Consider the following 135,867-nt stretch of genomic DNA (forward strand, 5'->3'; position numbering starts at 1 on the left):
GCTAAGACATGCCCTTTGCTTAACTGGTGATGATGAAAAAATATAATAATATAATATAATATAATATAATATAATATAATATAATAAAATATAATAATAAATAAATCAGAATAAATATTCCAAGTAGCACTCCTGTGAAGTATCAAAGGTGATAGTAGTGCCCCTGAGGTTTGTTTCTTATTCAGCTTTTTAAAACTATGTAAAGATGCATGAGCTTAGCCCACTTTTTGCGCTATTCTGTGCAGAAATCAAAACTTCCTAATGAGTAGGCCGAAAGACTTAAATGTATCCTTCATCTTTATTTCACTTCCCTAAAAATAAGTGACTCACATCAATCCCAGTTAGTTTTCATGTAGTTGTGAGTGCCGGAAAACAGGCACCTGAAAAATCCAGTCTTTTCCCATGCACTGTGAGACAAGCAAGGAGGTGTCTGCTCTGCCTGGCTCAAGCTCTTCAGATGTAAAGCACACTTAGATTATGCACTCTTCTTACAGGCTGAGGCTATTACTGCATTATGCATAAAAGCAGCTATTCCTTGTGTCAAAGTGCAAGTATGGTAACTAATTTTACGGGATAATGAGGAACTGAATTACTACAGAGGGGTTTAAATTGCCAGTTAAATAGTCTTCTCTCATCACTTCGGTGGGGAAAGGGGGACATCTGGTGGGAGCTCTTTGTAAAAATTGAGAAAGGCAATTTCCTACTTGGAGTAGGATAAGTATATTCTAGTAATATATTCCAGAAGTAGTGTATTCGAGATTTTGCTTAATTTTTAACCAAAAGCGTTGATTAATTAAGGCGTATCAAAATCACACAGCAGAATGTTTTGCAGTTGTGCATACCATAAAGCCCTCACTTCCCTTTTATCAAGCTCTCAAAGAAATACAGCTAAGCCTGGAGGAATATCTTATCGTAAAGAAATTTTCATAAAAGGTCTGGGAAAGAAGGGATGAGAAGAAGATGGATAAAGAAAAAAGAACTTAGTGGTTTTGCAGGGGGTTAGAAAATAAAGACTAGAAATGTGAAAGCATGAGTATGTAAGAAAGCAAGATGTTGAGGCATTCAGTAATGTAGCAGTAGACATCTTCTAAGGTATTATAACCTGCTCAATCAAGCCTTGGAAGTGCAGTGAAGCAGGAGGCAAAGCAAACACTAAAACTTGAGCATGACACTTCAAAATAAATTGCAGCAGCTTAAAAGAAGACATAATGTGGAACATCCAGGGTACAGTGCCCAGTATGTTTTCGCCCATCATGTAAATAACAGGTAATTATAGCATTTATTGATAAAGGAGAGTTATGGGGTTTTGTTGCTTCCATCTTCTCTGATCTTTTCCTAGCAACAATCAACCTGGAATACGCAGCTTTGCTTTTTCTGCTGCCATTTGCTCCCTACAAGGAGGCAGCTCAGGGGGTCGCAGCAGTCACAGGGTAAGAGCTTTAATCTTGCTTTAGGAGCAGCAGTGCCAGGAAATCATACCCTGCACAAGCACTGCTGCACGGGGCTTTGAGGAGAAGACACCAGCATGATGTGAGACCTGGCCACTGCTGCTCTCTCTGTTAGGCCTTCTTGTGTTGTAGCTGAGCTATCTCACCGACTGCAAACTGGGTGAACTTAATTTCCATGAAATTCTGTGGCAAATAGGCTCATTTCTTTTCATCAAAGCTTGCACAACAGATTTCTTACAAGCTGAGAATAGAAGTGAGTGTACTTCTTCTCCCCCTACTGCACTGCACGCCATATTTCACTTCTTTGTCTAAATCATATAATACTCTGTGTCCCATGGCAGCACAGTACACTTTTTAGCCCATCACTCTAACAAACTTAGATTATTTTTTTGTATATGTATTCTCAGTTCTCACTAAAACATTGTCTCTGAGTGCATTCCAAATTTATCTGGTCTTTAAAGTGCAGTAAGGGACTATCAGTGTGGATAATTTATGCTTGCATTTGCATTCAAGTTATCATTAGCATAAGGTCTTAAATCAGATTATGATTAGCTTGCTTTTTGCAAAGCTAAAGCAGAACTTTCTAAGATAAACTGTATCTTGCTACTATCCAAAAAGTTATTTCCATATAAAGTATGTTTATTAAATGTGCTGAACTGTTTTGTAGTTCCTCTAAATTTATGAAAAGACTGAGAAACTGCTTGGCAAGAATACTTGAAATGACAATATATATCATAAATGCCTTTCATAATATATATAAGGAACAGCATGCAAAAAGAACAAGTAAAATAGTTCAGTGTGTTCACTTATGCTCTGAGTATAGCATAAGCCGAGCTGACCTCATTTTATATGAGGCCATTTTATACTCAGATATACAACTAAGCTTTATGTTATCTGTTGTATTTTCATTATTTTTGGCCAAATCTGAAATGAGAGCATTCAGGCCTCTGAGCTGCCTGATAGGAATTTAAAAATGGAACAAGGTTCAGAACTGACTCCTCTGTTGGATACATAACTTATTTTAAAAGATAGGCTTCTAAGCTTGCACGAAGAAGCTATGCTAATGTTGTGGTCCTATCTGGAATGCACATTTTAATTGTCTGAACTCCTACTGCAAGCGGAGTTTCATTTCTCTCTGTCAAAAATGAGTGATCTCGTAGTTCATTAATTTTGGCAATCACGTTCTGGGTAGTTTAATTTTCTAATAAACTACAACTGGCAAATTAAGCCATTAGGAAAGTTATTAAAGCCAAGCGCCCTTTTACTGTCAAACAACTAATAGTAAGATTTCTTGCACTAAATATTCAGTTCCCATTGGTTCCTGAAGGGGTTTGTATCAGTGATGCAAAGTCCCTTTTAAAGGCAGGGTCTTAATGCTGATGGTAGACAACTAAGCATCTCTGTGAAGCACCATTACCCAACGCAGTTATTGCACTGATGACTCTTCAGAGGGTCCTAGTTGTTTCATGAACTTTTCTATTTAGAGATGTGCCCAAACCAAACTTATGGATTTGAATGACCATTAATCAAGGAATAAGCTTTTCTGAATCTGAATTTTCTTCTGCAGTTGATAGGTGACAAAGGGAACGGTAGAACCTCTTCACCATTTGTGAGAAAATCTCAGTGAGATTGTTCCCATGTGGAGTACATTGGCTGTGTAACTGATTTTCAAAATAATTGAATAGTCCAATTGCCTGTAAACACAGAGTTTGGCATGCTTAGAAAGGTAGACAGATTTCAGCGTCAGCCTGGTATTTCTACACCATATTAGTCCATTGGGATATTCTACTTTTGTTGGAAACATTGAATATTTATTACTTGGAAGTGAAAAAAATCCTAGCCTTGATGGGAAAATCATCTGATATATTGTGGTAGGTCCTGCCTTCCTGAGAGCCACGATAGCTTAACGTCTAGGGTGAGAGCTTGGACTATCAAAAGGCCAGCAAGGAGGGCCAGTTAATGCTTGGACATTGAGAGGCAAGGTGTGCAAATAGTATTATCCCTGAGGACTGCTGTGAGTTTCCTTGCAGAGTCCAAATCCAGAAAGGTTTGAATGACCATGTGTATGTGTGTGAACACATATATTTTTCAAAATACCTTCAGGTAACTTCTGTGGAAGCGTAGTTATCTGTAAACCCGTTCCATGTCTGAGTTGAGCAATTTTAATTGTCCCAGACTGATCCAGGCAATAAAGAGGTGACTGAGATGTAGTGGCATTTGCGAAAAAATAGATTGTAGCCACCTTCAGCAGAAAAAAATAAGTGGTTTTTACAATAAAAACCTTATGCATGTACATAATACTGTTAGTGATTTGGGTTAAAATAATACTAGAGTTAATGCTTATCCATTCTCTTCTCAGGAGCAGTGCAATGAATACGATATATCTTTTTAATTGGGGTTTTCTATCAAATCTTGTATAAACAAATCCAAACTCCATTGAACTATATAAATAAAATCCATGCCAGATTAATTCTGGATTGTTTACAGTTGCTTACAAACATCACATACACTACTGGACTTTTTATAGTAGGCTGACTCCTCAGCGTAAGTCTGTTGAAAAACAGCTTGAAATGCAACATGTACTCAGCTGAAGGTGTGTAATACATGCTTGCATACTTTTCATCATGAACTCTGCATAGGAGTCTTCCATCTTCCTGGAAGATTAATGCTTATTCTTTGGCTCCAGAGAGGTAGAAGGTACTCTGTGAGAGAATTCAGAAAAAGAAGCATTCATTTGAACTAAAACATAGACAGGAAAATACATGACATTTATAGCACAACAATTTATTTCTAAGGGATTAGCTGATGAGATTTCAGGAATAAATACGATGTACATTAGGTTTAGAAAAGACTTTTCCCTAGATTACTGTAAGAACATTATGCCATTGATTTCTGACACTGGATTTGTAAACTTAAAATGTAGTGCTGAATCAGTAAGCACAGCTGGCGTGGAATTCAAAAATCATCTCATGCAGTCATTGTTTCAGCTGCAAATCTGACACCAGCAGACATGTGAGAAGCATGATTTTTGGTTTAACTCTGTGATGATTAGGCTGAACTTACTAATTTCAGTGCAATTCCATTGAAATAATGAAGCAACTCTAGAAGAATATTCTTTTCTGGTCTATTGGGACTTAGTTGCTTTTTTTTTTTTTCTTAACCAAAGATAATAGTGGAATAGCGGTACTGTTTGAATCTGTAAATGCTCATGCTAACTTGGCACCTCTGTTGCATTGTGCAGTCCTTATTTGGGTGACAGAAATATTTATAAGCAGGAAGAGAATTCAAAATGCCTTTGAAATAGCCCTAAGGTCATTGTTAGTCAGAAAATAGGATTGACATATAAAATTGTGAGAACACTGACACAACTCTTTATGAAAAACATCACTGAAACTAGTTTGAGATTAAAGTTGAATTAATTTCTTGCAAGCAAGCCTGCTTAACATACTTTAAGCCATCCTACTTGGCAGAAACTGTCCATGTTTTATTTTTGTGCAATTTTTTTCCATTTTAAAGAAAACAACAGTCATTTACACATCTTGTGTGGAAGTAGCAGTAACAATTAAATATTTCCAGTGATACCAACAGCTAGGGAAATGCAGGAGTGATGTGCCAATACTGAAAACTCTCTAAGCTGCTTCTGCTTAGAGAGTGGCTAGTGGAAAGATAAGGCTCAAAGTAGCACACAGTTAGTTCTCTTCCTGCATAGAAATGCTAACACTCTGCTCACTGGCTTGTTTGTTGGGCTCACCTTGGTGTTGGAAGGATATCTTGGAAAATGTGCTATTTAAAATCTTTGAAGTCATTCAATGAAACAAAAGCCTGATGTTTTCTGCTACTGCAGTATCTTCACTGCCATCAAGATAGAGTCGACCTTTGATGAACCAGAAACTGAGCTTTCATAATTCTTTGACATTTTTGTGCTTCTTCCATTATTTGTTCTTCCTATTCCTTTGGCCATTTGGAGAAACAGATATAAATATGTATTTCTACATTTTTTCATTTATATATTTTTGTAAATATATATATGGGTTTAAATTTATGTGTAAACATATCTATATATAAGTAACCTTGCAAAAGAAAAGTACCTAAAATTCACTTCTCTGGATCAACTGTGCTTAGTACTCATTAAGAACAAGAGAACCCCAAAGCACAGGAGACTGAGCTCTCTTAAGGCAACTCGGGCAAACTGGGCCATACGCTCCCTCAGGACCAGCTCCCAGAATGCAGCCACAGAAAATCCTGAAGTGCCTGGGCCTGCCATAGGATGCCACCAGTGCTCTGAATCATTCTGCCTTACCTCTATGTTGTTAGGAAATATTTATATTACAGTAGTGCACAGGAGCACAATTCAAGACAAAGTATTACTGGGCAAGGCTCTAAAGTGAACTTAGTAATAGCATACTGTCTAGGAAAGCACACATCAGTTTAGAAAGCCCTCAGCAAAGTCACTCCTCCAACATAAATTACTCATGCTCCTAACACCAAATACCTCATTAAGCTCTGAGATGTGCAATAAGACACAGTAATCACATTTTGCCCTGAAGTGTTTGGGAGTTAATAATTCTTGTAAAGAAAATCCACATCTTTCAATTCTCAGAGGAAATCACTGTAAACACAGCCACCAGAGAAGTACAGTTTCCATCTGGAGATGTTTCTTCAAAGGGACAGCAAGTATTGCATGCTGTATGCTGGAATGTAATTCTGCATCACTAACTCATAAAAAGATAATAATGAACAGTGATATAAGTGACAAGAACTACAGCAGCAATGAATAAATACTTGGCTGATAGAAGCTGATAAGCATGTGTGGGCTAACAGAAACGCTGCTCAGCAGCTCAGGTTTTGAGGGGCACACTGATTTCCATGTCCACAATGCTGGGTGCCATTTCTGACACTCAACTGCCTCCCACGGAATCAGAGCCAGGCGTGGGCTGGGGGCTACTCGCATCTCCCACTCATCTCACTGCAAACATGAAGAGCTTTCTCTCACATCCATGGCTCTGTATTGGTATAACCTTCTTGAAGGGCAAGGGAAATCCGTCCCTGTAGCTCAGTTCCTCCTTCTTTGAAATATTGTGAAGGTATATCTATTTAGTATTGTTTTAAACTTACGATGCCTTAGTGACAGAGGCCTTTTACACAAATATTTGGAAGCTGTTCTTATGCGAGCTTTTAAAACTTGTCTCCTCTGGAGTACTCTAGGGGTCTAGACAGATTTATTCCCTTCACATATGCTTTCTTTCACTCTCTCTTTCTCTGCTCCTCCTCCTGCTCATGTTCTGTAAAACATATTAACTTCTTTGTCCTCAAAGGTATTTACTTTCAACTTATTCAAAAGATGGTCCCAAAAGTCCATAGCTACATGAATTAAACATGATCTAGTCTTTGGAACTGCAAATGTTGCTATGTTACCTTGACTCTATAAGGGGTTACAAGAAAAATTTTTCCCTAATTTTCAGTGATTTTTCAGTGAGCATTATTCTGTCTGAAATGTCTCCATCCAGTGACTTGCATCTTTTATCAGCAATCATAAATATCCTGAATGGGTACAAGCCAATCAAGTAAATAAATACAGCTGATTATTGGCTGTTGAATGAGATCAAAGACAACCATAATCAACAACTTTAGAGCAAGAGCAACCAACTGACTCTTAAATTTTTGTTCAGATATATTTTTGAAAGAGTATGAAGTGTTTTAATTCCTACCTTATGCTGCCCCAGAGTTGTAATTACTGCACCATTTCTCTGGATTTAACCTTTTTGTGATATTTGAAGTCTCCATGTATCTAGTTCATAAATTCTCAGACATTTTTTCTCACTTTGGATAACTTTACCTCCTTTTGGAATGGCAGGCTTCAGTACCATGAAAGTAAAAAATAAACTATTGCAGAAGAGACTGAAGATTGATGAAGCACAGGAACTAATAAATTACACGGAGTGAGCGTATCCTGCACTTATTTCACATAATTCTTTAAAATTATTATGATATAATCATTTTTTTTTGTTCCATAAAGACGGGTTTTGGCAAGAACTTGCACAGTGAACACATCCTAGCATTAAGCCTGCCTCCACTTTTTTTTTTTGTTTTCCTGACAGGAACTGGCAATAAAAAGGCCCTATAACTGGGAGTTATATCCTATATACTGGGAGGACACCACCACTGCCCAGTCTGCACATTCCTTTATTGAGTTCATCATCATACAGGTAACCTGTATGCTGCCAAAGAAACCAACCCCTGCACAGTTGTGTTGTTTAATTTATTTCACTCAGGTGACTGTTCCAGAACACTCACCTCAGGAACTTGGTACCTTTCAAGCACAAAGCATCTGATTCTGACAAGTCCGGTAACCAAAGTAAATGAAGCTGTACTAGAAACAAATAGGGAGAGATCAAAAGTGGGCAGCATAATGTATTGTTTTCAGCTGTCTGTAGTAGCAAATTCAACTAAGACAATTCAATCTCATTAACAGGCACTGACTGGTGCTACAAGTGGTAAGCAAACAGCAGTAGAAACTAAGGCTGACTGGGCTTGTTATTTTTGGTTGCAATTTGTATAACTGCAGTTCCATAAACAGCCTCTCTGATTTCAGGAGAGCTATCCAAATTCTTCTGTCAGTCATGCATGCTGGGCATAGCATTGTTTCTGGTTAAAGAAGCTTCACACATTGTGTCACAAATCTCACCTTTGAAGAAACAACACATTTAAAGGCAGGCACAAAAGACCACAACTGCAGAGCTCCAAACAGGAGGTTTACATTGAATTAAGGTTGGAAATGGTTTGGGCCCTTCCAGAAGCACCATCTGTTTCTACAGCTGGTCATTGTTTGGATTATTTATGACCATAATTTTAGATTTATCTGGTTAACCTTTGGATAGCCTCCTAAAATAACTGTTGACTCTTTGAGTTTTCAAGGTAATATATTAAGATGCAAGGGTTTAATGTTATTATTTTGTGGAAAGGACCAGAAACCTTTTTATGTAATATATCAATACCTACAAAACCAGGAAATAGCTATACTATCACAGATACCATCACACGGCAAAGGGAACTGCAGCATCACATACTTGTTGTTCACACCATGACCTATGCTAGTTGAGATTTCTGCACAAGAAAAGCAGAAAAGCAAATGACAGCATTTTTGTTGTTGCTGCTTGTTGTTTTGGAGTTTGTTGTCGGTTTTGAGACTTCCCCTCCCTCACAGTGTTTATCAATACTGTATCTGTCTTCATGTTACATTTCAACAGAAAGAGAGAAGTAGACAGGATCAAGCTTCTCTAGAAATATTAGAAAATAAAGAGGAAATGGGTCTTGAGGACTCATGACTAGCATCACATTTTAAATGGATGAAAGGAAATGGAAATAAGCCTTTTCCGTATTAGCCTCTATGACCCCATCCTGCGCCAATAGAGGTGCAGAAAGTCTTTCCATTTTCCCTGAGGGGTCAGGTCCCACAATGCAAAAATATTGTGCTAAAATAAAAGTGGACAGAACACTGGCTGATTTTGCAAACATTAATTAAGGATGGTTCAAATTGAGGTCGAAAATAAGCTGGTAGAAGTTAGAATCTGTGGGAAAGGTTTTGTAAGACTGAGGTAGTTTCAGTTAGAGTATAATTACACTTTTCATGCTCACTAGGTTATGAGTACCAGTACATAGACTTCAGAATTAAGAGCATGAACTTTCATGAATTTGTTTGTATTTAAAGGGCAGAACTCCAGTCAAATGAGAACACTGGTAGAATTTATTCTTCATAAGTGGTGAGCTCACAGGCACATGTAGCTTTTGGCTTCTCTCCGTGTAACAGGCTAAAACAAACCCTGAGATTAAAAACACCTTACTGTTTTACTTTGGACTTTATAGCTCATGTCCAGTCTTGATTTAAAATCATTTTATAATACTCTGAATCTACACAGCACTCTACAAAATGCACATTAATGAGGATGTTGACAACCATTAAAAAACAAAAAAAACCCAATTTGAAAAATATATGCAAAATAAGGATAAACTGAGGAAAAGTTTTTAGTCTTCCTAAATGTACTGTATTTCCCTTCCCACCAGAGAAAACATTCTTAAATTATGAAAATCTAGAAAGGGCTTTCTTCCTGGTCATCTTCCTGCATTCTGCCTGTCAATATAAACTAAATCCAAGAGAGAACCTGCAGTACAATGCTACAATAAACAATAGCCTCATTTATTTTGGAAGGATCTATACATACGTGGTAGAACAAAAGATGATTAGATGAGGATATCAAAAAGACCCTTGAATTCAAGTCTGTCAGGTGGCACTCAAGAAAAATCTGATTGTTTCATTTGAGTGAAAAGGAGCCAAAATACTGCATAACTAACCTTTTTATTAGTTACCCAAAATTTAGTTTGGCATGACTTTTTCAACAGTCAGTGAAGGCAATCAACCACATTATCACATGACCGTGCTGAAGTCAAACACAGCAGAGGAAGTGAACCAGGCTGATTTACTCTATTACAGCTGGAAGCTCCTTGAAATACACTCAGTACTGTACCTGTAGTCATATAATCTTTCTTTTTATGGTTCTGAAGCTATAAAATTAATCTGTCATATTAGACCCAAATTAAAATTTCCATATTCATCTGAAACAGTAGCAAAAATGAAATTTATTTATATTGATGTATATAAACACCTGATGAGAGGGAATACATACGAGGGAGCCAGGCTCTTCCCAGTCGTGCTCACTGACAGAACAAGCTGCAATGGGTACAGATTAAAAAATGTGAAATCTGAACACAAGAAAAACATTTTTTTACCCCAAGAGTGGTCAAACAATGGCACAGGTTGCCCAGAGAAGTTGTGGAGTCTCTATCCTTGAAGACACTCAAAACCCAGTTAGACGTGGTCCTGGGCACCTGCTCCAGGTGCCGTGCCTAAGCAGGGAGCGTGGATTAGATGATCTCCAGAGGTGTCTTCCAACCTCAGATATTCTGTAATTCTATGTAAAGCAGAACTTACCCTATAGCTAGTCCATACAGTTCAGCTCCAGTGTAAGACTGATGGCATAATGTGAAGAAGTCAATTATATTGTAGTTCCTTGTATAAGATTCCACAATGGCTAAACTGCATTTTTTTGAGCCTTACTAATCACAAACAGATAAGGTAAGGGGAAAAGATGGGATTTTTTTATGTACCCTTTGTCCTCGTGGTTAGTTGGCTACAAATAATGCACTTAACCCGCCGTGGAATCTTGTGAGATGTATTTTTGTTCGAAGTGTCCTGATGATTTGATACAGAAACATTAAAATGTTTTACAAAATTTCTTAAGGAGCTGGTATGTGTTTTGAAGTTTGCTACAGGGTTAATACAAAACTACCAGTTATTTGTACATGCGTTAATCTATACTACCGCCTAGTGGCTAAGATCTAAATGTCCCTGTACAGCTTCACCACGTTTTACATATAGATATAGATATATAGTAGCTTGTACGTTATATTATTTTCATCCATTTTTAGAAACCTTGTTATGTATATTCTATGTCCATACATTAACAGTGTTGCCCAATATAATAAAGATCGGAGAAATTTCCATGTTCAAGGACACTAATATTCTGTTGACCTCTGCTAGTGACGGAATCCAGTTATGTCAGTAGGACCTCAATTTTAACATGGTTATGGTTAGAGATAGAATTACTTTAAAATAAGCTGTAGTGAAGGGCTTCAGCCATCATGTTTGAGTTGTCAGTGTTAGAAAGAAACATTATTGGGGTAGACTGTGTTATAAATGTCTAGTGAGGAGAATTTTCCATCTTCCACAAAGCTCTTGTGGCTCAAATATTCATGAGCTTGATGGTTTATCTTGTTCAGTGCAGCAGATCCAGATACGGTAAGCCCTCAGGCGTCTATTTTCCATTCATTGCTGTAGTTCCCGTACCTGGCTAAGTTCACAAAATCAAGCCCTTCAGCGTATTGATGTTGAACAAGTGTAAATCATTCGTGAGTTCCTGGTTTTCCCATTTCCTCTAAACCCCATGCCATGGATCCTAGCAGCAATATATGACTTAGTAAAAAACCAGGCTCTTGCAGAAGCTTAGAGGAAAACACTACTAGTAAAAACTACTTCTGCAGCTGAGAGTGACAACAGCCAGTTAGAGGAAAGGTTCCCTCCTCAGGAAGACTAGTTTCCAGCTACTCACATTACCTGACTTCTATTTCTTGGCAGTACAAGCACAGAAGCTGCTCTTACTACAGCTGTCAGCACTCTTACTGACAGCAGGAATTACAGTAGCAAGGAGCAATAGATGTGCACCTTGACAATGTCTAAAAGCTTTTTTAAAACCAACGTATCTATATGAAGAGCTAGATATAGATATTTTTTAATTAATTTATTTAGGTCTCTTCCCTAGAGGTTTCTGCAGCTCAGGTCTTGCTGGAAGGAGAAATTTTAGGTCACAAAGTTAGGTGTGGAACAGAAATTAAAATCTTAATTTTGTCCACCAGGTGGCACTTTTTTACAGGGCTTCTATGTTCAAAAAATCAGCTTGAGGCAAACCAAACCCTAGTGTGAAGTATTATTGAGCAACGATCTGTTTCTGGAAATGTGATCTACCCAGATCTCTTCTGGGAGGAGATTCTTAATTAAGGGAATGAGATTTCTGTTACTGACTTAAAAGTAAAGCAACTTGGCCTAAGGTAGAAGCATTAGGAGGAAAAAAAATCTATTTGCAGTGTGCAGGGCAAACTATTTTTCTTCTAATTTTTTAGAAGAACTGTACGAGTGATGGTGAATGATTTATATCTACTGCAACAGAGGAGGGAAATGGAAAAGGGGACAGTCACTGAGTAGCACAAACTTAGAATTTTGTATTATAAATAAGCCAAAGAGGCAGTACAATTCATTCTGCAAGAGGTTCTTGCACTGATGGAAGGCATCCTAGTATAAAACTCATAAGTCTTTATTTTGATTCCATTTTAGTCCAATACACACATGGTCTGATGTTTCCTTTCCACCATACCAGCTGGAATTCAGGCAGCATATGTTAATATAGTGTAAAGATATTTGTACAGTATAAATGAGGAAAAATACTATCTCTGGTGGGAGCAGCACAGTTTGAGTTTGGAAACTGCTTTTAACAGTCTCCTGTGCAAAAACTGTGGTTTAATGTTGTTTAAAAATGTTTTATCCTATTTGCACAGTTTGCATTACTATGTCTGAGTATCTTCAGGTAATGTAGGTACATAAGGTATAGGTGATGTGTAATATACTGATGGAAGCTGAAACTCTTTCCCCAGTGGAAGAGATCCACCTCTTGTGGCAGCAGCAGACAGTGCACCCCAGTACCCCCAACCAATACACTCCTGAAAAGATGACTTCAGGACTTATTTCTAGACCCTTTCAATCCTTCTCCTCTTTCCGTAGCAGCAATCTGACAGTAATAGCTTTCCCAGAAGCAACACAGTGAGATCACAGCGATCTGCTGAGGCTTTTGTACTAGGACAGGTCTCTCTTACTGTCCCAGCTGGTGAATATAGGGAATATTATAATGATGACATGGAACCAGAGCAGAAGCTTCATTTCCTGTCTAGTCAGTCCACATTTTGGCCTTGTATTTCTGCTCATTTACAACAGGGTTGTTTTAGAACCAGTTGTGCTTTGCTAGTCCATTTACTTTCCAGGCTCCTGACAGGATGCTGAAAGCACCTCTGTACACATTGCTTCTTGTTACAATAATGGAAGATTCTGTCTCCTTAGTGCAATACATGTACAATTATTGACCATTTCTTGAACCCTGGTTAGCGTTGTTCTACTGAAAAAGCCGGTTTTAATATACATAGCTTGTAAGTGAGCTGCTCACTTTCAGTGGATGAGTAATGACCGTGAGAGAAAACAGTATCTAAGATATCCCTTTCTCAGAAACAGTAAAAGGCTTCATCTTGTCGATGCACAAAACTGGCACATAAGTCCCATTTACTGTGACCGCCTTACTTCTGTTAAGGAGAACTGTTTCCAGGGCATTTGCTTAAATCAGCTTTTCTACAAAGTGCAGTTGTGTGCTTATCCACGCCATGTGGTAGGAATCTGCCTGACCCCATACTGTCACTGGGAGAAGACACTTAATTGGAAATGATAGATCAAATTAGCTTACAGTTGTAAAAATAAGCAGCTCAAGTAATGAACTGTAATTCCAGAAACATAACAGCATCCTGGAATCATTCTGTTGCTGTTTCTGATCTGAAACACTTTGCTAGTGTACTCATGATGAGTTTTAGCCCAGTTGTTAAAAACTGACACTCCAGTCTTGCTTACAGAGATAGGCTACTTCTCTTGAAATCTACTCTATCTGCTATGCCTCAGATCCTCAAGATGTAGTTGTATTCTTCTAATTATCCTGCTTTATTATACATCTCAGAGGAACAGCCGATATAAAACCTTCTGCAAATCTCTAACTAATTTCTAAAACCTTCTAACAATTTCTAACCTTCCCTTTGCTGTCATTTCAACTTCCCTTTGTAACTCCCATCCTGCTGGTTCCACCCTACATCTAACTTCTCCCTCAACCCGGAATTAATTTTGGAATACTTTACAAAAGGAATTAAACGGGAAGATTTCTTACCTTTACCAAATTCACTCCAAAAAGTACTACAGGAACGGTACTCTAAAACTGAGAATAAGACTATACTTTATCATTGTTGCCATGGTGATCAAAACTAGGACATTTCGGTTTTCAGCCTGTGCTTCTAATATGCTAAAAAACTTGGTCCCTGGACATGGGACTGATTAACTGCAGAACACCAAACAAATATCTAATCCATGAAAAAGAAAAGCAATTAAATGTTTGAGAGTGTTAGGATTGTATCCTCAGAGAGGAAAGAGAAAAAAAATGGCGTGCAGGAGAATGTGCTCCTACTGAGAAAGGAGGGATGGGTGACAAAAGTAAGGATGAGGTTAAGACACAGACATTCAGAAACATTTTAACTCAATGAGAAGCAGTCCCCTTAATGTTTTGGGACTCCTCCTAATGCCATCCAGTGCCAGACTTTCAACCCAGGATCTCAGAAGAACAACACCAGGAAGCAGTCATAGACCAATTTCTGTGATAGGAAATTTTCCTTGTGTTCCAGGCACATATATTCCCTTCCAGACCTCACTTCAAAGGAAAGAGATTGGTGAACACTTGGTTCCATCTTCAGTCCTGGAGCTGCAAATGACAATGTCTTTTTTCACATTCTCCATGCCAAGGCAAGGACTAAAAGCAGAGTTTAAGCTTACATACACTTTTTCACAAGACTAAAGGTGAGGCAGTATTGTGCATTTGTGAACTTGATATACCAGTAAGTCTCCTAATGCCTAGATTTTTAGCTGCTTCAATCAGAAAAGGGCTTCTTATAGTGATGTGCACTATTTGATTGCTATTTTAAAGGATTCAGCGCTGTTTCATAGAATCACACATATACCATAGACATTATTAAACAATTGCAAACTGAAAACTACAGTCAAAGTTCACTGCAGCTTTTTAGCATGCAACCTCATAATTTTATACTGTGGTTTGCAGAAATGACTCTGTAAAAAGTTCATCAAGTTACAAAATCTCTCAGCTGACATCAAGAGAAAAAAAAGCCAATCAGATAGGAAGGGCAGGGAAATACAATTGAAAAACTAAGGATCATATAACTTGATAAGGAACTCAAAATGAAGAAAAGGACCAGGAAAGGCATTGAATTGAGCAAGTAATTTGTATTTAAATGGGGTTTAGTTCAATATCACAGCACTTGCCTTTCCAAATGTAAAGATCAGAAGCTTTGAGTGTAATCATTTCTTAAAATTTCTGGCATTTTCTCTTTACAAAAATACTTCCAAAATAAAGGATATTTTGCTTTACACAATCAGTCTTTCCTGCTTTGGAGCAACACAAGTTCTCCATATTCTTTTGCTTGGTCATACCCCCACTTTTATGACAGTGATGAAACTGGCATTTTCTGTAGTCAGTGGATTCCGTTGAGGATCCATATGGAATACTTCAGGTAAAGTAGCATTTCTCAAATGATCAGTTGCAGCGTCACAGGCACTGTAGCATCACATTAGACTTGTGTAGTATCTGTAGCTTTTAGCATCAGTTCTCCTCTCTAACAATCACGCACCAAGTATTTCCTTCAAGCTTCAAAACAGAGTGCTGTTGCCTACTCTCTGATTGCTATTGTTGTAGCCACATCGAGCATTAGCAGCACATTTCTTCCTTGCAGATGGCTTTTGGGTCTCACTGGAACCACACTTAGAAGGAAAGGTAAATGTATCCAAAGAGGTCATTCTACAGTTTTAACAAAATTCTGGGTTAACAACAAGCATGGGTTCAACACCTTGCCTCCTTCTTCACTATGTGTCTGAATTTACTGAGCGGCTCCCTCTCAAAAATCACTGCCCTGAGTCTGTCTAAACTGAATGGCTATTTTAGCATCTGTTAGATGAGCAAAGCTGGTCCAAGGGGCTGGTTGCCATGCCATTGGACTGCAATAAGCTGTTCTACTATGAATACTCTAGGATAGCTGTCCAGAGTGGAAACACCATTAAATAAAATAGTTTAACTCAGTACTATCATATTCTGATATTTTTCAGAGTTAAAGAGACCTATGTAGTTTTAGTAATTAAAAAGGGAGGAATGGAGAAACAAACAAGAACATGAAACTTAGATTTTAGAAAACCTTTTCAGTAATTTCCTTTTCCATTGTTTTTCCCTTGGAATTAGTCATTTTTCTTTCCTATTTTTAACAAACAAAACAGAAATGGAGCACTGGAACGGACTTAGAGTTCTTCAGCAGCAATGAATATACTCCATTCTGTTTGGATTTCTTCCCTAAATATGAAGTGCAAAAACAATCTGAAAAGCCAAAAAATCCTAGGGATTTTAAAAGCTAAAGTGTTTCAGTTATTTTTTTATTAACTACACCAGCTCTCCATAATTAAACTATATGTCATCAAGGCACAGTAAGTCTTTTCACTGTGTCTAGTTAGGTAGAATCTCCACTGAAGCTGAATCATGTTCCCTGAGTGGCTTTTTAAAGACTTAATAGCTGCTTCTGTAATGGAAGTTCATAATAATCTTTTATATGAGCTCTCCAACACTGATGTGGAAGAAAAAACAGAGCTAAAAAAAAAATAGCAGTCATTTCAAAGCAGAACTCATTCAGTATTCTCAGTATCTTAATAGATAATATAAGCCAATTTGCTCAGGAGATGAGGAACAGAAGGCTTTGACAGTCATGAAAAACTCAATTATTTGGGATTTGTTAGGAGGGGTGTTCCTTCATGTTTCTGAGTTTCTCCTTTCCCACTTACTATGTTTGGCTTTAGTTGCCCCAAGGAGGAGTAGTAGCAGCAATAGTAGCTTCTTTGCATTTCCTTAATTAAATTCTGAAAGGCACCAGATGCTTCCATTTGCAGTCTCCCTTTCTCTTACTAAAGCACAGAGGAGTTAATCATATAGCAGGCTTTAGTACACTCTGAACCCAGTCTAGTGCAGTGCTAATTAAGTCATGTGATTTAGTTAAAGTGTAGCTTGTCATCACAGTAAGTCTCTGCTGCATTGCTGTGTATTGCTTTTTTCAGTCCAGTAGAGAATTCTGAGCCTTTGGCACTTTCTGTAGTTTAAATTATTAAAGACTTGATCTGTAATCATTTCTTCTTGTCCAAGAACTGAAGTGTGATAATTTGGTCCTTAGGAAGCGCCTAGTTCGGTCCTACTGAAATGTAGATAGCTAGGGCTTGAAGGATCAGCAGGAAGATTTCAAAGGATGATGGTTCACACTACTTTTAACCAGGCTCAAAGGTTATTTGGGTGCCCAAAGGTACAAACAGGTGTTTCCTGGGATTTTCACTACACTTCTCAGGCCACTTCTAAAAATTTCAGTGTGGCATTATCTGCATCTGCATCCATCCTACATCCTTAGGTGTCTAAATGTTCTTTGACTATGTTCTTGACTCTTGCATCCTTTCCCAGGGTACTGTGGTGCTAAACAGGGCAAATGTTAGGCAGCTGTTTTGGCATATACCCCAGAAACAGCCAACAAATTTGCAGTCTTTACCTTTTATAATGGAAATTTTATCCAAATAGTCAGTGGTGCCACTGGGCAGATCACTTCCCAGGTACATCCTCAGGGTGACTTCACCTTTTTCCTGCCCACATCCATTTCCTCTGGGAAGGAAATGTGAGTGCACAAGCCAGAAGAGACCCCTGGAGCATTATGACCTGGGACACCACTTGAGGGACCGGGGCTCTCACTAAACAAGAGGCCCGAGTCAGGAAAACATATCCGGTTCGACTTTCCTGTCTCACAGGATGACTGCCAGGTATTCACAGAGATCTACTCGTTGATGAGCTGCAGACCCAGAACTTCATTTAAAGAAGACTTAGCAAATAATTTTTAACAACAAACACATTTGAGGATAACTTGCTTTGCTCAGGGACAATTAGCAAAGAAGAGAGGCAAAATTCATCAGATAAATTATCCATCATGAATTATTCGGATAATTTTTAAGAAAACTTTAAATTAGTGCAAGATAAAGATCCTAATTTATTACTCCCTTCCCTGAAGCACAAGATTATGTGAGAGCTTCAAAGAAGTAGGCTTTGTTAAAAAGAAAAAGTAGTATTTAGTATTGCGTAGACCTTTCTGAGTCTTTATTAACTCACTTGGATGAACTTTATGAGATTTGTAGCTATGTTAAATTAATTACAGAAACTGAAACTGGGGCCACATGAACTGAAGTCTTCACCAAGCATAGCTCTGACACCTCAGGCCTAGCTTGAGTCTTACACACATGCACACAGACTTTTCTCACAGGCTGCTATTGTCAGAAAATAAAATACTATCTCTACTGCAGGCTAAAAACAAAACCTGAAGTGTGTGTGGGTTTTGTCAGTCTGTCTCCTGGTGTCTGTTCATCTGCCCGCTCTGGGGTGCCAGGAAGCCTTCTCAATGGACTATTTTGAGAAAAGCCATTCCTCTTTATTTTTATCCTGCGCACCTTGTGCTCTTATAAATTCACTGCTATTTCTTTGAGAGTATCAGGTTACTGCAATCCTTTTTGCTTGCCTGGATGCTCAGGATTTTAATCAGGAATCAACGTAATCTTTCCCAGTTTTAACAAAAAGATATTTTCTGCTGCCACATACCTAGCATCCCCTTTGTTCCTTCTGTATCGAAGTTTTATGCACTCACAATCACTTAAAACCGTACTTCATTAGTCCATGCGAGATTTAACACACAGGCACACACAACCACCCCAAACAGGACCCTACTATTCTGGCCTGTTCTTACTTGCACTTGGGCAAATGACAGCACATTAGGTGCCACATTAAGGAAAGCCTGGGTTTAATTTTAGCCTAACAAATTTTGCACCACCAGCCCCTACTTGTTAAAGTGCCTATAGCCTGAATACGCTTGTCCTCAAAAAGAAAAAAAAACACCAACCAAGCAATCAAACACCAACCGTTTTTTCCATATAAACACAAACTGATTCTTGGTAGAGGAAAGGAAGCATGATTAAATGTTGGGGCTGAGGTCATAGATCCTCATGTAAAGTGTTTACCACCAGTGCTCTATTAAGGAGTTTCCCTCTCCCTTCCCTTTCTCATGCCTCAAGCCATTTGTTTCTGTTCCTATGACTCAAAGCACCATCCTGCTTTAGCAGAAACAAAACTATTCATGGGACTAGGCTAGGAATGATCACAAGCCCTTTATAATACTTGGCAAATGTATTTCCCTCCAGGCCCACATCAGGGACCCTTATGCAGTCTGCAAGAGCAGCTGCGGGAGGGCGATGGGCCACCAGCACAGATGAGGAAGGGAGAAGCAGAGAGGGACTTGTGAAACTGGTACAGCACATCGCTGGGTTTGCACAAAGCATTATATTAGTGGCCCATCAGACTTACTTCAGCTTACAGATGAACTGAGAGAACCATTTTACTGCTATTGAACACAGTAGAGAGGGCTGCAAAAAGGCTGCATTATTGTGGAGAACTGCTGGAAGCACAAGAACTTTGTGAGTGGCAGCAAGCAGCAAATTGGACCCATACTTAAAGTGTCCTGCAGTAATAAGCAAATAAATACATACATTGCTGTGAACTTGGACTGTCTACACGTTTTCAAAGCATTTCTTTTGCCTGCTTTGAGCTCGTACTGCAATAGAGTATGCACTTATAAAAGGCTCACGGCAAGATAAAGAAATCAAAACTCTCAAGCAGTAGCCAAGAAGAAAGGTCATAAATTAAGAAAGATCAGAGCAACTGAAGTAAGCAAAATTAAGGTTCTGTTTTGCAACAGAACCTTACTAATCCTAATAGGGTTAGAAGTAAATATTGATCATGCAAGGAGGCTATGCAGAAAACTCAGGCCTTCATCAAGGATGAAAAATTGATCTAACCTAAAAATAGAATGAAATAGAAAGGGGGAAATTTAGACTTCAAAGCTGGAGGCGGGGGGGGGGAACTTTGGTCTGATTTTATTTCATCCTGCAAAATGAAATCCCAGAGAAATGGCAAAATTCACTTGAGACATCATAAAAAAATACACATATATATAAAAAATCAGATAAAAATTAGACTGGCAAATGCATTAAAACAGGTAACTGCAGAAAACTACCCCCCAGTGGCTGGGGAGTGCTCCAGGTGACCTTTTGTAATAGAACTTCTCCCTTACTGTTTTGTTTCTCTCCTTCTGAGCCCGTATATATAAGCCCATGTACATTTTGCTTTGGCCCTTAAATGAGATTGCGTGATATATATCAACTATTGGGGAATAGGGATTGCTAATGGGAGCTGATCTTTAGTGTCCTTTTGTCATTATACATGGAAGAAAAAGGAACCAAATTAATTGCTTCATTTCATTTTTATTCAGTGTACTCTGATACATTTTCATGTTTTGAATTCCAATTTCTCTTAGTTCACTTTGTATCCAGTGTTGGAAAAGCCATTTCTTGTATTTCTTAATATCCTCGAAGGATCTAAGAAAATTACAGAATTTAACAGCTTTACTTCAAAAATCCTTGCAAGAGCTCCAATGACCACCATAAGCTGCGTAGTCACACTGGACAAATTGTCTGAGAGTTTAGAGAATTTACTTATATTAACATCTGGAATATAAAGTAGGTAAAATCTATCAGAGAGTTTGAAATGTTACATTCATCAGTAAATCCATTATACTATATAAAACCACATTGACCTCTTCCAGTTATGACAAAAGTTTCCATTACCAGAGACTTAAAGAACCTCTGTTTTTTCCAAGCCTTTTAATATTTAAATGGACTCTGGAGTTTGGAAAGATTCAGGATTAAACTGTGCACTCAGCAATCTGAGTGAATCTCATACTGAAGTCAGTTCCATCTGCTAGATGCGTATGAAAAGTTGTCTTTTTTTCTCTGGTGTCTTTAACCACATACGTAGAGGAAGCAGGTTAGCTGAGTTGCCACTGATAGGAAATGGCAGGTAGGAAGCAGGTGAGAACTTGATACATCCACTGTATCTTGTTGCCGTCCTCTCTGAGTCCCCCCAAGGGTAAGTTCTGTGTTAAGAATAACCCCAAAGGCCCAACTTGGTCTGGAGCTGATGTAGGCACACAATTGTGTACCCACCGAATGGGCTAGAACATAAGGCCAAATTTTAGGCTGCTGGAAGGTGTTCGTGACAGCTTTCTGACAGCTGAAGGAGAGGACGCACAGTACCTGCTCTGGCATCAGACATGTATGCACAGTGCTTCGCTATCAAAAACTTTTGAACCAGCAATGTGTCTTTGTTGCTTCAAAGGTCTTTATGGCCTTTTCAGCCTGGAATTAAATGGCCTGAAACTGGTTTTATCGTACCATCAAACCACAGCCTGCAGTCTGGCAGGCGTCATCTTTGCCTTCATACCCTCAGGCATGGGGAAGAACTGAGGGAAAGGGCAGCTGACATCCCTGGAGCGGGGCGCACTGCCCCAGCCATGGCAGCAGTATAGCAGTACTAGTGAATGCCAAGGGCATGGGAAAAATGTGCAGGATGAAAGAGATGCATTCCTCAGGGCAACAAGGCCAATATAAGCACTCTGAATGACTTAGCCACATCTGATCCCTGTGGTAGCATGCCTTCCCTCTTCTGCCTTTGATCCCACCACTGAAATACTGCCCTCACTGTCCAACTATCCAACTCAGCGCCTGGGATCAGAAAGTCTTTGAGCCTCAGATTACTGGAAGCCAAAAGAGTACTCTCAAGAAGCACTGCTGCAGCATGTTACTCTTTACCCTACTATTGGCTATGGCTAGCGAGCAGACACCCATGTGGAGGGAGCTGTAGTCTCACTTGCTCCAGCTGTTTCTATGTTCTGCAGTCCAGTTTTCAGCAAGGCCAGTACACTCAGTCTGTCCCACCTCTGAGCAAAGCTGTAGTATTTGCTCTTCCTCCTATTGCAACCACTGTTTGTTCAGAAACCCCCTGAATTACGGATCTTTATCATAAGGCTCCAGCTCTCCTTAGTGACTCCCAAATGACAGTCATGCAAGTGGACCTCTCTAACTTTTGGGAGAATTCGTGTCTGTATATATATTACAAATAGACTGCAAGTTGCCTCATGCAAAATAGTTACTTTCCAGAAACTGCCCTTTAACTTGCATCTCTGCAATTTCTTTGGCACATGGCTTTTTTGCCTATCATAAAGACAGCACACATTATAGTACTCCTGGCACAGCGGTCACTGGTCACTCTGAGAGGCAGCAGGGACCAGAAGCTGTGCTGTACAGAACAGCAGCCTCAGCATCAACTAAAAACCAAAATCTAATACAAGTTTTTGTGATCCATAAACCAGCAGACGTTTAAGTGTACTGAAGTGTACCAAAAAGCTCACTGAAAGGTACACCTAATCAATGCTTTATTTAAGGTCTTCTTTCAGAGAGAGTTTACTATGTGTGACACTCCATTGCTTCACAAATGACTGAAGGAGCAGAGAACCTCAGGGACGTTTTACAGACCTGCTGCTGAGCAGCCACATCATGCACAGGAATATATTACAACAGCCCTCAGTGCTGATGTCCATTGGATTTTTCCTGATGTCCAGTATTTCCCCATTCCAGCAGTATTGCAATGGTTTATGGGCACTGTTTCAACAGCTTGATACTCCTCCAAGCCTGTCCCTGATCCTGAGAAACACTGTTAACAAATGGGTCATGGACCAGAACTCTGAACAAGCAATTAGGTCATCAGGACAAACTGCTTTGGGCCACCCTGCACCTCGGGGAGCAGCTGGGTCCAGCTGCTCCATCAGAAGAGGAGCCGCAGGGCAGCTATCCCTGTGCTGGCCTCAACTCCTGCATCCAAACCAAAAGGCCTGACAATTGGTATGGCTTGTGTATTGTTCCACATTTTTAAAGTGACTGTATCACAATACATGAGCTTTTCTATGTGATGGGTTTGTTTCCTACAGCTATTGCTGACTGTTGCCCAACAATAACAACAGGAAAAGCAAAAAAACAGGTAGAATTCCCTCCAAACAACAGTGGGATCCACACTCAACCACCAGAAAGCCATATAAAATTCATCTGAATGTCTGATTTCCACAGAATCCTACTGCCATGCAACCTGTTGGCACCTCTGGTCATTGCCTTTGGAAAAATAACAGTTGAGCAGACCTGCCACAATTAATACATGAAGTGGCTTCTGGGTGAGGAGAAAAATGCACAAAGGTGCCATCAGTGGTCCCGCCACAGCTTGCGAATGCCACGCACACTTTTGAGAGCTGCTTCTTGCTGTGTTGTACTGGGGTGGTTCTATTGACAGCACATTCAGGGCTGGCAGAAGTGAGGTGAGGTAATGCTGGATGGGGCTTGGAGCAACCTGGTCTAGTGGAAGGTGTCCTGCCCCATGGCAGGGGGCTGGAACCAGATGAGCTTTAAGGCCCCTTCCAACCCAAACCACTCTGTGATTCTATGATTCCCTCTCTTCAGAGGCACAGCGCTGCTCCCCCACTGGGCCCGGGAGCCAGGCACACCCCAGTATGGTGGCACATCTCCACTAACATTTCAGTCCTCCATACTGTCACCCTGAGCTCTGTGGGACACTAAAGTCTTATCTTCTAGATTTGCTGTTGAATTTCCTTCTTCCTCGTGTCCATCAGCTGGTTTTAAGAGGAGCAGCTTCAGAAAAGCAGTTTCCTCTTTCTTCGGAGGAACACCAAACGCCACACCTTGTGCTGCCAGTCCAGCATTCCTCCCCAGACACACACCAACGAGACGCGGTGCTAAAATTAACGCTTTAAACACCTGGCATTTCCCGGTTCTAACCAACCCTTGGGAAACCGGGCTGTCGTTGTTGTATTTAACCAGCCGCAGACAACTGTCCTCGGTAGCTCCCGCTTGAGGCGGCACCGAGCAGCAGCAACAGGAGGAGGAGAAGGAAGAGGCTCCTCCCCTCCTAGGTCCCACATTCCTGTCGCTGCCAGGGGCCGCCTCCTCGCTCCCTGCGGCACCGCCCCGTACCCCGTGACGGTCCCGCCCCGGCGGTAATAGCGGGGAGCTGTGGCCCCGCTGGGCGCGGAAGAGCCATGGGTTCGGCGGCGGAGCTGCTGCCGCCGACACCGCCACCGCCGACACCGCCACCGCCGCTCGGGGAGTGCGAGCGGGAAGCGCTAGCAGCGCCCGCCCGGCACCGGAGGCGCCAGGAGGAGCAGGTGAGGGGTCCCGGAGGGTGGGCAGCGGCTGCAAGCAGCATCGGGGACGGGGCTGCCCCCGCCGTTAGGCGATGGGGAACCGTGAACGCCTTTTGACTCACCCGTAGCATCGCCGTTGAGCGGGGCTTATGCAACCCGGCTGCGTGGGGCTGCCCCCGCGGGATGCTAGAGTATATCTCTCCCCCCGCCGTGTACCCGTCTGACCCTTGTTCTTCCCGCCGAGACGCATAATCCGCGTGGGAGAGGATGGAAGCAGATCCTACACTCATAGAGGAGCAGGCTGGAAGGGACCTCGGGGATCGTCTTTTCCAACCTTTATAGAGAAAGTATGACCTGGGCTAGATGTCCCAGTGCCATGTCCAGCCGAATCTCAGAAGTGTCCAGTGATGGGGAATCCACTGCTTTCCTGGAGAGATTATTCCAATGGTTGATTGTTTTCATTGTGAAAAAATTTCCTCTGGGGTCCAGCTGGAATCTCCAGAGCTGTAACTTGTGCCCATTACCCCTTATCTTTTCCATGTGACTCCTTGTAAAAGGGAGTCTCCGTCTTCTTTGTAGCCTCTTTTTAAATACTGGAACATGATGATAAAGTCTCCCCTGAGCCTTCTTTTCTCCAGATGTACAAGGGTGGTCCCTGCACAGCAATCACGTGGGAATATCTCGCTGGCAATCATTAGGGTGCTGTTGTCACCCTCTGATAGTTCAGCTCTCAGTCTTTCTTTTAAAGACTTAAATATATCAAGCTTTCAATTGTTTTCTTGCTTCTGAAACTGAATATTGTCATTGGAGAAACATATCCACGCATTCTTTGATTTGTCTGCATTCTTCAGGGTATGCATTCTTGTGGCATGGTGGATGGAAGTGGCCTTTTGCTTAGGAAATGAAAAAAGCTGTGTACATTTCCCTATTCTTAATTGTAAATGGCTTGCCACGCACTCTTTGTTTCTCAGACAGCATTGTCCTGGTGCTTAGGCAAAGGCAGAGTTCTTAATGCACCTTTATTGATGTTTCATATACAGAAAAACAGAGCACAACCTTTTTCATATTCAATACTTACGTGCAAGGATCCACTCCAAATGCCATGAGCGGTTAAGAGAAATGCAGTAGCGCTGATAATTGCACAGGGGCAGACAGAGCTCCTAGAGAACATCCCAAAGTAATTTCCAGACAGTTTTGTTCAATTTCTGAATGATTTCTGTTGAAAATTCTTATAAGATGGTCATGACTGCACTCAAACATAAGTCAACCCTTCCACAAATAGAATAGCTTTGTATTTGAAAGCATCTGGTAGTACCTGCCAGATTTTACAGCCAGAAGTGGGCCACTGCTGGAAGACACTGGTACTTGAGAATTCACTTGTTAACGACTTAAGTAAGTCAGTGCATCTTCATTGTCCCTTTCTGTAGAAAAATAGGGCAGAGCAGGGCACGTACCTGAATGCCAGGTAAGGCGGGATGCGCTGAGAGGTGCAGCAGTTCCCCTCTCTCTGTCCACAAGCCCTCCTGCAGGATATCGCAGGAGGGGAATCAGAAACACACTCTGGCTGCTGTCTTCCCTGAAAAGGGGGGTTTAAAAGTCGCATCAGGTCATGTCAGGTGTTACTGTTGCCAAACTGGTTGTAACTCCACACTGAGGAGGGAGCTCCCTGCAGGTTACCACTGCTTCTCTGTTAGTGACAGGTGTGTAATTGTGGTTCCAGAGGATGGTGCATGCTGAAGAACTGCTTTCCAATGTTGCCTAAACACATCTTTAAAAGAGGTTGGTAAAACTACTGCTTGGGTGGCTGCAGGGCTGCTTGGCTAAGAAGCATTCTTCCCACTGTTCTCAGGCACAGGTAGTGATTGTGGCTCTTTCTGACAAGTTGGGGTGTAATGTTTTTGCAAGGCAAAGAATTTATATAGGCCATTAGGAAGAAAGAGAAGATCCTTCCTGTTCACTGGAAACATTTCACGGTCATAGCATGGTTTTTTTTGCATACTGAGGTGCCAGCAGCTGGGTAAATAAAAAATGATGTTTGGAAATAAGGAGTATCAGTTGCCTTTATTTACTATGCATAGAGAATGTGAATATTTTATCAAATAACAGTAAAAATAATCATAATTTGATAAAGTATTTTAGTTTTCTGTGTAGGGAGGACTAGAGCTAGGTGAAGAGTTAGCGATACACACATGTGCTGCAGACTTTGACAGAAGGTCCCAGATTGTCCTTTCAAGAGCAGCACAGACACGTAGCTTGACTTGAAGGGGCTCCTGGTTCATCAAGCCTCAGTTCTCCCTGTCCTTTCTGCTCTCATGGAGGGGCTGTTGCTGAACTCTGCCGTTCCAGCAGGCAGGAATCCTGTTTCCAGTCTGGGTCCTTACCTGGAGTCCCTCATGGAGGCCTAGCATTGTCTTAGTGTTTGCTGAGGGTGTTTACACTGTTAACACAACCACTGGTCCTCAGCCTGTGTTGTCCTGCTTCATGTTCTCTCATGAAGTATAAATGTTTGTGCCGGCTTAGTGCTATGTGCTATGCAAAAGAAATAAATTGGTCAAAATCTGCTTTGACCATGGTGTAAGTTCTTAATTCTCTCATCTGATGTAAAGTAAAGCCTGAATGACAGCAAATCCTTTGGCCTTTTTTGAGAGGGCTTTTTGGTGAGGATCTGGAGCCTGTAACCTGGATGTGATTTGGTTTTTTTCTCAGTTTCCTCCAAAATAAACCAAGTTTAAGATCACGCCTAGTAACATACTGCTTAAAGAAAACCTTCCTGACAAGTAGGACCTAAATAATAATATATACACCCTTCAGTGTTTATTGTTTTTAAAGATAGTACTCTATAGGGAAGAAATCTATTTATTTAGTGTCAAACCCTCTGGCTTTTGTCTTGTATTGAAGCTCATTATTACATCAGCAAGGACAATGCTTAATGAGGTTACTGACAGGTACACTTTGAAAAGAATAGAAGGATAGGTTACTAAATGTTATATGTAACCTTTGGAATTGTTATTGCTGTGGACTGTAGAATTACATAATTCAGTGATTAGATTTAAGAGCTGAACTGGTTGATCATGTGATTGATATCTTTTGTAGGTTTGCATGCAAAGATAATAATTATGTTTACTTTAGTCTTTGAAGCATCACAGAACCTGGGTGGTTTCTTTCACCTACATTGCACTGCTGTTGTTCACAAGTGGTATGTGAATACAACAAAAGACTCAGCTGCTTCTGAAGCCACAGGAGGAGGTTGCTGCTTCACCCTAAGAGCTCACAATTTATTCCTACCTGTTGGTAGTTACTGGTCAGATGCACAAGTTGTCCTGTATTTTCAACATTGCGAGAGTTAAGGACCACAAATCTCCTTCCCTAGCCCACTTTCTAAAATAGGTTAGCCTTTGTCATACCGCTACAGGTCTGAATCTCATCAACACCTGTAAATTAAACTGTGAAATAAGAAAAGAAGGGTGACATGCAGGCGAGTGTGTAATAATAAAAGGTGAGGCCAAAGTCCTGCATTACATCAGGACATAAGGTGGCGTTAGCAAGAGACACAACTTTGAAGCCAGGCTTTGTTACATCGAACAGGGTTCCTGAAAGCCATGGCACTGTGGCTGTCTTCTATACTGAAAATTTGTCTTTCTGGGCAGTACTGGGTTTTAGTCTTTTGCAATCCAAATGGAAGCAATGGCATAATTCCCAGTTGCTTCAGTGAGGCCAGGATCTCCACCTCATGCTAGTTTAGGATACATAGAGTCTGAAGTGCTGTCTGACAGCTAAACTAAAACCAACACTTCTCCTAGAAAATGCCTGAATCACAGAATGGTTTGTGTTGGAAGGGACTTTAAATCTAGTGACAAAAATTCAGAGTTAATAAGCAATGCATGTATTCACAAGCAGATAAATCAGCTTAGGCAATCACATTTTAACCTGACTTTGTAACCCTTTGGGATGTTTTATTATTATTTTGAACAGTGTTTTATCTCTAAGTGGAGTATTTTATCTAATAATAGATGGCTTCACATTTAGAGGAGCAATTATAAAAAGTCCTTGGTGTTTCCCTTTGGGAATTATGTTGAAGAGGTATGAGTGATTTAACTAAGTTCAGGTGTTGAGATTTTTTTAAAAAGTTTCCAATATCACTAGTATTTCTCCAGCGTGAAAAGAATGAGCAGAAGCAAAACTAGAGGATGATATCAACAGCTTTGTGGTATCCTTCATGTGTTTCACTGTTCATTGGACTGTAGGACAGATGTGTGCTCTGTTACCTGGAAGGGGATCATTTTGGTCCTAACTTAGTGGAGGCCAAGAATGTTTTAAAGTAAACTTGTATGTATGGAAACTGTGGTGCCCAAGGCTAGAAACCTATTTCTAATTTATTCCATGCTGAGATAATCTGAAAATTGTAGGTTTCTCCTGCTTGCAGTTGCTGGGATTTGTTTCCAAACCAAAAATAGCAATACCTGAGCGGAAAGGCTTAATCTCAAATTTGTTCTGGCTCTACAAGTAATTTAATTCTGCAGTCATTCATGGCTACAAAGTAATATGTGATAATAACTTTCTAAAAAGCATTAATGGAGTTTCTGAACCTTAGAAGGATTTGAAGAAAACAGCTGATGCTTTTCAGCAAGCCAGTGCATTGATACCACACTGGATGTACAGTGGATTGCAAGCCTTTTGCTGGGTTGAGCTGACCAACTTTAGTGGGGACACTTTGATGAACAAAATCCTATGGAAATGAAGTATTGCAGGTGTAAGGAAAAGACGGATTAGAAATTGGTTTTGATCTGGTCTCTATGTAAAATGGCAACATGGGTGGGAACAAGTTGCAGGGACATTAGTAGGAGCAAAAGGGACAGTCTAAACACCAGGGAGAGAAGCAGATCTTAACATGAGGCAGGGAGATTTCCTCTCCTGTGCTGGGTTCTTGTCTGTGACACTTTCTCATCTCAAGCTGTATTAGTGGGGAAGTTTACTCCTGAAATTACAGGACTCAACCATAGTCTATTGAGAGAAGCCTCTGTTGCTCTTGAAGCCTTCTCTGCCTTGTATGTGCGCAACTTCAGTATCTGGAAAAGTCTTTTCACCTCTTCAATGCAAAAACACTACTGGTATTTCAAAGTTTGATCCAGCAATTGTTGATCTAAGCTTGAGTTGCTGTAAAAGCGGGCTAAGGGAATCCAGTGCAGTTGCTTTTTGTATGATGTTGTTGCTTGTTTCTATAGAAACATCTTGTTTCTGTTTTACTGATGCGTCTAGATTCTTGCTGTGGAATGAAGGTTAACCCAATCATCATTTTGCAATATTTTTATTTAAACTTCCTCTAAATATGACACTGCTGTTTGCAGCAGTTGTAAAGTACTTTAGGTATTAAGAATTTGTCTAGTTTTCTTACATTTGCTTTTTTTCCCCCAGAGGAACAAGTAAACTTAGTAGTTTTTCTTTGTCTTGTTTTTCATTTGGAAGTGAGGCTTTTTCTCCCTCATTTTCTAATCTATTCATCTTTTCAGATTTAAAGATCAGATTAAATCAGATTAAAAATAGCCTAGAGAAATGAACCTGTTTGTTGCTTTTTTTTCCTGCAGACAGTTGAAATTAATCTTGTCTTAATAGTCAGTCTCTTGGCTGACTATCAAGATCTTTTCACTGTTTACATTCACAAGGTCAAACACTAATTGTTAGTTTCGTGCTAGCAAAGGATTATGAGGGGATAATGATCTCTTCCTGCTATAGTCGGAAAGGAGGAAAATCAGAAACATTTCCAATAAAATCATTTGCTGTTCTTGGGCAAATTTCACTTTCTTTTAGGTAAACATATGGAACATTTTTAAGCCTGAGAAGGCAGAGTGAAGTCCTGGTTGCGTGCCAGATGTTACTAGTAACGAAACTGTCTAGTTTGCATAGGTGGAGAAGCAGGAGGCAGAAAGCCTGCACCCAGCCAACTCATGCATCGCAGGGTTTTGTGCTGGTACTCTGCTGTGGGGCAAGGCTGTGGTTCCCAGAAAGAGGAGGCCACAACCTAGGAACTTGCTGTGAATCTCCAAAGCCTGTCCGTGGCAGTAGGCAGAGTGGTCAGCAGGTTGAGTACTAGCAGGATGGGGCAATTCATTCCTCTGGGATTTACAGTGCTGGCTGCCTAGCTATCAGATATCTGTAGCTGTATGTTGGTACGTGTTCCTGTCTGCACCCAGCAGAAGTTGGTCTCTTACTTTGGAGAGGAGGGAACTTGTGGTTTCTTCCATCCTGCACTCCGTCATCTGCTCACTTTCTTCTCGTATTTTTCTGTAAGACAGATTGAGCTTGAAGTATTTTCAGTTTTGGTTTGTATCTTCTAAAAAGAGATGACTTTGTGAGGCTCTCTCTTCTGAACATTAAATGCTCCAGCTTTAATACAGGAGTATTCTTCAGCAAGTAAGCATGTTCCTGAAGTCACATCTCAGAGGCTTTTTTGACATTTAAGTGGCTACGTGCTTCAGCTGTCAGACACACCACCTGTTCCCTGGAGTAAAAATAACCATGACCAGAGTAAAATAGATAGTGCGGAGTTAAATACTGCAGAGAAACCTTTTATTTGGGGGAAAAAATGGAAGGGTGTGGGTGGGCGTGTAAATGTGAGATCCACCCTCATTATGCCTTGTATTTTTAACATCTCATTTGGAAGTTGTTAAAGTTGCAAAAGTTTGCTACGAAGCTCAGAAGGGGTTTGTTTTCTATCTAATGTAGAAATAATTTTTTTCAATATGCCATTTCTTTCTTTCCTTGTAAATGTGATCGATCGATTGCCATGTTACAAACAATTTGGAGCCACTGCCGCTTTTCTGTGTTGGAGATGATCTTTATGGATTCCTTTTTCCTGCTCTCCTCTCTCTCTGCCTTCCTTGCCCAGCAGCATTTTTTCAGCTTCAAAATCACAAGCTTTTACATGGAGAGCAGTTATTTTCCCAGTCCATTGGCCTTTTCTCCTCCATTACCTGAGTTCATGTTTGTGTAACACTCTTTTGGATAGCTGATGCAAGAAAAAGAGAAACTGGTAGACTTATACTCAGCCCAGTGCTCTTGTCAAGTTGAGCGTGGGGCGGGAATTTGTCAAATTGTCTGAGCAACAGAAGGCGGCTGGGTTTCTTCAGTTCATTACTCATTCAGAATTGGAAGAGGAAAGTTATCTGGTTTGTGTTGAAGGATCGTGTGCCTTCAGAGTAGTTGAATAGATTTTTAATTTCTTTTAACAAAACAGTGTGAATCTTCAGGTGGAACAGGTTCTTGATGTTCATCTACTCTCTCCTCCCATGGAATTTAGGCTGTTGAACTTCATCCAGTTAATTTCATTCAAGTCAGTTACCTAGATTTGATTTTATTTTTTTTTTTCCACGCCTGCAAAACAATCCCAAAGTGAAAAACAAAAAAAAGAAAAAACCAACTCAACATCCTTGGGGTGAGTGTGGAAAACTGTGGACCAAAGTGCTGCTTCGGCAGATGAAATGCCTGGAAGGCAGGACTGTAATTACAACCATTCTCACAGTTAGTGCAGTGCTGAGGTTATGGGACTGAGAATTGTTGTAGTTGCTTTAGAGTCATTTGTGGTCCTCCCAGACAATTCATCCAGCCCACTGCTGCCTTTCCTGGTGGCCCCATAGCACCTCATTACATAGCCTTGTGTCAAAGTTTGTGATGAAGCAGGGTTGTCTTTCTTCCAGGAGGCCGGCAGGAGTCACTGGCTACAGCTGCTGGAGCAGCTTGTGTTCCTCCTTTCAGGCCACTTTCTTCTTTCCAGGAATAAGTTCTGGCAGGGTTAACAACCCTGAGCACACAGAGATTCACCTACACACAGGTGTTGCAGTAGTTTGTCATGTGTGATCCGTGTGTGGCCAGGAAACCCACCACATCCAGCAAGTGTGGGGTGTCCTGAGCATGAGCACCGGGCTCCATTGCTTGCCAAGGAAAGTGCTGCAGCATCAGCTGGGCCCCTAAGAGAAGCTGCAGGGGCTTCCAGGGAGAGCTTGTTGGCAATGCTGTGTAAGGGCATCTAGTCTTTGTGTAGGGACATCATTGGTACTGTCCTTCAGTGAGTTAGCATTGTTGGTAGCAGAGAAATGCTACATCTGTGGTGAGAGAGTATTCCATGCTCTCTTTGATTAGCTACAGGAAAATAACTTCCCAGATATGTTGGGTAGGTTCATGTCCCCTTTGGATCCATTTGTGTTCTGCATCTTCCAAGGGTTTGGCAAAGTCACTTGTGATCTGCAAATGGAACTATGTGCTCCCAGCAGTTTGAGGGGAACAGACCTTGAACTGGCTACATTAGAATAACTGGAATAATCTCCGCAGGGAAGTAGTGGATTCCCTAACACTGGACACTTAAGATTTGGCTGGTCAGGGTGTTGGGAAATCTAGTTTAGTTATGGTTTGCCTGTAATGATTGGACCAGTTGATCCTTGACGATCCTTCTAACCTGGTTATTGTATCATTCATTATACTTAGGAGGTACAGACGGGTCAGCCTTAAACCATTGTGGAAAGTTCAGTTCTAACTTGATCCTTCTCTCCTAGAATGAAGCATATGAATCATTGCAAAGATGGTTTCTTTGGGTGGGGTTGGAGGTGTATGTTCTTAGGGGATCTTGTGTTTCTCTGCATGGTCAAAACACCCGAGATGGGAAGAAAAAGTTCCTACTGTCAGGCTGGAGTGGTGTGACCTCTGCTCATGACTTATCATGTGCTTTCCTGAATTTAGGCAGCAGTGAGTTTGAGTAAATGTGATGGAAGTTTGCCATAAGCAAGGGCAGTCAGTGGTCAGAACGCTTGTTCATCATCAACACAACACAAAATTACGTAACTGGTAGAGCCACAGACAGCCATTCATTGGGTTCAGTAGGCTGAGCTGACTCTACCTTCTCGGTTGTTTTCAAGCTAGTCCAGGAAAACATTCAGTTTCATGGGAGATCTTTTTCAGAAGCACTTCAGAGATGCAGGAGCACCAGCTGTACTGGAAGTGGATGGAACTGGCACTTAGTATGTCCTCTGAGACTTTCATTCTGACAAATGGGTCCCTTTATGACATCCTGCATCTGAGAGGGCTCCTCATGGTTCTCCTTAAAACATCCAAAGACCCAAAGCCTTTTGGCCGTACCAGCTGGGTAAATTTGGTTACAAAGTTTACATATTAAATATTTTCAGAGTTTGAATCCTCAAGTTCTGCCTTTCTGCCAGTAAACAGTGGGAGACTGCAGACAACAGCTTTGCTGATGAAAAACAGGCTGTCCTGAATAGGGAAGGAAATTTTATAACACCAGACGTCCAAAGACAGGAGAAAAAGAGATGGTTGATGGGAATCTTTGGATACTGCAGTGGCTTGTGGAGAACACTGTACGTACATGCTGAGCAGCAGGCCAGATCAGATACTACTTCTGTTCCGTATGATAACTCTATGCTTAATTTCAAATAAATAGAAACCAAATATGAGATGGAGTATGGAGTACTGTGTCCAGCTCTGGAGTCCTCAGCCCAGGATAGACATGGACCTGAAAAACTGGCAGAGAGTAGATTAAGATTAGACATTAGGAAGAAATTCTTCACTGTGAGGGTGGTGAGGCACTGAACAGATTGCCCCAAGAAGCTGTTGCTGCTCCATATCTGGCAGTGTTCAAGGCCAGGCTGGATGGGGCTTGAAGCAGCCTGGTCTAGTGGAAGGTGTCCCTGCCCATGGCGGGGGGTTGGAACCAGATAATCTTTAAGGTCTCTTCCAACCCAAAGCATTCTATGATTCTATGAAATATTTTTTAAATTAAAAAAAAAAAAAAAAACCCAAACACACTATATGAAAGCATTTAAGGAATATAAAATGAAAAGGAAATTCAGCCAATGAAGTCATACACAGTGGTTGTACATTTGTATAAAGGAATCTGCTAGTGTGATTTGCTGTGAGGGCATTGATGTCTAAAATAAAATCAATTAGATGTAAAATTAATTTAAATTACAGTAAGAAGTAATTCATTACAGAAAGTTGATAACATTAGGTAAGGAAACAAATGCAGTCAGCATTTCTGATACATTCTTTTTTAGCTTCATTCACACAGGGAAGCCTCTTTCTCCTTCAGAAATAATCCTGTATGTGTTTGTTAGGTGAGTGTCTTTCCAGCAGTTAGAGGAAGGATGGGAGAGAAGTTCAGGAGACAGTACTGCTGTTCCTCTCCTTTCAGGAGATACTTTGGGCATGTGTCCATCTGTATCTAGCTGGATCTCTGGCTGCACTTTTGCTCCCCCAGCCCCTCTGAATTTCTTCATTGTGCCTGTCTACTTTGAAAGAGGGAGGAAAGGCAAATAAACTACTACAGAGGAAGTAGACCTTTCTTATGTTCCTTCCTGCTTTGTGGCAAATGAATTCTGGGGGTGCTCCCCTGAATAGCACGTTAGCTATGAGGAGAGCTGCTGTTGTAAAGGCCTTGAAACTGTGATTTCCTGGGGGCTAGTGCACTTACAGAAATTCCCTCTGCTTCCTCTTGATACACAAAAGAAAACACGGAAGTTATGAAGCCAAAACTGAGTTGCTGGTTTTTAAAGCTAGCACCTTAGAACAGGAACTTACTTTGCTTTTAACTGAAGCAGCTCTATTGGAATAGGAGGCTACTCAGAACAGTATCTTTCTCTTTCCACATTTTTCTTTTATGGTAGTGTCTATGTCAAGCTTCAGGCTGATTCAGCAAGATTTAGTATGAAAATAGTCTTACGGAAATGAAGAGTCAGCTGGGAACTGTGTGCTTGCTGAAGAAAACCAATTTCAAATAACACTTAGAAAAGTACTTCTGGGGAAAAAAGTAGTATTTGGTTCTGAGGATATGGTTTGAGATCTTCTGGCACATACAAAGGACTGCATGCTCGTTTACTATCACCCTGAAAATCAGTGAGAAAATTTCCAGTGGCAAGCTTATTTAGTATTTTTTAGCAGTCTGGAGTCTTTAACATTACTGGTGTTTGCCCTAATGGTTCTGGTTTAGGTACACCTCTGAGGAAGTGTTTGTCCAGCATGTGAAATATTGCGCAAGAGTAAAGAAAAATGTGCCATCTGTGTTTTATAGCTGATCATCTGTTTTCAGCTTCGCTTGGTTTTGCTGAGTTGCCTGAAGCAAGACATACTCAGCCTGAATTAACTGAAGCAGACTTTGAAATCTTGAGCATTTCCATGATCATTCTGAATGGTTTTGTAAGCTCTTGAAACTGGTTAGGAGAAATAACTTGACACTTGTTTTGTAATGAAGCACACACTTGTCCTCCTGCGCCTAGAGGCTTGCTGTGTGTAATCACTTTAGGAATTCATGAATCTGCCCTTGTTTGAGTAGAGGAAGGCATGATAAAGTCTTGCTTTAAAAAGCAAATAAGACCTTGAGAGCCTGAGTAAGGTGGAATTTACTCTGTGCCCTGCTCAAGAGACTGTGCAACTTCGTGCTGTTAGCTTATCAAAGTAGAATGGGGCTGCTAGGGAAATCCTGTGGCTTACAGCTGCCTCGTACCATTACAGACATTGTCAGTGTGGACACATACAGTTAATCATGGTTAGCTGGGCCAGTGAGATGTGCCTGCTGGCAGCCTCCTTGCCACTGCTGCGCTCCCTTGTTCTGTGTGAAGGCTTCCAGGGCGTTAACCAAGTACCGTTAATAATCCAGAGGCAAAGAAGTGGTTTGTTTGTTTCCCCTCTCCTGGTTGCGGTGGCCACTGGTTCAAAGCCTAAGCGACTTTGCTAGAGAATGCAGTGATTTCTCCTGCACGTCAGCTGTTTCTCCCAGAAGTGGTCTCTGCATTGCTTCATGCTAGCTGTACTCTGATCCCCTCTGCCACCATCCCATAGGGACATGCTCCCTGTATGCTCTCTGCGTGCAAGAAGCAAACATATATTTTCCTTTCCCAGCACATCCTTTTCCATAATTGGTGTGATGGACATACCACTTAGGCTAGTAGTTTGCCTCACTGTGCTCTTTGGGATTAGTGGGATGAGAGTTCCTGTAATAGCACCATCTTCCTGCAAGGCAAGCCCCCAGCCCTGCCGAGTCTGCAGCAGCTCACAAGAGGCTCTGCCTTTCTTGAAAAGACTAATCTTGAGGGATTAATGAGCAAACAACACTTACTGGAATTAAATAAAGCGCAGTTAAAACCAAAATGCTGAAAACTAGGGGGAGAAGACAACTTGGGCCTGAGAAGTGGGCTGGAAAGAGGCAGGACAGTGGCTATCAGCGCATAACCTCCAGAAAAATTGAACACAATATTCATTACTGTTTAGGCTTAGTGCACCTTTCCATTTCTGGGATTCAGTACTGAAGCTTAAGCCAAAATCTTTATGAATAAGCAAACAAAATACCTAAGCACATGCAGCTGATGGACTGTAAGGGTTTTGTTGGTGTCTTTTTCAGTAGCATCTGTGGTGCGTTACCCAGCCTTTATTTAGTCAGAAGGTTCTTCATCATGGGATAAAGTCTAGCCTAGAAAAACAGTATTAGTTTCCTTAGGTCTTCACTGGATGTTATTCTGTGAGTATGGGAATTCACTTTATTACTTGCTCTCTAATGAAGAGCCTGGCACTGCTGTGGGAAAGAATTGCTGTTTCTCCAGTGAGAACATGCTGTGTAACCAGGGATGCAGAATAGCTTTCATCTTTGAAGACAAAACTGAAGATACGTGTTTGCTTTGAATCAAGGAATAGACTAATTGGACAGAGAGTTTGCAGGCCATTTGTTGGACCTGTTGATTAGCTGACTGAAGTATTGATGAGTACCTGCTGCATGTGTTTTCATTGCTGCCTAATGGAAGGATTACAAAACTCATGTTCATCATCTTGAAAGCGTGTTCGTGATGACACACCCAAACACAAGGCAATAAGGTTTTGTGCAAAGGGTCTCTGAACACTGGGGAAGGTGAAATGAGAATTCAAGCTCTAATCTAGTTACAATTTACATGTCGAAACAGTCGTGTTTTATGCAGTGATATTTAAATGTGGCATTTTTATCTAAAGATATACTTCTGCTTTCCTAAGCATTTACCCCATCATTTTTCTTCTGGGAAGCAGTGCAGTGCTTGTTTCCTTTCCCCTTTGCTTCTTTGTACCACGCCTTTGTGTCTGTGCGACCCTTGGGTCTGTCTGCCTTTGCCTGACTTTCATAGCTTTCTACGCCAGCATTGGAATGGATGTTTGCCTCCTTCCTAGTTGAATCCAGTATCCCTCTTTCATTCAGTTCCCTGTGCTTTGATGCAAAATGCCTTATAGTTCATGCTTAATAGTGTTGTGTCGTTCTCGTGGTTCTGAAGATATTCTGGAAATAATTTATAACAAATCTACTTCAGTCAGATCTTCCTGACATTACAGGCATCATCATCTATCCCTCTAGAGTGGCATCTGGAGGGGAGACAGGCTGTCATATGATTGTAGTATCAGTTCAGATGTCCCAGCTTTGGACAAGTGAGTGTCATCCTTAATGTTGTACTTGAAGTCACAAACTATTTAACATCTCAATTTGGAGTAACTATGTTGCATGGATATCTTAGTTATACTCAGTCAAACAGAAACAGCTGAGACTTGTTCAGAATCACAGTAATAGGAACTGATTGTATGACTGATACTTCTTAATTTTGTCTTCTTTTTGCAGGTCCAACAAGGACAAAGAAACCACACTGCAGAACCTGTAATAGATGACTATAAAAAAATGGGGACTCTCTTTGGCGAACTAAACAAAAGCCTCATCAGAATAGGCTTCACAAGGATGTACTTTGGAGAACGGATAGTAGAACCTGTAATAATTATATTCTTCTGGGTCATGCTCTGGTTTCTTGGCCTACAAGCTCTTGGACTGGTTGCTGTTCTGTGCCTTGTAATTATTTATGTACAACAGTGAAATTTTATATATGCTGTTCACATAAGGTATTTCAACACTGTCACTGTGTCAGTGGATTTATGAGTTTAAGTGAAAGGGCAGCATATCAAAAGCTGCAATGCTTTGAATTGCATTTTGTTGAAGATTCAATGTTTGGGACGAGGGGGACTAAAATGATGCATTTTAAGCAGTCAGCAGTGCCCTACTATTTCTTTGAAGGGCAAAACCTGACATGTTTGTAATATAGTGGTGTCCAGCATACTGTTTTCTGCATTCTTGAGGCCTTAGTCCAAGGACTGGCTTTTTGTCATTGCCCTCTGCCCCCTGCAATGTTCGTGCTTACCATATTGAAAATTTCCTGCCTGGTTTTACAAGGGCACTCTATGTGAGTGTCCTGTTTCAGTGGTGTGAGGGGCTCATGTGCTGTTTGTTCCCTGAATCTGCCTAACTGGCTGTTTTTCTGCTGAAAAGGTAAATCTGCACGAGGGAGGTTTGCTAACAAACAAACCTACAATGACAAATGTTCATAAGGTAAATGCAACTTCCCGACACAAAAGCATCTTTGGTTAGTATAGTTTGTAGCAAGCTTTCCCTTCGGAAACAAGCTATGCCAGCAGAATTCTTTTATACTAATATTAGTAGCTTCCCACAAGGCTTCAGCTGTTGTTCAGGAGGAATCACAGTCCTGTGTTGGCCAAATGGTGTAATGTAGCTCTGCCTTGTGTTTGGAAATGTACTCTGCTCCTGCTGCTTTTTTTCTTTCTTTTTTTTTTATACTTGCTCTTTCCCCCAGCCCTCCTGCTGAAGACAAATATCTGGATAATTCATGGACTTTGTAGGTAGTTACAGCTGCAGTGTTGGAGAGCTGCCATTCTAGTTGGCAATGCTAGATGGAATATTGTCTGCTTCCTCTGGGTCGCGTGTGAAGTGTCTGAGCATCCAGATAAATATCAGACCAGATCTCTTAAAACTTCCCTGATTTGCTGCAGTGTGGACCAAGCACAAGCTGGAAGCCTTGTGTACATAAACAAATCAGACCTGTTTCCTCATGCAAGGCAAGAATGTAGTTGAAATCAGGTGGTCATTTTATGATGATTCATTTTCACACTAGACAACAAAAAGGCGTATCTGTAGTTGCATGTCACAGGTAACACAAATGGGAGAATAGGATATACACATTCAAGAGTAGGTGCAAAATTCACTCTGGCTCCATAGGAGTACACCTATGGTATGTATACACCTACAGGGGTGTACTGGGTATTTCCAAGTTGAATGTGCTCATTTAAAGAAAACAGTAAAATGAGACACTTTTTACTGAATAGGCTAACAATTTAATAACTTTTAGTAAGAAACTTAGTTGCAAAATAGAATTCTTCTGTGATAGAGCAAAATTATAAATTTATACAACATAATACATGTGAAATGCACAGAAAACTACTTAACCTTTTGCAGTGACCTTTTTCCTAAACATTTTTATACTAGCAGAGATCAACAGTAGATTAGCTGAAAATGCTTCTTATCCAGAGGCTTTTGAAGTTAAGGAGAGCTTCTCTATGGTCCCAGTCCTGCAACTGGATTCTCAAGGCTGTTTTGTGCCTACATGGATCATGTCGGTTGCTGAGCTCTATTTCCAGGACCTTTGACACCAGTCCTCATGGACTTTCCTATTAGTGAAATAAGTGTGATTTAGGGCAGTGAACATGGACTTTAAAGTCTGTCTGTGCCTAAATACTATCTGTAGAGGTGTCTTTCTGCTTTTGTAATGAATGACTTAGTTACATTTTGAGGAGCCTGGTCTCCTGTCCAGGTCTTCACATGAGGGGAACTGAGGCCCAGCTGTGTGTTCAGATGGCAACCTGCATTCATTGATCCCTACTTAGATAGTTATGCTGGTGGCAGGGAAATGTTTGACAACAGAAGGTGTTCTGGATACAGGGCTTTGTTACTCACAGCTGGAAGTCCCAGAGCAAACAGCAAGTACAGGCTGAACTCAGAGGCAGGAGCTCTGTACCCACAAGTGCCTAGGAATAAACTTCGGTTTTGTTTCAAGTCTCTTAGGAAGCAAAGCATCTGTTTACACCTTTGTATATTTGTCTAGCTACAATGGTGGATTTATATGTGTTCTTCCCCTATACCCTTTTGTATAAGGGCTGTATTACAAAAGCATCTTGTCATTTAAAAAAGAAAAAAAAAAGAAAATCCTTATTTTCTCTCCACAATCAAGTTATTGTTCAGAGACTCTCATCCAGTTCCTTTCATCCTGTAGGAAAAAGTCTCTGTTATATCCTTGTTCTGGTAGTACTGTAGTGTAAAACTGCTGTGCTCTGAGATAGCATGTAGTGTTTCCTTGAAGTTGTGATTTTGCTGTGTACATAATGAATGGGAAACAGTGATCCCAGGGTGTGACTGACAGGTTCAGTGAGGACATTGCTTATATGCATGTAAGCCTTTAGTATGTGCATAACTATGTTTCACTTATGAAATCATTTCAGTTGTTCTTCTGATGTTCATGTTTGTGTACATGTGCTTTAGGGAAAGGTAGCTTTCGGACTGAGACTGCATACAGTGAATGTTTATATGGTTTTTCTTAAGGGTAAATTACTACATGTTGTCCTTCTATGAAGTTTTTAACTTTTAAAAATGTGAAAAAATAGCCCTAATAGAGTTAGGTTGACTGAAAATGAAATAATGTATTGCATGGAAGATAGCCCTTGCCCATTTGGTTTCATACATTCTGTTGTATATAAGAACTTGCACAGAATCATCGGTTGTAATTTTGTGCTATTGCTATACTATTTCCCTGTCATTTGCAGGAAAGGAGAAAAAGAGAACTGGGATAGAATCAGACATAAAGAGTGAAAAATTCAATGTGGTGAAATGATGCGTATATGTGTCAGAAAAAATATGATCATAAACATGTGCCAAAAGTGAGGTGGGAATGGGTGAACAGTCCTCACATTGAGTTCTTCCTTTCATCCAGATGTAGCTCCAAGGCAGAGGAAGCACCAAGCTTTCAAAGGCTATCCCTAGCTAAAAAACAGGAGGATAATTAAAAAAAAAAAAAAAAAAAAGAAAAGAAAAAAAGACAACTGTTGTCTATATAGTGAAGAGTGATAATGTTACATATATTGGTATAGGTGATGATTATTCTTGATAGAACCAAAAGCACCTTTATGCATCTGTGTGTAGAACTGTATGAAGGAACTATGTCCCTTAAATCTGTGTTAAACAACAAATGATGTAATTCCAGTTGGTCCATGTAACATATTGAAAGCTTTTTACATAACCTCTGTTTTTTAAAGGATGGACTCTTCAGTACTGTTTCGCACCCACCAAATGCATACGTGTTTGAACTACTGTGTACAGAGAAGAAGCTCTACATGTAGGAGAATCTTGGAAACCCATTTGCACTGAAAAATCATCACATCGAACCTGTCCATGTTAAAAGGAAAAACCCTATTTCTTAAAAACTCTGTATAAAATGAATCCTGTGGAAAGCACTTTGTTACTCTTTCTAGTAAAAACCTTGCCATCAATGAGAACTGTGAATTCTTTATGGTGCTTTGTTCAGGGTTACTTGACTCCTTTTGAAATATGGTAGGCCCAGATGACATGGGGCAGCATTCAGATATCCACTGAAATTGGTTAACTTGCAGTTAGTGGAGAAACAAACCCACTTTAAACTGTTCATTCTTTTCTTTCTGCAGGTCAGAAGGGTGTTCATTCTGACAGACATAAGTGTATCTGTGTTGCTCAGGATGCACAGTGAGTTAAGCAGTACAGGCTTTCTAAAAGTAGCAAAGCTGAATTTTGGTCCTTCAGACTGTGAACAAAGTAAGTAAGACTCGCTGCTTGAATAAATTCAAGCCTTCAGGTTTTATTTCCAGGACAGTATCTTGGTCATGCCTTTTATCGGATGCATGCACATTCAGGAGCAGTCTGTCTTTGATTCTTTAATTTTTTCCAGCCTATGCTTTGCTCTAAGCTTTGGAAGTTTATTTTTTAGCCTCTCCCTTCTTGTTATTTTTCTCCTTTCACTCTAGTGTTGCCTTCTCTGAGGCCATTCACTTAGAACAGTCTCTCTGTGCCCAAGGGTTCAGGCTTTTTTGGCATTCAGTCATCTTAAAACCTATCTAGACAGACAGTCTATTTTCAGTTGGATTTTATGTTTTACTGCATGCCTGCTTAATACCAGAGGGGAGGAAACTACAGACAGGATTTTAAATAATATTCATATGCTAATAATCCCTTCTTTTTTACAGTGCTTATCTGTTAGTTTAGATGAAGGTTACAAAACTGTGATTTGCAGTTGACAAAGGTCCAAGACAGTGTTGCAGCTCTGTGGGGTAAAGGACTGCTGGTAGATTGGCACCAGGATTTTGAGAACAGATGGATCAAGCAGCATGTAGCTTAGGGTTGTTTCAAGCTCATGCAGGTGGGTAGGTTGCTAACTTGCCTTAACTCCTGCCAAAGTTGTTTCTTTCAACAGCTGTCTCCCAAGTGCACATAAAATCATCAGTGTTCCTTCTGCACTCATTCTGAAGAAACTGAGCTTTCATCAACTCAGTTATACACAGAGGAACCAAAAGGGGATGAGAATGGGAAAGGAGAATTTTTACAATAGTGTTTGTAACCTGTGTGCAAGCTTGTGGTCTCTTCAAATTTTAGTCCTGTATTATCAAGGTAACGTTCTTGTCTTGTATGCAGTTGTCAGAAGTCTTTATCAGCCTCAGCCTATGTATATCATCGAATTAATACAGAAGTAAAGCAGCCAAGATGATAGATGCTTTCTCCTATGTAATTTACTGAAAGCAACTTCTCCGCAGCCCCCAAGTGGCAGGAGGGATGTGACTGGAATAAAGCCCTTCTGATGACAGGAGGCTGTAGAGGAGGATGCTCTTGGTGCATCCTCAGGTGAACCAACTCCTTCTAAGGTTATCCAAGTGCTGGGGAAAACATCTTGCCCAGTTCCACGTATCACTGAAATAGCAGGAGTCCAAGTGGCATGGAAGGGAAAGGGCTGTTATGCCACAGTCCAAGGGATTTAGTCAGACAGTGTTTGAGATAGAGATGATATGGAATAGAGTGTCTAGGTTTTATGTTCATTAAATGTAAGTTAATTAAGCCAGATTGTTTCTTGGTTTGCCCTGGCACATCACCTTTGTCCAGAATGAACACTACTTGCAGTGAATGTTTCTGCTTCTGGAACCTGTCTATGTCTAGGCGTACTTTAGACCTACCATTTACTGTTAATTGCATTTTAAAGCATTACAAGGGAAAGGGCCTCATCTTCAGTCCTAATTTGCATAAGGGTTTAATTAGTACATGTGAGAAGGGAGCCAAATTAGTCTCTGGCAAACTGCCGAGGGCTTCCTTGTAGAGGAAAAACCTGCTAATTGACGTGTGGGTGATGAGGGTACAAAGGACATGGGTTTGCATGTGGTCCAGAATGAGTGTTGGAAAGTGACCATTTTTGTGTCCTAATTCACAAATAAATTACCTGTTTTCTAATGTAGTGATCTTCCCAAAAGTGGAACATAATTCCCAGGTATAAAAAGTCTGTAGCAAGTAGTTGAATTATTAGGTAAGGAAAATTACTTTGGAAACCAAAATCCTAATCTGTAAAGGATCAGACATTAAGAATTCTCTTCTTAGGATCATAGAATCATAGAATAGTTAGGGTTGGAAAGGACCTTAAGATCATCAAGTTCCAACCCTCCTGCCATGGGCAGGGACACCTCACACTAAACCATGTCACCCAAGGCTCTGTCCAACCTGGCCTTGAACACTGCCAGGGATGGAGCATTTACAACTTCTTTGGGCAACCCATTCCAGTGCCTCACCACCCTTACAGTAAAGAATTTCTTCCTTATATCCAATCTAAACTTCCCCTGTTTAAGTTTGAACCCGTTACCCCTTGTCCTATCACTACAGTCCCTAATGAATAGCCCCTCCCCAGCATCCTTTTAGGCCCCCTTCAGATACTGAAAGGCTGCTATGAGGTCTCCATGCCCCAACTTTCTCAGCCTGTCTTCATACGGGAGGTGCTCCAGTCCCCTGATCATCCTCGTGGCCCTCCTCTGGACTTGTTCCAACAGTTCCATGTCCTTTTTATGTTGAGGACACCAGAACTGCACACAATACTTCAAGTGAGGTCTCACGAGAGCAGAGTAGAGGGGCAGGATCACCTCCTTCGACCTGCTGGTCACGCTCCTCTTGATGCAGCCCAGGATACAGTTGGCTTTCTGGGCTGCGAGCGCACACTGAAGCCGGCTCATGTTCATTTTCTCATCGACCAACACCCCAAAGTCCTTCTCTGCGGGGCTGCTCTGAATCTCTTCTCTGCCCAACCTGTAGCTGTGCCTGGGATTGCTCTGACTCAGGTGTAGGACCTTGCCTTTGTCATGGTTAAACTTCATAAGGTTGGCATCAGTCCACCTCACAAGCATTTCAAGGTCCCTCTGGATGGCATCCCTTCCCTCCAGCGTATCAACCAAACCACACAGCTTGGTGTCATTGTCAAACTTGCTGAGGGCGCACTCAATCCCACTGTCCATGTCACCAACAAAGATGTTGAACAAGACCGGTCCCAACACCGATCCCTGAGGGACACCACTTGTTACTGGTCTCCAGCTGGACATTGAGCCATTGACCACAACTCTTTGCGTGCGGCCATCCAGCCAGTTCTTTATCCACCCAGTGGTCCACCTATCAAATTGATGACATCAGCTGCTCTACCCCTGTCCATCAGTTCCATAGCCCCATCACAGAAGGCCACCAAGTTGGTCAGGCAGGATTTCCCCTTAGTCAAGCCATGCTGGCTGTCACCAACCGCCTCCTTGTTTTTCATGTGCCTTAGCATGTCTGCCAGGAGAATCTGCTCCAAGATTTTGCCAGGCACAGAGGTGAGACTGACTGGTCTGTGATTCCCCAGGTCATCCATTTTCCACCTCTTGAAAATGGGGGTTATATTTCCCTTTTTCCAGTTGTCGGGAACTTCACCTGACTGCCATGATTTTTCAAATATGATGGACAGTGGCTTAGCAACTTCGTTTGCCAGCTTCTTCAGGACCCACAGTCCCTGCATCTGCCTTCCAAGACTTGGGTGATGTGGTCAGAGCATTAAATTCTTGAATTGAATGAGATTGGAGTTCTTAAGTGCTTCATCTTGTTAATTCCTTATTTTGAACATTTTACCTGGTTATCCTTTTAAATCATTCTTTCGGTCATGTTCTTTCTAAAAGTGATAATATCAGTCTGAAATTCTTGAAAGCTGCTCCTCTCTCAATAGCTGTTACTAGAAGGGCAAAGATAGCACATTCATACAGGGTGGCAGGCCACAGGAAGGGACTGGTATGTCTTCAGTGTTACATGGCTGGTATCACAAAGCCTTAAAGCAGATCTCCAGCATTTCCCTTTCTGTTCTTTTCTGTATTCATGTATCTTGTTAGGCACTCAATGACAGCTAACATTAGTCAAGTACCTAATTTCCTTGGGCATTTCAGTCCTCTGAGCTTGGGACTTGCTGCTGCTGAAAAGACTGTGCAGTTGGGCACCCACATAACTGTCTTTCACCCACACAACTGTCTAACACAGAGGTAGGAGTGAAAATATACTCCAGCATACTGCGGTCATGTCCCCTTCCTAGTAAGATTAGAAAAGGCACAATGATGCAGTTTTCCTGAGAGAACAAACTTCCTGCTGCAAAGAGGGAAAAAAATTGCCTTGAGACTATTGCCTATTTTTTGATGCTTGGTAGATAAGAGAACCAAAGGCATGTAAGTGTTTGAATAAACATATTTTTCATTTTGATTCCTAGTTTCTTCATTCCATCTGTGATTAGAGAGATAAGAAAGTACTAGGCTAAGCTCTTGTTAGCAATGGCGTTAACTTGGCTCCTAGTTAACCAATTCTTATCTCAACGTCTTCAACAGGCACCTACAGATTGCTGTATTTCTTAGCTTTCCTTCAGTCTCTATTTTTACTTGTTCTAATGCTTTAGCCTAGATTTTTTCCCCCCTTTTTTAAACGTGTTTTGGGGAGACTGTTCCTTGCTATACAGATAGCTGAGTGGAGATGGGACTGTTACCCTCAGCTCGGCATGGGTTTTGTCACTGTGGAGACCTGCCTGTCTTGTCAGATGGGCTTTACCAGCTGGGGGAATTTCTATGCTAAAACACAGGTAGATTTTAAAGTATAGTTAAGGCTTGAGATTAATGGAATTTACTTGTGCAGTGGCAGGTAGTTTCCTAGTGCAGTTTCGCAGGAGACTAAACCATGTGTTGTAATGACTGTGTTTTTCAAGAAACTCTGGAAAATAAGCTAAAGACACTATAAAAAGAATTCAGGTCATCATAAGTAACTGCTCTGCCATTAGTGCTCTTTTCTTCCTTTGTTACTAAAGAAAAAATAAAAATCCTCCACTTAAATTTTTGAGACTGGTAGCACAAGTCCTTTTTGACACTACCCTTCATCCATCTTTTCTGAATGTTTCTTGATTGCTGCTTTTATTTTTCCCCCTCCAAATCCCTGTGTAATACAGATAATAGCAGGGTAAAAGTGTAGCTATTCCCAGATAGAAGGCGCTCGCTTCCAGACTAGTGGCAGTGCAGGCTGCTTTTTCCTTTTTAAGTGCTTCAGAGATCTCCTGGGGAAACTCAGAAACCATTTAACTTGAAATCAGCTCTGCTTCTGTACCATTATATATGATGTTATTTCTTTTTATTGTTTTGACAAGTAACATTTAAAGGCAGATTTATGACTGAGCTTATTTGGGCTGTTGCATCCTAAATAACTCCCACTGTACGAGTCCCTAAAGGAAGACTTTGTCCTCTGTGCCTGATAGTACTGTTTTAAGACATAGTCTCCAGGGCCAAATTCATACTATAATCAAAGCAGCATATTCCACCCCATGGCACAGCTCTTGGTCCTGTCCTTGTCCCCTTTATTCTTCTTTAAGAATCCATCCAGAATCCCTTCTCTGCAAAATTACAGTGAAGATTCAAAGATGGTTTTCAGGCTGCGATAACCTTCCCTGTAACATAGAGTCGTGAAGAAGTGTGCCAGAATGAAGATGTTAAACTGTCATGGGATCTTCTAAGAAGCACAGGATTTCTGGAGTTTCCCCTAAAACACTGACATAGTGAAATCTTTCATTCCTTCCACTTTCAGCATTGTTAATGATTTATCTGCTACATGTCTGGTGAGGGGTTTTTTTATGTTTGTATTCACTGAATATTAATTTTTATCTTCTGAGTACTGCTAGGCTATGACATTTTCTATCTTGACATTTTTGTGCTATGTTTTTATTCAATCCCATTGTTTTGCCTGCTGAAAGCTTGTTAGATGCTGCTGTTGGCAGGGATAGAGGGCAGTGATTCTGCCCTTTCTAGACCTGCCCAGACAAATATCCTTGTGTCTCACCTCTGTGTCAGCTTGGGATCCAAGCTGTGTTTCCAGCAAGGCTTACGCTATGGCAGGATTGAAGCATCCTGGCTTTTCCACTCTAGGAAGAAGCCTATCAGGACTGCTTCATGAGAGCACAGTTTTGAAGGCTAATGTGTTTTGTGACAGAAGTCACCTGCATCTCCAGTGACCTTAAACAGGGAAGTCGCATGCTGCCTGTCTCTGTGCTGGTACCCAAGCAAGAGTAATTCTGGCCCTTTATGGGACTGTAAAGCCTTTGCCTAGATTTCTGACTGATGGTTTAGGAGGAATTCATTGCCAAGTGTGTAGTTACACAGACTAAAATAGAACAGACTCTGAACTTTAAAAACAAACTAAGCATAGGCTTTTGCCTTTCTCCTTTGGGGTTTTTTATAAGGCAAATAAAGAAGTAGCATATGAACTATTCTTCTGTAAAATGAAAACACAGTCTTTCAGTAACACTTCTGATTTCACCTCCTGGGACATCCTGGGATTTCCATATGTCTTACAGTTGCTTGAAGAGCTGTGTTGTGCCTGTCCCCAGTGGTGGCTGTGCTTCAGCAGCCGGCACATGAGGCCAACTGAATGTGTGTCTTCTGTGTGTTTCTGAATCAGCATTGTTTCATTGCTGAAGTCTGAAAAGCAATTTATCTTGAGGAGGAGAAATGGAGCTTAATGTATCGAAGACGTACACAGGCACAACCATCCATGCCATTATTACTGTAAAAAGCGCTGAAGCACTGCACTGAAAAATTTAACAGCTATTAGTGCCATACATTGGGGTGATTATCTTTGTTCATCTCTTCCTGCTTCCCTGATTTTATTAATAGCAAAAATTTACAAAACCATTCCAGCATTGCAGTTCACAGATGTGCAATATCTGTAACCTTCCCTCCTGGACAGTGAGCTGTCACAGGCAAAAGATTATTAAACCTTGGTTTTCTTTCTTTTAGGATGGCCTCTCCATGGTCTGCTAGTAGTAATAATACAGTGGTTACCATTCATGTGTATATTTAGGAAGTTAGCACTACTAAACTCAGTCTGAAATGTCTTCACACAGGATTTTTAAGTAGACACTGCACAATGTATCTTAACTTTTGTAGGATCTTATTTCTTGAAACAGAGGTACTTCATCTCACACATCTGGGAAGGAGCCTATTCCCACCTTGAGCTGTACCTGGCATTTCCCTGGCTCCCATTCTGCTCCCCAGTCCAGCTCTAAGTATGGTGTTGTGCACTTCTCTCTTGATTGTCACATAGAACTGTCCTTGAAAAGGGGCTTGCAGATACAAAAACTTATGTGAAGATGGGAATGAATTATTGGATGACTTTAAGGATCACAAAGAGGAATGTTTGGTAATGAAAGGCGGCAACATCAAAAAGCCAATAGGTGCAACTCATACACGCATGTTATCCATCAGTTTAGAACAAAATCAGCTGTACATGATTCAGAATAGGGCTGGACTGACTGCTGAGTTCCGTGTGTTCTGAAGAGCTATCTGTTGTATAACTAAACTGAGCTTTCATTTGGTTTGTGTATGTAAGCTCTGTTGTCTCTCCAAACATTTCTAGCCCTTCTCAGCAATGCACAGTTTGAGTGTGTGCAAGCCAGACTGCAGTTTTGTCCTGCTACTGAGAGAATTCTTTCATAGTGCCTCTCTGCATCAGTTCAATCACTATTTTCTCCAAAAACTAACTATGTCAGAGCATTTTTTGAATCCTTTTAGACTCTTACATGCTGAAGCGTGTTCCTGCTTGGTCACAGAAAAGCCATCACAAAGAACAGTGGGGCTCCCTTCTTATTTGCAAGTGCAAAGCAGGAACCAAGCTCTGCAGTAGCATTAACTTCTGCTGGATGCAGAGTGTCAAAAAAGAAATTAAAATTATTTCTGTGCCTCATGGCTTATTTTTTAGCTTATCTTCAGCAAGCTCAGCTTTTTTGAGCCTGGCACAATCATAATGGGGCTTCAATACTTTCGTATGTGAGTTTGCTCCTTTAAAAAACAAAATCAAAATAGCTTTAAGCCTTTTCCTGTATTTGGCTTTTCCAGGAAGTTTAGCACATTTGTATCTTTTGCTCATGTTTCCTATTTTGCCTTTTGAACTGAGAAATTGTTGAACTGATTGCCTGAAGCCCAGATTCCTTAGAGTTAGGAAGAAGCTACTGGGCTTTTCTGAAACTTAGTTGAGACATGTGCTCTGTGTTATTACCATAATAGAAAACTTACAAAACTAGATAAAATATTATGTGAATTCATTTCTTAAAGCCATTTTTGTTAACTCATTTCAGAGCCAGGAGAAATGTGACAGATCTAGCCTACCTGTAAATCAGTAAAGTATTTATACAGTATGGGAAAGAAAGTGTAGTAACTCAAACTGAGACAAGGAAAACAAAGAAAAGCTGTCAAACTGCAAGAGGTTTTATAGGAGAGTTGTTTGCAGTGGGGTCTGTACACCTATCTTGTTTATATTTGCAGTACTGATGATAGGTCAAGAATTAGGTGCGTTAATAAACTTACAGAATAGGAAGGATTATGCAAGAATGCATGGAGTTAAGGCCTGGAGTTTTAAAAAAAAAGGTGGCAAATTTCGTAGTATGATGTGGAAGACCATATAGCTTTGCATTCATAAGAAGGCACTCAAAGAGCAAGTGACAAAGGAGGATAGCCAGAGGTTTAGTTGAACACAGGATAAACAGGAACCAAGAACAATGTATTTTTACTATAAACATATAACAAGTCATAGCATTGCACTGAATTTTGTTAATCCCTATATATATATATAAAAGCAATCTGATACAGAGGAGATTTCATGAAAATCTTATGGAAGGTAAAATGTTACCGTGTTTGTAAAGGTAAAATGAAGGAAGAAGGCGAAGCATGGGGGGGGTGGGGGACTAAGTGAAAGGGTGATGTACAATTAGGTACAAAGTGTTAGTAACTTTAGGCCAGATAGTAGCAAAAATTTCAAACCCTCACTTGAGTAACATTCTGAAACAGTAACATCAGTGACAAAACCTGGAAACAGCCTTTAGGATAAAGCTTGATTGTTTCCAAAAGAGATGCTATGGGATGGTTGCATGCCGAGAGGAGAAGACTGGACTCTGGCTCTGAAGCAGATTTCTTACAGCTTTGTGTTGCAGCTACAACTAAAAGCTGAACTGAGTCTCATTCCACAGACATTAGTACAGGGGATGGGACGTACATTTAGGCTGCAAGACTGCCTTTTTGCTTGTTTTCCCTTCCGTGGTTGGCAATACATCGCAGTGGTGTCTATCACCCAAAGAGACTATCTAACCTCATCTTTGCTCTGGCTTCGGCTGGTTTAACTGGAAGATTCATTTCTGAGATAACACAGTTTGTAATTTGTTTAACACTGTTCTCTGTTTCCAAATATCTGATTTCTCTGGCTTGGAAGCAGGAGTGGTATTTTTTTCCTATTGAACAATCAAGCTGATACTATCTGTGTTACTGTTCATTGCAGTGAAAGAAAGAAACGAGTTAAATGATTAGGCTCTTTAATTATTACTAAATGCTGTTTGCTTGCTTTTGGTTTGCTCAATAAACTGTATATTGTAGCAGTGTGCCCCCAGCATCCTGGTGGGTTGGACATTGAATTACTCGTGACCATAAAAGCTGATAATCTCATGGCCAGTGATGTGAGCAACACTTCCCTTTTCAGTTCAACAGAAATTGCTCAACACCTTCCTCCCTTTCCATGGGCAGTTCAGAAACAGCCAGGGCATAAGGGAAACCTTTCCAGGTCTTGCTAACGATTCAGATCTAATCCAAGTCGCCAGAAAAACCACAACTGCTATCACCTCAGGGCTTTCCATACGGCTTCTGCATTAGGAGTAAATGACTCAAACCCAATTCCTAGTCAGTAAATCCGTAACCCGCAAAGCAACTATCACAGGGAGCATTATTTGATGTACTTCATCAGCCAGTGAGCCAAAACCCCACAAGCCCAGGAAACCGCGGACACCAAACTTCACCTTACAGGAGGTGCACCCTCAAGGCTACCACTTCGGGCGCTCCGTGTGAACGCCTTAAACGCGCCCAGCCCCGCCCCGCCCCGCCCCGCGCAGGCGCTCTGGGACCCGCGGAGGCCGCGCGGGGCGGTGCCGTTGGCTGGGGTGCCGGGCAGTAGCCCCGGCTCGGTTCGGGGGTCTTTACAGAGGATGTGGGGCCCCTGTGCGGGAGTACCAGCTCCGGTTCCTCGGTCTGCTCCCGGCTGGACGAGGCCGTTTGAGTCCTCAGCGCAAAACAGGGCCGGGGCCTGCCTCCCGCCAGCGCCCGGAGCCACCAACTCCATCCCAGCACCTGGGCGGGGAACCGGACGCAAGTCTTGAGTTCCCTCGCTGCCCGATGGTGCCCCGGCTCTTGGAGCGCCCTTTTTGTGTCCCCACGAAGGCCCCCGAAAAGGCAACACATTCCTTCCGTTTAACTCTTAATTCCTGGGCCCTAAACTTGGCACAAGTTGGAGCCTAGTGCCAAGCCCCCAAAACAACATGACTTGGTGTCAGTTTCTGAGCCTAGCAACACAGAATTTAGTCTCCATTTTCAAACGCTAAAACTGCCCAAGTGGGCCTGTTTTCAGATTCCCAAACCACAGGATTTAGGCTTTGTTTTTCAAAATAATCCCCCAACTCCCCAAAAAATAATGCAGGAATGACTCCTCATTTCTGAGCCCTAAACCTGGTCAACTTGGAAACCAGAGAAGGCTTACAAGTTGAAGTAGACTGAAGAGACAAGAAGTTTGAAGAGCAGATGAAAGGAAAAGGTAAATTAAATTAAAACCTTAATCTAAGCCAACATAATTTTTAAGACAGTGAAAGAGATGGACAAGTTCCATCCTACTGCTCTGAGATACTTCACTGCCATTTAGATTTCTAACACCATTAGCTCTGATCCTCTGAACCTTTGAACAGTGGCTCAACCTGTACATAGAGACCATTAGTTTCACTGAACTCTGGGCCCACTTAACTGTTAAAAGCAACATTCCTCTATTTGACATACAGTGTATTGCCAGTGCTTGTCTTCCTCTGCTTTCCCACTTCCTCTCCAGCTCCATGTAAATACTGACAATAAAGAGAATGCCACACCTGGCTATTTCAGCATGCCAGTGTTACAGGTGCTCCCCAAGGAGTAAATGAGGGCCCCATTTATGCTTCTGTGACTTTTTTGCCACAGAGGTTTGCTGTGGGCAAGAACACAGATGCAGACAGTTATCCCAGCTCAGCTGACCATGGATAACTGCATTGAGTGTAAGTCTTCACAGTCAGTGAAAAAGAGGAAAGCTGGATGTTCCTTAGTGCTTTTGACAGTGAGAACAAGCTGCTTTGGAAAGGTTTGTTTTGTTTGTTCTTAGGAAATAAATGATCGCGGTCCTGATTCAAACTTGCCTGTGTTGCTGACCACAACTTACTGATGCTCTCCAAACAATCCCTCAGTTCTTGCTCATCTTGTTCTTTTTGCTTGACATTTTCTTATTCTGTTATTCCAAACGTCTGCTTCAGCACAGCTGTGACTACCCACTAACCATGCTGTTTGTCTTACAGTTGCACTCTAACACCACTTCATTGCCTTTTTCATCAAGTGGAAGAGGCAGTGTTGAGATGTGTTTGGCATCAGACAATATCCAGGGAAAAAATCTGCATAGGGTAGTACCTGCTCCACCAAAATGTAAAATGCAGTGGTAACTCAGTGACATATATATAAATATGCACATGTGTGTATATACATATATATATGTGTATATATACACCTATGTATATATACACTCGCACATATATATATATGTATGTGTGTGTGTGTATGTATATGAGGTAAAAGTAAATATATGCCAGGCTGGTCTGAAAAGTAGCAGATGTGCTTTATGACGCTCTTGGTCTTACCAAGGGCAACAGTGTGTTAATACAGTCTATGTACTTATATACTCTGAGGCATATTGCCTAATACTATATTTATAAAGGTATTTAGGGACAGTAAAATCATTGAAAATTATTTTTATGAGTACATATTAAATGAGTACATATTAAATGAGTACAGGCACCTTAGTATCTCTTGAAGTATGAACTTTCCCTTGCATGTGGTCAAGTTATCTGGATGTAAAAAAAAAAAAAGAAAAAAAAAAAACCAAAAAAAAAAAGAAAAAAACAAACAAACAAACAAACAAAAAAAACAAAACAAAACAAAAAAAAAAAAAAAAGCAACCAAATCAGTAAAACATTTTCTCATAGTATCATAGGGATTGATGTGTTCAGGTTTGAGATATAAGAGATAGTTTCATGATGGAAGGGTCCCAGAGAAATCCCCAACAAGGATTCTTCCTGTACCTAAATTAAACCTTTCATATCTCTAGTCCCAGTCAGACATTTCTGAGACACCAGCTCCAGCACGGCTAGAGCAATAGAGGAGGAGAATGGAGGAACCCTTGTGTCCCCATAGAGGCGTACGTAGTGGGTACTACCAGCAGGTCCGAGATGACAGTGGCAGCTTCCCTTCTGGGCTGACCTGAGGTACATTGAAATCAGCATCATCTGAGCAAGCCAGGATGTTCATCAGTTACTCAGAAGGGTCATTCAGGAGCTAACTCCATTCTGTTATATACGGCATACACCACATTCTATGATTGTTAGGGCCTTTGGCAGACTTTAAAAGGTTAGGTTTCTATGTAAGCCTGTTAGAAGAGCCTCAGAGCCTCTTGAATTAATGTACATTTGCTCCTGTAGTTACATGCCCTATAATCCCAGCCACAGAATTCTTTCCCATCTACTGTTATGGTGGCGTATCAATATTTGTCACTTGTTATCTACAGATAAAAAGGTGGCATTCAGGTAATACTAGGTCTCCTGTATTAATAGGTTTAAGCTACTGAGGATCAGTTCTTCGCCAAGTTCTTTCTTGCTGGACCGCTTGATGGCACACTTGCATTAGCACACTGCAGTCTGAAGGCAGGACAAATCAACAAGCAAATCCTGTCCAAAGTTCCACTGAATTTGTTTTGCATCATAAACGTACCTGTTTAATTGATTAAAGGAATCTAACACTGTGGTACTGAGTAGAAATTTTGCAAGCAGGGCATACAAAATAATTACACCAAAGCTCTGTATTTTGCAATATTAATCCCAGATATTGCCTGGATAATTCATTACTTTTACATTCTTTTGGTAAGATTGATAAAGAAACTTGTTGTTGCCTGACAGAGCCTTTTCATCCAAGGGTGGCAAATTTTCCTTGCCCAGTATTTTCTTCTCTATCAGAAGGTTTGCAGCAAGTTTGTTCACTACATGTGATGATCACAGGACTGGAGCACCTCCCATATGAAGAGAGGCTGAGAAAGTTGGGGCTGTTCAGCCTGGAAAAGAGGAGGCTGCGTGGAGACCTCATAGCAGCCTTCCAGTATCTGAAGGGGGCCTACAAGGATTCTGGAGAGGGACTCTTCATTAGGGACTGTAGTGACAGGACAAGGGGTAACGGGTTCAAACTTAAACAGGGGAAGTTTAGATTGGATCTAAGGAAGAAATTCTTTACTGTAAGGGTGGTGAGGCACTAGAATGGGTTGCCCAGGGAAGTTGTGAATGCTCCATCCCTGGTGGTGTTCAAGACCAGGTTGGACAGAGCCTTGGGTGGCATGGTTTAGTGGGAGGTATCCCTACCTGTGGCAGAGGGGGTTGGAATTATATGATCTTAAGGTCCTTTCCAACCCTAACTATTCTATGGTTCTATGTGTTACTTAGACTGTAAATGAAAATGAATTTATGTCCTCTGAGTAAAAAAATTATGATTCAACTTCATATCAAAGGAACATTCTCCAGTGGGCTATATAAGGTTAATAAATGAGTATGAAGTGTTATCACATATGCTACTTATCTCTAGATAGTTATAAATGCATCAGCAAATGCTGCAGATGCTTACAGGCCACAGGCAGAAACAACTTGCTGATCTGTTGGATTTTATGACTTTATAGAGAATGTATTAAACCATTTATTAGCTCTTTATATGCAGAATCTTAATGGCAAATGTAAATTACCAGTATCTGAAGTTAAAATGTTTCAGAGTGGTAGCCTCAGAAATAAGTATCATGGGTAGGTAGCACCTGAGATGTTTTGAAGCATATACAATCCTGACTTCCTCCATTACCCACTGAATTGCATTGACAGTGATAATTACAGCTTCAGGAAAAATAACTGCTGAACAATGATAGCAGTAAAGTCCTACAGGCTTTCTCAATTAAATTGAGTGGAAATTTAGTCCTTGAGTACTACTTCTAAACTGGCTGAGCAGAATACGAGCAAGTGCCCTTGGTAGGCTGGAGGATAGCTTAAAGCAGGAGAAAGGCTGCTCACTTTGCTCTGTGACCATCCTTCTTATGGCCCCCATCAGAAAAGTCAGTGGCCACCCTCTGCCCTGTATCTAATGTTGGTGTGAGATTAAAATAACAGATTGCAAGCTGAGTCTGCTCTAACAGAGGCCATGTAAGGTGGTGAATTTTGGAAAAAGCCACTGTCATCCCTGTAGGCATCATTTATCTTATGGTTTTGCATCAGCAGCTTGTACTTCCACCATTATGTATCTGTCTCCACCACAACCTCTTGACCTTTGAAGACTATTTTGGTTTTGTATTATGTCTTTTCTACCTCATTTATTTTTACCCTTTCTGCTTATCCCAGTACTTGCTGGTTTTTATCAACACTATCTGCAAACATCTCACACTTGTTAATGGGTCTTTAATCGTACAAATTAGGGCTTTTTGTCTCTATACATTCCTGTGTGAAGGGGAGCTGGTGTCATTTTCTGTAACAAAGGAAATATCTTTACACTGGTTTGATGTAAACTACCCAAAATGAAAGAATGAAGCAAACAAGTAAGAAATCTGTCATAATACTCAGTGCACCCAGACTTTTTTCAAATGATATATAGGAGAGCATTTACTTCAGTCTTTGTGAAGGAAAGGGAACTCTGCCTGGATGAACATTATTTGGGCTAAAGATGGGATAGGAAGGACAGGATTTTATGGAAGAGAACAGCCTGCAAATCAGTACAGTCTTTTAACATCCTTCTGCAGTGTTTAGGAACAGTAACCCAAATAAGTAGAGTTTTTTTAGCCACCCTTTACATAATGCAGCTCTTGAAGAATGCTATCTCGGAGAGTCTGGGCACAGCTTTCTGTATCCAGATTGTTCACAGTGCTTAGGAAAACTGTCTAAACTTTGGAAAGCTGATAGATACAGCACATGGCTGTGATCCAAGAAAACTGTGTGCATTCACCTTTGTTTGCCATCCTAAGCTTGTCCACTGAATGGAATTTATGCAGTTCTCCCCATAAGGTGACCAAGCTCTTCACAATGCTTGGGTCTAGCCTGAAGTTTCCTTTCTCCCCTTTATAATTTCTTGTGCCAGTTCCCCACTACCTTGAGTATATTTTGAGCAGCACTTAACCCCAGCACTCTGTGACAGCACTTCATCAGTGTAACAAAGCATCCCTGGTCTTGTAGGAAACAGAAGTCTGTCTGGAAGCAGCCAAGACTTAGTACAGTTTGTCATGCAGAGTCAGAGGCCGAGAAGAGAGGACTTGTCAGCTTTACCTTGATAAGCCCATGAGTGTGAAAGACATGCCACATGCAATTTCCATTACAGAGATCACCAGGAATCCATGAGAAGGATAAATGAGTGGAAGGAGACAGGCATGTAGAAAATTACTCAGACAAGAAAGCCTGGGCAGTTCCAGATGTGCCTGCTTCCCATAGGAATCAAGGGGATTCTCAAAATTGTCAGATCAAGACATCACCCATTACAAAGTACATCAAGATAGCAAGATAACATTTGCAGATTAACCTTCCTATATATTTTCCTCCTCAAGCAAAAAAGGTCAGAACTTCTCTCACAACAGGAAATCAGTTTTGCTATCACCCAAAACTGCTTTAGTGCTTTACCATTTAGTTATGGACATTTTCCTGGTTCAGTTAAGAGCAGTGCACTGCATCCTCCGGGCCTTTCCCCAACACTAGGTACAAGCATCCTATCACTTTGTGCTGGAGGAGGGGTATGGACTGTTTGGTGGAATTGCCTTTCAGAGACTGGAAACCCCAACTGCCCTTACAATGAGAGATCAGAAATGAGGATCCTGTTCTTTAGCAGCATCTCAAATTCTGCTGTGAATGGCTCAGCAGCTACAAAGGAATTGGCATGTGCCATGCTGCTGTGCTGGAAGATCTCATACAGGAGCTGGCTGCAACTTGGCAATGAAGAGGACTGGCCATCAGTTGGACACCTACCACTCCTTTTCCTCCCTCTGAAGCACAGCAATGAATAATGATCTGCAGTGGATATTTGCACTGTGGCACCATTGCCAAGCAGTAGCAGATGTCACATCCTCAAGTCTGGGGTTTCTAGCAGATAAGAAGTCATGATTTGAGGCTCATCTTCCTGCAGCTGGCTGATTGGTGTCAGCTGGGGGAGATGCAAGGAACCGTGCAACGCATGCATGTGCTGTGCTTGGTTTCCAGGCACCAACTGGGTTTAAAACTTTGTTTTAAAATCTGATTGCAGTTAAGGATAGAAATAAGTTTTTGTTACTTGCATTCACCCCCTCACACAAAAAATGGTATCACCACAGCATATTTGTACAAGTTAAAAAATACTGCTTCACTTAGGAAAAATAACACCCTCTTAAAAAACTTCAGTTGAACAAGAGATGCAATATGCATATAAGATCTTTCAGACCAATGTTACCCCCAGACAAAGTGTCTATAATAGCATCACTAGTTCAGCAGCCTGTTTCAAGAACTAAATTCAGATAATGGTTACTTTTGCAAGACAAGTAGAAGCAAAGTCTGGTTGTGTCAATCAGTGTGAAAATGTAATTTAGTTCAGTGCAACAGAAATTGATTTTTCTCCCAAGATCCAAGATATCAGAAATTAAGCTGTGTGTGATATTTAGTTATTTGTACAACTTCACCAGGAAAAAGCACAGTTCATGCATTTGTTCTTTATAATTCCTTTCTGGTTTGCTTTACTGCTTAGAAGAAAGAGGCTTACAAAGCTCCACAGTGGCAATAAAATCTTACTCCAATTCTGACTTTCTTTCGGCACCCAGGACATGGAATCAATGCTCCATCAGATCCATCAGGCCATCTCATTAATGCCACTAAAGCAAGCTCAACAAAAGGAAGAGCACAAAACCAGAGGTCCTTAAACCTTTCAAAAGACCCTTTTCTGATCAGTTGCCTTCCCTAGAGAAGTAGCCAGCACATGAAATGCACAGGACTTATTCGGTTACCTGTTCCCTGAAAAAGCTATCCATCCAAGTCTTTTCCAGTAAGCTATCCATCCAAGTCTTTTCCAGTATCAGTGGCTTATCTTAGAACCCCTGCTCTGCACCTTCCAGTGTGGGTACACCCAGGTCCCCAACCTTGGGCTAGGAGCTCTCACAAAGCAACCCAAGTCTCCCTACTGCAAACTAAGGCCCTGTACCTTTGTGTTGCCCTGCCCTGTGCGTTCCCCAGCTGTGTTTTCTGGGATCTCACACCACACACAGCCCTGCAAGGAGCATTAAGTTATCAACACCAAAACCAGTCTCAGTACCTGTGGCATGGGCAGACCCCGTGCCCCAAGGGGTGCTCAGCCAGTCTGACCCATCACTAGTGCACAGGGCAGCTACCTTGGAGGCAGGAGGCCAGCAGCAGGGTGCTGGGAGAACAGGGCTGCTCCATGGAGGACAAACCAGGATGCATGGGTTAGCCTCACCAGTGTGGGGCACACTGACAACCACCACAAGCAGAGCAGGGTTGGTGGCAGAACAAGTCCAACAACAACTCAGTGATCATCAGACAAACATGGAGGGATGAAGCAACTCTCAGAGCAAGCTGAGAAATCTGGCAAGTAAGTGGGGTGAAGACTGGAGGCACCAGGAAAAGTTGATGAGGGTGATAACAATCTATTAGCACCTTCACACCCTGCCCTCTGGCTCTTCTTCTGAGGCTGGTTTCAGTCAAGAATATACCAGTGGTCCATGAGCCACAGTAGACACTTTGGTTTCTGAAATTCAGACTGCAGTTCCTCAGTTAAAAGAGTTTTCACTTGTAATAAATATACCTATACCTATTTTGATTGCTGCCCGAGTGAGGGCCATTTTCATCATGCCTATCTTTGCAGGGCATTTCACCAGCTATGGTGATTTTGATTCCCTGGGTGGCAAAGGACACCTCTATGGCATGGAGAAAGTAACTTTTCCATCTCCATCCAGATTAAAGGTCACTGTGTTTAGGGTGGGGTTATTTTAGAGATGCTGCCTTGCTGGCCATTTCGCTCATAACAGTTTTATTCATCAACGTGTGTGTTGACAGACCCCCAGCTGCCTTTGCTGGGGATTTATCACATACTCCCTGGATCTGGCACAGCCCACTGCCTCTGGAGTAAGAGAAGTCTGATTTGCCTCTGTAGATAAAACAAGGTGGCAAGCTGCTGGGCCACTGGGCAGGCATTTGTTTATGCAAGTGCTAAGATAGGGTGAGTCCTTCTATTCTGTTCCACAGGTCCCAGGTTGTCATTGTGCATTGACGGGCTGCTCTGGTCACTCAGCTGCTGCTCATCAGTCCCCACATGTTTGCTAACGCTATTTATACCATGGCTCTAGGGTTTCAGAGGGGTTGGAAACTGAGTGCTGCTGTACTGCCACAGTGGAGGTGCTTACAGGGACCCAGAGAGGAACTTAGGGGAGCAGCTGGAGCCAGCGAGTGCCTGGTGAACACACCTGAAGGATCCACAGAGCTCGCAACACTTGCCATGAGGCGAGCCCCAGGCAGAGCGAGGGCTGGGCGCTGGGGCCGCCGGGACAGCAAGAAGAAAAGGGGGCTTTTGTCAGTGCTGCACAGAGCAGTTTCATCCACAGTGGACAAAGGACAAAAGGTGGTGGATGCCAAGGAGTAGGTTTTAGCTGCCCATGGAGCCTTCCCATTACAGCTGGCATGACTGAGACACGCTCAAAAAACTCAAAAGGCAAACAGTGATAGGGGCCGTTTATCTTTTTATTATAAATTTAGTATGAATGACCAATGGAAAAGTCACAATGGAGTACCAAGAACATTTTATCAAAATTTTAGCAGCATTGAAACAGTAATAGATTCCCAATCTCCTCCGGGCACCCCTTGCCCTTTGCCTCCCACCCACAAAACAGTAACCTTGTGCTTTCCAAAGCTGTGCAGGGAGTGTAGCTAGCCATTTTCCCCTGAGCTGCCGTGACAAAATCTCATCCCAAATGCCGGTTACTACACAACAACCTCCATTCATGCAGATCCAGGCTTCCGTTCCCTCCTCTCAGTCGGCAGCATGGCAGGAGGCTGGCAGGCTGTGGCATGGGATGGGAGTCAGCCTAGGGAACCCAGCATCTGCTCACATCCTTGCCATGCTCCTCACATCAACCCCTATGTGGGGCAGCACTCCTGCGGGCGCCCATACCTTCAACTGTAAAACCAGGGCTAAGCCCAGTTCCTACTTGCTGCTGCCCATTGCTTCTCTACATGGTGCTGCCATGCATCCCACTGTCCCACTCCTGTACCTGAGAGTGTGTGGTTGTGGCTGGATGGACAGAAAGACGGGAGACTGAGGGTCTGTTCTCCCACTGGAATTGATAGCAGTGCAACCAGGAGCTGAGACTTGAAGAGGAAGGGTAGAAGGTGAGCAGTGAGATACTTCAAATTCAACCCACAAAATGAAGTCAGTCTACTATCAGCTAGCGTGGAGAACTGTGGTTTGCCTACTAAGTAACAAGAACTAAGTATTTTCGTGTGCGCTTTTTGCTTTGTTTCATTTTAAGTTACATTAAGACATGAACAGTACTATCCCCGCCTCACTGGCGGGAGCTTGGTGAATACAACGTTGAGTTAGAGGTGGGGAAACACAACACACGCCCACATGTGTAGACAACATAGTATCGGCAAGCTATTCCCCTGCTTCTTTGGTACTTCCTAAACTTTCTTATCCAAAATATATAAGGGAAATGCACCATTTAAAAGTTACCATTGGTAAGTATTTACACAGCCATAACCATCACACTATGATACACAAAGATCAATATAACATGAACAAAGTTATTTTATGAAAAGCACTTCTGCACATTTTATTTTGTTCCAGTATCTTAATAGCTTTAAAAAAATTCATGTGTTACGCAGTCCTGTACCTCGCTTCTTCTTATATCAAATGGACAAGAAACATTTCCTAATCCATACTCTTCTCCAAAAGATTAAAAAATTGCCACTGAAATGATACACTATGTACAAATTTTACTAAATATTAAATTCTAGGCAATTATTTTCACCCCACTGATAATATAACTTAGGTATTGTTACCTACTATATGTATATATATATTTCTTTAATATATAAGAAATGGCACCACATCACCATGTCACCAATATGACACATTGTTATGTACAGTAGATAAGAAGTTAAGATATGGAAGATGGATCCTCTCCGATCGGTTCTTTCACGGGAACGCTTCTCCCCTTGGTAGTAGCTTGGCCGTTTCCCCTTTTCTCAGCGGAGGAGGCTCTTCAGATGTAAGGCAGGATCCCGTACATCAGCAGTGCCATCACCCCAGCGCTGAACAAGCCGGCCACCGGCACAGTCACAAACCACGCCAGGAAGATGTTGCGGAAGAGGCGCCAGTCGACGGCTTTCTTGGAGCGGATCCAGCCAACGGCCACCACGGAGCCGACCTTGGAACCGCAGGGAAGAGAGAGGGAGAGACAAGATGTGAGGAGTAGGTCCAAGAGCCCGTAATGTGCCTACAGCCACACCAATGCCAGTCAGCTGATACCAAGCGATACTCCGAGATAAAAGAGCTGCTGCTGCTGACAACGGTGGCTCTGTTCTGGTGGGGTGGCAGGATGGCGATACTTCCAGGATGCTTCAACCTTTATTTTTCAATGACCTCCTGTCTTTCATGGGTCTTGGGGTCAGCCAAAGGACACTAAATAAGTTTGTGTGTTTTTCTCTGTCCCACTGGCTCCTGGGTCAGCCAAGAGTGCAACCCAGGCAGCCCTCCGCTCACCCAGCACCTGACTTAGTCTGCAGGGGAGAGGGTAAGCATCCTCCAAGTTTGTCCAGACTGTGGTCTAAATCATGAGAACAAAGGGAAAGTTGCTTTTAAGGCTCTGCTGGAGATCGGGTTAGTTAGTGTAGCTCCTGTCCCACATGCCTGCCCTCTTGCAGTTTTGGGTTGTCCTGCCTGTTCACCCACCAGGTGCTGAACCTACTATTTCAACACTGCAGGCTATAAACAGGACAGCAACAGCAATATAAGCAGCTGAGTCCACCCTGTAACAGAGATGGTAACCTGGCAGGGAGCAGACAGACTGTGCAAGGTTAGACCCAGTACAGCTGCCCTACATCAAGCTCCTCAGTCCAAACCCTCTGAGAAAACCAGCCCTTCTGGGCCAGGCAGCCAAGCAAAGCACCAAGAGCTAAAATCCTCCCTGTGCACAGAGACATGAGCCTGATGCTATGGGACACGCAAACAGCACAAACATCAAGAGGTCAGTGCTTTTGAAGACAAAACACACTGCAGCATGGGGAAAGCTACAACTTTTTCTCTCTTCATATGTATTTTCAGTTAATAAGCTCAGTTATAAACTGAGAATATTATTTTTTTTAAGAAAGAACTGGACTGCTAAAAACATTTCTGGTGAAAAATGATGCAAAAACATCAGAAAAGCTGCATTTTCTTTCTGCCCTGGAAGAGGCCCTCCATGCTGTTAACAAAAACATGTACATCAGTGCAAGTCTGTTGAAAGCACACGATAAAGCAGCAAGAAATGTGGAAGGAATATCCTGTTCTGAATGAAACTCCAAGACACAGCTGAGGCTGTGCTCCCTGAAATGCCATCCCTGCCTCCTCTTCCCTGCTTGTTTTCTTAATGGGAGTATCAGTCCCTGCCTATAGATTAGAAGATGGCTCTTCTCCAGGTGCAGAGCCAGGAAAGCGATAAATGCTGGGAGATCAGGGTAGCAGGGAGAGCTAGGATGGGGATATCAAATCCATATCTTTTGTTAACGCCTATTTAACTTCTAACTACTGCTTAACATTTCTTTTTGGAGAAAAGAGTTATCTGTGGAAGGGAAAACTAAACTTGATATTCTAGGGCTGAAAAGGCCTCAGTATAAAGCTTGATCCAATAGGGAAATCTGTTAAATAATATTTAATCTGAATACCTCCCTGAGTGGACAGTATGCTGTTCTGTATTTAGGAGGTGTAAGTGGTGCCCAGGTAAGAGGAACCCCACACTTCTGACTCTACCAGAGTTAAACTGAGGAAACAGCATTTGGTTTTTCAGCAGCTCAGCTGTTAGGCTGTGTTTTACATTTGGCATGTCCTTAGCATCCATCTGTCATGCTTGCAACAAGAAGCATTGCTCATTGAGCGAGCGTGCAGTCTACGTACGATAGTCTCTGAGTCCTTCCTGAAATTTAAAAGGTATCAGCAATGATGGCATTGGTAATCTGTTTTACACATTATTAGAGTTTAGTTTATTAATAGTGATTTTGATGAACTAGGTTAGGAGAGTTGCTAAGACTCGGGTGTAGGGACACTACACCATCTGCAGAATTTCAGATGACAGCTACTTCGAGATTTGTTTGAAACCAGTGCAGTTTGCCTTCAGTATGCCCTGCTTAAAGCATTATAGAAATGCTTCTGGCCCTCTTGTTCCTGTGCAATGGCACATCATGACAATACACAAACATGATAATTCCATCACAGCAACACAGAGAATATTTTTCAAAACCCCAAAATCTTAATAGCAAATCAGAGCTCACAGTATGACCTCAGCAAAGTCACTTTTGCACAGAAAAAGCATTTAACTCCTGCACTCTAATCTTATCTATATGTGAACACATTCCATCTGTTACAGCTGAGAAATGCCTGTTTGTTTCAACGTCTCATTCACCTTAGAATAAATAACAGCTTCTGTGTGTAAGATTCATTATTATTATTTGCCTACCTAGCAGCAGAAAGACAAGGTATGCACTCACACTACACTGGCTTTTTAGTGCTAAATCCTAAGGGAAGTTGAAAGGTTGCAGGCAAAGCAATTCGGCTACTGTGTTAAGACTCACAAATTCCTTTAGAGGCTCAAAAGATTAGGTCTTTCCCTCAGGCTCTCTTGACTTGGAGGCTTTCAGAGGGACTTTCCTCTCCCCTTTGACTAGTGGCAAGGATAAAGGTGCAGTTCAGGCTCTCAGCAGCACGGAGCATGGAAGAGCTGCTGGGCTGTAGACTTAGAACAGGCGTATCAGGCAGTGACTACCTAATGTAGAGCAAAGCCTCTGATTTAGGACCGAATGCAACTCCTGATATCAGAGGACTTGAAGAAACTGTCTCAGAAGCTACTGCTTTTCTTCCTGCTATCAATTTCCTGTTTGCTACCACATCTGCTCCAAGACCCGAAAGCTGCTGCTTAGAGCTTTCCTTTATATGTGGTCAAACTGGTCATTTTCATTACAGTCTATTGTTTCACCTCGAAAAGGTCTCTCTCCCCCTAAGGTGTTTCACACTGCTCCTTCTTTGCCATCGGTTTATCTAATTGCTACATGTTCCATTGACTAGTGTTATTGAATAGTTCTTTTATTCCTCCATGAGGCCCCTCAAGAAAACAAGGAACACATCTGTTATAGGTGTTTGCTTTTTATCTTATGTTGATCACTTTGGATCTTTCACCTCAGGATCTCATTTTGCTGAAATAGAGAGTCAGTTATAATAATGTGACACCCTGGAACAGCCTAATCCTATTGCAAAGTGGGTCTTCCCATTAAGAATGATCCATATAATGAGAGATAGTAAACTACAGGGAGCAGACACAGACTAATCACATTACCTGCTTTTATGGAAGTATTTTTTAAAGAGAATTATTTTGTTCCACAGTTAGAAAAGACCAAGCTTTTAACTGTAGTGAATCAGTGAATGCCTCCTAATGCCACACTCTCGTTAGCTTATGGCTTCCAAGACCTTTTCTTTTTAACTTCAGTCTATTTGTCTGCACCAAAGTGTATTTTCTCTTTTACAGCGGTTGGCTAGAAGTGCTTCGGGCACACAACTGGGATAATCAAAGCTGTATTATTCTCCCTGGCAAATTCTTCTTCATGCATTTGATATACCAGTCAGCTTTAAGGGAGCCGGTTTCAGGCTAGCATTTTTAGAAATGGATCACATTGTTATTATTTTTCCCCTCCCTACTTGATTCAGTGGAACCAGAGTTCGGCCAATGCCAGGAAATCTGAACAGCCTTTCAGAGCAGCTCAGCCTTGGCTGCTTCTCAAAGAGCTCTACAGCAGAAGAAAGAAATGATTTTGCAATAGAGGAAGGCTTTCTGAAGAAATTGTTTTCACTAGAAAAAGGCCAATTGAACCAACTTGGGGCGTTTTGCAGGATGTGTGGATTTCATTGACTCTTTCACTGGAAACCAGGTCAATGTCACAGGCAAGGATGCCTGACTTCTTGCCAGCCCGCATGCCATGCCATGGAGCAGTTAGCCCCCAAAACCTGCCTGCCCCAGCCCCAGCCAGAGCTGGAAGGGTTCCACGGTCCCCAGGATGCAGCAGTGAATCCTGCAGGATCTGGCTCTGGTAGGGGCCAAAGCAGAGGGGCTTTGCCACTCTGGGGTCTCTGATTTCAGAGGGCCTTCTGCTCACCCTGCCAGCAGGTATGGGGTACAGACAGCTCTGTGCTTCCAAGAGCTTGGGAGTCCATGGGGAAGCAAAGGAAAGAAAGATGGGATTTGACATGGGAATTTCCTGGGGAACAAAATTCCAAATTCCCACTATGTTCTTCCAGCAGTGTAAATGTCCACATGCTCCCTGTTGCCTACAAGCACTATAAATGTATTTTCACACAGCGTATCATACGACACCATTAAATTCTGCTCATTACCCAGCCTATACCTATACTTCAAACTGGTCAGTGTTTTGGTTTTGTTTTCTTTTTAAAGCCAAGAACCTTGTTCAAAGAACTAATTACAAGGGCCAGATTCTGTCTTATAATGCACAAAAGTGAGGACAGGTTGGTTTAAAAGAAGAGAGACATTAAAATGTTAGCTTAATGATGTAGCAGTGGGGTTTTTTTCATATAGGTGGCTCTAAAATACACATAACTGGGACACACAAACTACAAATCTACGTTATTTTAATATGTCTATATTAGTTCGATACAATTATGAAAGGGTGAAAGATGTTCCAGACTTTTGTGCAATTACTTCTAATGCTGACTTTGCTTAGCTGTCTGTACTGGCTTTAAAAGTGGTCATTGTTACTTTGCCATTGCTGTCTGCACGGCACATCGCATACTGAAGGCAGCCTGCAACAATTGGTATCTCTTGTATTTTGTTATGGTTTGTCCTAGTGATGTGATTTACTGATGTGATCACTGCAAACTCCAATACCTTGCAATGGGTGGAGCTTATTGGAATACCCACATTTGAGGCTACAAGTACCGTTAGCGCACACATTACTTCAATGCAAAATCCACTGTGAAGAAATAAAAAAAAATAAAAAAAAAAGACAGATGGAAAACCTGTAGTAAAAGAGTTATATGCAGGAAATCCCATGCCATGCACTTATCAAGAAAGTGAAGTATACATGATGAATGGTGCGCAGCCCCTGAACAAGGAGAAACGCCACCCAACCAGGTTCAAATGGCACCGTCAGAGGAAACCAGGTTTTACGTTGTAATCAGTTTGCTTTAAAATTAGGTCGCATTTTTGTAAGTGCTGTTTTCCTTTAAACACAGCTATGGAGTTCACACTGTGCTCGACTGCAGCAACTTTACCGTGACAACTCCAATGTGTTTTTTGGAAGCCTGATTATTTTCCAGTGGCACTGAGGCACCTCTGCCTAACAGTCCTCCGTGAGTGGCTGTTTTCCCCTCGCCGGGCCATTATCCACTGGCTCAAGCAGCACAATTTTAAGATGAATAGTCCAGACTGCCTTGACTGCAGTCGCTGGGCAAAGGCATACCTTGCAGTGTGTAGTACTGACAGGAAGTCCAACATTGGAAGCTACCACAACTGTGAACGCCGAAGCCAACTCAATAGTGAATCCACTGCGGGAAGCATAAGAAAACACTTCACAATCACTCTTTGCATCAGCTTGGACTGATACCTTGCAGTGTGCCAAAGCCTTACCCGTTTCTTCTTTCGACTGTTTTATCTCCAACTGATTTTTGTCACAGGAATAAGTTAAGAGAACAAGGAAGGGCTGAATAATGGGAATGGCACAGGCTAGTCATCTGTAGTAACCTGGCTGCACGGCTCATTGCATCATGGACTTTTGCTACTCTACACTGTGGTGAATCATGCCTGATTAGTAATTCAGTTAAGCACCAGCAGAGGTCGAGTATGCATTAAGGATGAAAATTACTGTAATAAATATATATGGTTTTAATAGTCTGAGGCACACTGGGAAAGCCACTGTGATCTTGCCATTTCCAAATGCACCTCCTGCTTCATTAATTAGGTCATCAGCAAGAGACTGTTCACGTAGACCTCTACACCTCAAACACATCCAGTATTAGTTTACAGGGTTATCTTTTTTCCTTTTCTCTCTTTCTTTCTCTTGCTTTTCTTTGCGTTCCTTCACTCTCTTTCCTTTTTCTCTTTCGTTCATTTTTTAGAAAGACAGAGAAGTCAAAGCCAGTTATCATTAAAATCAAAGCACAGCAAATCCAGAAAACTGCATTATAAACACTGGGGTAGCAACTTCTCAGATTGGTTCACACGCAAAGTAACTTCTCAGATTGGTTCACACAAAAAATTCACACAACCGTAATGACAACTGTGCACCTACCTTGATGGTGTGATTGGAGTGAGGTCTTTACCCATGGTCTGGATAACTCTTCTACCCCAGACCCAGAGACCCACACAGATCCCAACACCTCCATAAAACAGCAGCCAGATGGGAGTTGACGCTTCTTGCATTACACCACCTTGCTCATAGATAAGCCAGAGCGCAACAAGGGGACCGATTGCATTGCTGGAGAAACAGAAAAGCACCACCCAAGTTATAAAACTGCAGATAACTGCCTTAGAAGAAATCTCTTATTTTCTGTATGATTTTTCTTCATTGCATGTGCAGCACTGCTCTGACTTGACCTTACAGGCACCCTTTCTTGCTCGGAAAGGCAGGGGACTCTTATCATGTTGCTGTTTCAGTTGTCACTTCATCACTGACCACTACAGCAAATGCTGAGAGGAATTTCTCTTTTACAAATCATTTCCTGAAATGACAGTCAGTAATACCTCATTAGGTCTGTTCTGGGACAAACACCAGTATTTTCAGTACTAACTTGAAGTTATATTAAAATATAGCAATTTGAGAGTTCTACATCTTTAAAATTCGAGTATTAAATTAGCTCTTTTTGTCGAAGAAGGAAATTAATAAACAAAATTACCATTGCAGACAAGAAGACACAAATATAATCTAGTCTGACAACCTCTAATGTTTGGAGATATGATCAGAATGCAGCTGGGAAGGTGACTTAGACCACTTCAAACACATTGTAGAGCTAGTCAGACTGGACCAGAGAGAACTCCTTGGTGACACATTGCTGGTGTAAGCCTGTTTTTCTACCTTGCTGCTGCTATCTAAAGAAACACTGGAAATCAGCAACATCGAAGTCCCCACTCCTAATGCAGGTCACTTGATATTTGTGGCTGGAATCTCCAGTGCCTGGAGTGAAACTTCTGACTCTGTTTATTCTGAAAAAGCATCAAGCTTCTAGATATAAGTGTTAGAAGAAAAACATGAAAGCTGGTATCCAGTTACTTTAGAGGCTTAAATACTAAAAAAGGAGTTAAGAACTTCAACATTCCCTTTTTCTTTTTGCAGTTCTTTTCCTAAATTGAGTAGCTGCTTGCCCTGCTGAGCAGCATTTATCCTCAACCACAAAAGTGTAAGAAATGAGGTAGTGCTGCACTTAGGTCTAAATCAGCGTAAGAAGAGCAGAGCAAACCTGTCCAATGTAATTCAAAAAGTCTGAAACCAGCAGGAAGCTCCCCTCTTTGTAAAACGATAAGGAGAGATGGTCACAGCAAGCACTGCAGGCAGGACTGACAGCTATGCTTGCCCTGCAGCCAGGACCAGCTTCCTGGTCTCGCTCCAAAGCACACAGATGGAGTAAGGGCCAGTTCTAACATCATATATTGTGCAAACCAACCCATCATAACTGACAGTTAATAATTTACTTGAATCCCATCTCCACTAGATACAAGATGCTAAGGGCTGAGAGCTAATTGTCAAGAGATGAGGGTCCTCAGCATTGCAAAGCTCGGCTCATCTAAGCAACACAAGACCCTCCTTTCTTATGGTCCTTGAGAAATCGAGCTCTGAACCCTGAGAAGAGGTCCTGCAAAGTAAGACACAACAACATTCAAGCTTCAAGGCAAATGAAAATACTTGAATATGCCCTTTGATATAAAAAGGAAGAGAATGATTTACGGTTGAGAAAGATGATGAAAATAAATTAGTGAGATAACATAGATAATATAATCCAGTGGGTTTGAAGACACTGAGTAGTATGATAAAGAACTAAATACTAAATAAAGAGTGATTTCCACTAGCAAAAATGACTTTAAAATTCTGGTCTGATACTGTGCCTGAGTATGCATTTACTTGTTGAGCTTTTGCATGAGAGAAAGGATGTTACACAAAAAGTCCTTAGTGCCTAAATGCAAGACTTATTTTACCTTCAAGGAAGAAGGAATTCTTGATTGAAGCATTTCTAATATTTTAAAGTTGACCTGCAACTTCTTTGGCAGTGTTTTCAGCTGTGGATTAAATTATTTGCACATTTAAATGCCTTACTTTGCATAGGAAAAGAAAGGTAATTCAACTGATGAATGCAGAAGGATGAATAAAGGCAACTAAAACACTGATCAGCTCAAGTGAAAACCGATCATCCCTTCTTTTAGTGCTGTATGACATGGGACAATCTCCCTGTTGAAAATAACAGGTACATTTGGATTCCTAACTGTTCTGAAGAGATTATGAATGGATATTTGTCAGTCCTAATGTAAATGGGAAGACAGAAAAGGCTTAAAAAACTATAGCAGCAAACTATGCTCTTTTATACTAAAATCCAGTTTTAATTATTTGCAAATGCTACACCTCTGTGAATCAGCTAAACTTAATCCTTGAAGAAAAGGTTATTTTCTTATTTGTGGTAATGGAAGGCAAGACAAGGCAAAGCTCAGCTCCCTTACACTCAGGCTCAGAGAATCCGAGTGGCTGATGCTGCCCAACAGATCAGAAGAGATGACACGGATGCCCACAGAGGCAGCATTTCTGCTACCTTCCCTGTAGGAAAAGAAAGCAGAGGAGCAGTGGATCCATATGTGCTTGGAAGGCAAAAAGGCTATTAAATGCATTTTCACTTGGGGGTATCTGCACTACTGGTTACCTATACCAGAGAGACATTCTCCTCTACCTGTAAATCACATTCAACCTGACAAACATTCAGCTTGAAGGGGTAATGGCATCTCCCAGCCCAAATGCCTGCAACTGGCTACCAACAGCCAGCAGACTGGCAGTGGTGTGCAACTGATCTACCACCATCATAGCTCTTCAGAGGGCTCCTTCAGCTTCTGGATTTGCTCAGTAGGTCCAGTCCTAGGGACTTGTGGTACCAGCACTTCCTATGCCAATGGTGGCCTGTCCCACCACAAAACTGCCAAAAGTTCACAATGAATGCCTCTGACTCATGAGCTCCATACATCAGCTTCAAGACATTACCACGAACATGTGCAATCAGCCATCCCTGGGACTAGGAAGAGTTCATTGATAGAAGACAAGTCCCAACAGGAGAGTAAGATAGAAACAACACAATAAAAAACATAAAAAGACATTGCTAGATTAGAGACTTTGCTTTGAGACCTCCTGCAATTAACTGATGTCTCCTACAGCTGGGTGACTAAGCAGATGAACCACAAGGATGCTAGCAAGACAGGAATGTGGCATTCACAGTATTTCCCACTGATTCCATCTCCTTTGACTCAAGACATGGCAAGCAGAAAAAAGACCTCAAATCTTCCATTCATTTGGCAAAGATTCATTCCTCAAGTCTATTTTCAAGAAGTGATTTTCTCTTACTCTCCCACACAGCTCTTCTACTTGTCTTAACTAACTGTTTTGTGCTGAAGCTCCAAGTCCTATTTGTGGTAGGTTAGAGGGAGTAGAAAAAAGTCTGAGATGGTCACCCAGGGCTCTGAACCCCTACCAACATCTACCTATGTGTAAAACTGCCATTAGATTCCTATGTAACTGAAGCACTTTCAAGGATGTTACTGCATTATTTAGCTACTGGGTTGAAAAGCCAAGGTAAGCTACTCCTGTCATGGTATAACTTTAGTTTTGCACACCTACACGTTTTCCCGCTGAGCACAAGGGTGGCCATTCTGAGTTAATTTTAGGATGAATTTATAAAACATTATGGCATCAGCAGCCTAACTCCTGAGTCTACCTGTCATGAAGTGTATTCTCCATGTCCAGTATTTTTCACCATCTCTGTGGGCTCTGCCAGCCCCAGTTACTCACAGGACACAGGACATTGCAACAGGGGTGGTGCACAGGGGCTGTTTGCCTTTCCTGGAGGCGCGGTACAGGACTAAATGCCATCTACAGTAATGCTTGTACTTGCAGACGTGTGTCACAGTGTTCAGCAAAGTGCTGCTGAGTGTTTCTGAAGTGCTGCCCGCCCCTCATGATGATTTTGCTAGCTCTCTCGACTAACGCGAATTGGCACAACTTCTCTTCCTCCGCTTGCTCGTGCCAGCTGAGAATCTGTCCTGCACCATTTATAAAGCTGTTGTGAAAGACAGCATTTGACAGTGAATCTGAACTATAAATAGAGCTGGCTTCTTCTCTTCCCTGTGAGACAGATAGTATTACCAACAAAAAAAAACCCTACATTCAGCTACATTGAGACAGGCTTAGAGTTTCCCATGCACACATACATGAGCAGAGATTTTTGGATACCCTTGGATCATAAGCCCAGCTCCTTCTCTGGAGAAATAAGAACTACAACCATTTTGGTTTGGACTTTTTTGGTTTTTAAGTAAAAAGTAAAGGTTATTTTCAGTAATGGAAGGATGCCATCAGCTGAATGCTCTATCACCAAATTCCATCAAACTTGTCATAATGTTTTATGAACTAGCAACATTGCTGTTACCTCACTGCTTATTTCAGGGCAGTAGTGAGTTGCTCAAAAAGATAATCTAATTGTATGCTCTGAATAAGCTCTATGTTATAAGACACAATCTACAGGCTACTTGATGACCATGCATTGATTCTCCGCTACCTGAAAAAGCAGGCTGTGTGTTAGCAACTTTTTCTGGTTGAGTGAAAGAAGCTGGAGACATACATTAGCACTGATTAAAACTGAATCACGAGCAAAATAGCCATAGGAGACATCTATATTAGGCTACAAATATTACAAATAAAATTACACAATCCCCAGTCATTTGACTATTTCCCAAACCAGGATTTCATAAATGAACTTTCCACTGGGAAAATAAGCAGGGTGAGGTTTTTGGATGTGCTGCAGTTACGCCTAGAGACATCACCCAGTTGAGTAAGGATGCGAGATAGATATGCCTGTCTGAACCAACAGGAAAAAAATATGTCCTAATCTCCAGAGATCTCAGATTATCGAGAGAGTTTTATCCTAGCTCCATGAACCAGACAACTTTGAAATAGTGCATACACCATAGCGCAATAACAGTGTGTCACAGCTGTGCCCTGTGAAGTGCAAAGCTTTGTGTGCATTAATGAGTCAGGAAGGCTACGTATTCTTTTTGCAACTTATTGCTGCATACTGTAAATGCTGGCCCTGAAACCCCAACTCCCTGGACCCTGAAGGACTGGGTCCATTCTCCCCTTTTGCTCACCAGTATCAGCCTTTCCCTAGCAAGCCCGGTCATAGGCCTTGCTCAAAGCAGGATGGGGAGGGATTCCTGTGCCCACCAGAGCCCCCCGGTTGCTTGCTGCTTCTCTCTGGCTTGCCTGCATGGCACAACAAAGACACCGTGTACCTGTACAATAAGGACACAAGTGAAGATTCATATCTACTGGAACTGCAGTTCCAGGACAGACTGCTATTAAAAAGGGAAGAAATCAGATTTGAGGCTGCTCTCAGTAATTGTAATGCACATATTAGCTTCCTAAATATTCTAAGTGATCTTGACTGTAGCGCTCAAGGAGGAAATAAGAAATACTCATTTTGTAATCCAGCCTTATTATAGCTCCTTTAGACTCCTTATTTAGCCAGGAGACTGATTCCCACTAAGCTCCCTGTGTGCAATAAGATACTGGCAATATTCTGACCCTTCCTTCTTTTAACCCCATTGCTTTTAAAGGAAAAGGGGAAAATATGAGTCCCACTGCTGTTTGTGTGCTCTGGCCTAAAAATCTAGTGAAATCTGTAGGGAGGCAAAAGAAGAAGTTTCCCTTCCCTGCATTTTGGGCAAGCACGTTATTGCCTAGTTTCATTTGCATTGCTTTGCTCAACAGTTAATGCCCTATCTGGTAGTAGTTCAGTTTCCCTAAAATACTGAAAGAATGTGTAAAAATAGCTCTGAAATAGTTTTAAATCCTGTCTTCAGTAATGTAGCCTATATCATCTGAATAATAAGAGAGCCATTCGTTGTCAATCTTATGCCATAGATCTACATGGCATTACCTGCAGACTTGAACAAGAACCCCTTTTTCCAATAATACTTAAGTATGAATAGGCAAGGGTAGTCCTGAAATCTTCCACATGAAATTTAATTAGAGCAGCCACATTCAAACAATTTATGCAGCAGGAACTTAGCAAAACTGAGATCCCCTGCACAAGTGTGAAGCGTCTGCAAGCAGGTTTCTCCTCGCTACAGCAGCTAAACTTCAATACCTGCCCCTTGGCATCCATGAACATAGGTGGGTGGCATGATCTGAGGTCACCCTCTTCAGGTGGAGCATCATGGATCTTGCCATCACCACAATAATAAACCAACCTTTCTCCATCGCTAGACACAAGCCAGGGCACACCGCTCCTTCTGTCATTCCTGGGTTTTCTCCTGTGACAGTGGGAATAATGGCCTGAGGCGGAGAGGGCAGGTAGGAAGGGACAGAAGAGTCTACCCGTTTATAAGGAGAAGAAATCTGAACGAGAAGAGACTAAACACATGCACAGACGGGTGTGCAGAACATGAGGCTCAAGCTTTTTTCACAGCATAAACAGCAGATTTTGATCAGCAAAACTCCTGTGGAACTACAGTATCTTTCTGTAGGTCAACCTGCTTCAAATGCAAGCATTCAAGGAACAACGAGCTCCAGAGAATGCTTGAGTCAACAAAAACATCTTCTCATTTGCGTGGATGGGCTGTGGAGCCAACACAGTTTGCTCATAGCTTTCTCATTCCCAACCCAGTAGCAAAGCAGCCACAGCCACTGTTGTGCTGAGCACAGGAGATAGCTATGGGTTTAGCAGTCCTCTTCAGACACTTCCAGAACAGCCTGCCCACCTGCCCTTGGTTTCAGGAACTAGTTAATTCAGACATGCTTCCAGACTGTGAAACACAGTGTAAACCCTACAACTCCAGTGACTCCCTCACTACCCACATTTATTTATACAGGTAGGCTGCTGTGGCTGCAGCACTGAGCTTCACTATTCCTGCTGAACCAACCCATATTTACAGAAAATAAGCTCAGTCCCACTCAACCATAGGTGCATATAATCCCCGCTGGCCAACAGCGCCCAGGCTCCTGGCCTCTCGGGAAAGCTGGCTCTCAGCAAGCATTTAGGAAGCTGGCAGTCCTCCTTGTGTCACGCTCCTGGCCCAGGTCTTTTTTTCCATCCTGCCCTTTTTATTCTCCTGTTGCCCTTGCAATGACCTGACGTGCTCCCTTTGTGCTCGGGTGCTGAGCCAGTGGGACCTGCTCACTCAGTGCTGCTAATTAACTTCAACAACAACATTTTTTGCAGCAGTTCTGTCCCAACACATTTAGTCGGGATTTTAAATTCTTTAGATTTCATTGAGCCCATGTGCACGATGGTGTCACAAGGCTCTCAGCCCGGCTCAGTTAGTCCCAGCCCTGGAAGGGCTCCAGCATCCTTGACACAGCACATATAAGCTCTGCAGCAGGGGGGCAGGAGGAGATGGTCTGAACAAAACAGTCACCCAAACAAGGAGTTACCATGACTCCCTGTTGCTTTTAACGCACAACTTGCCCAACCAGAATCCCTGCTGATGTCAGCACAAATACAAGCCCTGACTGCTACAAACATCAGCTCCTACAGCAAACATGGCTGATATCATCATGATGCTAAAAAGCATGATCTTGGAACAAAGTGGGGTCTAGCTACCCTTATTATGAGTTAGTTCTGCAGTCAAAGGCAAAATACTGATTTAGCTCTTCCAGGTCCAGGGGTAAAGCCTGGACAATGAAACAAGGTAGATCTCCATTTGATTTTTTGCCCACTAAAGTGTTACCCAAACTATATGAGACACTTCTGCTCCATAAAATGTTTCTGAGTTGTATCATGGTTCAGTCCATACCATATGCCTCATGCTTAAATATGCTCCAAAACAGGTGAATCATTTAACTCCCTGCAGGTTTTAATTTTTATATTAGCTTTTAATTTTTCTCTCTTTGCTTCTTTTATGTGCTCCTGTCCCTTCAAGCAACAGCAGCAAACAACCAGCAAACAGCCTGACGGAAAATACATAGAAAGCATAGAAACAAGTGAGTTCCAGGATGCAGAAGGAAAGCGTAGGAAACAAACCCAAAGAAAAAGATGTGGTCAACGGAGGTGCCTTGAATACACGAACGAGGAGTTTAAAACCAAATGCAGAGGAAAGAGGGATTTTAACGACAGGATTCAAGGCTGAGAGAAAAAACTGAGAAGCAGCTTGACAGCAGCACCTAAAATGAGAAGGAAATTGAACAAAGGAGGGACATGGAAAGACAGCAGCCTTCAGTGGAAGATGGACTGCAAAGGCTTGCTTTCTACAGAAATGTGGACAAAAAGGCGTGATACTAGCTAGCTTCTACCACACTATTTTTAAAACAGCTCACTGCCTTTCAGGCTCTGCAGATCCTTATGCAATATGTGGAGGAGCCAAAAGCCCAATAAGAAGTCTTCTGCTCTGCTAGACAAAAACTGGCAAAATGCCTCTGCTACACAGGCCACAGGATAGAAATCCGCATTCACAGTGTTTTATCTACTCAACCTTTTTGGCATGCGAAAAGGTCTTTAATTCTTATTGCTGGACCACAGTACAATTGTAAGGATGGGTTCCTATTCAGTCCTACACCCATGACCATCTTGCGTTTCTACCAGCTTTGAAAAAACAAAGTTAACTTGTTCTTTAGTTCTGCAATTACATGAATTCAGCTTAAGAAGAGATTTTGGCATAAAAGCATTTAATAAAAATACATACTTCCTGGCAAATTTGGTAGGATCACTGACAGAAATAGAGATCTGCAATATACTAAAAAGTATGATTTTTCAGGAAAGGATATTGCCAGTCCAAATGCAGAATTCTGGGGGAATTAAACTTTAAGATACAACAAAGCATGGAGTCCAAATGTTGTCTTTCATCCTGGCTGGTTCTTATCAACAACGAATTTGCTTTCCGAACTAACTGCATCCTTGCAGATCTCTTCTAACAAATTCTGCTACCCTTGCTTCTTACAGAAAAGGCAAGTGATGCTTGCATAAATACGTGAGTCCTTGAGAAGTATGTACAGACATCATCTACAGGGAATAAAGAGGCAGGGGAACCTACAGGCATAGGCTGTGAACTCTGTGGAATGGTTATTTCCCAGGGTACATTACAACAAATATCAGCCATGTTTGTCCTTATTCCTGTGTTCCCTTGGCACTTGATGCTGGCCACTTGCAGAGGCACGGGTACAGGCCTCCATGGGTCTTTGCTCTTGCCTGGTGTGATACCTGGTAGATCCTTGCAGATACAAAGGGAGTAATAACAAGAGTGAGGCCAAGGTGGCTCTTCAGAAAGCCATCTTCCAAATTCCCAGGACACTGGATGGACAGGGATAGGAGAAGAAACGTTTGTAAGTGTTTTCAAGATAAGCTGTGAGTTAAACTGCATGGCTAACAAGAGTGAGGAGCAATAACTGTGCTCCTTGCTGAGTCAGACAGCATTTGCCCAGATGCCTAAGGACTATGAAAGTTATGAACACTGCAAAGCCCCACTGCAAATGCTGAAACAAATACCCTCAGGGCAGAGCAGGGGTTCAGCGGGAAGGGGACTCAGTATGGCCCCAGCTACAACCCAAACAAGGACCACTGCTTCGACAAGCAGCTTCTCAGGGGGCCTTATCACAATACAGGAAAGAGTGCCTAGTAAATACCATGTGGATCATTCCAGGCCTAGGGAAAAGGCAGTCCAGCCAAATCCTAAAGGAAAAATATGCAGTGTTCCCAGGGACAGAGCAAAACACCCAAACTGCCCTTCAGCCACATTCCAACAAGATGGCAAGGTGCAATAGGGCCCTGCAAACACAGCAATGTTACAAGCAGATAAGCAATGGGAGTGCAGACAAGGAAGGTATAAAACACTCCATCCTTGGCATACATCCTATGTCCTTCAGTCAAAAGTCTGTACTTTGTGGAATAAAACAGAGCCAAGCCTTCAAAGAGAAAGAGGTTTGCAAATGAGTGAGTGAAGAGACAGTATTTCACCAGGGTCTGACCAGATGATGGAAGACAAAGAGCTGCAGATAAACATCTCTGAGACCAACTTCAAGATTCTGCCAGCTGCCTGAGTCAACATGAACATGAGATAAAGACTTCGGGAGCATGATCCTTTTCCTTTATTCCTGGGAAATGATGTTAGTGCCGTGGGAGTTAAGGACAGACATACGCAAGCCAAATGACTGACGAATGAACTCATTGGCTTCTTCCAAACTCAAGGAGCAACTCAGTGGCAATAGTGGCTCTGGATAGAACTCTTGCTGGGGAGTACTGCATGCCAGAACTATGCTGGGAGATAGGAAACTTCTTTAATGAGCACTAGGAGATGAGCCACAGCCCATGTCCCCTCTCTGCATAGGGCACAGGAATGTGCCTCAAGGGTAACTCAGTTTATTTTGGTAACAGAGGTGTGGCAGCTGGAGAAGTTGTATGGGCAGTTTCAGAACTTCAGTAGGACTTTGATGTTAAGGCTTGTTAGATTTTCTGGGTTATTTAGTGATAGACTGCCTCACACAGCCCTAGACCCTGGAAAACTCAAAAAGATTCAGCAAAGGGAAGTCTTCAAGGGCTGCAGCAATCAAAATAAAGACATTCTTCACACACCTCTTTCCACAATATGACAAAAGATGAAATATATCTAATGACAAAAGCAGTCTAAACCTCTCATTTGCTGATGGTCTCTGATCTTGCAGTTGAAAAAGGCTGCAAACTCTGCAGGTCTGGGACTGTCCTGTTTGTTTTTATAGTGGTTGGTGTGCCAGGGGGAGTTTCAATACCTCAAAGCTTATCAAAATTAAACCTGACTTAAACTAATTACTGCACAATCATTTAGCGGTGAATAAAAAAGATGTTAACGTTGAGAAGCAAATAAGCCTATGACTGAGCAGCCCAATTTCTGGAAAGCACCAGGGGCATCAGTGTCACATGCTTCGTGAAACACAGCCCTGATGATCATCTGCCTGCAGACATGAATACACTTTCCTACCAGCCAAGCTGGCAAACCTTGCTCCAAGCACTTAAACTGCAAAATTGCTGGTTTGTGAGATCTCATCCTCTTACCTGACATCATTACCTCCATGGGCAAAGGATCCAAAGCAGGCTGTTAAGATTTGGAGGAAGTGGAAAAGTAGATGGACCTGAGACGTGTCTTTCTCTTCCTTATCCTCTTCCACTGGTTCAACTGGGGGCCGGTTAGGATCTGCAAGTTCAGAAGCCAACTTCATTTCCACCCCACCTTCCTCTGCCTCAATCTCTGCCTCAGCCACTGCGTTGCAATAGCTGGAGTAGCTGTCATAGCGGACTCGCTTCTTGGAGTAGGAAACAGTGTCTCCCACTAACTTCTCACTGTCCTCTGGAGTTGACGTATCCGCTGCCTTAAAGGAGGAATGCACGGGCATGCCACAGATAGCAGCTGTGTAACACGTATAACTATTGTTGCGGCGTAACAGTTTGTAGTTGTTTTCTTGAGCAGGCCTCTCATCGGTGGCCCTGTCCAGGTGTATTTTCTGGAGCAAGTCTTTGTATAAACCTGAGTCCTTGTGCACAGTGTGATAAACGTGGCCGTCGCTCCTCACCTGGCCATCGAAGCTGAAGGTGCCATTGGAAACAGGTGATTTCACTGAGGTGTGCGTCATTGAAAATGCCCTTCCTAAAAAGACAGAGATCTGGAGTTTTTATTTCTACGAAATGCAAAGCAGAAACCTCCTCCCTCCCAATTTGTGAGGCAACAAACAGGCAGAAATCCAAGAATGCTGGACAAAAAAGATCAACTTGCAATAGACTGTATTCAATTCACTGCAAAATAAACTCTCATCTTCTGCGTGAAAAGAGCATTGTACCACCGCTGGGTCTCCTGCAGACATGCTGTATGACCTGCAGCAAGTCTCTGGGTATCAGCTATTCAAAGGTGGTACTTGCAGGTGAAATCCTCAGGTTCTTTGAAAAAGTAATTTTGATAAAATTCTTCTCTTGTAAAATAAGCTCTACTTTCTGAGAGGTTTTAACAGGCATAATGAGGAATCCTGGAAGGGTGTTTTACTGTAATTTCATACAGAACACGAGGTTACCTCTCAAAAGTAACTGCGTTTGAGAGGCATTGACATGATTTAAAAATACTTTAAAAAAGAAGAACAGTTACTGTGCTGCAGAAAGATTTCCTCAGCTATTCCAGCATTCTGTACATCTTATGTCTAGGAACACGATGCTAGCTATTCCCACTGTATACATTTAACAGTACATACACTGTAGGACACATATCCCAGCTAATGCAATATTTCTGAAGAAACCGTTTCATTTCCTTACTTCCCGGATTTCCCTGTGCAACATATAGAATTGGGTTTAGCTATTTTTAAATTGGAAGCATGTGTCGTGGCTTCGTGTCATGACTTACACGATTTTGTAAGCAGCAGTTGAATATGTTAGGCATTTATTAACCAAATTACAGGGCTGTGCAGATGTTAGCAAAGCGATATCAAAGTCAGCAGACCACTAAGTGTGTGTGGGTACAATCCCACCACATGGGAACAGAAAGAGCTTTATGCCCACAAGCCTGCTTCTTACAAATATACGTTCCAAAAACAATGTGTGAGATTTTTCTAGTGGAAATACTCCAAATGGTCATACGTTTATCAACTAAAGCCCAAATCTTTTCATCTCCTGTGGTAGTATGCTAATCATCCTTATACTGAATTTAACCTTCATACATCAGCAATTTGTGTTCTCTGTATTTTTCCACTGCTTAAAAGGATGGAAACACCATTCAGGGTACAAAGTAAAGCAAAAAGGAAAGTAATTTTTGTTTTCAGCATTTTCTAACACTGAAGTACAGCAAACAAAATATAATCGTTTTTAAGTTCTTTCAGTTGTAACTGAGCCTCTTTCCCAACAAATGCTGATGAAGGATTGAGCTGGAAATCACAAACACTAACTTACCATTTGTAACAGAGACCCACTTGCAGTTAAGAAACGCTATCGAAACAGGGAGAATATAAGCCCTTGGTGTTGCCTTAGTTTCTTACCATATGGTACACGTGGATGGTTTCCATTTGCAATAGTATCTGATGCCCCGGCAGCTTCTGTTACTGAGCCAGTAAGGGGAACTGTGCTCTCATCAGATGCTTTGGCACCGGGAAGCTCTTTAAAGACTGGTGTTTCTTCATCTTGAATTTTATCAAGACTTTCATCTGATATCCTTGACAGTGCAGCATCTTTCTTTAACCGGCCTAAGGAAATAACAGTACTGTAATTTTAAACGCAGCCTATCTGTCTAGCTGCTTATGTTTCCACTATTTGCATTAACAGCATAGATCAACATGGATACAATAACCTGGCTCCGTTTCACACACGTTCTTTATTTATTTCTACCGCTTATCTTTAAATTTGTCTGAGAAAATTCTAAAGCATCTTTGTAACTTCCTACAAAATTTGCCAGAATAGATAAATGATATAAAACACTCAGTTGCTTATTTATTAATGAAATCTGAAACTTTTCCCTACGTTTTAAATGCTGTGTTTGTTGAATAGCAAAGAAAACAAGAAAAATACTATCAGCTTAAAGCTGTGACAAGCCTAACTGACTGCAAAGTTAAAGAAGTCACCTAAAGATAATCATTCTTCCAGACTTTTCCTCTTTAACGTTTCCTTAATAAAACATGGAAAACGGATTATATTCCAGGATTTATTATCCTGTTTCTGCTGAGGTCCAGAAAAAGTGAGCACTGCAATGGATTACCTAACAAGGTTTTGGATTTCTACCACTGCAGGCATTTAAGAGCAGGTTACACAAATACATGAGGAATAGTTTAAGCACATTCTGCTTGTGGGTGGGGACCTGACTAGGTGACCTCTCAAGGGCACTTCCAGCTCTGCAATGCAACTTCTCATGGTTTTACATTACCCGCATTTCATGAAGCAATTACTTACTCTCTATTTTTCTCTTCATCCAGGGGCACACAAAAATCCAGACTAAGACAGCAAATACTAAGGATACACCAACTGATATTAGAGCGATGGCCCACATTGGCAATATCAATCCCAGTACTGTGAAGACAAAGAAATAAAACCCAAGCAACCATAAATTAACATGACTTAATTATCTCAGGCAGCAGAAGAACAGTCTGTTGCAGAAAACCCTGTGTTCACAATGTATTCAAAAACAAAATGAATGAGCCAATAATTTTTAACATATATATCAGTTAGCGCAGTATTTAAAAGTCTAATTGACATCACAAACATTTACAGGTCTTCCAGTTCTGTTACCCCACTGTGTCCTTATTTCCAAAGAAGGCAGGGGAAAAACTCCCACATCAGGACTGCTAAAACAAGCCTGCAGTGATTTTAATCACTAATGCACGTTAGACCATGTTGCCCATTAGGGTAAGTATTGACCTGACCTTTGCTCTGGTTAATAAAGCCTGATGCTTAGCTTAATCTAAGCCATGATTTGCTTATGATAATAGCTAAACGTAGCATTTGAGAGCTCAGGTTTCAGTCCTGCAATGGGCAATCATGCCAGTAACTTTAAGTATCCCCCCCCATAAAGCTCCTTGCGCTTGTTCAATTGAATGATCAAACCCTTAATGAAGAAAGAGCTTGGACTATGATCTTTCAAACCCGCATATGCATGCTTGTCTTGAAATCTACATGATTAATTCATCCTTGTAAGTGAATGCGGCCATGACAGAGGCCTTGGAGAGTAAATACGTATTTCCTAAGTATCAAAAACAGAGTCCCACCTTTTTATTCACACACTTCAGAGACTGCTAAGCTGAAACAGAAGGGCCATTAAGATTCTTATTTCATTTATTTTGCTTAATGAGTCACTGCAGAGTGCCTGACCTACTTCTGCAGTACAACTGATGAGGAAACGTTGGTTATACAGCTGATTTACTGTGAGACATCTTGGGTACGTAGCCAATTAGACTTAAGAAAAGGGAATAGTTATGTTACCCTCAAATTGAGAACTTCTCAAGCTTTTTATTCATTTCAGTAACACTGTGAAGTAGAGCCTACTGACTGCATTTATTGAGTACATCTTGTGTGTCAAGTTTTAGAGAAAACAAATTTCTATTCAGAAAAGGTCACTTTCTAAGGCTGCTTTCTTTAATTCAGAGACATGTTCAGGTGTCTCTCTTCCACAATAATCCAATCTAAAGATAACATTTAATGACCAGAGTCTTCAATAAAGTAGTCAAGATCATCGATCATCTTTTTTCTGAGCTCTTTTGCTGCAAATGCATGTTTAAATGTAAACTGCTTAAGTAAATATAAACATATAAACACAAATGTATAAACATAAATGTGTAAATATAAAAACACAAACATAAGTTCAAATATAAACACAAACATAAGTAAACACACCTATAAATAAACACAAACATATAAATGCACACAAAATACACTAATATACAAAATAAGTCCTGAAAATGACACATAAAATTTCTTTCTACTGAGTTGCAATGAAAACACAGCACCCAAGAAAAAAGGTGCTTTTAGTGCAGAAACAGGCTTGTGGCTTCTTATCGTTTAAGGGATATAAAGAAGTAAATTTAATTAATCAGCTCCATGGTAGATCTGCCAGAACAGTGACTCTGCTGATTTCAGTGTGCTCGGATTCACGAAGCTGAAGCTGGCAGCTCAGTATTTCCCGTTCCTCTAAAGAGGGATTTTCTTTTGTAGCTCTGCTCTCTCCCACTAACTGGAGCAATCAGGAGGGAGTCACAAAAACACATGCACAAATAGAAGCATGTGGGGAGGTGTATGATTTACTTTTGCCTTTGTTAACTCCTAACATAGGAGATAACCATACAACGTCAACAGCTACCTGACAGCACGCTGACAGAGCATCATTAGACACTGTGGGAAGCCTCCCTCCCGTGGACGGCTCACTCACCTGGTGCCCCCGTGTACATGATGGAAAACACATTAATAGCTATGGTAGCAGCATAAAACACTGGAAGTGCGCGGAGACCATTGGGCACAGGGTCTTCCTGCACAGAAATTGGGGAGAGAGGAAAAAAAAAAAAGGAAATATTAGCAGGATTTTCCACCAGATTAATGTCAGCATGAACCACTATGAGGAAAACCCATGCTTTTGAGTCAGTACCAGTTAGGTGGAGCTCTTGGGTGGATGGTGGGAGGCGAAAGGATGGTGACCTGTCTGGTTACACCCAAATCCACATCGCTGGTCCTGGCAAGCAGTACCATTCTGGCTTGACACTGCTAATGGGGACCAGGAAGACAGGTTGTACTATCAGGTCAGCTGCAGGCCTGCTGGGTGATCTGGGACCAGGTTTCTTTCTGGGAGTGTTTTCTTACCTACCTTGTCTCCAAGATGAGAAGTCTCTTTCACTTGACACGACTGAAGGGTGCCCAGCAGGACACGGCTTTGATATTTTTGGGCTTGGCTACAAGCCTCAGTGCAACGCGCCCATCACAAGAATCATTCCTAACCTCTCGGTTTCAACTGGGACAATCTGACACCTTCCACCAGCCAACAGAGATCTCCAAAATGTTAAGTGTCTGGCTATACTGAACAGACAGCATACGTAAAGTGAGCATCCACTGTTTAGTACACTGCTGTGCCTACTGCCCGCTGTGGTCTCATGCCCTCGGTGCTCACAAGGAAAGGCTCAGCTGACGGCGCGGCGGAAATGCACCGTGCGAGCCATGTTAAAAAGCCTTTGTGAGGAGACTGCTTTGGCCTTTTGAGTTGCTCCGTGTGTTTGCAAAGAGCCTGGCAAAGCTAAGGGCTGGCGAATGCGGTTTTGTTTCTTGCTGCCACGAGCTAGTAAAGGGAGCCAAGAGATGGCTGCAGCCACCCTGCACTATGCCTTCGTCCTGAAGCATGATGCAGCACTGGCTGTATCCACAGGGCCAGCTGCTATTCACAGACACCCCCAAGAAGAGCATGAACCCCAACACCAGGCGATAGGCTCACAAGCTAAATGGCTGCTCTTTTTTTATGCACACACATAACACCAGCTTATGCCAGAGGCTCTACAGATCTTACTACTTTGTGAATGGCACAGATGGCAGTCAGAAGACAATATCCTTAGCTTGAATGCTTTCTGCCTCTTGAATGCTTAAATATGTTGCTTTTATACAAGAGCTCTTGTGATTTTGATGACTAATTTCTCAAGTTATTAGGTTTTGAATGCAATAAAGGAACTTCTCCTCATCCTTTGTGCAACTTGAGGAATTTTAAATTCAGAGCTGAGCCCGATCAAATTTATCATCTGCTTTTATCACTTACATTTATTTACATCAAAAATAAAGAGTGATGAATCTGAGGTTACAGGTGGTGCTATTTATAGCAAAAGAATTAATCCCTCATCTATTTAAGTTCCCTGTATAACTGCTAATATAGTGTCCCTTATTTTAGGTCACTGTCATGCACTGCACTCCCCCATTTTAGTAAGTTGAATGGTACAAGAGAAATGGAAAGAGCAGATAAAAGTGATCTGGTTTTCTGTTCACGCTGGGTAGCAGGCAAAGCCTCTTCTACACTAAAGATGTATGGACTGATGTTATTTCAAAGCTGCCACTTTTGACTGAGGTCACTAAAACCCATTGATTCAGGGTTCTTGAGAATCTAGGAAATATGCAGATGCCCACCTTCTACTGTCTGATGTGCTAGAAAACCAAAGCTTTAAATTCCACAACTAGGAACTAGCGATTTGGGTATCTCCAAAGGATGGTTGTTCTGTTTAAATAATAGTCAGAATGGCCATCATGAAGCTGAGTCAATGCCAACAAGTTTATACTAATACAGATGCAATCTCAATGTACCGTCCTTTAATCAAACAGAATACACAGTATTAATTATCACATAGCACCTTCTAAGACTTAAATACTTGCCGCATTACTTATGCTGAGCTTTCAGAACTGCTAAGAGCAGTACAGTTCCAACGGCTATAAAAAAACAAACAAGCCACAAACTTCCAACGCTGGAAATGCCAGCACTCAAATGGGAATCTAGAACACAGCCTTCATACCGAGCACTCATTGTAACAGTGAGATTTCTTTACCTTGTTTAAAATGAAGAATCTAATCAGCACGAAGAGGACTCCAGACATCAAGCCAGATAACAGTGGGGAAATAAACCAAGAAGCAACTGTGTAGAAGAAAAGAAAGAATGAAACAAGCAATAAACAGCATTCTTGCATAATAGTTAAGTAAGCAGTTGATGAGCCATAAATTTCAAACAATTCTTGTATAACTGGAACGAATGTTTTGTACATTTACTTACAACTGGCACAACTCAGTGTCCAGTGACACTCATGAAAATCAAACTAATACTAGGTTAGGGTTAGGGTTAGAAACAGTGGCCAAAGCATTTCCTGATAATTTTGCAAGTCTAGCAAGCAAATCCATCAGGAAAGTTACTTTTAGTTTGATGCAAAGGTGACCAAAAAAGCCCTGTAATTTCCTAATCACCACGATCACAAATGTTGCAAGCAAGTGGAAAGCAACTGCATCTATTAGGATGCCATGCTGCTTGCAGGGTAAAAGCCTCCATTTCCAAAATGCCATGGCAGCATCAACTGTAATGAATAACACATGCACATTTTCTGCAGGCCAGATTTGCAAGTGTCCAGAACTGATTTAACTGAAGTAGGTGGTAAAACTCCCACTGATTTCAATAAAACTGGATTAGGGCAGAGCTCTGGAAATCTCATCCAGAGTGATTTACTGTTTGCAGCGTGGTTAACATTGATTCTGCTGCCATTGCAAACTCCCTTCTACTTTCAACAGAATTGAAAAAACAAGCATTGCTCCAATTTCTCTAAAACTCAGTTGTATTTCCATGTCTTCAGCATCAAACCCTGTGTTTAACACAGGGTTTAACACAGGGTTTAGGCCGTGACTTGGGTTATAAGGCTTCCAAAACAATAATGAAAACTCCTTCGCATCCCCACTTGGCTGTGCTGATCCTGCCAATGGGAGGCTGTGAGTTAAACATGTCGTGTATGCCCAGCTTTCGCCTCTCTGAAGCTGGTGGGTGGAGAAACATGACTGTGGGCTTTCACATGATGGCTAGCATTGTTGAGAGCAAGAATGGGGTGGTATGAACTGCCACAGAAAGAATTAGAAGAGGAGGAATGTCACCTTGAAGCATGGCTTTGAGGAACAATGTGTCCTCAGCTTACACTAGGGCAGCGCAGCTTATGTTTTACCCCCTTCTCCACTGGAGACACACAGCAGTCCTTTATGAACACAGCACCAGTGCATCCTCTGAATGACAGGACTGGGGTGGAAAATCATTTAAGGAGGGAGTGCTATCAGCACAAAGCAGATTTCAGGGAGTGTTTTTGCAGGCAGTGCACACTATTTCACATAGCCTCACACATAAAAGGAAACAGGACTTACCAATCTTGACAAGCTGCATCCACTGGACTCCCTGCGTGCCAATCGCCACCAGAGAAAATCCAATTGTAGCACCTACGATGCAATGGGTCCCTGATATTGGGAGTTTCAAGAACGATGCAATCAACTGCCAAACAGCAGAACCTAGGAAAAAGCCCCAAGCATATGGTACAAACAACAACAGCAACAGTAACCTCATACAGAAGATTCTTTGCCACATACCCACATTCTTTTACGAGCACTGCCTACACTCCACATGCACAACAGAGATATCCTAAAGAGAGTTTTGTTCCTGTTCTGTCTCTAAAAGTAGATACTAAGGCAGTTTAATAGCAGCTTTGAATGCTGCATCTTACTTATGACTTTTTATTACTAACAGCTCTTTGCACTGCACAACAGTCCTGCTTTTTTTACTTTTGAAGGATTCCAGTATTTGCAGCCTGTCAGATTAAACACACAAACTGCTCTTAGTCTGCATCAAGCTTAAAAAACTCATTCTTCAGGGCTGTACCTGGAAGCCTCCAAGTGAAGAGGCATCCACCATTTCACTAATGAATTGCACGTGCTCCTGAATTCAGATGCTACCAGAGAAAGGCTCAGATTTAGGGTCAAGGAGTTCTTATGCCTCTTTTCATTGACATGTGGCCATCCAGAGTCTTTTTTAGGAAAAGTGAACTGAGGAGGGAATAAGGACTCTCACCGCCTTCACTTGCAGCTCACTGTGGCACTGGAGAAACTCAGAACTGCAGAAAAGGCTCATCTCAGTAATGGTGTAACCAAAGATACCCTTGGCATAAGGAAATAAGATCCCCTAACTAACCAAGGGATGATGGCTAGCAGTCTGTGCAGTAAATGCAATGTCTGGTGTCCCAACAGTCGTCCCAAGGAAGGATGTTTGCCAAGAGTGCAGAGGGAAAAAGAAAAAGACTCCAAGCACCAGAGGGGATGCCTTGCATTTGTTTTCAGTCCCAACTTTTGGTAGTTAGAGACCACAGCTAGCCACCAAGCCCTTGAGCACATAGCTCCATGCTCTGATTCACTTCCACATTGCAAGGACTTAGGTTCCCTGCTCCTCTTGCAGTGGCACTAACCTCAGGACACCAAAACCATTTTGGCAGTGACACAAGCTCTCTGTGGATCTCACCTAATATCAGAGAATTCTTAAAAAGACCTCATCTTCATCTTAAGACTTTATGGCCTTAAGACCACATCTTCCTCTGTAAAGAGACCCCAACAGCAACAGTCAAACTGCCATGAGAGATCCTGTGTTTTCTGGCTTGTGCCACCTATCTAAACAGATCTACAGGTGGTAAAGCAAGGTCACTGAACATATGCTGTTACTCAAAATCTCAGCCTCCATCGTCAGCTCCAACATGAGAGAATGGTTTGAAGGTCTTGAAATGGAGCCATCTGCAAATGGTAATTTGCTGGCATCACACGTGGCCACACATGGCCAGTTTGTAAACCTGATCTCTCCTGGAGTACTATCCCAAAACAACTGGTACTGCTACTGCTATTGGAGATTCTAGATCAAACAAGGACACCTGCTCTTTAATTTTTTGGCTTCTCTTCCCCTGTACTAAAATAAAAATAAATACACTTTTAAACCTTTGACATGAACTTAGAGACCAGCAAGTGGAAGTGAGGTAACAGAGAAAACAGATGGTAACATCTGTGAAGAGTCAAATAAACAGATCAGCCAGTCACAGATATGTAATTACAAAATAGCCTGAAAAATAAGGAAAATACAACCAAGCAGCTGCACTGCAAATGTGTAGTGAGGGCTGGGTTGTTGGTTTTGGGGAAAGGAGAATAGAGGGACAATAACATTAGCTCTTATTTAACCAACTTCACCTTGAAAACAAACAGGCAAGCAACAGGGAAAGTGATGGAGGACTGATGGATAGTCTGAGAAGGACAATGTGTGGTCTAAAGAAGTTAAAGGAAGCACAATAAGGAACGGAAATAAATAGAGATCAAGTCAGAGTGGGACTTTCCTCTGGGGCTTGCAATGCCTTAACTACCTACACCAAAGCTTTAACTCCTCTGTAACATGAAACGTACGTTCCCAAGTTTTATCTTTGCAAAACTAACCTAGGAAGCAAAAGGGTCACTAGACCTGTCACAGAGTCCCAAATTCAGACTTTTCATGCTTGCTGACACCATGGCCACACACCCTTTCCTCCCAGTTGCTATCCCTAAAGAAAGAGGGTTGGCTGCACGCTGCCCAGACCAAGAGTTGCCAACGCCAGCTTTCAGCTCAGGGTGCACGTCACACTCCCCTGATGCTGAAGGCACTGCATCCACTCTTAAGGATATGGTGCTGAGTGCCAGCCAAGAGCCCCAGTCGAGTACCACAGCACCTGCAAGACTGGGATGGTGCTTTGCTAATCCCAGCTGCAATCTCCTCTCTGTTGGTGGCACCTCCTCGGCTGCACCAGCTGATGACTTCAGCTCCCACCAGGACCACTAGAACAACACTCAGGCACTTCCTGACAGTAACCTGACAATTAGTTAATGTGAGGGAAGTACTACAATTCGCTCCCAAGAGTGACAGTCCCTAGCTTCCCAACTGCCTAACAAACAACATTTTAATACACTGAGAGTTATTAAGAAATGCTATATTTTAAAGTTTTAATCCCATCGCTCCCTGCTTCCTTTTCTCTTAGGAGAAAAGGTTGCCCTGAAAATCACCATCTGCTGTTTGCTGCAAGCATCAAAGGATCTTCCACTAACATCTGGAAAGAGCATACAGCGACTTTTGGTCTCTCCCAGACTGTTGACTCATTTAAGCCTCATTGAAATTCAGAAGCTAAATCCATTTGCAAAAACATGCTCGTAAGGCATGAGAGAATGGGGCGGGGTGGTGGGGTGAGGGGGAAATGCAGAGCAAAAACAGAAAGATGAAAAGCAAACACCCAGGAAGGCCCAGAGCAAATACAGGAAAACCAGCATCATCCATCCAAAAAGAAAAAAAGCTGGAGATGGATTTGAGGGGAGAAAAGTTGAAATCTGTAGCTTATAACTTGTGATTAATTCTGAGATTTAAAATGTGGAATTTCTTCTTAATGCCCTTACTGGAGGAAGGGAATGCAACTGGTCATGAAGTTCACACAGGCTTATGTAAATACGCATGCAAATGAGTTGTTTTCTTTGAGCTTCTGTCCAGTTGCCTCCGCAGGGGGCATCTGAAACTTCAGACTTTGACCGGTCAGGATCAGGATGCCAGAAATAGATACAGAAAAAGAAAAGGACCCTTCCTTAAGTAGGCACCATCAATATCAAGAATGTGAAGGTCAGAAGGTGCAGATCACTTACATTTCAGACGGTGTAAGCTGCTCCCGGGTACATGCCCATAGGAAATGATGGAGCTACCTCAGGAAACAGAGAGCTAAATGAAGTGGAGTGGTACTAAGAAACCACCCTAGAACTTGAGGTAAAGACCAGAAATCTGCAGCTGACCTTGCAACACATTGGGAAAGAACTGATAGGGGGTGCCCAAGAGCACTTGATGTGGTTTAAGTTGGCAGCCTCACAGAGGGACCATTTGGGGAAGTGGCTGTTGTCCCAGCAGTGATTTCTTGCTAACCGTCCCCTCTTCCTCTTGGCCAAAGAAAAGGTGGCCAACCTTCAGGAGGCTCAGGAGCAGCAAAAGCCCAAGGGAACCACCTCCTTACCCTCAGGCACACAAAGCCACCTCAGACAAGTCTAGAAGCTGGTCCTCAATGTCCATCTTGATCCATCAAAATAATAAAAAAGCAAAATTTTTCCACTTCCCTAAAGAAATGGGAAATTAACCACGTATAGTAGACCTCTGCACAGATTCACCTATCTCAGTGCAGGTCCTGTCTGAAAACTGTGGGAGGTTAGAGGAGGTAGGTGAAATAGTATTTAAGTTAGATTTAAGGATGTTTAAGGAAGAAAACCTTTGAGTTTTCAAATAGAGGAAGCTGCAATACTCATATAAATCACATTGCCCTGTCGTGGGATGCCTTGGATCAGCCAGGCTGAAGAACTGGTGATGGGATGGGCAGGCTGGCCCCTTGCCTGGGCTGCCTCTCCTACAGTGAAAGGGTTTCCTTCCTGCTGTCTCCTGCCCTTTAAAAGCAGGTTTGCTATTGATCCTTGAGGGAGCTCTCCAAAAGCTCACAAAGCCTCTTGCATATAAACAAAGAGTAAATACCGTGGCTTAATGTTACTTACCTCAGAATATGCTATTTGTTCTAAACGGAGATTAATTTAACTGCAAACAAAAACACCTTGGAGCAGACTTTAACGTATGCTGAACTGCTGTTGCTTTGAGCCAGAGAAACTGAAAAGACCTTAAATGTGTGACCATCTATCTTTACTGATCCTTTAGCTTTGCCTAGGGCAAGGGTGAAGCGTATGATTAATTGCAACCAAAGGCTGGACAATCAGTTTAAGGAAATATGTTTGGATTTTATATATTTTTTTAAAAACTATTTAGGCAATTCCTGCTTGTCCCTACTCATTGCAAACCGCTGTTTCTGTAGGATCTTCTATATGGTCACAAAAGATATGCTTACATATTTTCCATTTACTATCATAAAAATCTCCAAATTATCTTTTCCAGCACCCTAGGAATACATATATATGACCCATTATGTTAAACATTTTTTTCTTCTATTTATTAAATTGCTGAACCATTCAAAAATCTAAATTATTAGGAGCATTTAAAAAACACGGGAGACTACAAAAGGAATACAGGCCCTTGCACACACACAAAACCAGACGTGCGAGTCCAGAGGATGGGAAGACTTAATTAACAATATTCCCAACGAACAAACAGGATGACAAACACACAGTGAACATTACTTGTAATAGGAAAGTATTACTTACCAACCATTGCACTCACTTCTCCTGCCATCAGCCGTGGGACGGTGTTGTTGTACAGGTTAACATCAATGATACCTTTCCGAATTGTTTCTCCTACTTTTGCTCCCAGTAATACTGAACCAGTGGTTTCAAAAACCGAAGCCAAAATGCAAGCCTGGCGTAAAGTAACGACACCAGAGCCCACAGCCGTTCCAAAAGAATTGGCAACATCATTTGCACCAACCGAAAAAGCTAAAATAAAAGCAATGATAAACCCCACAATGACCATCCACAGGTACTCATCCATCGCCATTTTTCCCCAAACTGTAGATTAGCTTCCCCTTTGCAAATAGTTAATAGTCAAGGCTGGAGGGCACCGACACGGATTTGGAAAGCAGATTTCTCGTAAACAATGAGTTCTCTCTGGAAAGTGCTGGGTAGTGTTAGAATGTGAAGAAACTGCTAACTGCTGATTTTCAAACTACTATAAATACTGTTCATTTGGCTGCCGTCGGTCAGCAGTGAAACACATTCCATATTTTGCTCCCAAACTGGTACAACTGCGATGTTCTGTCCTGCAACAGAAAAAAAAAAGAAAAAAAAAAAAAAGAAAAAAGAAAATAAAAGAAAATTAAAAAAAGAAATAAAAGAAAGAAAGAAAAGAGGGGAATTCTCAGCAGAGCCTGTAACAGTGTGTGTTTTCAGAAGTAAACAGATGAATTAAACCCCCTAACGGGGTCCTACCTCAGCATGTGACTGTTCTAATCATAAAGCAACTCAGAAAAGGTTAAAATTAGGTCACCTCCAAAGCAATATGTTTCTTGCAGTATCACTGAGCTAGAAAATCTTTTGAGCAATTTAAAAGGATTTAGCAAGGTTGGGCATTTTGTTTGTGTTGAGTTTACTTAACAGTGTGATAAGCCCTCTTTCTAGAAGGAGGATTCTTCTTGGCTCTTTGCAGCGAGTGAGTATAAGATATGTAGAACATATAGACCATACCATACAGCCTGATTCCCAGTTGATGTCTATCACCTAGCTTCACCATCCTCAGCAGAGCTCTCAACGTTTTATCAACTGCAGCCAGGGATGCCCTCCTTTGAACAATGACTTAATCTATACGTCTGTCTAGGGAACGCTACTGAAAATACTCTGAAGGGCATTAATATTCATCTATTGCTGTTATCACATCCCGTGCAGTAAGAATACAATTTTCTTACAGGTTCTCAGTCACTGGGACAGCATGGTAACCACAATATTCCCATACATTCCTACAGATTTAGAGAAGTTTAACTAAAAAGTTGAGCTCTCTGGTAACTAACTATAGGAAAGAGAAATTACTTACAGTTATTATATTCAACCCATTGTTACAGACATAGTATTTCTTTTAATAGTTTCAGTTTTATGATTGCCTTTTGAATTACATTTAGCTATTAATTAGTCTAATCTGAAAAAGGACTGAGCTTTTTCACACAAAAAAAAATGGACAGAAAGGGACTTCAAAAATAAGCCCGTTACCATCCAAAAGACTGCAAAGCAGAGTATAGGGCCCACAGTGATATCAAGATGGTCAAAAGCTAGAAGGAAATTTGCTCAAACCATCTGCCTCTGAGGCCTGCTTCTCTTCTGCTAGCAGCTGACATGGAGATGTCCCATGCAACCTTCTTTCCCATCCATGATGGTTGGCTACAGAAAAGTGGCATTTTGGAGGTGGCAAGGGGTTAAATGAACATTTAGCAGCAAGCATCCATCAGCCAACTCTACACGTATTAAGAAGCATTTCAAGAGATCATGGGATATCAGACAAAAAGCCCTGAGCCCATCTCCTGCTCTCTCTAAGTTTTTCCACAGTAACTTCAGTCTCATACAATATACCCACACCAACAGTTTCAAGAGACCATGCTTAATTTCTTTCGATGACCCCAATGCAATGTAGGTCCTGCGGTAGCAAGGAGGAAGGGTCTCTGAAACCTCTGACATAATGGCAATATTCACATCTTCCCAAGATGCTGAATCATTAAGAACAACCAACAGGAAAATAACAAATCTACACATCAGTGTTTCCAAGAAAACCCTTAAGTTGATGTCAAGGATTGATGCTTTCTCTAAATGTACATATTCAGCAGAAAAGAGGTCCCTCTCTCTTTCTCCAGGCTCCAAACTGGCTGAACAACTGTTGGTCCAGTCTTTTGCAGACATGAAGCAGACATCAATCCTTGAATGCCTTACACTCTAAAATAACATCTCGGAAGGTCTTAATGACTAAAAACATTTGTATAAGGATTTTTATACTATGAGATAACATGAGAAAACAAAGCACCAATGCATTTTTTGACGTTTTAAGACTTGTTGCCTTTTTATAATTCATGAGCACTCTCAGCCCATTGAGTGAAAAAGGACTTGACAGAGACAGAGAAGTCTAGCAATATTTGGAAGAAACAATTAAAGTTAGCACTCGTTTGCCTGTAAAGGAATGCAAAACACTGTTAAATTCATTCACTAAAAACTTCTATTATATATACGAGATTTTTGCTAGGACATGAAGTGCTGGACCACGGTCTTTTCTTGATCCTGGAGATTAATGATTAAATTCTTCATCCTGCATGGATTTACACAGTACCTTTGCCAAGTTAGCCGTGGTGCCCCAGTTTCCTCTCCTGAAAACAGGCATGAGATCCATGCATGCATCCACAGACGCTGTGATTATATGAGATCTGTTTCCTTTGGACCCTCAAGATGAAAGCACAGCCCTACTCCCAATGAGATCTCTTTTCTCCACTTATCAACCAACCTACCAATTTACTGTGGTGACCCAATTATCTGAGATAAGGAAGAGCAGGGGGATTGTGACATTCCCTCACCGCAACAGAGTTCATGGGACAACGTTTGCCAAATCTGGCTCCTCTGGCCACAGCGAGTTCCTGCAGCTTCCAAAATAAACCACTAAGTCACAAGGTTGCCTTTATTAGCTTCCCTGGGAGGGGGAGGAGAACTCCAGATGGTCCCAAAGAAATTAAGACTTCAAATGTGTGTACGTGTGCTCCTAAAACTCCTCATGAAGTCTCCCAAAGTCTGTTGATGGGGCTCTTGGCAAAGGGCTCGGAGAGGCAGCCACATAATCTCGCTCCTCGTGAAATGGGATATATGACCTCGGGAGAAAAGGATGTCTTAAGTAAGAAGTCACCCCTCCTGTCATTTTATGCAAGGTGACAGCTCAAAATAGAGCTTCCTCCAAAACTTGGGAGGCTCAACTTGACCTCTGCCGCATTTGCACAAGTGACAGAGCATAGCGACAGCCAAGCCTTGTCTTTAACCAGATGTAAACCAAAAGGAAAAGAGGAGTAAACACGCTTAAAAGTTAACATGCAGGCACCATTTGAATGGCCAGGTGTTATTACATCCAACTTTAAATAACTGTAAGAGGTGTTAACTGTTTCAAGACAGAAACAGAAAGGAGAAAGAAAAAAAGGGGGCACATCTCTGGTGAGAAAGTTTTCAGAAATGCAAAATATCCTGCAAAGTAGGCCAGTGACTAAATACAGACTAAATCTCGTAGCATGCTTCTTTCTAGAGCCCAAAATATAACTGGCATGCTCAGACATGCTGAGCTATGCCCCTCATCACCTAATCTAACCCAAGAGCCTGTGGTATTTCATGTTACTGGGACGAAAAAGAAACTGGAAAAAGCCACTGTATAGTAGGGAATAGCAGATCTGCTTTCTGCATGACAGCTGGAAGTCACTGGCCTGTTTCTCTCCTGCACCCATTTATATTTCATCAGCATGCCTCTATGCATGCCAAATGCAATTCAACTTGACCTGGCAGATACTAGGAAATCCTCCCATTTACCTGCGCGATCCATACCGCCTCTCCAAGGCTCTCACAGTCGGGTGCGCTATGCTAGTGCAGCAGACTCTGCGTGGAAAAGTTAATTTTCCTATTTAGGTTTTGAATAACTCTTCCTGGACCAGCGCAGCCTGTGCTGCAGTGGCCGTGCTGCAAACTCACCCTTGGGCATTAGCAAGGCAGAGGAACCGTGTTAGCACCGGGGAGCTTCAGCAGGCCCTACAGCTGAAGCATTCTTCTCTGGTGGCTGTTAGAGCAAAGGGAGATGCGTAGAGATGAAATTTCAAGTTGTAAGAAGCTACTTCTATGTCAAGGCAAGATTTTTAGCTAATACAGTTCTCTTATGATCGATAATTAGTGTATTATACTTGGGAGGTCTGAGTTGAAGCTTCTAACTGCTTAAGAACTTGCCCTTCAGTGAGAAAAATCTGATTTTCGGAAATGCTAAGCACGTCCCTCTGCCCTGCTGGCAGATGATCCAGACACCCCCCTTGGATTTCATTTTGTTGCTAGCTTAACAACTTGTTATATCTCTGTCAACACAAAGTGCTATTGCTTCCCTAAGGGAGAAATGAAAACAAAACCTAGGTAAGGAAGCACCTTGATTCATGCAGTAAGACAAGTGCATCCTCAGGAAAATGTCAGGATCTCTTGGTAACGACGAGATCATTTTAGGACATGTTTATATACGGACATCTACTAAGACAGCTCTTCTGGAAACTATTCACAATAGAGTTCTCAGCCAAGGTGAAAAATAACATGATATTTGAAAAATTAAGATGTCAGTTGTTACTTTTTTTTTGCCAAATTGCTGCCAAAGAGAATGCAGAACCATCTAACAGAGACAAATGTAACAGCTCGGAGGAAGTTCAGAGTCTAGGGAAGCAGAGTGATACCTACCAGCAATCCAACTGTTTGACAGAAAGGAAACAAACAGAGACTCCATAAATGTCCTTTAAACTTCTCTTTGCAGAAAATAAGGGAAGAACCTACTGCACTCGTGGAACATTGAAAGGTATATAAATGATACCATATGCAGCTCATGCCATATGTAAATCATGCTGCTCATGCCATATGTGAAACATGCTTTATGCAGTTCTGCTCTCAGAAGTTACCCCATGCTGCTGTTGAAAACTTTCTCCTACTCCGGACAGGACAGAGATTCCACAAGTCCCAATTTTAACTGTTTGGTTGTTGCCCAAGTATGAGCAAAAATCGAAAGACAGCAGCTAGTGCAGCATTTCTCAAGGTAACTCTTAACAACTCCTCCACTCTGCGTTGTGACAAGACAGACAGGGGAGGACAATTTCTTTTCCCCTGCAGTGTTGAAAACAGGAAACGTTACATGATAGACAGCGGCATTGGATTTGTAATGACAGGCAGGTTCACTTCCAGTTACCAGTGGCTGAAAAGCCTGTCTAAAATGCTTACCAGACAGCAGCTTCTAGCAGGTTATTCCATCCCTTTCTAATTTCTGTATGTTGTTCTTTATATAAAATCGATCTGTCAGGCTTCCTACCTGTGTATATAAACTCATGCCAGATCTGGCATTCCAGTCTATTGGTGCATAGAAACCAAGCCTGATTTATAACCAAAGCTACTAATACTGTTCACATCAATAATCCTTATCATTTCCAATTCATGCTTGGGTCACAAGGCTCACAAATTATCTACTTTAAAATAGTAATACTACACTCATATGAAAGGTGGTATTAACTCAGGTTGTTCAAGACTAAGAACATGCCTATATGGCTCTAAATTACATGCACAAGACTTGTCACAAGGCCAAGCACGATGCAAGTTTAGTGCTCCAGTACACAAAAAGCACCCTTGACTTACTTTAAAAAAATCAATTGCCACATCTGCAGAAGCAGGTTTTGTATCAATCAGTTCCTATTTTAAAAATGTGTTTAAGCATACTTCATGCCACTACTTGATACGGAAACAAGTCTGAAGTTGGTAGCTTTCCAAGGACTCCCATCCAGCTTAACATTGCAGAGAGGGACTGTCACCACTAGTTCCCAAAAGTTCCAGAGGATGCTTCCTTTTCTTAGCCCCTATCAACCTCTGTTCTCACCACTGAAAGGTCAAAAATGTGCATAAAATATTTAGCATAAGATTCTGTTGCTGAAAACACTCACTAAAACCACAGAGAGCAGTCATGTTTAAACAGCAGTTCTACAAACAAGTAAGACAGGTAAAGCATCAACAGGTCCTTCTGCATTTGCTGATAAATATAATTTTCTGTAACTAGAAGACAATTTGACCCTTCAGTGACTAAACAAAGTCTTTTTAACAAGCAAGTGTTTTTATGATTCACCACTACAGATTTTTAAGATCCATTCAGAGAAAACAAGTGTTCATGGTTATGGAAAACATGTTTTATAAAACAAAGCCATTCAGAAAAATCTTTAAAACTCACCCAGTATTTAAAAGTTGTTTCAAAAGAAAAAGGAGCTAAGTTCTTCCAGCGACTTGCCCTCCCGATTGTAAGTACAGGCTGAAGTCTAAAATAGACATCCTATCATTCAGCACACTCACACTGAACATGCAAACTTCCAGAGGGCAGAAAGAGGGCTATAACTTACACCAGGCAGTCCGGGGATAAAATTCACTCTGGCACAGAAGAGCACATAAGACAACACTGAGAAGCATCAGTGTGAGTCCAGAGCCTTATTCAGTAGGTGAAAATCTGCCTCCTCTTAAGCAAAGAATTCTGCTGGGGGTGGGCACTGATAAAACACAACACTGCGTCACGACTGCACTAGTGAGACAAACCAATCCAATGAAGCTCACATTAAAAGCAACAAAACGTTCCTTTTTTTTCCAACCCCCCCTCAAGCATAGGCATAAATGAGGAAGGAAATCTCATTTTTGATCACTGGCTGGGCAATTTGCTGCCACCAGGTAATCTCTGAGGAGCCTCAGGTCTTTTTTGCAAGCATGCTTAACTCAAGTGCATGTGGTGGTAGGGTATGCACATCTAGTTTAGGAAAGATGTTGCATGCTTGTTACTTTATCCATATCAGTAGAGGTCTCACAGGCTACGCAGACTGCAGAAAGTTAAAGATGTGCACGAGCTTTGACTGGATCAATGCCTAAGCAAGCAACTTCACTTTCAACAGTTCGACCTAAATTATCCAATCCAAATTCCTTCAACCACTTTCCTTTAAGTGGGAAACATTTTTGCATGTATGTCAAGGCAAAAATAATGTTTGCCTAAAAGCACCCGGCTTAGCTTTGTATAAAATATTTGCTTTAATATTATATAATGCAATTAAGCCATTTTATTCAGCAAAAAGGAATGTAAATCAAAATTGTCACTAGTTTAGAAATCTGAGAGACACCAATTTATTTGGGCACATTTCTGGTTTTTAATAAAAGATGCTGAACTCTAGCTGTTAGGTTTTACTCCATTCTGAGTCACTGAAAGCCATGGAATCATAATTCCAAAATAAACTTAAATCGGTAAATTTTCTGCATCCTGAACATTTGAGAAAAACCAAATAATTGATTCAGATTTGTAAACACAGACTTGGAAACAGAATTCTTACCTCATCTATTTTTGCAAGTTTGAATAAAAGATATTTCTTAACAAGGATGCAAAAGTTTTCTAAATTGGTTAAATTCAGCTGCAGATTATAGTCAGGGATAATGTAGTAAATACAAAAAGTGGTTTACATTTCTTAAGAAAACTCACATGGATCAGTAAGCTTACATCATCTTCTAAAAAGAATTAAGACAAAACTCCAGCTAGAAATCTGCAATGCAGAAATGACATTAAAAATCCCCAATAAAAACAAGAATTATAAGTATTAGGCCATGATTCTTTGTAAGAAATGCTGACTCTTCATTTAAGGTAAATACCCACCTACTATTAAGCTTACAATATAGCTAACTTCATGAAAAGCTCCATCTCTTCAGACTGGTTGGAAAGTCTTTTATTTCTGTAATAGCTGGTAAACAGGCTTTCTAAAAAAGCCTTTTCACTAGAAAAGTGAACACTGGTTTTCCCTTGTGTACAGAAGTAACGTATTTTAACAAGAAGAATAACAATCTTTTCCTGCAGATCTAAACATATCTTAATACTTTTTCTTTTGTTCATAAGTAGTGTCAACCAATTCAAGTGAGATCTATCATAGCTGTAAACATGAAGTCAGCCTGTATTTATAGGTCTGGATTCCAAGATTTTGAGGAAGTGAATAAACACAGAAACTTTCTTGGAGCACTTAATTTAACTTTATAAAGAAAAAAAAAGAACACAAAATATTATTTCATGTTCTCTTTATAGCTGACAAGTTGTTGATGTCTGCCTTGGAAAAGCTCAAACCCAAGCTGCCCAAGTAAGTGCTAAACGCACCCTAGTTTTCCTTAAAGGACTATTCACTAAGGCCTAGAGTAATCACCACCAGCATGCAGATGCAGGTAAAAAGACTGCTGAAAGGACACGTTATCTGGGAGGGATCTACACAGATTTCAAAAGCCAGAAGTTGCCGGCCCAACCAGTGGGAATCATCTCAGACCCAGGAGAACAACAAAATGGAATCATTTGAGTGTCGCTTCCCACGAGCCAGCTTGACCACAGCGGTGGTTTCTTGTTGACCTAAGCTTCAGAGCTCGGTCTACACGCAAAGAAAAGGATATAATAAACAGCACAGAGAAAAGGAAATATCTTCAAAGTTTTTGTTCTGCTAAATCAGCATTGTGGACCTCAGGCATGGGAAAATTCAAGCCAAGATAGGTTGACCATTAAAAAGTTACAATTTGGGATACCACTAAAGAAGCAGGCAAACAAAAATTTATACGACCACAAAATAAATTATGAGGATCGGCTTTTGGCAACGGCAGCACCAGTTTGGTTCCCAGCAAATCAAATATGTGTAGAAATTATAAATATTATGTATTACAATGTCCATCAGATATCCTAATTTCTTTAAAATTGAAATTTATTCTGGTAAATCCACAACTGAGAGATCTGTGCTTGATTTGACAAACCCATGCTAGGAAAATCCATATTCTGGTTTAAATAATGTAATACAACATGCCAATTTCAATAACTAATTTCAAACCCCCTTCATTTTGCATTTCCACATCAGCTATTTTCTGACAGATCCTCAGGTTCTCATTTACCAGTAACCACTAAAACGATGTTAATTTGCAACTTAAAATGTAACTTTTATATCAAATATTACTGGCCTTTTTTTGCCATTCACATGGGAAGGCTACATATTTCAGTGATGGTGCCTATTCTAAAATCCATACATTTTTAGTAGAAAATAATGGGGAGTGATTCTAATTTTCTAACATAAAAACCTGCCAGAATTGGAACCCAAACTGCATTTGGTCAGAAACAGAAACAGAATAAAATACATCAGAAAGCTGCAGGATGCTGTTCTAGTTATACTGTACCAACTTAAATAAGGTTACTGACCAGCAACAGGAGCTTTCAGGTTTTCTCATACCTGCTGGAACTCTAAAATCTGCATAATTCCATAAGCAGCTGGAACCAGGGAGGTTTTGCTTCCCTTATCAGTTTTTGTGCCTCTGACCCTGCCTGGGAACCCTTATTTCCCCTCAATCTACAAACAAAGTAAATAAAATTAATGAGAGGAATCAAAACAGTGGCAGATGACTGCACAGGTAAAACATAGCATCTCGAAGAAATACAGCTCTTTTAATACCTTTCTTTCTGTTTTGAAGGCCCCCATGACACCTACACCATGGGGGACATGAAGCAGGGCACCACATGCCCATTATTACCTGGAAATCAGCCCTTGGGTCCTTGAGAATAAAGGAGATTTAACAGAGCTCTATCAAACACAGCACCATTTCTGGGTGCTTCAGTAACTCCATTGCGTCTAACGAACACCAACAAAACTGAGTATCTGCTCTGCAGATAGCAGATAGCTACAAACACAGATCAAGCTGGAAAAAGCCATCTCCAACCAACAAAAGCACATCTGCTTTTGCATATTGGGTAGCAAGCTCCAACACATTCTGTTATCTATCAGGATAATCTCGAAGTTGACAGACATGCTTCCATGTTTCATCGCAAGAAAAAGCATCTCAGGGACTCTCTGGAAAGTCTTAATGTGGTAAACATGAAAATTAAAAAGTCACTTGGCATTCAGGGATGGAGCAACTCCTCTGCTCTGAGGAAGCAAACCATTTGGGTGAGCTTTCTTGATGGCTCTGAACTCTGTCACACTGTCATCCAAACCTTTTTCCAGCAAGTCCCCACGCTCTCGAAGATGATGTCCCACCCCAGCTTGAAGATTTCCACTCCCAATGGTCGAGGCGAGTTGGCTGTGCTTTCACAGGCATGCAGGGAGAGCTGCCATGTTACAGAGCGTGACTCTGCTTGAGATCACACTCGTCTATCAAGCGAGTGAGCTCTGGGAAAATGAAAAGGAGGAACCCACAACTGGAATTGCCAGAGGCCAAGGCTGGCACAGAGGATGACACAGGCTGTGGGTGTTGTGTGGCCTGGGAGAGCCAGCCTGGCTCCAACCCCTGCCACAGCACAAGCCCAAGGTTAAGCCGGGCCAAGAGGAGTTCAAAGGCAGGAAACCCATTCTGAAGGCACAAGGCTTTGACCAGTCCTGATTCAAGCACTAATCCAGTTAATGCTGGGAACTGGACTCACATCACCAGGGACTCGGGCTGATTCACCAGAGACTGGGCATACTATGTCCATACTAAGCCCAAGGGAATGGGTGAACAGCTGAAGCGAGCCTCACTGATTTTAATCCATCACTTCCCCTCCCCAGACACATATCTGAATAAAGCAATCAGCATGGGCAAAATATTCCAAAGAGGCCTGGCTACTGCTGACAACTCAAGAAGCATTATACTGAAGGACCTACGCCGACTTTACACAGAACATAAAAACTGCCCATGAAACACTCCTGTGACGATCCAAAAATAAGCGTTTTGCAAATTCAGAGGCTTATGCAAAGATCCCCTTGATAACAAGCCAGAGTGTGCCTGCCAAAAGTCAACAATGCAAATTTTCCAGATAAAGGAAATGTGACACCTCAAGCCCCAGATTGCCTGTCATTTCCATTCTGGTTTGGGTTTCAGAGAATAACCGCAGTGGAGCCTTTTCCTCTTGAGCCAGAAGAGATGGCTGGGGCTCCTCTGAGTCCAGCAATCCTCTCCCTTCAAAGTGAGCCGGAGTGTGTGAGTAGCTACCAACATGCCAAACCACACTGGCTGGCTCTCACTGACAAACTCCAAAATTAGTGTGGCCAGCAGGACAGAACACCAAGCACTGCTGAAGTGAGCTAGCTGAATGCCAAAAGGAGGAAAGGACCACAGGTATAACCAAAGAGAGAAGGGACAATGATACTCAGGTGCTGATCAGGGTTATGTGAGTAAGTAGAAATAGATGAGGCCAATACATTGTGGCAATGGGAATCATTTGGTTTGGGATTTTTTTCTGTATGTATTACAGTAATAAAAATACAAAGATGGAAACAGCAATGGAAGCTTCATTTCATAGCAATAGGAACCAAATATTACAACAGAAGGCTGTTGACTGTGCTCAATACTGTCTGGAGACAATGCAAAGAATGGCACCTGCCAACTAAGAGGCATGTTTCCCCCTTCAAAATCCAACAGCTGCTCATCTTTGTTCTTCAGAGTCCATGTAATGGTCCACATCTATCTCCTATAGCCTTTGCTGCTAGCAACATGAAGAGCATGACAGTGAAGCGAAAAACTTGAGTTCCACACACAAGGCAAAGTTAACATGCCATCTGCTTCAATGTAGGTCGATGATGCTGCTGGAGCAAACAGGTGGCCAACAGATTTGTCACACTGGCTAGGAATTAAATCATCACCAGTGTAGCATGCCCAAATAAATGTCCCATAGTTGGGTTCTTGGCTCACCAAACCCTTCCAAGAGGACTTACTAAGGGCATGTGATCCTGTGAAGCAAGTCAAGAGAAACTGGGCTTTATCCTCTACAAAGGAAAATGTTGCTCTCTGCTTCAGTGCTTCCCCTGTGTGAGAATTAGAATCGAAAATCATAGGAAAAGCAGACCTACAAACCAGCTTAATACAGTGGTTTTGTCAGGGATCTTGTTACGAAAACTCTCTCCCTCAGATGAGCTACTGGTCACAGGGAGAAGGCTCCATGTTTTATCTGGGCTTTTCCTAGCCTGGGAGCAAACCCTGGTAACATTAGCTTTTGTACTTTAGTGGTCCGGTGCTTACATCCACATACAGCACAAAGAATCTTCCCAAAGGCACAGGCAGGATAACAGGACACACATTGACTCCAGTAAACTGCCAAGCATATTTATCCATGACAAGAGCTTGAACAGCTAGAATTTCTCTGCTTGCTGACACAAGAGGCTATAAAGAGAAGAAAAAGTCCTTAAGGTAGCAGAACATATTTCTTTGAGTACACGGCACCAGCAAACAGTGCCAGTGGCTAGTGTGCCTCATCCTCTGAAAAAGGTGTTTATAGCTACGCTGTGATGATGATAGTGATGGATTATACCACACCAGTGGTCACCCAGTGGAAGAAAGATAGCATGGATGCTCCTGAAAAGGTCAGGAACAGTAAACGGGATTCCACGAAGAACCCTTCCTCTTTCCTGCCTTTCTGGAGAAGGGTGAGAATCAGAGGTAGCCATGCCAGGGTCCTGCTATACCCACTAAGGCTTGAATGGGGACTTCTTTAGACCTACGCATTTCCGTACCCAACAATGAAAATGGCACAGCGCTGACACAGACCTCACCATTCCACGCAACCACTGAGAGAAGGGCCACACCATTCCAAGGAAGGGTGCAAATTCCCAGAGAGCAGAAGTATTTGGGGGGGGGGGGAGGGGGACGGAATCAAGCAGAAAAAACCAAATAACCCAAAAAAGAAGAAATAAAAATAAGCCAGGTATGACAAGCCACATGAAGAGAGTCCTCTGGAGTATGGAAGCACACGTGGAGCACATTTCTTGCAAGACCTGGAAGGGACCACAGTCTATCTCTGTTGATACTGATAATTAAAAGTTACTCACTGTTACCTATAAAACAAATGAGCAGATGGATCATCAGGTAAAGAACACCGAATGCTCAGAAAAATGTACATATTTTTTTTTCTTTTAAAGAAGTAAACAAGAAATCTATAACAACAACTGGTTGTTTCTGGTCACCGAGACCTTTATAAGTTGTTTCCTCTTCCATCTCTCCTACACATAAATTAAAAAAGGAAAATTAATTATGCAATCTTTTCAACTGTCAATCAGTTCCTCAGCCTTGAATTAACCAGTTATTGATTTACACCAAATGAATAAAACGATGTGAGGAAAACAGTTGCTCAGAAATGGTGGAATACATTACTCCCAACATGGGCTTAATATTTCAATCAACACTGTCTCCAAGTGTTTAACCAATTATCTCCCACAATTTGATTTTGTTTTCTTTAAAACTTCAGCAGATACGAGCACCTCTGAATCACTTCATGTAATATAAATAATTACACAGATTACAATCAATTTGGGCTGAGTTACAAGTTTGGTTCTTTCAAATCTGAAGTACTAAGGTACTAAAATAAACACAATCCTTTCCAGTTTTAAAAATTTATCAACCAAGCAAAAAGTATTTACCATTCTCCAAAGTAATCCAGAACACAGACCATATTGTTCACTAACGTACATTCAATCGGGGATACGCTGTTATCACTAATCTAACATGAAATTTAGGTGTGCAGAAGACCATTCTGTATCTGTACTGACTTTAAAACACAATCATCAGTTACTGACGAATATGTTTAAAATATGAACTGACCCACTAGCTACTCTAGGGTTTTATTTTGCCTGGAATTCTCTAGGGTTTATTCAGAAAACAGCAAGTAATTGCACATACTCAGAGGCACAGTTCTCCATCAAGAAAGTGTTCCACAAGAACATGCAAAAACCCACACTGAGAGTACCTCACGGGTAGAAGGCAAAATATGATGAAAGTAGTAATGCTGAAAGAAACACTAGGTGAATGTAGAGGCAGAGGTAATATGAAGAAAACAGAAATGTGCAGGTTTACTTTTTTCCAGTCAACAACAGTAACTAAAGTTTACTGATTTCAGTTTCAGCAGCTAAAAATCCATTCAAACATTTGTATATGATACAGACAACACTATCCCATATTCAAATTTTTATCAAAGTAATAATATAGGCTAGGATTTTCTCATAGTCATTGTGATTTACTTATCAATTTGTACAATAAAACCTATTTTGAAATATAAATATTACTAAGTGCAAATAGTTCTTTTAATCCAGTTCTAATTTAGCTGTTCCATTGTATGGAAATATCTAAGTAAAGAGAATGAAAAAATGTAACCGTTAGCTACAAAAATAGCTGGACACATTCTCAGCCACTGTCTCTCAACTGTTCCCTTTATATCCAGTATAAAACTATTTCCAACACACTAATCACATCTATTTGGAAGAAACTAAAATTATATGATTTCAAACTATTTTCATTAGAAAAACAGTTCTTTAACAACTGCATTTACTCTTCTACCTAATTATATACTCTTAAAGGCCAAATACTCAGTCAGCATGAAAAAATAACCATAGCCTTTTATTGAAGGATAAAGCACCAGATAAGAGTTCATAAGAAAAATAAAGATGCTCTTTGCTCTACCAGCAACACTGTCCAATATAGGAAATTATATTTAATTTTAAATATCTTAAATACATATATGTCGAAGTCTTAGCACCTCCATATCAGAGACTTACTACAACAAAGTCTGTTCAAGTTACAATGTTCCAGCATTGTAAGTTGCTGGACTAGCACAGCTAGTGTTTCCTTATAATATTCCATGTAACAGCCAAGATGTTAAAAAACCTCTACCTTTCTGAAAAGCTCTCTCCTAACTCAATACTAAGTAATGTGCACTTAAACCTCCGCAGCCCTGCCAAGAAATCTTACCTACATGGAGTATTATTGTGACCAACAGCAAATAAAAAAGATTGAACTGATGAATATTTGATTCTGACATCTAAGGACAGCATTACTCAAATTAGAGGACTAACTATCTTTTTTTTCTTTTACCTATGCACCTGTCACACCTTGTACGCAAAAGCTGTTTATTAAACGCAAGCAAAACCCTTGATTTCCTGTTTCATAATGGTCATGATCTGACCTTCTTCATATTCAATGCACGCTTCTACAAAAAAACAAAATCAATTTTAAGTACAAAGCAGCAGCTATCTAATCCACAAATCAAAACTACAGCAGTGTTCTGCTCTTCCTAAAACAATCTTGAAGCCATGATTATATTAAAGACACAGATATGAGGGGATTTTTCAACTTCCAAACAGATATGCAAACAAAGTGTTACAATACAGGGGCACAGGTAAATCAATAAGCAAGCAAACTATGTGATGTTTGTGCAGCGTCCTCTCAAATCCTGCAGTCCCTTCTAGAAAGTCTGGGTCTACATCTCCCTCTTCTTTACTCATGTTCTTCTCACATGGCTTGGTCTCAGAAACTTTCCATGCCTGTAACGGAAACTTGAGCCAACTTCTTAAATGTATGATTTCTTCATCTCCACTCATCATCCACTTCTGTTTCTGAGAAGCTCCTCATCATGACACCTGTATCTCAAGAAGCAAAACAGGAAACATCACAGGGATGAAGCAAGGAAAGATGAATAATAATATGCCTCTGTGTCTTTAATAAAATCCCAACTTTCATTCAAGTTCCTTTTAGGCAATAAGAGTTCCTTTCACAAAAGCAAAGTTTTGCCAAACTAGGTATGTAAACATCATGTGCCAAAATTGGGGTGACCAATGAAATCTCCTAATCTATGCCTCTGTTCCTAACATGACGAGCAGGAAAAATCCTGTACCAGCTAGCCTCACATACTGTGGAAAACACCATCGGGTGCCAAGCTTGCAGAACTAGTCTGCGGCAGCCAGCTCAACTAAAAGAAACCACTGACCCATCTACTAACTTATCCGCTACTGAAAACAATGCGAGTTATCTTTACTCGGGACCCGTTTATCCAAGTACGTAGAGCTCCAGCCCACAAATGAGATGGAAAACAAAGATATAAGCTTCTCCTCTACTTTCCCATCACTCCCTGACCTACCCAACTTCCACAATACGTTCGCATTTTTACACACTTAACAGGTACTGGAGATGCTTCCTCTGCATTACAGTAGCTGAACTACAATGTGTCTTTGTCCCTAAAATCATGTCATAAAGCTTGGGGTTGGGGTGGAGGGGACTTGCTTATCCTTTTTTTGTCATCCAAAACTTAGGATCAAGTGGGCCCACAGCCAACCGCAGCACTGTTCAGAGTCTAATAACAAAAAGGCAGAGGGATGACTCATCCACAAAATGGAGACACAGCCATCTTGCATCCAAACAGGCAGCCCAAGCCATTTGCCTGCCTCATGATTTTGCCCAAATACTGAATGAGGGGGTGCAGGAGAAATTATTTCTGCACGCTCCGCAGCCATCAAGCCCTCAGGCACCAAAACCATCCTTCCAGCCAGCTCTCAGTGAGACAGAAGCATGAAAGCAATTTTATCTCTCTCATTTTAAAATAAACATTAGCACCAAAATCTCCTCCTAGCAGAGGCAGAGCAGATCCTACCTCTTATCAGCTACCCTCTCGAATTCTCAGAATTCCACCTCCCTCTGAAATCCTCCTTCCTTCTGCAATGCACTTGACAGTGGCTTGCTCCATCCATAGGGCACACTTCACACCGAAACACAGCATAGTCCTTTCTTTGTCAACTCATCCCAGCAAAACAAGGGTTTTTTTCAGCTCTCTTACACTAGAAATGAGGGACAGCTGTAGAGACAGAGTCCTATTCGAGCACAAAGAGTCTTGGCTTTGGTTCTTGCACACTGCAATAGAGATGATAACTGAGCCTTGGACGGTCAAAGCAAAAAACCTTCTGACAACACTCTGGGTGTTGCAGCAACAATAGCTGTTAAATAACCGGCCAGAAATGTATTTGCAGTGCAGGGATTATATGTCAAAGAAAAATACATATTCCCTCAATTCTGAACTCTTGAAGAAGTCCTTACCCCTAAAAGTGCTTAATAGGCAAACAGTCCTGAAAACCTGTCCCTCAGTGATCATGCCTGCTGTTGAGAAACATGCTATTGCTTACTCAGGAAAGGCAACTACCACAGACTTACAGAGGACAAAAAGCCAAGGCAGCCACACATATCCTATCAGCAGGACATCCAGAACATGTCCAGATACCATTCAATTATTTTATACCACTTAATCTTTTATTATGATGATCATTGTATGCAAGAAACAGAAACCACAATTTCACTCTTCCCTAATCATCATAACTCCATATTCTCTCAGAGCACCAGAAATTAACTGCAGACAAGTAGTTCAATTTATTATTGACATCCTTACTTGTTAATCAGATGTCTACGCTCAGCATATGCACCATACAGATTACAAGACATCCCGGCTGCTCACTGCTGCATGCGGAAGGAGAACTGCGGAAAAAGATTATTTATTGTCAGAAAGATCTGACACCGACTGTCACCTGAAACAATCAAGGAATTTCCAGTTTTCTTTTGAAGAGACAATTTACTGGCAGGCCGGTGGTTCTGACTTTGATCTTCGCAGCAGCCAACACCAGCAGAAGAATTTTGTAGCTCAGTAACAAAACACAGAAACCTCCCGGACTGTTAACTCAATTACAGTATTTTGGCAAGGAAGCCTTTCCCTTATACCTTGGGGAAAGTCTTCAGATTAAACAGTGCATTTTTTAAAGGCACATGCCCCTCCGTTATTTGGTGTAACTGTTTATGCACCTAATTGCTTTGAGACAAAATGTATTCCGCAGCAACTTGCTTGGAAGACTTATATTTTTCCTTGTTTTCCAAGGCTGCATAGCCATATTGACTGTCCCTGTACAGAGACGTAACTTATAAGGCCATTTGCAACCTAATTTAACAGAAAAGGATAGAGATTTCACAGGTGCTCAATTCCTACAAAAGGCTTATGGAATAAATAACCAAGGTAGCCCCCTGAACCATGTGCCCAGTTCATAAACGTAAGGGATACATCACATTTTGATTAAATATACCCCAAGAACTTCAAGGCAGTGAGAGGCTGCTCAGGCACTATGCTGCTGGAAAAATCAGGGATGCTAACGGCACTGGTTTGTAAAGAAAACAAAGAAGGGAAGATGCTGAAGGTATCACAGTGCCACCTGAGAAAGCTGCAGGAAACTCATCCTCACTAGTTCAGCTGCTCACAGAGCTACTTTTCAATTTACTGAGCAGTACAGCAATACCTTGAGTGCTCATCACAGCTTCCATCTTTAGGGGCTGCTGCTGACATGTTAGCAGCACTTCTCAGGATTCATTAAAGGCATTTGGTCAACAGCTGTCCTCTTTTACCAATAAAAACTGGAAAAGCAGACATACGCTGCAGTACAGGTGGCCTCAGAAAACCCTGAAAAAATAAAAATGCTTCTCAAACCCTTTCAACAAGATCCTCCCCAGGCAGGGTAAGCTAAGCACTGCCACAACAGGTCATACCGCTGGTCCATCTGTTTGAGAATCATGCCTCCTGTGATTGGGACCAGATGCTTCATAAGGTGGAACAGCACAAACAGTGAACAATGATGCAATTCACCCAAAGGGGAAATTCCTTCCTGACCTCATCAATTAGCATGCAGGTTTAATATGCTTAATTTATTTTTAATCCTATTTACTGCAACTCTGGACATTGTCATTGTATATATATAAATGTCCTGGTCTGCTTGGAATCCAACTAAACTTTTGGCCTCGGTAATATCATGCGATATAATTATGCCAGGTTTCAAATGTTCCAATTTTCAATTTCATTTAAACATCCCTTTGTTCTTGCACTATGTGAACTAACCCAGCTACTCACCACCTCTCTTCCCCTTTCAAGCGCTCCAGTTCGGCTTGTGCCATGAGCTCTCACACCATACTGCGCTCTGTTACAGAGTGGGAACATAATCTGAGGGCCATTAAGGCAACAATTTAGCAACTTCTATCAGTTATGCAGCAACATTTCTATAGGCTAGATTGCTGGGATCAGCTGGCCCCTAGCAGCTCTAACATTTGACCTCTTCCAGGTCTTTCAAGCTCACTTTACTGTTGTTTTCCACTCCAGAGCTGCCCTCCTTATAAGCAAACTGTTTTGCCTTCTGTGGTTCTCTTTGAACCCCCCTGACAAATTTGGATAGATTTAGTTATAAAAGAACAAAGAAGCATACCATGCTGGGCTTTTCAAGGTCACACAGGAACCTCTCCCTCTGAGCAAAGAATTCCCCTCCTATCTCCATGCCTGAATAAAGAACAACAGTGTCCAACCAAGCAAAACCGATCCCATTTTGCCCTGGGCTGATGTTCTTGTGAGCTGCAGGTTCCTCAGTGCAATAGTAACTTCATCCTGTGTTGTTACTTCGGGATGAGCTCAGGATGTATTCACCATGATTACAGTGCCAAGTACTTACTAAAACTCCAGTGCGATTAGTCACTGCCATTTCTGCTCACACAACAGTTGGAAGAGGCATCAAGGTATAAAGCCACACCTTCATTCAACCAAAAATCAGTGAAAAGAAAAATAAAATATATATATACATATATAATGGTGTATGCAAGCAACAGACAAGGAAGGGAGACTCTTAAGGCAAAGATCTTCTCATGTACGCAAGACATAGTTCTGCTTTTAGTAACTCTTTGAGCTCAATTTTCTTCTTCCAGCTTCTGGAGCTAAAACTTTGGACCCCAGGCCACAGGTTCTTAATACCAAAGTCTTTAGGAGAGAAAGAGTAGGTAGGTCTAGATGATATCTCATGGGAAGATGGCCCCCCCCGGGAGATGACAGAGTTTTTACAATATCTGTAAGAAACACCACATAGCCATCACTATTTTACCATAAGTTTATAGATTACAGGCTTGGAACTGGTGAATTATGACAAGAGAATACTTCTTTGCATCAACCAAAAAGAAAATTACACCACTTCATCCTTCTTTAGAAGGATCTTCAGTCAAGAAACCAAACAAGGGAAAACTCCTGTTCCAGCCTATGGTCCATAAACAAATGGCGCTCTTTAATGATCAAAACAGCACTAATAGAAGTGGTAACAAGCACCATGTTGCCAATTGTTAACTTATTAAGTAATAACAACCATATGCAACTCTTTTCTCTATTTGAGGATCACACAAAAAATCACAACTCATAATAGCAACTTGATTGTCTCATTGCACACTTCTCAATGACCTGCCCATGCTGTTCAATACCTCTGCAGCAGTCTCAGAAACTTTGTTACGGAGCAATAATCTTAACACTTTCTATGAGGCCATAAATGCTTTCCTGTTCTATCTCATGCGCAAAGACAACATACTGAACTGAGTACTCCTACCCATTGCTCTTAGGCAATGCTCAAACAGCGGTCCAAGCCACAAGTATCAGAGGACTGCCATACTAGCATCTCCAGCACCTCTGATCAGCCATCAAGTGGTTTGCCTTTGGCATTTCAGGATTTGCTGAGGTTGAAAGAGAAGACAGTAATGATACAGAACAATTCTCCCATCAGCAATGGCAAAAGTAATCTTGGAGGCCTTGAGTGCAATGCTTTCACTGCTTCTGGGTTGTTACTGAGTATGAAGTAAAAAAGATGTGATGTTTTCTGTTTGTCACACACAAAACCAGAGTTTGGGTAAGGAAATCTTTCAACGGACTTAACAGCGGTATTTTTGGTTGCTAGAATTCTCAATCTGCTGTGCTAAAATTAGCTTTAAATAAATGTGTGATACAAGCAGCACATACTTTGCCTCTGAAAAAAAATTCACTGGCCTCGTACAGATCATGTGAACTTGGTTACTTAGTTGAGCTAAGAACATCAATTATTCCAAGCCTTATCTGACTGTAGATTTGCATCTGTTTAGCAATGCCACTGCCACATATCAAAATGCATGATGTTTAAAAAGCCACAGCTCTTTTACCAAAGCAAGGGAAAGCTCCTGCAAACACAGTTGCTGCCACTTGACAAGACAGTTATGCAGAAAAGAGATAAGACTGAAAAAGCCTGCACCTCTGCCTCTACTCTTCCACTCTTTCCTCTGAAAGGAAAAAGCAAGTCTTTCTCTTCTGTCAACCCATCCTTCCTTCCATATTACAGTATGAAAAGAAGAAATTGGATGTATTGAATTATCACTCCCTGACACCAAAGCTACAGATGATGATATTCTTTCAAGCTTTTCATCAATCAATAAAAGGGTTCCCTAAGTTCTGCTCTGCTTTTACAACCGGTGTCGCAGAAGTTGGTTCTATTATTATTGCTCACCAGAGCGTGCATCACAACCTGAGCAACGGCAAAACAGAGTCATTCAAACATTGCGAGTACTCTGTGCTGGGCAAAGTTCACAGCAGCTGTTCGGGTCCCAGAAAGACATCTGAGAGAAGCACCATAAATAACGACATCACATGGAGGTTCTCATTGCACAACCAACATACATCTTCCCTGCTTAGGAATTTATGCTTCACACCCTACGCTGTCAGTCAAGAGCATATTACAAACTGTGTTTTCAGGATGATCCAGAGGATATTTCGGAAAATAACACAGCCATCCTGCCGGCTGAGGCTTTTCAAAGTACTCCTTCTATTCCATTACAAAAGAAACAAATGTTTCTATAATCTCATCCAAACCATGGTCTTTCCCAGGAGCAAACTATAGGTCCATGCATACCTTTTACAATATCACAGATGTGTCCAAAACCAGTTCCAGCAATTCTGATAGAAACTCAAAAGGACTGCTACTTCACAGGCTCAGGATCTAAGTTTTTCTTCAGATGTACAAATGTATTTTCTCAGGCTCCAATTTCAGCAAATCCCTAATTTGAGCAGACCCTTTTTAGGATTCTTAATTTGTTTTACTGCTGGATTAAAATTAAACCCATTCTCCTAAAACATCTCATTCCTAGGCCTCTGCAAGGGGAGAATCACTTTTCAAAGTAGTGCCTAGCTATAACTGAGAAAGAAGCTATATGTCTGTTTTATAAAAATGAGATTTTTTTCCCCTTTCCTGGTTTTTTGCCACAAATTGCCTTCTAGGGCTTGGTTCAGAAATTCCAAGTTCAGTTTATTGTTTTACTCATTAAGAACTAACTCCTTTTAGCAATTCTGTTAATCTTGGAGTTTGAAGTTATTTTTACTAAAGTAACGCCCAGAGTTTAGATATTCCATAAAAAGATCAGGAATTATTTTTATTAAAGTAACACCCAAGGTTTAGACATTCCTTGCAAAATCCGGCAAAACACCTTCATTCTTAGAAAGGTTCTTAGCCTTTTCCTTGTAAACACAGATTTCAGAGACAACTGAGCACCAAGAAGTTTTATCAGCCTTTTTTAATCAAAGAGTTAAAAAAAGGGGTATTAAGGCAGGATTTTTCCTGCTTACAAAAATCCCAAGCCTTTTGCTCTTTACACAAAATGTGGCTTTTTCCTCCTCCTTTCTTATCTTCTGTCAAGGAAGAAGTAACACCAATTTCCATTCCCCAGCAACAGATTTCTCATGAGGCATTTACGCTGTCTCTGGGGTGCTCTGCCAGCAGTCGGCACCTCTAGTCGTACTCAGCATCTGTCCCCCAGCCAGCAGGGAGTCCCACCGACTTGGGCCACACCAGTTCCTGATGGAGTTTGTTAGACTACAAAAAACGTCTTAGCATTCTTTAGCCACAACAGAAATGGGGCTGCAAAGTAAAGGATCTTACCTCCATTCTCAGGAGCCTGAGGCACTGAAACCTTCTGCTCTCCAGCAGCAGCCCTGTCTCAAGGACAAGATGAAGTGCTGCCTTTTTGTTTGAGCCACTACGCTGATAAACTAGGTGACATCACTCAGGTTCCTTACCATGACTTAAACACGGTTTGTGTTTGGAGGGGAAAGGGAACATCTTTTGATCACTACTTCCGATCTGGAGCATAACCAACCGCTTTGTCAGCAAGCCTCCTCCAAGCACTCTTGCTCTTTAGGCACAACAGGCCAAAGACATTACAAAGTTAATAACATGTTTTCCATCAAGGCACCTCTTCCCCATTGAAGGTGGCACGTAGTGACAATTTTCATCTCTTTAATGTAGAAATTAGGGCTGGGGCAAAATCTTTTCAGTTCCTCCGGCAGAGAAGTTAAGTTGCAACATACCCACCTTTCTCTCTGCAGCGTGTATAATTTCAGCTTGCTCAATAGCAGCAGCACTCCTGAGTTCAGGAGGACTTTAAAAGGAGCGATTATGCTCAAGGAAGTAAGCTAACATGAATAAACTGCCCAGGCAACAGGGAGACATTCCAGAGCCCTGTGCTGTCACCAGGCTTTTGGCCAATACTGCTTAATCATATATATGCAAAATGCAAATTACAGAAAGATGCATCACAGGTTAGAATATTCTCAGTGAATAATTTTACACTGCACTGAAGACACTTGCCCGCAAACTGTCCTCAGACAAAGGCACTGGAATCTTCTCCCCATTTTCAGAGCTTCTACCGGTGTAAGCAGTGCAAGTGGTACAGCAAAGGCTTCTCTGCAGGTCTCAGTTCATCAGGCAGTTTTGCAAGCAAAATCTGGGAGCAAGTATAGCACCACACTAATAAAATTTGTAACTCTTATGTCCATAAGACACCAAGGCAGCTGCTACCGGCTACCTTCTCATCTAGGCTCAGCTAGCACATGCCAATTCACACTATCCAGGTATGTAACACCGGACTGAAACTCAAAATGCTCATGGCACAGAGAAAGATATTTTCACTACAAGGCCCACACTTTACAATGTCTTCAGCATTAAACACAGCCATGCTCATACCTTAAATATTTAAGACCCTCTTGGGCCTTGTCACTAAATTTATGAAGCTCTATCTGGAAAGCTTTGATCTTCTATGCGGCACTGAGTATAAAACCTAGCCAGCCACACTGTAGTTATGAGGAGAGAGACAACTTTCCCACCACTTGACAGATTATAGTTTTCACATCAGATAATAGAGTCACGGTTGTATCTCCATCTGCAGACTTCACTTACAAAGATGGCTGTTCAGCAGCCCCCACAGGCACAAGACAGTGGTCAAATTCTCAAGAACACCCAAGTTCTAATTGAGAGACACCTGTTAATGCTTTTTTGCAGCACCTTATAGACACAAAGATTTAACTGCCTTGAAAGCAGTTCCCTCACATGCTTTTGTGATCAACTTAAATCTACATATCATAGTAGCTTTTTAAAACAGCGCTGGGTAAGCTGCAAAGATTTGCCTCTGTACAGCATTCTCAAAATTAAACGAAACCAAAGATAACTTTGGCACAATTGTTTTAAAGGTCACAAGCTTTCCCCTTCCAAGATGTCTAACAATTCAGCATGAACAACTTTGCAAACCCGTTCTGTGCACGCCTACAAGCCCAAGTACTACAAACGGATACAATAAAGACCTATTGCTTCTACTCTATCTGTCTGTGCTTTTAGGCACCTATTTTTTATTACTAGCTAAAGAAAGCTTTTTTTTTTTTCCTAAGTGCAATATCACGAGTTAACTATTAAAAATCACTGCAGAAAGGTAAAATCTCAAAAGCTGACTGCACTTTCTGTACCAAAGCATACTTGTACTGTAAAACTGAAATATAAAAACCTCCAACAAAGCAGGGTATAGTTTTGCTGGGATATAACTTCAATAGCTGCATGTAAGTCAGCAAAACAAAACACGACCTGCCCTTCGCTCATGGCCCAAGCAGCATTCTCCTATGACCTAACATATAAAGAAGGTGCAGGCCGAGGAAAAGCTTTTGCTTTTGCTGCTTCTCCTTAAAAATGTGTTGCCTTCACCAAGTAAGTTTGTGAGATACTTGTGCCACTACCTCAGGTCCATGAACACAAGCAGAGCTGCAAGTCAGTCAATATTTCTAAGTGCTTCATGGTGCTTCAGCTCAGCTGACAGGAAAACTGTAAAGTTACAATTTTAGGAAGACCTCTCCTATGAAGACAGGCTGGGAGAGTTGGGCTTGTTCAGTCTGCACAAGAGAAGGCTCCGGGGAGACCTTAAAGCAGCTTCCAGTACCTAAGGGCGCCTACAGGACAGCTGGAGATAGACTTTTTACACGGGCATGTAGTGACAAGGGAGAATGGTTTTAAGCCGACAGAGGGGAGATTAGGTTAGATATTTGGAAGAAGTTTTTTACTGTGAGAGTGGTGAGACACTGGCATAGCTGTGGCTGCCCCATTCCCGGCAGTGTTCAAGGCCAGGTAGGACGGGGCTTTGAGCAACCTGCTCTACTGGAAGATGTCCCTGCCGTGGCAGTGGGTTGGAACCAGATGATCTTTAAGGTTCCTTCCAACCCAAACCATTGTATCTATAAATTACAGAATCACTACAGGCAGACAGACGGGTGGTTTCAGTAAGCTGGAAAGAAGGGGTTCGTTCTGACACGCCGCTTTATTGGGCCATGCAGAGCTGGCTGCTGCGGGTAGCGGCCCGGCGAGTGCTACAAAACACGCGGCATGAGGCGGAGGAGCAATGCCGCGCTACCGGCTCCCCGCCCGCCCGCCCGTCCTCTCGGGTTTGCCGAGCTGAAGGACGGCAGAGCCCGCTCCCGGCGCCGAGACCACGCTGCGGCAGCAGCAGGGTGACGGCGGGTGGAGGGAGCCCGCAGAGAGCCCTCCCACGGAGGACAGAGGGGGAAGCCCACCCGGCCCAGCGGCCGCAGCCTGCCCCCGGGGCCCCCTCCTCTCCCCTCCCTCCCGCCCTTTCTCCTCAGGCGGCCCCTTCCAGCCTCGAGGTGCGCCCCCCTCCCGCCACGCGCTGCTTTCCGCGCCGACGGGGCGGGGCGCCCCCGCGCGCGTGCTCCGCCGCGGCCCCACTCACCGCCCGGCGGGCACACTCCGAGCAGCAGGAGCAGCGGCGGCGGCGGCAGCGCTAACAGCAGCCGGCGCGGCCCGGAGGCGGAAGCAGCGGCAGGAAGTGAGGTCGCCGAGAGGGGGCAGAGCGCTGCTTCCGGAGGCTGGACAGGGAATGGGACAAGGGGACCCACAGGAGTTGGGCTTTTGTCCCTCCAAGTAACGGGAAGCCGGCGGGGTGGCAGGCCTTCGAAAGGCCGGAGTAACGTGGGAAGGGGACGGGGCTCCGCTATCATCCCCTGCCCCGTCGCGGCATGGTGGCAGCGCTGCTTCCCTCGGCTACAGGGAGGGAAGCTGCCCAAAGGGGCCGCCTGCGCCGCGCGGGCGGCAGATCCTCACCCGAGGGGGCCCCTTCCCCGGGGCAAAGCCGCCCGCCCGACGCCTGCCACAGCCCAGTCACCGCGCTGCTGTCCCCGTGGGCGCCAACCCGTGGATCGCTGCCATCTCATAAACACCCTCTGGTGAACAAAGCCAGGTTTCCTCATGCCCGGATGGAACTGCAGTGCTGCTTACCACTGTTCCAAGGCTGAATTTAGAACGGAATAGGAAAAAAAGCTCTTCCTGGCCACAAGCTCACATCTCTCTACGCTGTTCGCTAGTATTCTGTTCACTAATTGGCCAATCACTTGGTTGGGAATTACAACATGATACATCTTCGAGTAGTTTTCATGATTAGATGCTTTTATTAAGAAGTAATTTCCGCAGTATTCTTTAAATTAACCAATTCTGTGATTTACCTAGAAAATAAAAATAACAGGGGTGTGACATCTCTTCTGTCTAAGCTGCCATCTTTATGCAGATTTCTATAGACAATCCCATTCTTTAGAGCAATGGAACTAAATTAAGCTAACCACCTTTGCTATTAACAGTATCGTATTGGCTTTCAGTGTCTTCCAGACATGCAATTCACTGTGTACTTCACGGTCCCAAAGTTCCTCCAGGAAAGCTTCACAGCATTGCATACGCACCCCCCGTATAAACACAGAGCAGAACCTCTCTGCGCTGCCACCTATGACACTCCTGGCTCCCAACACTGTTCCCCTTCACCAGGCAGTAAGGCTGCAGTGTCTTCATTCACATTCACTGAATGCCTTCAGCAAATTCAACACTGAATTGAACAGGAGAGTTTGCAGGCAGAGAGGTACTGCCTTGCTTTCTCTAGGGTGCCATTACCAGAGAAGGCAGGATCTAACTTCCAAGATGCCAGCACAGAGAAATAATTTAAAACATGGGTAAGACTGCACTTCTGTACCCTCAAAGGTTTCTCTGAGCAGGTCTGCCCTGTGTTGGGTGCTTTCATGCTGAATGTTTCAGTATGCCCTCAGTTTGCTTCACAGGGCTCAGAGAAAAGCTACAGAGAGCAAACTTTTTAGGAAAGTCCCCTTCCCTTCCCCCTTGCCTTCAGCTCTGCACCAACTAAAAGGCATTGGAAATAGCTCCACGATGGCTCTTATCATCAGCACTGGAAATGTTTCCTGAGTTCCTACAACTGTAGGCTTCACTCCACTGAGAGCTGTATGCTTTCAGTCTGCTTTGGTGGCTGCTGCTGCTGCTGTTCATACTTCCTTGCTGAAAAAAAGAAACACTGGTCAACACTGATTATACCATTTATTGTATACGTGTGTGTGCATGTATGCATACCTATATATATATGCGTCTAAACAGGATAACAATCAAGAAGTAATCTTAAGATTAGACAATGTAATGTCACCATTTAGCCACAAAAGGCAAAGTTTCAGTCACTGGGTGGAACTAGGCCTTTAGTGTATGGCCTTGGAAAGGCTCAGCAGTAGGGTCATCGCAAAATGTCACCAAATTAATTGCAGAGAACTATGATTCCATTTATGTCTTTTCATTTACAAAAGAAAAAAAAAATTAAAGACTGTGCCTTCAGAAGTACTATTACAGATGACCTAAATGACTTATTAGTCATACAGTTGATCCCCACATCACTCAACTCCTCCACAATATATAAGCCACAACCTAACAACTACATTGACTACAAAATTAAGCTGGTTAGCAAGGCAAAGGCAGATCAAAGAGTTGTGTGTGGTGGAACAAACACCACACCAGCAGGCATTCTTCCGTAGGAAGGACATCCTTTTCTCATTGAATCATAGAATGGTTTAGGTTGGACGGGGCCTTGAAGCTTATCTAGTTCCAACGCCCTGCCATGGGCAGGGATGCCTTCCATTAGACCAGGCTGCTCAAAGCCCCATCCAGCCTGGGCTTGTTTTCTGTTTCTATGAAATCCAGTGGCCTGGTTTAAGAACCTTTGCATTTAATTTTTACATTTAAAAGGTGGGTTTCAACTCATTCAGTATTTCTTGCCCATACTCCCTCTAGGCATGCATGTATGGCAGATGCGAAGCAAGTACAGGTGTACTCTGAATTGGAACTCAGAGTATCAGAGACATGGGGCTCTTTCCTACTCCCACCCTGACCTTCGGTATTAAGATGGGAGCAACAACAGTTGTCAGTACAGTAAAATTCCCATTTATTTTCGATTTACAAAGTTGAATTACTCGTGATTCCACAGTCCTGTCAACTGTAACAAATCCATCCACGTTTTGGCAATATTCTGGCATTCCCAGCTCTTTTTACCTTCAACATGGGCCTTGCTTTGACAGCCAGAAGAGCATCGCCTGGCTGCTCCCTCCCTCACTCCATGCTTCCTTATGCCTCAATCCCTGCTCACGTGGTGCCACAGGGCGGGAGTGTCCCCACCGCACAAGGGCCTGTAGGCCGAGGCCACCCCGGGAGGGGGGGAGCCCCCTCTTCCCTTCATCCGCTTACCGATGGAGTACATCTCCAGCTGTTGCCGCAGCCGGATCTTCTTCATGCTGTCGTAGAAGTTGGGCTCGGGCGGCGTCTCGGTGGCTGGGGGCAGGGTGAAGATGCGCATGATCCTCCTCTTGTTCCTGCGGGAGAAGGTGGACAAGGCGGTGAGAAGCCCGGCCCGGCGCGGCCGCTTCCCGGCGGAAGCTCTCGCCCCGCCTTCCCCCCATTTCCCTCCCCGGCCTGCGCTCACCGCCGCGCGTAGACGAGGAGTGCGAGGCTGGCCAGCACCACCAGCAGGTAGACGTTGGTGGCCTCGTTCCACGCCTCGTGCACCGAGTAGTCAATGCTGTCGCTGTCGCCCAGCGCCGCAGAGCCGCCGCCTACCCCGGCGGCCACCACCGCCATGGGGTACACCGGCCGTTAGGGGCGGAGCGCGCGGCGGCGGCGGGAAGTGACGTCACGGAGAGCCGTCGGGGCCGGTGAGAGGTGCACTATGGCGGGGTGGTCTTGAGGGGCAGTGTGAGGCGCCCCGCAGTGCTACACACACACACACACACACACACACACACACACACACACACACACACACACACACACACACACACACACACACACACACACACACACACACACACACACACACACACACACACACACACACACACACACACACACACACACACCCCCCGTTTCCCCTTTTAGTTACCGATCCCTGGGGGAAGGACACAAGTAGGTTACTGTTTCTCTCCCAGGCGAAAGAACAGTCTTCGTTCTTTCACGGTGCCAGCGTCTGAGGTGAAACGCCGTCCGGGGGGTGGAGGTGTGAATACAGCAGCGCTGGAAGCCTGGCAGGCGTGGGGACAGTAGCATCTTCACCCGCACTGTAGCAGTGGAATCGCGTGGGACCTAAAAAGGTCAAGAAAGCTGGTGAAGGGTCTGGAGCACAGGTCTGAGGAACAGCTGAGGGAACTGGGGTTGCTCAGTCTGGAGAAGAGAAGGCTCAGAGGGGACCTTATTGCTCTCTACAACTGAAAGGAGGTTATAGTGAGGTGAGGGTTGGTCTCTTCTCCCAAGTAACAAACATTAGGACAAGAGGTAACAGCCTCAAGCTGTGCCAGGGGAGGTTTAGACTGGACATTAGGAAAAGCTGCTTCACTGAAACGGTGTTCGGGTATTGGAACAGGCTGCCCAAGCCAGTGGTGGAATCACCATCCCTGGAAGTGTTCAAAAACAACATAGATGAGGCCCTCAGTGATATGGTTTAGTGATGGACTTGGCAGTGCTGGTATAGTGGTGGGACTTGATGACCTTAAAGGTCTGTACCAACCAAGTTGGTTCTATGATTCTGTGATTCTGTGTAGCTCAGTGGTGTGTGGTGGCAAGAGAAAAAGAGGTTCAGATTGTCACAAGCTTTTGATTTTCACACAGCAACTAAATCTGACAGTTTAGGTTGCAAAATAAAAGCAACGCTTTCTCAAAAATCTTGCCTCCTTTTTTTTTTTGTGTGTGTGTGCCAAAATGGGGTTTGCTGGATATTCAGGTGCTGCAGCAACACAGCTTACTCCTATGCTCCATATGGCTTCTGATGCCAAAAAGCACAATTCTAGGATTATGCTTTGGCAGAAAAGGTGGGGCAAAGTAAGTATTTCAGTTTAGAAACTTGAAAAGAGGTCAGAACTGCACGTTAACTCATTGCAGATCAACTAGGATGGGGATGTTGTAGCACACACACACTGGTGTTTTTGTACTGCCTGATGGGGCATGTTTGAGCTACACTCCTGCTTTTTTCTATCCCCCTCCGGCCGTGACACTTCCTTTTACCATATCTTCCTTCCGACACTTAGAACTATTACAATGTAGACATTGTGGATATGGTTCATCTCCCTTTGCTTTTTGCATGTGCTTATATTGTAATTATTTATCTTCACCCTTTGTAAGACAATAGGGGGAAAAAACAAGTATTTTCAGGGCATGATTTATCTAGCCTACATCAAACATTCAGAATGAGCCTCCCTGTGCACTTCCAGGAAGTGCTGACCCCTTACTGAGCAGAGGGAGTCTGGACACCTTGCTTGGATAGCACTCGCTTTGCAAATGATCAACCAGCCCAGCAAAACTCCGTCCTTTGAAGAACCATTTTCTCAGTGCAAGATGTGCCAAGTCATTCTCTTTCCATGCTATGGAACAAATTCATTTTCAGAGGCCGCAGATCAGAGCATAAAAGGATATGAGTGAAAACAATATAAAAAAAATAAAAAGCACAGTTATGAGAAAAGTTCTCTGCCCCACATGGTGTGGGAAATAAGAGTAGAATAGCAATTAGACATAATTCTAGGTCATTAAACGGGGATGGCACCCATGCACAGAACTGTGGAAACCACTAAAAGGGAAAAAAAAATAGTAAGAGAGTCTATCAGTTACGCAACATGACACAAGACAGTTAATTAAGTGTGGTTTCTCAGGGATTTCAAACAGTTCTTGTGAAGCTGAGGCTTTTTGTTTGGTTTTTAGTATGTTGAACTTTTCTGCTAACAGGCCTCACAAGAAAGCATTACACATTTGTGGCCAAAAAGTGGAAAGAATAAACATAAGTAACTTGGATGCTCTTCATATTTCACTACTACCTCTAGATCTCACTTGAGCTCAGGTTCCCTTGTATGGGGTGTAGAGAAGCTGTATTTAAGCTAACGGCTCTTTTTGTATTAACCCTGCAGCTTTGCTCTGGACAACCCAGGAAGATGCTGGAATGCTCCAGGACACTGCACCCAGCTTCCCATATGGAGGAAGCAAAGGCCTGCATTCAGAAAGCATAACTTTGGGTCTTGGGGTTTTCTCTGCAGCTTCCACACATGGGAACAGACCATGCCTCACTCAGCAAGTGCCTGATCTGTTTGATTTAGTTAAATGCTTGATTTAAGGCTCAGATAATCCACCCACCCCCAACCTAGAAGACAGGCAGAGAGAGATTTTCTTCCCTCACGTACCACTCTGAATGCAGCAAATGTGAAGCCGTGGGTAGGACAGGGTTAGGTTGAGGACCACAAGATCTGGTGCTGCAGTAAGTGTGACAGCCTTGCAAACCTGAGAAAAAGGGGTGATCTCCCCCTTGCTGGCGTGTTGCAATAAGAGTTCTCTAGTGCAGCCTTCTGCCTGACTTCCTTGGGGAATCTGGTTCAAACACCAAAGTTAGTTGACTCTTAAGCCTAGCTTAGCTTGTGTTGGTACACTGTTGTTGCCTTTTATAGCTTGGGTTTTTGTTTCTGTCTTGGGCTCCTGAAACACCTTCAAGAATTGGAATGCAAGCTGCTGTTGAATATGGTCAGGCCTTGCAGTTGCTGTTACATGCACAAGAAATGCTGCCACCTGCCCATTTAGATCATGTAGCATATTTATTGTAGCTTGTATGAGTTGGGATGGGATAGTCAATGCTTGTGTATGCTGTTGATGCATGAGGACATCAGTTGTTTTCTACTTTCTTATACTAAAACTGCTTGTAGGGAAACAACCGTCATTTTCTGCTGGGCCTGTATGGAATCTGACCTCCAGGATCCTGGCCTGTGACCAAAGCATGTAGGCACCAAACAAATAATACATAACAACAGTATATGGCATTGCTGTAAGCTAAACATAGCTAATGGAGACCCAAGCTTAGTAGCTTAGTAGCTGGATTTTCAACATTACACAGTAGCAAATAAGCCTGGGGTGTTTCAGCTGTGAGTCAGACACCACTCCTCACAGGAACCAGCTCTTGGGGAGGAAAATTCTGTGATTTAATAATAATTATTAAAAAAAAAAATCACAGCTTTTTACAAAAGTGGGTAATTTGTTCATTCCACAAAGAAATCTAGCATGTACTTGATAAAAGCACCCACTTCAGTTCCATAGATTTATCACGAGAATTGCTGAAAAGGATCTTCCAGCTCTACAAAGAAATAATTCCCTCTCTAAAAGTCCTTAGCATCCAGCAGCTACTATAAATTTGACTGAAATCTGCTATTACTGGTTTTGAAAATTCAGTTTATTCACATCCAAAATGTGAATGCTGGAATCTAACAGTAAGCTCGTTCTTCTGAAAATTATGGCCAAAGAATATGTGTGTGTTTCTATATATAAATATGTAATTTTTAATGGATTTTGAGTTACCAAGAGCTAAATAGAATCAGAAATTGCTGAGACATAAATATCGCTGTACTGTAAATATATTCACAATTTAATCCTGATAAATACTGGATTGTAGGCTTCAGAACACAGACTGACAATTATTGGAACTCGTGTGGTCATCTCAAGTATACAGTATTCCAATTAAAATAAAACCATAATATCCTTTTTCTTTTTTAAAAGTACCATCTACCATATAATTAACTTGGATGAACTCTACGAATGTATGCATTGTATCATGCTAGAAGAACTCGAGAACCACATTTTGTTGTTCCCAGGGTCTCTTGACTGTTGGTAAGACATTATAGTCATAATGATAGAATCAGTTTACAGTTGCAAATTCTGCCAAATATCTCACAAATTATATCTGGCAAACAGCACTGCCACTGTTTCGCAAAGATAATGATCTGATGTTTTGTTTATGTGGCATCAAAGGGAAATATTTGGTTTAGAGCTTGTGATAGGATTTCAGAAACGTTGTGCGGTGTTCCAAACTTCTGATAGACTCAATAGGTACCACTCTATTAAATACAGAGTAACACAGTCTTTAAGCATATCCTTCCAAAAAGAAACAATCCGAAAACAATGAAACAACTATTCAAGTAAATAGTCCATTTTATTTCCTCAGCACTTAACCCAACCTACAGAGCAGCTGGTGTGGATACACATGCAATATTTCTTATCTCTGACGGTGTTGAACGTACAGATGTGTTGCCATAAAGGCTGCTCACCTGTACAAGATTTAGCATTACAGGAGTGCTTTTAGGATGTAATCTGAAACCCATGGCAGACAAAGGGGAACATCTACATCAGACTTGATCCACCTAGAAGCATGCAGCCAGCAGGCAGTTTGAACAGGAAAACAGCATAACTGTGACAGTGCTATTCTTTGGATAACTCAGAAAAAGAAAGGAGCAGTGGGTTTGAACTAAATCTGGGACTGTGCTCTGAGACAGGCTGTTTCCATTCTGTATCCTGTGGTACAAACCTACCTGGTAAGGGCTAAACTTCATAAACTAGTTCTTCATGTGTGGCCTCTGTGCAGCTTCTTTGGCTGGACTTTTGGGATGGAGAAACAGCGATACAATAGGAAACTCGTCAATAACTATCCCAGGAGTGTGGGGCCCTTCATTTGTGCTTGAGATGAGAACTAGCGGCTGATATTGTGGTTAGGCAGAGCTGTGGCAGTGATCTTGGCAAGGAAGGTCATGACCACCTGTCTGAAGCTACCTGGGGAGTGGATAAGGAGAGGATTTCAGGCTTCCAGCTGAGAACAGAACTCTTCCTGCTCTTCATCCTTTCATGTTTTCCACCAGGCATGTAAAAGCTGCTTTTGCTGAGGAAGCAAAGCCCCCAAATATTTATCCAAGGCTGTCGGTGGAGAAAACTGTAATGCCCAGCAGAGGCAACTGTAAAGAGGAGAAGCAACTGCATATAGGGCTGTCCTGCCTCTTTTTCCCTCTCCATGAGGCCTTGCCTTTTCCCTTTAAGGGAAAAGAAGTTGGAAATGTGAGAAGGATGGGATTCATGTAATCTTGAGTTGTGGAAGGGGTTAGTGGGGAAGGACAGAAAGATGGAGAGGGCACAAATTGCTCTTATTTTACTGAAAGGCTGAAAGTAGGTGACACTCAAACTTGACTGAGGTTGTACCAGGTTTTGATTAAAGGGATGGTAAAGTACACATAATACCATGAGCAAGTTAAAGGAGAGGTAGCCCTTTCAGCTTTCATGAGTGGCTCTTCTGACAGCTCTTATATATTTATCTGTCTTGTTACTACAGAGTCACTAATGCAAACACAATGAGGTCTTTCAGGGGGTTATGGAAGTTTGCTAGCAAATTACTGCCTCCAAGGGCAGATCCCGGCTATGTTTGAGCGCGGGAGTCTGCAACTGCCAATAACTAATGCTACGCTGACCTTCATGCTGCCATCTAGTGTTTCCTCATAGACAGAAACAACATCCCAGAAAAGAAGCTTTGAAGCTTCATAATGCTGTATTCAGAACAAATCTAACTTATTCCTGAATAAGTTACATTATAAAATGTAATAATGAATAAAATGCTGGACAACATATGAGCTGAAGGAGAGGGAATGGTGAAGAGACATGCAAAGGACCCAGTGCTCTGGGTGAACGCTTCGGAAGACACCTTTTCTTTTAAATAATTGTAACTGTTTCATCCAGGAACAGAGAGAGACAGCTCCACGACAAGAAAATTATTCAGAATCAGAATTTGTCCTCATTTGTTTTTCACTCTGTGAAATTAATATGGCTGTTCACAAGGTGCAACAGTACACAATGGAGCAAGAATCCAAGCAGAATCTTGGCTTAACTGAGAGAGACCAACATAAAGAAGCTTGGCAAGTTCTTGTCCATCATAGAATCACAGACTGGTTTGGGTTGGAAGGGACCTTAAAGATCATCTGGTTCCATCCCCCCCCGCCATGGCACGGACACCTTCCACTAGAACACGTTGCTCAAAGCCCCGTCCAAGCTGGCCTTGAACACTGCCAGGGAAAACAGACTGCCGAGGGGGAAAAGTAAACCATAATGAGCAGCCTTTAAAGGGCTCCTGCTGGCATTGTATGAAATCAGGTATGAATTTAGCCATTTTCAGGAAAGTTCTCCCATTAACAATAAAATTTTGGTAGCAGCATTTGAACATTATGTATTCAAACTCACTGCATGTTCTCAGTGCAGTCTTAACATGGCTTGTTTATGTGAAAAGAAATACCAGCACAGCAAAGAACAGAGTCAAACTCTTCAGCAGAAAAGATCATGTACTTCTGTTCTTACAAATCACCTCTCAAGTCAAAACATGAACATTGTCTCAAGCCCTTAGGTCTTTCAGATGCCTAGTGTGCAGAACAGAAAGTCCTCAGGTGTGTAATGTTAAGAGTCTACATCTCTCATTCATAGTACAGTTTTTTTCACCAAGGAAACAAGTATATCCCAATCCCACCAAACAGAGCCTACTGCTGGGTTAAGGCATTGTTATTCTTCCTCTCCAGCTGTTGGTACCAGGCTGTAATATCCATGTAGGTACCAAAAGCTTTCTCCTAAGCACACCGAAGCAGCCTTTCTCTGTGTTTAATAGGCTTTCACTTCAGACCCAATACAGTTGTATGCTCTGGATATAGGTCTTTTCCAAAGCTCATGTTTAATGCTCATTGCTGTAGCAGGAAGTCACATTCTTTTTCACTTCCTTGTTCTTCCTCCCTTTGATCAAGTCATGATGCCACTCAGCAAAGATAAGTGAATGAAAAAAAAGACATGCTTCACCTCTCTTCCAAAGTGCTCAGGATTTCTGCGGATTAAAGCTGTGGTTTACAGCTTCATCTCCAAAGAGCCCATCTGAGAATACCACAGGGTAAAGGCTTGAAAACCGAGAGCACATGTCTGTAAGCAGTCCCTTCAGGATCTGCATCATCTGCTGGCTTACAAAGTGGCCACATGCTTGCTGGTGTGGGATACGGGGCCCACAGAGCAATGGCAGTACCGCTCCAAAACCCAACCTATTCCCCATCCAGCAGGGAGAGACTGCTGTTGGGCCTCTGGCATCGGGGTTCACCAAAATCTGAAGTGAACTCAGGTACCCTCATCTGAGTGATCACTGCTTTTACTCCATGGGGAAGTGAGTGAGTGCTTTATGGGTAAAGACGTGGGCCAAAGCCACAGGAATCAGCACAAGGCTTGTGTGGGGCATGCCATGGGCTCTGCTCTCCACTCCTCTGCCAAACAGTTTAAGTGAAGCAGTACTTTTTTTAACTCTTTTCCTGTATTTTTGTTAAAGAGATTTTGTGTAAATGTTGCTAAAGAAAATTTATTATTTCTTAAGAAACAAACTTCCCCACACACCCACACAACTTCAATTTTCTCCCTCCTCTTCCAATGATAGATTAAACAGACCAATGGGAAGCTTACAGAGCTCCAGCATTGGCTGGATTTATCTTTTTTTTTAATCAAAAGGTACAAGTTCAGTTGTTCTTTCTTTTCAGTTTTAGGGACAGAGATTTTGCCCTTCAGGCAAGCTACATAAATAGAAAGGACATCAACTTCAATATGTTGTTTGTCTCATGATTTACTATAACATTTCTCTAGTACCAGGCATGGCTGTCTCCCGAATAAGCAGAGTTAAAACCTTCCTGTAGGTGTCTAAGACCTCTTGGGCAGAAGGCCTTTCAGCTGGGTCCTTTTTCTTACATGCTGCATGGATGTCAAACAAATGCAGTCGCACAATGTCACTTCCTTCAACATGGCCCAAGAAGAAATTGGAGACATCCGGGATTTTCCAGATGTCTGTTTTCTCATCGTAGGGTGGCATGAGGTCATCCTCGAACGGCACCTCTTCTCCATAGGGCCAATGCTGCTCAGGAGCTACAAACTCGCCCTGGAGCTCCCGATGACCACACTTCACCAGCCTGCCAGCACTCCTGTTCACAAGAGGCAAAGCATCCAAATCATTCACCAGGACATGAAAGTCACTTGTTAAGAGATACTGAGAGAGGACCTTGTCCAGGTCATTTGAGTCGCACATCACTAAGGTGCCCAGAGGGCTGCTGTGCAGGTACCGAATGATGCTCACATAGTCTATAGCAAGCATCAGCCTGCGATGCCAGGTGTTCATCCCCTTGTACCTGGGGATGTGAAGAGTCTCATTCAGGCCCCTCAGAGACCCTAGAGGATGGTACTCAGTGAGGATTGTGAACTGCTGCTCACAGTAGCCAAGCAGCCTGACGACGTGCTTGCTCTGAAGTGCTTTCAGCATCTTCAGTCCGTGGAGAAAGTCCTCCTTCAGCTCTGGGTTGGTGAGCTGTGAAAGGACCACTTTGTTTTCCTTCCACTCGGAGAGGAAGACCTGAGGACACACAAGAGACACATAAGATGTAGGGAGCCTTCTTCCACCAGTTGACTTTTGAGTGACCTGCTAAGTCACAACCTGAAACCAATCACCAGTCACAGTTAAGCCTTTAGGTAAGGCTGTGTACCTGTCACAGCAAGCCTGTACTGACAGATGTCATAATTACATCACAGCTTCCTAAGTTGTCTTTGGAATGGGCAATGCAGATGGATTAAATTATTTCACACTACCCAACCAACCAGTCTTACTCTGCCATAACTGTACCACACTCATCCCATCTCTGTGATTTTGCTTGTGTGGCTGGATGTTGTTCACTGTCAGGGAAGTGGACCTGGTCACGCTCTCCTGAGTGTTCTTTGCACCTTATTGGTACCCATATGTCTACAATAATGAGCTGTTGTGAGGATACTTAATTAGCCAGCAAACAGTGAAAGCTCTTCATCCACACGAAAGAAGGAAAACCAAACTCACCTTTTTCACAGCGCCTTCACCAACACACTTGAGCTTCCTGACTTCCCTATTTATGGCTTCACAGGAGAGCCACGGGGAACAATTCTTCACCGTTCCCAGTTTGAAGTACCCAAAAGGGCAGAGGCTGGGGTCTTTTTCGCCACGTCCCGAAGAGCTGTAAAACTTGTTGAGGTACAGGTAGAGAAGAGCATTAAGGAGCAGGACAGCCACAAGCAGTAACACCAATGAGATGGAGGATACCTCCCTGGGAAGAAACTCCCTCCTAACAAAGTGCGGTTTCTTTTCCATGGCCGTGCCTTCTGCATCCTCCGCGGCAGACGGAGGCTGAGCAGGACCCTCTTCTCAGCCCGGGGGTGAGCGCCTCGGGGGCTGTGTCACTGCAGCCCTGAGCCTGCAGCCTACAGGGAAGGCCACGCGTAGCAGCGTCCTACGCTAAAAGCGGTTCAAGCTCGGCACTCGCCTCGCTGCTCTCCCTCCCGGTTACCTGAGCGGGAGAGCTCAGGCCGGGCCGGCCGGACAGGGCCGCTGACCGCGGAACACACGGCAGCCCCGGGGAGGGGGCAGCACCGAGCGCGCTTCCCGGCCGCGCAGGGCGGTGGTGGCGGCGGCACCGCCCCGGGGCGGAGCTCAGCGACATGGCGGCGGCGGCCGGGCTGGTGGCGGCGGTGGCGGCGGCGCTGGGCGCTCTGCTGATGGCGCCTGGCCTCACGCAGCCGCACAGCGGGGGCCCGCCGGAGGGGAGCGGGCCCGGGGCGGTGGAGCGGCGCCCCCCGGGGCGGATGGACCAGGCCGTGCTGCTCGTCCGCAACGAGCTGCCCGCGCAGGGCCTCCTCCTCGCCGCCCGCTCCGGCTCCTGCCACCAGGTGAGCGGCGGGAGCCGTGTGTGTGTGTGTCACCCCCGCGCCCTGCCTCGAACACCCCTGCCCCGGGCCTCGGCGGGGCCGCTCTGCGCTCCCGGCGGCTCCCCGTGGCGTTGTGGGGTCGATTCGGTGCGGCGGGAAGCTCTGCAGCGGGAGCGGCTCCGGTCAGCCCCCGGCATCTTCCCGTGTGTTCGCCGCTATGCGAACAGACCCGCTTTCACCCCGCTGTGGCACTGATGAGCTCCCTTCACGCTCCTCTCCCGCAGTGCTTGTATCAGTTCCTGGCGTTCGTGCCACCGAGCAACGGGAGCCTGAGAAAGCCGGGCACGGCGGAGGTAGTGGTGGATACCCAGCATCCGCTCACGCTGCAGCTCAACGACTCTGTGAGTGACACGGAGCTCTGCAAGTACGTGGCACAGCCCCAGGGAACATCTGGATAGCTCTGCCCTGTTTGAGTTTTCTGTTTTGTTTGCTTGTTGGGTATGTGTTTGGTTTTCTTTCCCTTGGAGCCGTGTGGGCATTTATTGCCTGCTCATAACCTTTTTCCTGACTGTTTAGAGTGCAGTCTTCCCCCTGCTGCTGTAATTATGGCATACATTGCAATTGTGCTGAAAAGATGTAAGCACAAGCAGGAGCTGAAATGGTATGTGTGGAGACAGCATGTGCCCATGCCTGGTTTGTCTTGCTGAGTCTTGCTCACAAAGATAGGTGATGTAGTAGGCAGTACATGTGTGGTAATGCATTTGTGTTGGGCAAGGGATGGTGATGGCAAAGGCAGAGCCAGGCAGCTGCTTGCTAGATCACACTGTTAGGTCAAGTTTTCGGCTTGCCTTTCCTACAAGCATCCAGGTTTACAAGCCCCGAGATGCTGCTGTGATACCTGCGCATAGCAATGATGGCTCAGCAAGTTCCGTTTCCTTTATCCTTTGCAGGATTCAGTATCATTTTGGAGAGTTTGGCAATTATTCCCTTGTGGTAAAGACCCTAAGTACAAGCACCAAAACTGTTTCTTGTGACCTGGTCATCAATGAAGGCCCTGTCAACAGCTATCTCCGTATGTAATCCTCTGTTTTCCCCTTCCTTTTGACAGCTTGCATGTCTCCCAGCGGAGCCAACCTCCTAACAAAGCCTGTACAGCTACTCATGCTGTGCTGAAGATGTGTTATGGGCTTGCCTGTCTTCTCTCTCAGCATCTTACTTCCTTATGTTTTATACACACACCTTGAGGCCCTGACTAGACTCAGGCCTCTTCACATGACATACTGTACAATCACAACCTTTTTGCAGCAGGGATTAGCCCAGAAAAATCAGTGGGTATGTGTCTGGAGGGAGGCATTTTTGTAGTTAGTTCCTGTTTTACTGCATGTTAATGTATATACACACAATCCTTCCTCTTCTGCCCTCTGTCTTCCCTCACAAAATGGGAAACAATTCATGCAGTGTTTTGATTTTTGTCTGTTGCTGTGCTTTTAATTTTAAGCCTCACGTCTTGCGTTGTTGTTCGTCTCTTTTTCCAGGGCTGTTTCGAATTCTCACCTACATGTCTTCCATTCTTTGCATTATTCTTCATATATAGGTTATTCTTTAGTCCTTCCAGTTTTCCAGCTGTAAAGAAAAATTTTCTATGCTTGCAAACCTGGAGTATTACCCTCTCCCCTGTTTTCTTCTTCATGTTGAGACTGTTTCTAAGTCTCCAGTTTCTTCTTCAGAATGTATAGCACATCAACTTTTTTCTCCCGATTGCCTTGTGGTGCAGTGCAGTTTTACTTTGCCTTTTTTTTTTATGCTGAGACGTGTAGTCACATAGCTGCACTTCAAAACTAACCTGCTTTTGGTTTGAGTTGTTTTGGGGATTTGTTGTGTTTGTTTGTTTGTTTCTCTGGTACTCAGGCTGGGGCTATGTACTGCATGGAGAAGATGGTATGATGCTTGGTGGGCTGGGCTCTTTGTCATGTTCGTGTCACGCTTGGCCAAGGCCAGGTTACTGAATGGTTTTGTTAGGTCATTTATAGACTTGCGGTTTTTTCTCTTTCATGCAGCTATTCTCTTTGCTTTCCTGGTTTACACGGGGACCCTCACTATCGTGATTGTCGGGCGCCTTTTGATGAAGTAAGTGTAACAGCATTGTAGTGGTTCCTTGCATGTGAAGTAGGGGCCACCAGTTTAAAAACACATGTCGTGGTGTGCTAGTGCTTTGGAGTCCCACTGTAGCCCTGTTACCTGGTTGCCGTGTGCAAGGTAAGCTGTGGTAGCTGTCCATGTGACAATGAATAGAGTGATGTGATTTCCCTCGGGGCATACCTTGCAGCCTGGTGAGCTTGTGTGTAGAGCAGTTACTGCAGACTGCCTCATGCTCCTGTGACTTGTGCCTGGGTCTAGCCCTCAATCAGCAGCACAAGGCAGCAGGACATGAGTGTGTGTAGCATGTGCAGCCTTCCATCCTGTGTACTGAGTGATGTGAGTCATAGCTGCCTGCAAACAACCTGAGGATGAAGCCCCCGAACCTGAGCTTGTGGCAGTGTTATTACACAGCTGAACTTCACTGAGGTCCCAAGTGCTGGCTGAACCTCAGTACTGTGTGTAGGAGCTGGGAAAACAGAAATAGGGACTGTCCCAACTTTTGGTTTGTAGTTGATGTTAAGATGAATTTGGCTATAAAGTACTTCTTGTTTTGTTTTGTGTTTTAAACTGCTTCTAATTTCCAGAATTCATGCAGTCAGGAACTGGGTTTACAAGAAACTGAACCCCAGAGAAACTGATCGTCTGATTAACTCTGTGAGTGAGTGACCGCAGTATCTTTAATCTGCATTCTGTAGTGTTTTCATCTCTAAGGAACATACGCTATCTGCTATCTGGATATCCGGGTTTGTTTATTACTAGTCATGTTCTGCTTTGAGCATGTTTCCCTTGGCAAATCTTGTATTGATGTCAGACAGGCAATTTTATGTCAATGGAGAGTGCTAGGCTGGGTTTCCACACAATTTTAGTGGCTTCCCAGTGGAACTATTGAAAGTCTTGGACATACAGCTTTGTGCCCTCTCTAGTTCCCTTGAAGCAAATACGTCCCCTTCTGACACAGTCAGTGTGACGGAAGGGAAGAAATGGCAACCTTCATGTCTGCTTCCAGCACAGTAGGAATTCTAGCAGGATTTATATTAAAGTCAAGATTTCTCTGGCAGCTCTAGAGCTGGCATTTCTGTGTGAGTTGTATTTTGTACTAGCATATAGGTAGATCATTACAGTCTGGGCTTCACTTCTAGGAGGTCCAAACCTGTCTAGAATCAAAACACTTGGGAGTCGGCTTTACAGCAGTTCTTGCTTTTTCTTTTCTTTCATTTCCATAGCTGTGTTACAGCAATGTCTGCTTCTTTATGCTGTCACTGAGGCTGATCGGAGTGATTTAGGGAGCTTGATTGTAAAGAAGCCACTCTGGCATGTAAAAGGATTCATTTTCTGCTGGTTTAACTCTCTGAACAGTGTAGTGTCAGACAAGTGCTGGTTGGATGGATCCTGTTTGAGAATCAGCAGCTGGATCTGTTCAGCTCTGTTGTAAAGCAGCACTCACAGTGATGGCAAGCCTGTGGCCGATTGGACTGGACCCAGATCTCATGAGTCTCAAACACAGGCTCTTTTCAGTGCATTGTTGTTTTCACCCTGATCGAAGGTGGAGTGCAGAACATCTGCAAATACCATTGCAATATGGTGGAGCCATGAACAGGTTAGAAGTAGCAAGTGGGGAAGCAAAAGGATGAGAAGAATGGGGAGAACAAAGACAAAGCAGTATGTGAATGTTTGCTGTTTGCTGACCTCTGTTCCTTGACCTCAGCTGATGCAGCTGCTGACTTGCCCTTCGTGTGTCTGGTTTGTTCCCGAAGGAGCTCGGGTCCCCGAACACAGCAGACTCCGTTAGCAGTGATCTCACCCCGCATTTGTGGAGCACAGCCTCTCGGCAGCGGCTGCGTTCCCTGGACACGTTCCGAGGGTGAGCATAAGACCTTGCTCAGATGTAACTCTTCCAAGGGGAATGAGATCTTTCCAATGGCAGTTGGGCAGTGTACAGAAATATATAGCAGATGGACAGTTCAAGGGGGTCTGCTTTACTTGGAAGATAATCAAGGTTTGAATTCTTGGATTTTCCAAAACACTTTGCAGTTGATCTAGTTTGAAGCAACATTAAAGTTGTGGCAGAGGGAGGAAAAGAACAACATATGTTCAGTGTGAAAATGCTATGCGAAGGAGCTTACTTTGATTTACCACCACCTGTGATCTCTGAAATGCTGCTTCCTAGTTGGCAAAGCTCAAGCCTTCGTACATAATCTTGCTTTAAAAATAAAATAAACTAGATCTCACAGTTATAAATGTTTCAATGAGGGTGAACACTGACTCTGTGTTCATATATATGTATTTCATCGACGTGATACTTTGTGTGTGTTTTTAACTTGTCTTTTCAGGCTGTCTCTTATAATTATGGTGTTCGTTAACTATGGAGGAGGAAAATACTGGTTCTTCAAACATGAGAGTTGGAATGGTAAAGTACAATTAAGACAGTTGATCTGCGTTTTAACTGCAGCAGTACCTAGATATGGTTGGCATTGCAGATGCTGCAGTGAGCTGTTGCTCAGCTGAAGATTTAGGCTAAGACACTGTGCCAGGTTGCCTCAGCCAGGTATCTGGCCTATTAGGTTAATGGG

The 135,867-nt window shown here is 42.4% G+C and overlaps 5 protein-coding genes across 10 annotated transcripts in view; 2 read left to right on the plus strand and 3 right to left on the minus strand.

The window, feature by feature from the left end:
* Positions 1-23,968: 23,968 nt before the first annotated feature.
* FAM241A (family with sequence similarity 241 member A) lies at positions 23,969-37,950 on the plus strand (the record flags this gene model as incomplete). The annotated part of the gene is made up of 2 exons (XM_080621080.1): positions 23,969-24,101; positions 37,705-37,950. The coding sequence occupies exons 1-2, from the start codon at positions 23,976-23,978 to the stop codon at positions 37,948-37,950; spliced, it is 372 nt and encodes a 123-aa protein (XP_080477206.1). The 5' UTR covers positions 23,969-23,975.
* Positions 37,951-60,465: 22,515 nt separating this feature from the next.
* SLC20A2 (solute carrier family 20 member 2) lies at positions 60,466-93,525 on the minus strand. Of its 2 annotated transcripts, none has more exons than XM_080627878.1 (10): positions 92,328-93,525; positions 87,471-87,611; positions 86,129-86,214; positions 83,992-84,088; positions 82,023-82,139; positions 81,119-81,322; positions 79,161-79,749; positions 68,192-68,377; positions 67,364-67,448; positions 60,466-62,073 (listed from the first exon to the last, which is right to left on the minus strand). In XM_080627878.1, exons 1-10 carry the CDS (start codon positions 92,614-92,616, stop codon positions 61,909-61,911), a joined length of 1,959 nt encoding a protein of 652 aa, XP_080484004.1. In that variant the 5' UTR covers positions 92,617-93,525; the 3' UTR covers positions 60,466-61,908. The 2 variants fall into 2 exon arrangements, with proteins under 2 accessions (XP_080484004.1, XP_080484005.1); XM_080627879.1 differs by lacking the exon at positions 60,466-62,073 and adding an exon at positions 66,587-66,874.
* A 25,183-nt stretch (positions 93,526-118,708) lies between these two features.
* SMIM19 (small integral membrane protein 19) lies at positions 118,709-121,247 on the minus strand. Its single transcript, XM_080620195.1, has 3 exons — positions 121,080-121,247; positions 120,845-120,969; positions 118,709-119,617 (listed from the first exon to the last, which is right to left on the minus strand). Exons 1-3 carry the CDS (start codon positions 121,232-121,234, stop codon positions 119,547-119,549), a joined length of 351 nt encoding a protein of 116 aa, XP_080476321.1. The 5' UTR covers positions 121,235-121,247; the 3' UTR covers positions 118,709-119,546.
* Positions 121,248-128,997: 7,750 nt separating this feature from the next.
* Positions 128,998-130,845, minus strand: POMK (protein O-mannose kinase). The gene is made up of 2 exons (XM_080620264.1): positions 130,317-130,845; positions 128,998-129,842 (listed from the first exon to the last, which is right to left on the minus strand). The coding sequence occupies exons 1-2, from the start codon at positions 130,602-130,604 to the stop codon at positions 129,069-129,071; spliced, it is 1,062 nt and encodes a 353-aa protein (XP_080476390.1). The 5' UTR covers positions 130,605-130,845; the 3' UTR covers positions 128,998-129,068.
* Positions 130,846-130,951: 106 nt separating this feature from the next.
* HGSNAT (heparan-alpha-glucosaminide N-acetyltransferase) overlaps positions 130,952-135,867 on the plus strand; it is a gene marked incomplete at its 5' end in the record, with an annotated part of 14,732 nt that continues 9,816 nt past the window's right edge. For 4 of the 5 annotated variants that reach the window (XR_013958381.1, XM_080633369.1, XM_080633370.1 and 1 more), the window contains 7 exons: positions 130,952-131,179; positions 131,443-131,582; positions 132,109-132,230; positions 133,216-133,285; positions 133,882-133,951; positions 135,052-135,158; positions 135,628-135,704. Coding sequence is in view for 4 of the 5 variants with exons in the window: in XM_080633369.1 (XP_080489495.1) it covers positions 130,952-131,179; positions 131,443-131,582; positions 132,109-132,230; positions 133,216-133,285; positions 133,882-133,951; positions 135,052-135,158; positions 135,628-135,704 (814 nt within the window). The remainder of the gene's footprint in view (positions 131,180-131,442; positions 131,583-132,108; positions 132,231-133,215; positions 133,286-133,881; positions 133,952-135,051; positions 135,159-135,627; positions 135,705-135,867) is intronic. The other variant, XM_080633372.1, reaches the window with a different exon arrangement.

Source organism: Psittacula echo (genome assembly GCF_963264785.1).
Source record: "Psittacula echo genome assembly, chromosome: 1".
NCBI lineage: Eukaryota > Metazoa > Chordata > Aves > Psittaciformes > Psittacidae > Psittacula > Psittacula echo.

Bases quoted from the DNA above. Each gene is read 5' to 3' on its own strand.
- SLC20A2 (XM_080627878.1), bottom strand. From the start codon at position 92,616: ATGGCGATGGATGAGTACCTGTGGATGGTCATTGTGGGGTTTATCATT. The intron at 86,215-87,470 runs GTAAGTCCTGTT...TCTTCTACACAG, and splicing joins GATGCAGCTTGTCAAGATTG to TTGCTTCTTGGTTTATTTCC. The intron at 79,750-81,118 runs GTAAGAAACTAA...CTGTCTTTTTAG, and splicing joins CCATCCACGTGTACCATATG to GAAGGGCATTTTCAATGACG.
- SMIM19 (XM_080620195.1), bottom strand. From the start codon at position 121,234: ATGGCGGTGGTGGCCGCCGGGGTAGGCGGCGGCTCTGCGGCGCTGGGC. The intron at 120,970-121,079 runs GTGAGCGCAGGC...CTTCTCCCGCAG, and splicing joins CTCCTCGTCTACGCGCGGCG to GAACAAGAGGAGGATCATGC. The intron at 119,618-120,844 runs GTAAGCGGATGA...TCTTTTTTTCAG, and splicing joins GCTGGAGATGTACTCCATCG to CAAGGAAGTATGAACAGCAG.
- POMK (XM_080620264.1), bottom strand. From the start codon at position 130,604: ATGGAAAAGAAACCGCACTTTGTTAGGAGGGAGTTTCTTCCCAGGGAG. The intron at 129,843-130,316 runs GTGAGTTTGGTT...GTGTGTCCTCAG, and splicing joins GTGAAGGCGCTGTGAAAAAG to GTCTTCCTCTCCGAGTGGAA.